The sequence below is a fragment of the Rutilus rutilus genome, assembly GCF_951802725.1.
Source record: "Rutilus rutilus genome assembly, chromosome: 7".
In the NCBI taxonomy this organism is placed as follows: Eukaryota; Metazoa; Chordata; class Actinopteri; order Cypriniformes; family Leuciscidae; genus Rutilus; species Rutilus rutilus.
Window position 1 is genome coordinate 35,603,481 of NC_140221.1, and position 115,290 is coordinate 35,718,770.

Consider the following 115,290-nt stretch of genomic DNA (forward strand, 5'->3'; position numbering starts at 1 on the left):
GACCAGCGGCCAAAGAATGAAATCCCATCAGACTAACCATTATCTATAACAGACAGGTACTTCCTCCTGCTTTATTCACCTTTCTGTGTGTATCAGGCATCATCAATAGATTATATATTTATATATATATATAAAATGTTTTATTATTGAATGGGGTTACTTTATTATTATTATCGAACAGTAAATGATATATTAGATATCATATTTATTTTTGATGAGTTTGGTAAGTGTTATTTAGATTAAGTTGGATGTGATGGGTGTGTTTGCATTAGTTTATGATTTATGTGCAGTGTCCAATGCATCTGAGTGTTGGTTGTATGTGTGTAAGTCTGCACTGGTCAACACTTACTTGACCTCAATGAGGCCATGTATTGTCTGACTGTTGAAAGTCAAATGCACACAGGAAATGTGGAGGATTATACAACATCCTCTCACCTCTCTGCATGTGTGTTTACACAACGGGAGTGAGTCACAGAGAATAATAGGGGAAGATTCGTGCACTCACACACATACCCACCCATAAACTCAAGTAGATATGCACACTCACAGATACGTACACACGTAGACCTGGATTAATAATTATGATGACGCATAAATGGATGAAATATCTCCGTCATCTCTTTGTGTCTGGGGAGCTGGCGGTGAGGAGAAAGAATAAGTGAAGCAGAAATAGACTAGTGGTTCTATCATGTTCTGTGTTGATTTCAGGTCAGGACTGTCGGAGGAACAGTTGGATAACAGCTTTCCTTGCCCTATTTATCTGTAATGGCCCCCCATTGTGGAGCGAGAGCTGCTGTTGCTTTCGATGAGACCTGTGTTTTTCATTCATTCCTTTTTCCCTCAGTTCTTCTCTCTTTTGTGCCACTTTATTATTGCACTGAAATTAACCAACTTGTGAAACTTTGCTCTCCATCTCCACTGTTATCAAGGCTGTGTATATGTATAGGTCCTCATTAGAAACATATACATCAGGTCTTGCAGTAGGGGGACCACCTATTGCTCTGTTGCAGGAGAGCAGATGTGATTCTGCAGGACAATGTGGGGCATGTGATTTACATAACATGCTTTAAATCGCTAATAAGCTTTGTTAATTGTGGCTTAAAGACGCCATGAAATAAACGAATAGACCTTTTTTTTTTCTAGCAGTCCTAAAGACCTTGATTAGCTGGTTCAGGTGTGTTAGATTAGGGTTGGAGCAAAAAACTGGAAAAGTGGAACTTGATGGCCAGAGTCGAGAACCCCTGTTTAAACATTTCAGTGCATCTTTAACTTGTATTTTTTGTTGGATCTAAAAGCTTTGAGTAGAAAGTTCATATTCAGTATGTGTCCAGATCAGACATGGGCAACTTCGGCCCTGGAGGGCCACTCCAGTCTAGCTCCAACCCTGATAAAAACTCACCTGTCATTAGCTTTTTTTGTAATCCGGAAGACACTGATCAGCTTTGCTCGGGTGTGTTTGATTAGGGCTAGAGATGAACTCTGCAGGACAGTGGCCCTTCCAAAACCGAAATTGCCCATCCCTGGTCTAGATGAAGTAGGTGTAGCTGTATTTAACCATTTTTGATGAGGTCCACACTGGTTTTTGGTTTGTTCCGTCCTCAGCAGAAAAAAACCTCATTAAGGGGTTGCAGCTTACATGTTGACTCCAACTACGCTCTAATATTCATATAGCTCATATTTTATTGCTTAAACATGAACTTCTCTTCTAATGTTCTATTATCTAGAGTTCAGTAGTGTAGTGTTCTGCTGTCAGCAGTTCTGTAGTGTAGAATTACTCTCTTGGGCTGCACAGCTCGCAGAGGGGGTGGAATGGAGAGAAAGTAGGCAGTGGCCGGAGAAAACGGCAGAGCTGGAGGAAATTCTACTAATTCTCCTTTTCCACTCTTCCTCTTCCACTCAGACATGCTCTCAATATTTCCGCCTGGATGTTTCTCTTCTTTCCTTGCGCCCCTCCCCAGCTTCACTCTTCATGACATTTAACTCATTTTTTTCCCTTTCAATTTTTTTCAGTCTATTCTTTTTCTGGCTCAGTCTGCATTAGCAGATGGTGTGTTAAAGCCTTCATTCCTTCCACTATACCGGCTGTACCGATGGAAAAACAACACTGTCAGAATCTATCCAGACCAGAACCAATTCATGAACTCATTTAAAACCAAAGCCATCCTTGGGGTTAGTGATTTGATGTAACTTGACAGGAGCTCAAAGAGCCTTTTTGTTTGTATAATATGAAAAATATTAAATATACCCCACTTTATTCTGAAGGAACTTTTTGCTCCAATTGTTAAATTTCTTCACTTCTTTCATTGCAGTGTTATAGCGGAGTCCCCGGTTGTTCACTCTTGATTTGAGATAGTGGAACTGGATTCTGAGATGTTTCTCTTAATCTAAAGCCAAAACTAACAGCAGGCTTGTCATGTTTCATCTTTCATTTTTTAGTATTTCCTCTTATTTTTGTTAACTATTATTCACTGCTTTAAGTATAAAATGCATGAATGAGTTTAAAATGACCATAAATGTGGCTGATCTCTTATAAAATTGGTCTCGTCTTTGTCTCAAACATGGGTATATAAAGGACACACATCCCATGTTTGCATGTATGCAGCTTCCTGTGTTGACTCGGGGTCATGCTCACTTGTCTAAACTGGGTTGAGAAATGCAGAAACTTCTCAATGATCATTTCACTAACCTCCATCACTGTCCCTAGCTAAGGCTGCTTCACTTCTCAAATATGATCACAACAAATTTCCGCTTGATAAATGCCCAGGGCTCAAAACTTGTAGCTATCACTTTTTATATTCAAGACCGAACAGGACGTGTGTTTAATCATGTGAAAATATTGCTTTGAGTATATAATAATGTTAAGTGTCAGCATTTTAGTTTCGTAGATAACCATTCAGGAGAAACAATATAAGGGTTCAGGATTCAGTTTATTAATCGTTGATTCCATGTTATCGTCAAATATTTGTGTGATTCATTCAAATATATTACAGGCATGGGTCAATCTAAATATTCAGATTAATGCTGTGATAATTAATTCATCACTTTCAATCATATGGCAGATGGAGATCCAAAATAAAGAGCATATGAACTCTTATCCCACTCAACATGTCATTTTAAACAATATTTATAAATTATAAAATGTTATAAAACACTCTTTGGGCTTCAAGAGTGTGAATTTCCAGCAAGAATTGAGAAAACGTGAGCTCCAAAGAACAGCTTTAATTGATAAATAAAACATGAAATGACATTGGAATTTTTTTTTAACTTAACCACAGACACCCACTAATTTTAACTCACCAACTGTCTACATGATGTTTGTGTAAAAATACAAGGGAAAATAATTCCCTTGAAGAGGAAGATAATGACACTGCAGGAACAATGAACTTTCATGAGAACAGCTTGTCTTCTCTACTGTCTTGAATTAGCCCTGCACAAAAACACATAATATCATCTAAAACCTTCTGACACAACCTCCAGCCAGACCTAAAGATGACCTCGACCATAGCATGAGATGAAGAAGAAATCAAGCTTCTTATCTCTGATAGGCTAAGACATTCAGGAGAAAAGTAAACACACACACACACACACACACACACACACACACACACACACACACAAAGATGGTGTCACTCCATTATGATATTCTGGTTCATAGGAATAAGACAAGAGTGGCATGTGTGTGTGTTTCCATCTCTCCCTGCTGCTTCCAGTTTAGGTTAATCCTGTTTTCCCTCTCTCCATTGGCGTGATCCTTCATTCCATGCAACGTAAACAAAGAGTGCCAGAACCACGTGGACGGCAAGCACAGCAACGATGGCAGCATAGAAATAGCTGTCATTGCTGGAGTAACCCAGAAAGGCTGTGAAGAAAAGAACAGAATTAAGGAGAAATTATGGTAAAAGCAAAGCAGCAAATAAGGACTTAATATAATGGCTTGTAGAGTAACACATAGATATTTAGCAGTGGAACTTTGTGTGGACTGTCCAACAATAATCAGAACAGCAGTCTTGATGACAATAATAATAATAGTAAGGCTGGGATAAACCTCTCAGACAGCAACATAGTGTCGGCCCAGATCCGGCCCACACCTGGGCCATGTGGAACACTATGTTGCTGTCTGTCTGGGATATTATTATTATTATTTAAATGAACTAATAAATAAAGTTGGCTTATCAGCCTTTGGAAGCAAAATACCTTCAAAGAGAAAAGACTTTGATGTAAAATACAGTCCGATGGGGAGAGTTATCATCAGAATAGTGAAAAACAATAGTGTCTTGAGCACAGAGACAAGAGAACCGTCGTTCCTGAATAAATACAAGAGGAAGAAAGAGAGAATGAGAGATTAGACAAATTAAAGTAGTCGAAATGTGAATTTTAAATGATTTGGAATCACCAAGTGCACCAAATACATTAATGATATTATATGTAAATGTTTATTTCATTTTAATCCGTTAGTTTCTTGGCCTTATGTGATTGTGATTTTGGTGTGAGAGGTCACGTGAAGTCTGAGCAGAATAACAGCACATTATATCAAATATCTTACCCTTTGAAATCCGGCACGGTTCCGGAAATGGACCCGACATCTGTCTTGTCGTATTTTTCCATTGTGTATTTTTACTCATAGGCAAAAAAAGAAAAATCTTGAAAGGAACTCAATCGCTGATAATTCCGTGCTGCGACATCTTGAATTATGTGCGCTTCCGGGTCTTTGTCACATGATCTGGATGATCATGACAGCAGTTGTGTGCATGTTTGCGCATGTCCGCTAAGGGGCGCCGCAGTACTGCAACACTAGTAGGCTACACAAGTATACATGAAAACTATCTATATCCATGATCTAGGCCAGTGGTTTCAGTCACGCACATTTTGTATGGCTTCCTTTACCACACCTGATTCAAAGGAGAGAGATCCATGAACGAAACTGAGTAGGCTATGTCGAATAAAAGAGACATAAATGTGCAGAGCTGCTGTGAGTCCACATACAGCACTAAAAACCACTGGTGACCTCTCTTCCTCTCAGCAACTTCTAGAAAAAGTAGGGGAGACCGGGGATTGTAACACTTTTTGCTTCAGCAACTATAACTCGCTGAATTTTTTAGCTTGAGTTCTCAAACTTTTATACAAAGTACTCACATTTGTTTACTACAAATGGAACCAATTCATCCCTCTAAGAATATCACAGACCTCGTGAGTTGATGTCAATGCATGGTGTTCCTTTGTTACAACCTACCCCACTACCGGGGTAGGTTGTAACACATGTTGGGGTAAGTTGTAACAATAGACAAAAGAAGTAAAAATGGATGCCATACCATGATATTGTTCAAAAAACGATTTATTGAAATAAAAGAACAATCTCTCTCTCTCTCTCTCTCTCTCTCTCTCTCTCTCTCTAATAACAGACTATGTCTGTTTGACTCACGTGTGTGTGTGTGTGTGTGTGTGTGTGTGTGTGTTTAAATTTACCGACTAGAACAAACTTACTTAACAGTACACTTAATAATAACACTAGGCTACTACAGTGTACCTAATTAAATAGCATCTTTGTACATCTTTAGGTAAAAAAAGAAAAAGAAAAAAAAGTCTGTGTGTGTAAATTAATCTACTAAACAAACGTACTTAACGGTATGTACTTAATAAACACTACTACAATGTACCAGATTAAAGAACATCTTTGTATATCTTTAAGTCTAACACAAAAATAATATGTCAATGTGCGTGTGTGTCTATGTCTGTATATTCTTAATCAGAGTCACTGTTCTGACAGATGAATGATGCTGGTAACCTTGGAGTGCAGGCTTGATGGGCCCAGAAACTGCATAGGGCGCATTTCACCCAAACCTTTGGCTTTGAGATGTTAAATTGCTCCATACAAACCACTTTTACACCTCTTTCCATGCCCTAGTTATTCTTTAAAAACATTCAAATCAAGAAAATTCTTAGTTATATTCTTAGTAAGGGGATGGTTGTAACACTTTTTAAATAAGTGTCACAGCACACCCCACCCGTCAGCCAATGTTTAGCTAGATGTATTAGCATAGTGGTTTGAAATTACCAGGGGGGGAATGCATCACATATTGCCTAAGAAACTACTGTTTAATCTAATATAAGTCATACAGTTTTATCTGCAATAGATACTAAACAAATAGTCTTGGTCAAATCTTTTACTTTTTGACCTCAAAATATTTTTTTTCTCTATATATTCTGCATGTGCCTGTTTCCAGCCTTGAAAATCATCATGATGGATCGGGGAGGAAGTAGGAAAATACTGAAGTGATCACATGACTCATATCTTATCCCTAATTGGTGGAATTGATGGCGTTACAACTCTCCCCATGTTACAACCATCCCCGGTCTCCCCTACTAGATTTAATTATTTATTTCTCTTTTTTAAATCTATAATAACTTATATTAGAGAAAACGGGGGATAGTTTTCAAACATTTTACTACATTATGATGATATCAAATGATTCTTATCTAATTTAAGAGATTCTTTTTTAACTAGAAGAGATTTTTGTACTTGAAACCAACATAAAAAAAAGTCAATTCTGGAGAAAAACAGCATTTGTGGACTTTTGACTTAGAACCTTAGTTACTGAGATAGCCATTGTGTTTGTGACAACTTCCCTATATGACAACTATAGCCCCCAAATAGAATTGATATAAAATGGCAAATAAAATCCTATCCTGTAAGTGAATATATTTATATATAATTTCATATAATCATATATATATAATTTTACTCAACTAAGCTTTGAGATTTTTTAATATGTATGGTGGATGTGGCACTGCTAGAGCACTGGAAATGTCTTTGTAACAAAATGGATGTAGGATCTCCAGAAAAATTAGAACATTTTAATATATTTTTTTCTTTAATTAAATAGAGGAAACTAGGGCTAGTTGTCGAGCATTTTACTGCATCGCAGGCTTTGAGTTTGAAGGACAAAATGCTTATAATTTAAAAGATATTTGAACTTGAAACAAACATAATAAACACAAACCAGCATTTGTGTAATTCGACTTTTGAATCAAAGCCTTATAGTTAGATAAAGCACTCCCCTAAACAGTAACTTATTCATAAAACATGTAGATAAATTCATACAAGCAAATACATATAAATAAAAATGAGCAAAATGTCTGCTCAAAATGAAGACCAGCGAGTCTCCAAAACCCTCAGTGCCATATGCTTTTATTCCACTGAGCTTGAAAAGCATTTATGGCTCTTTATATCTGTGGTGTATCAGGGTTAATAATTCCAGCCGTTCTTCGAAAATTACAGCTCTGGAGAATCTTACGTCAGGTTATCATCAGCTGCCCCTTTCAGCTGGCGCTTTAAGTGTCTGGAGAAGTGATAAATATCCCTCAAGGATAGGAGCATGAGTGTGTGCAGAGTAAATGAAGGGAAGTAAAGTAATCAGGGAAGAGAAAGCGTATGATTGACATATGATGTTCAGATAAATGGAGGCAAGATACAGCAAGATAAGAAAGACAGGACTAAAAAGAAAGACAAAGATGTAGTTTAGTTCTCAGCACCACTGCATGCAGACCACTCAGATTGGAAATGCAGAACATGATTTAGATATCTATCAAAAAGATTTGCTGAAATGCAAAGCATCCATATACAAGGAATTTACACACAGAGCATCAAAACATATTTTTTCAGTGTTGGTTGCCATGGTATCAGCCAATCTCTGTAGGAACTCAAGAGCAGACAGACTCGACAGTCTGCAGTAGTCTTATTTTTTCATTTTCTCAGTCTTATTTAGCTCAAGTCTGCTCAAACAAAAACATAAAAAGGCTGACAACCACTCCATTTGTTAAGGAATGTTCATTCTACAAGGAATACAATTATCATCTGATAGCCTCCACACAGACTACTGTAGAATAGATATAGGGTACGACGGTGCAAAAGGCACACCTCAGTAATAGGGAAAAATAATTTTATAAAAACAAAATTCTTCACTAACTTCCACCTGATGTAGTTTTTGTTCCTTGCCACAGTCACCTTTGTATAGCTCAGTTGGGGTTTAAAAAATATGCATATTCAGTCATTTTATTGAATGAATGCACTGACATACTCAGATAAGAACAAAGGCTTAATACTGACACTTTGCCACATTGACAGTGAGTGCTGAACTGAATTGACACTGTCACCTTCTGTAGAGTTGCATAGCTACATTGAACTTGTTTCATAATTGATTAACTTTGCAACACTGACACAGTTGAGTTGAACCAACATTGAATTAAATTGAGCTGTACTGATTCAAATACTTCAGCTATCCAGTTGTTAAGTCTGGACTCTGACAAGATTCCAAAGAAAACAACACATGGTGCTAATGTTGTGCTATACGCTCTCAGAAAAAAAGGTACAAAATCTGTCACTGGGGCGGTACCCTTTCAAAAGGTACACCTTTGTACCTAAAGAGTGCATATTACATATTGGTACCAAAAGTGTACATAAGTACTTGTAAATGGTACATTTATAACCATATTAGAAGAACCAACGCTATCTCACGACCAATTCGTACGAATTCGTACGAGTGATTAAAAGGTGGCTAATTGTCTAAACCCACGTGATGGTTAGGTTTAGTATGAATTGCCGTGAGATCGGGTTGGAAAAACACCATCCCAGTGACAGCTTTTGTACTGAGAGTGTAGTACTACCAAAAAAATCACCATCCCAACCTTTATCTTTATAGTGAAATTACAGATGGATAGACAGTGATTCTTTATTTGAACCGTTATTTGTTGTGTTGTAAATGAATAGTGCTCATAAATGGATGTTGAGATAATATTCAATTTCTCACTTGAAATGGACTAGAGACTTAGACCCAGAAACGGTATTCTATACCGTATACGTCACAACTTTACAAGCAGGTCATTATTATGCAAAATATATTACTAAGTTGATACTTGTTCAAAATCCCTTCAACAAAGTTTGTACCATATTATTTATTCAAAAACATAAATGAATTCAATAAATATTCAGTCATTAACATTAGTTCATTTAAAAAAAAAAAAAAACAGAAAATGGAATTTAAAAGATTCTGAAATCTCCTTACATAGGAGATATCATTTAATATGGTTTTACAGTGAAAATAAATACTATTTTATATAATAAATATTGTGATTATCTCTAAGGCCGACACCCAACATAATAGTCAGCCAGCTATTCATTATTAGTTAAATTAATGTGCCTGTAGCCCCAGCAATAGGGACGCTTTTCACCCCAAATACCATACTTTTATATATTTGTTTAATTTCTTTGAACAAAACTTGAAAACAAGATCTTTGTCTTGAAATATATTTGGTAATTTGGATTCTTATTCGCTATGTAACCCAATAACATTTTAAAAACCTTAAATATTAGATAAACCTAGTACAGAATTGACTTTGTGTTGCTGCCCACGATCACATCAAGAATCACCCAAATTTCATGAACCATGGATGATTAGAAAAAGTTCAATTTAGAAACATATGCGCATTTTACCCTGGTCCAACTCTTGGCCTGTTGTATCCTTATATTGTGGTTGTTAGGTAAATGGGGAGTGATCTACTAGAAAAGAGTAGTTACTCCGCCCTTATACATGTTGGTCTCTTTCACGTTATTATTAGTTCCCGCCGGTGACTGTTTACTCTTCATGGCTTCAGTGTTGTACCTTGAACTTTCACTGAACAGCGCTCTTGGGGTGCAGAGAGCACGAAGAATCTGTTTGTACTCTTGCCTAAAGTTCTGGTTGAGCAACCCGTAGACAACAGCATTCAGACAGCTGTTGAAATATGCCATAAAGTAGCTGGTAATAAACAGCCACTCCGGGACATTGGGCGCCACTCTTGCAGGGTTAACCGCCACGGCGAGCCCAATGAAGTTCAGGGGCGCCCAGCACACGGCGAACAGTACGAACACCACAAACATCGTCAGGAAATTCCTCATGTCAGCTGCTCTGACCTTTGGATTGGGCCGGACACGACTTTTGACCCTAATCACCAATGTCCATATACGCAGGTAACAGAAAGAAACCACACCCAGCGGGAGAAGGAAGTGGATCAGAACAACACAGATTGTATAAGAGGAGCTTGCAGTCTGGGTGAAGGTGCAGGAGAAGATGCGTGGGTCGTATTTTAGGGAGCCCACAAGGAAGTTGGGCACGGTGGCCAAAGCGGTTAGCATCCAGGTGAGCAGCAGGTACAGGCAGGTGTTCCGGCGCGAATACAGTCGGTCGTAGCGAAGACTGTGGCAGATGTAGCAGTAGCGGTTGATGGCGATAGCGGTGATGTTGAAGACCGAACCGATCACACTCAGTCCCATTACAAAGCCACTCAGCTGGCAGTGCAGGGAGCCCATTGTCCAGCCATTGTGGAAGATAGCGAACAGAGCCAAGGGGTAGGGGTACAGCGCCACCACCAAGTCAGCAACAGAAAGACTCACCACAAAGATGTTACCTATGAGAGAGAGAAAAAGAGAGTGACATATATACATTTTATTGAAGTATTTAGATATATATTTAATTATCTAATTTATTTAAACCAATTACAATTACTCATGGGAACTGGGCAACCCAAACACAACAGCAAAGTAAAATAAATAATTAATTAAAGCGATAAGTCACCCAAAATAAAACAATTTGTCATACTTGCATAAAAAAGAAGGTAGTCTGAAAGCCATTGGAGTCCAAACATCATTGGACCCAATTGACCTTCATTTTATGGAAAAATTATAAATAAAAAAATATTTCTTAGAAGAAAGAAACTATAAACCATATGACAATTACTCATAACAACTGGACAAAGTAAATAAAAGTCTTACCTAAAGGAAAGTTACCCAAAATGAAAATTCTGTCATCATTTACTCATCCCTATATAGTGGGTGTATTATGTAATATTATATTATATTACATCTGAATGCCAGTGGACAACATGGATCCCATTGACTTTCATTGTATGGACAAAAAACAACAACAACACTGAGACATGAGGCATCGACATGAGGGTGATTAAATGATGACAGAATTTAAATTTTTGGGTGAACTATAGCATATATGAATACATACAGTACATATGAAGGGGGTATCCAAACTAATCACAATATTGAATGTTGCTATAGATGTTCCCCAGTATCTATTTGTATCATGAGGTCCACTCTCTGCACTGTCATTGGTAGTCATATTAGGTCATTGTACATTTGCATAGAGTTGAACTCTGCTCAACTTTGTTGCATTGCCAACGGTCTCTGTTGCTCATGTCACCTCAAATCACCAACTCTCATTGAAAATGAATGACTTCCGGTTGCTTTGTCACTGCAAATCGCTGTCAGTGTGAACGCCCTTCAGGGGACCACAAGGACTGCTGTGCACAGGATGCCTTTGCCAGTTTCCATATGAGGGACAATGAGTAAATGAGTCCCTTTGTCTCCATCACCATTCCTAAAAATTGTTACTATTACCTCTTGTTTTTTCCCTTCAGCTTAATTAAGGTGCAAAAGCAGCCAGACAAAAAATATACAGAGCCCCTAAAGGGATATGAAGGAAAAAAATGTATGAGATGGGATGAAAAAATATATTTCAATGCTTTTGCATTCCCCCGAGACACTGCATTTGCTTGCAAAATGTTTGTGTTCCCTCAAGAAACTTTGTGTTCGAAAAGTTTCTTGGGGGAACACAAAACTTTTTGTGAGCGAACACAATTTTCCTCCCATGATCTCATATTTTACCCAGCAACATGTCCCTTTAATTGCTCTGTAAAAATTTCAACACATATTATACAGTAAATAACAAAATTATACATTTCTTCAATTAAAAGCTAAGCAACATATGAGTTGCCAATAAAGAAAGACAGGTATTTGAAAGGTATTTTGCCTCTTGCACTGACTTTTCTTGCTCTGTGATATCAACAAATAGAGAACAGTGCATCTCTGTGAGTATATGTGTGTTTGAAAAGAGTGTGTATGTGAAAGCTAGACAGAGAGAGTCAGAACTGTGTCTGTGTCAGAACTGTGTAGACCGACAGAATACAGACACCAATATGTAATTTATAACTCGATTAGGGAGGCGCTGTAATAACTCTTATCCCTGCAGACTAACATTAAGTCTCCTCACACTATTCCGGTTAGAGAGGATGCTGGCGCAGTTGACTGCCGCTTCTCAACCCATGCGTTTTAGTTTTCATTTAATTAAATAATTTATCTATTTTTATTTTATTTTTCCAGTTTAGTTAAATGTAGTTTAATATAATAATTTACTGTTATATTTTGTGAGGCGCTGGCTGCTTTTCTGCTGTCCTATAGGTTAAGTTAATAATAAATTGTGTTACGATACTCATGTTGAAGCAGAATGCAAAAAAAGGCCAGCAGCAGTTACACTGTCTTCAGAGACTGTCTTGAAATTGAAATATCAGTAGGACTCTTATGACTTTTCTATGTGCTGTTGGTATGGTAATGTAAACATCGAACTTCATTGAATGGCATTGTCAACCAATAAGATTATTGACATTAAGCAGACTGGGTTATCAAATAGCTTTGAACAGTTTGTCTTACGGAAAGCTAGAGCTTTTCTTGCAGATTGTACTCATCCACTGTTATTCCCACTGCTGTAAGGCTTTTAAACTTTTAAGATGTCAGAATGTTGTGTTTGCGGTTTGTGTTTTGTTTGTTTGTTTTGTATGATATGGTTCCAAATTTTATGCAGCATCAAAAATCACCCTTTGGATTTGTAATAAACTTTGAACATTGGATATCAGTATGCTGTTTTCTTTTTCTATATTTGTCAGCGGCAACATTATAAGGTACTCTTTTTTCGGAATTTCTTTCACTGGATCATCATTTGTCTCCTAGCATTTTTATTCAAGAAGTTAATGCTCACTTCAACTTTTGCTTCAGCTCTCTTCGGGGAGTAGACCTACATGCTTTGTGTGCCAGTATAAATGTTCTTTGCTCAGGACACTTTAATCTGGCATCTGCACATCTAATTTTTGCTATCCTTAGTCTTCAATGAACGAGGTTGAGGTGTCCTCTATGATATAATTCTGGATAAGAAACTTGACTTTCTCTGCCTCTGTGAGACATGGCATCATCCAAATGACTGTTTAAATCCTATCTCACTGTTCATTTCCAGTATGTGAACAGTGAGATAGGATTTTGGGAAAAATAAATCTGAACCAACATTGGTACAGCAGGGTGTCCCGCAGGGTTCTCTGTTAGGGCTCATTTTGTTTCACATATATATGTTGCCCTATATGTCCTGTGTCTGAACATTTTCAGAGTCAAAAACTGCCTTAACGTGCTCCGGTCCGCTCATTCGCACAACAGCAGTGTTTGGTGGCTCGAGAACGCAAACCTTGAAATAGGTTCCAAGGTGCAAGCCTTGAAGAAAAAAAAATATATATATATATATATATATATATATATATTTAATCTTTCTTATCTCTGCGCAAGCTTTAAAAACGTAAACCTGTGAAAACACTGACGCTGTGCACATGCATATTACGTGTTTAGTATTTGCGTTTGAATATATATGTGTGCAGGCATGTAGTCTTTCTTTACAAATTGACCTAAACAAATTACTTGTCTGGCCTTGTAAATATATAATACAGAATTATTTATTGCTTCCGAGTAGCCATGTAAACCGGAACTATTTTGACAACGTTTTATCTGTACAGAGCTAAAGGGATGGGAAGGAGGCCTTCACAGGGGAGAGACTAGTTGACACTTCAGGACTGCGTTGTCGTCGTGTCCAGGCGCAGGTCCTTCATCAGATCTGGATACAGCCTGGAATCAATGATGCCACAACATTGCGCGGCTTCTGGTTGTGAATCTGCCGAGATTTTAATTCCCGAAGACGTGATAACCTTTCACAGGTGAGAATGTGTTGGTTTGTGTTTTTATATAATATTACATATTATGGTAACCTTTTAATGTTGTATTAGCGTATGCCCTCGTCTTGTAATATTGTGCTAGTTTAGCAAAATCATCTGCTAAAGTCTATTGCAGATATAGATATTCATACATGCATCTAACTACGGTTGAAGACTGACAGTCTTCTTGCTCTCGAGTGTTCAAGGACTGATCTCTTTGACCATCCCAATGTATATGTATACATATAAAGTGGCGGCCAAAATTATTACAACACTTGGCATATTTAAGAGGTTTCAGTTGTTATTTTCCAAGAGTACAATGACCCTAAACATTCTTCTAACTATTGCCGGAACTACCTGCGACGGAAGGAATCTGCTGGAACATTGAAAAAGACGGACTGGCCCCGTCAAAGTCCGGGCCTCAACCCCATCAAGCAAATTTGGGGCGAGTTGGAAAATAAACTGGACAGATCTATTGTACATTCAAAGGAAAGCCTTTGGCTTCAGTTGCAGAAGGCATGGGATGACATTAGTGTTGAATTTCTCAGGAAATATATTGACACTATGCCAGCTGCTGTAATTGCTGCAAAGGTGGACATACCAAATATTAAAGTTCAAAATGGATAAAAACAGTACGATTCACTTAATCTGATATTTGTTGTGCTCAGAGCAACCAACTGCATGTTTTATAAACATTATGAAATGAAATTATGTTTTGGAGGCAAAAGAAAAGGTCAATATTTTCAGATCTGTCAGGTGTTCTAATAATTTTGGCCACCACTGTATATACACACACACACATATATATATATATATGTGTGTGGTTTTAAGACCCATCTTTTTAAATCTGCTTGTCTTTGATTGTCTTTTTCTTTTCTTTGTATTCTGTCTTTTTTTTTTAATTGTATTACTGTTTTTATTATATTACTCCGTGGTGTAGCACTTTGGGTTTGAGAGAAAATCGCAATATAAATAATGTATGGTAACACTTTAGTTAAGGGCCCAATTACCACTATTAGGTAGTTGCTTATTAGCATGCATATTACTAGGATGTTGGCTGTTTATTAAAGCACATATACCTTATTCTGCATGTCTACACATCCCTAATCCTACCCAATACCTAAACTTAACTATTAATAAGCAGTAATTAGGAGTTTATTGTGGTAAACGTCATAGTTAATAGTATTGTAGATCGTAGTTAGAATTGGATGCTAAACTAAAGTGTGACAAAGTATTATTATTATAATTTACAACACCCTATAGATAAAGAGAAAAAAAAGCCCCACTGCCAGATCTCAGAATTCAGCTTCTCCATCTCAAAAATCCAAGATACATCAATCTTCTCTAAAAATGACCTCATTGTGTCTTTGCAAACATGCATTCTTATTGAGTTGCCCCCATAAACCCATTTACAAATCTTTTGCTGAATTCAAATGGAGCTCATTTCCGCACTTTCAATAATTCTTTGGCTCTTCGTAACACTGATCAGGTCACACTTGTTTTGCTCACAATTTTCCATTCATGAACTCTCATTGACTGTTTCCCTCCATCACACTCTCCATCTTGAACCAAAGGAGCTGAAAAGATTACGTGCCAAGAAAACTGAACATGTTGAGAACTCATGAAGGTTGCATTCATGAGTGAAACAGACTGATATCACCTGTGATGTCCACTTATGCAAAGTATTATGAAGTGATTAGACTGGGCCACACTCTATTTAGGGTAAAAAAAAAAATATATATATATATAATAATAAAAAGGCACATTTTTAGGTCTCTGGTTTTCCGTCTCCTATAAAAAGCTGGAGTAAAACATTTATGCCTCCTTCCCATTTGAACTACCTCCTAGGAGGTCAGTGAGACCATTGGTGTCAGAACCAAGCCCTGCTTGTCATATGATAATTTTTTAGTTGAGGTCGGAGAACACTCATAGCTTGTTCTGTCTGCAACAAATGCAGATTGTTGTGTAAAACTCCCTTTTTCCCCCAACCATAAGAGAAACAAGATTCAGTTACAGATTGCCTGGTGAGCACAATCACACACAGACACAAAATGGGATTTTAGACAGCCCTAAATCTGGCCCTTTCTCACCATGTCACCTTTAGCATCAAACATGATTTATACTACCATTTCATTTAAATCTATAGTGGCATTTTGACTAGTGTCTCCGCCTGCCAAACATTTCTCAACTCAAAGCCACAGCTGACAGGAAATGTGCTTTAAAAGACCACCATCTCCCGCCATCAGTCTGGCACGAGTCCAAATAACCTGAAGCATCACACACAGGACGACAAACAGCCAGGGCTATTTCAGCTCTCTGTGCTGAAATTATCTACGCTATTCATGGGGAAGTGTGCAGAATTCATAATCATGAAATATCTATGCTTCTGATATGTGCTGTATGTTGTCATGATGATTGATACTTGATATCAAATCTATGTGTTGTGTTAAACTATTTATTTAATTAACTGAAGATGTATCATAAGCTCTAAAAAAATGAAACTGTAGCAAAATGAACCTCGTTAGCAAATACACTGTATAAAATGTCTTATATAATCTTTACCCTTACATTTATTTAAAAAATCAGAGGTGAAACCAAATATCTCAAAAACAACCAGCTTATTGGTTGTTAATATGATGGCTTTTAAATAAAATGTTAATAAATATAATTACTCATTTTATCCTCAGAAATAACAATATGTCTGATTCACGAATCGTAATTATACACATATTTGTGCGTAAAATAATTCATGCAGAAATCGGTCATTGAACAGAAGATTGCAAACACAGGTAAAATATGAATGGAGTTTATTGAATGACACACAGGTGATTAGCAGGTGAGTCTCTTGATTGCAGACAGTTCTGGTGATACTGGCATGTGAATGAATGTCTTATCCTGTTGCAGGTAGTGAAGAGAAGTGGCTGGTGGGCTGAAGACTAACAGACGATGACGACGCAGTTCGACGCACAGGTAGTAATCCACAGAGGTAAGAGTTCAGTGTCAAACAACGAGACCGGACCCTGTGATGTGGTCGTGGATGGTGACTGCTTAAATGGAGTGGAGCCGATGAGGGTGAATGAAATGAAGTGCAGTGGTTACAGGACTGGTGACTGAGAATTGTGACAAAATCATAATTCATCAGTTTCTTTCTAAAACCACATACTGTATGTAAAAACAAAATTCTCCTGGTAGCCTCATAAAAAAAAAATTTACATTTTTTTTTTTTACATATATATTATTAGAAATTAATTAACAGTGAGTGACTATTTTTTAAAGTAGCCTAGTCATTTTTTTGAGTCACAGTGAATTAAATGATAATGAAGTTTGATGCAAATCAAAGGATGTTTTATGCAAATTACTTACTGCATCCACAAGCTCCTTACTTCATTTAGAATAATGTCGATTTATTGTTAGAACTAACCTGTTAAAATTTTGCTCAAGAACTTTTTATCCGCACATAAATACGCAAACTTTACAACATTGTTGTGAACTGTAGTTAAATTATGATCAGAAGTATCATAATAATCATCATAATAGTATTAATATCAGCAATGTTGGGCTTGATAATACTTGATATCAGATCAAAAAGAAAATGCTAGCAACTTGCTCTACTCTAATAAGAATCCTGATTGATAGGTTAAGTTCTGCTGATCAATTTAAGCATTTTGTACAATTGGACATATTGTCAAGATACAGTTCCCTTAAGGTTGCAATATCTATTCAGCTGAAACACATTTTCAGTTGTGCACTCAAATGCCTCAGTAGTCTGATTCTCTCCAGCAGCTCATCACTGAAATCCGAGCAGAATCTAAGCTCAAGTCGGACCTTAGGCTCCATAAAGCAGTTTTTGACATCTTTCTAAGAGTCTCTGGAAATGAATCCTCTGGCAACAGACTCAAAATGGTCAGGGAATTGCACACAGGTCATTGCGGGTTCTTTGCACTGACATTTACAATGACATTTGGAGAGTCAGTGTTGTTGGCTGCGGACAAAGATGTTATTTCTGAGCGGGAAAGTATTTCGGACAAAAACTAAAAACAGGGATCTCTTGCTTTTTCTGAGTTAACTATTATGCCTGTTTTCAAAGTCTTTTGTTTTTGGTGTCTACTAGAATAGGTTTTCATGCTTGAATGTTGTTTATTTTACATTGTTGCAGCACCTCTCTCCCAAGTCTGTCTCTCACGCTCTGTTTAATTCCAGTCTCTATGAAGCCCCTCCTTCTAAAAAGCGCAATGTGCTCTTATTGGACGGCTGGACCAGTGTGTTGTGATTGGTCAACTACTTTGAGTGTCTTTCAGAAATGTTACCCCTTACTATAACCATGAGATTCAACACACTACTAACACAACTTAAATGGATACTCCACTTTTTTTGGAAATAAGCTCATTTTACAACTCCCCCAGAGTTAAACTTGACTTGAACTTTAAAACTTGACTCTTCTGTAGTTACATCGTGTACTAAGACCGACGGAAAATGTAAAGTTGCGATTTTCTAGGCTGATATGGCTAGGAACTATACTCTCATTCCGGCGTAATAATCAAGAAACTTTGCTGCCGTACCATGAGTCCAGCAGGCGTAAGGATATGATGCAGCGAAACTCTTTGGTCATTTTTTTGAGAGAGATGCTAATGATCTTGTCCGATTCAATGATCTATGCTAAGCTATGCTAAAAGTGGTACCGCCAGACCCGGAGATCGGCTGAATGGATTCGAAAACGGTAAAACTCAACTGTTTAACTCTGGGGGAGTTGTAAAATGAGCCTATTTCCCCAAAAAGTGGAGTATCCCTTTAACCAGGCCTCGCCGTTTTTTTTTTTTTTTTTTTGCGTATTCTACAGTATGGAATATTGTGACGTCAAGAATCAAGGATCAAGAACCTTCGTTCCTGGAAGAAAACTCAAGACTACAATCGAGGCTTTTCAGGGAGTTCAGAAACAGTGCTTACTGATATAGAGAATAACTCCCTTTAGAGTGGATTTTGTGCTTTGTAAATTTGCAAACCTTTTTCATGCACAAACAGCAACATCACACACTAAAGAAAGTTAAAAATGTAAAAACAACAGCAAAAAAAACAAAAAAAAAAACACAAAAACATAATGGGACCCCTTCAAGACAAAAGATGTAATGTGTCATTTAAACACAAAGAAGCATTTTTGCATTGTTTTGCTCTACCTTTATTCTGAGGTTCAGATGACTTTGAGTTGCAGTCGGTCGCTTTGTATCAGAATGAACCTTCACAGCTGTTAGAGGATCAAAGTCACATGGCCCAAAGTTAGAGTATAAAATATTTAGGGAACTGTATTTCAACATCTAATAACACCACAGTTCATGAGAGATAAGAAGTGAATACTGAACCTTTCCTTTATCGCTATCCTCCAGCTTGAATGCAGATGGGTCTACTCTTGTTTTTATTCCTCATCAAGGTTGAGGGACATAAAGACAGTGTAATAATGACATGCTTATTTTACAGAGACTCATATATCATGTTTGGGAAAGAAAGAGAGAAAGAAACGGAAAGCTAGCGAGAGAGAGAGAACAGGATTTATTGTGTCTGTGGTTCAGATCAGGACAGTTCCTGGGACTGCCTGAGGATCACTATAAATCCACATGATTATCCTGAACAGAACGAGTTTAATTGGTTTCCTTTCTCACAACTTCTCATGACAAACTCTACACAAGGACATATGTTCTTCTACAACCCTGAGCTGCATGTGTAAATGAGTCACATGGAGGACACATGGGAGATCTCAGCATAAAGCCCTTCACTTCTTATGCTCCTTAACGGTTTAACTTTCTTAATATGGTGTTACAGGGCATGATTCATCAGTCATCTTTCATCTGGATATAATTGACTCCACCTTTGATTTCCTTTACAGTTGATATCACTTAAGCCAGTAATTCCCAACCGTAGGTATGAAAAAATATTATTACGGAATTTGAAATAGCATAGGCTACTACTCTATTTCAGTCATATCTTCAGGCTATTTGGCAGAAGTATATACAGAGATGTACACATGCTATTTTGGTATTGATAAAGAGGGTACAATGTTTAGCAAACACTTTTTGCTAGTGTTAAAGAATAGTAAAATAACACAGAAGCAACCTGTTCACACAGGACAAGCAGATGGGGTCATGGACAGATGCTTTGCCAGCTCAGGAGATCAAACTGACACCTTCTTACCATAATGACACCTCCACATTGTTCAATGTGTTGCCAAATTCTAAGACTGAGAAAGTATCCATTGAAACAAAAGATATTTGATTTTTTTTTTTTTCTCAAGCTGGAGACAATATTGTCGCCTAGCAGCAGAATTTTATAGGCACAGGCAGTCTACTCAGTGCTGAGCTAGAACAACTCAACAGCTCTGATGAGCTTCTGCAGCGCAAAACTGGCAAAAAAGAACTTGGCAAACAGTAAACAATGAAAACTCTGAGAGGAAAGTGAACCTGAAGATGGGTGCACATGAAAGGTTATTTGCCAGGCAAGCGTCTTGTCAAAAATATCCAAATTCATTCTCAAACTTCACTCTGTTGAAAACAGCAGAGAAACTAAAATCTTGGAGAGAGACTTGTTTTGAGGTGTCAGCATGTTCTGAGTTCCATCTGTAGATGTTTGAGCCTCAGAAATGCATACAGTGCAGTATTCTCTCATTGTTGAGGAAGACCAAAATAGATTTCACAAATTTGTTGTAATTTATGACTTCATGAACTGAAATATGTTTTTGTTTAATTTAAAAAATACATATTTTAAGAGTGTTTTCTGCTGTGGACACCATGCATTTAGAGTTGTGATGTAATGTAAGCCAATAACAAATTGTAAGTTACCAATAAATATGCCAATTTAATATCACAGACTGTATGTCTTGTGTGTTCCTGGAATTTTATGTTATTTCCTGTCAGTCGTTGAATGGACATTTGTTTTCAGCAGTTACGTTGTGTTTGCACTTTAATAAATCTAAACCTGCACGTGGATCCACTTACCAGCCTGCTTCTTTGCCTGTCTCAAATGTTAGACTGTCTCAGTACTTGAGGTGTTTGATGGACTGAAACCAGGCTGAATGTGCTTATGCAACCTCTCCACGTACCCCCGGCCTCCAACACACACACACACACACACACACACACACACACACACACACTCACACTCTCACATATACATGAACACACATGCACATGTCCTGTTGCATAATGCAACAAAGTTTATATAATTCTTATAATTATGCAAAATATTGGTTAATTAAAATATCAACAACCTTAATATCCTACCCGTAAAAATAAAGGTTCCAAAGGGGTTTATTTGCAGTGATGCCATATAGAAGAATATACATTTCTTAAAAGAAACATTAGTGTGAAGAACATTTTAATAATTTTAGGAACGTTGTTCCACTATAAATTTCCTTCCGTGCATTGGAAAGGTTCCATGGATGTTAAAGTGTCTTCATGGAACCATAGATGCCATTGCCAATAAAGAACATTTATTTATTTATTTTTAAGAATGTATATATACACACTGTTATTTATGCTGTATACATATGTTATTAAGTGTGGTTCAATAGCTAGATATTTTGTCTATAGAGATGGAAGATTCAGAAAGTCAAAAGATTGGATTTTACCTTTTTCTAAATCTGTCTGTGAGGGGAAAAAGAGAAGTAATCTGCAGTTCACCGCTGAGTTTCAGGGGAGACAATTAAAATGCAATTACCTGTTACTTTCCCAAAGTACCTCTCTGAGCCAATTCAAGGTTATCAGTGAGAATGAGTTGGCTGATCTGCCTGTGTCTGTGCTGTCATAAATGTATTTAATGGATAGTCTGGCTCAGCTAGTCTGGAGCATTTATGCTGGAATTAACTGATAGTGAAATGCATTTTGCAGGCTTATATTAATACACAGATCAGATAGTCTTTTATAACTCTGCACACCTCATGTCTCGCTCATGCCAAGGATTATATGTGTGTAACATTAAAATCTGACATTGTGTGTTAAATTATTGGATCATAAATCTCATGAGATACTGGTGAGATGATCCTACCACCAGCCCCCAACACTGCTCTGAACACACAAACACACACACACACCTTGAGACATAAGCACTAGGGTTATTTAAATACACCCATATTCCCCCTACATCCCAGTATCATAAAAATAACTGAGTGGAGGCACAGAGAGAAAGAGACGAGAGAGGCGTTGAGAAGAAGTAAAGTGTAATATCTTACAAGTTACCCGCATGAATTCTCAGATCTCGTTTTCACAATACAAGTAGCATGTTGCTCATTATTTACGCCAGTCTTTCTTTCTTTTAAACGTAACGTAATAAACAAACAAATCTTTATTTAAATATATTTCAAATAAATTATTCTATTTAAAACTGTTTATTTAAACCATTGTGTTCATTTCCAATTTACGGAACCAGAAAAAAAGTAATGTAAAAGAATGTATACTTTCCCAAATATAACACTGTATGTCTTTAGTTTCTTTATATAAAGAGTCATTCAGAATGTAATACATTGAATTTTTAGAACACTTCCCAAAACTAAGGAGGTTGTTTGGGGCACAAAAGTATACTTGGTAAGTATTTGAAGCAGTGTGTTTGCAAGTGTTTATGCGTATGCATGAAAAAGAAAGAGAGGGAATATTTCCCCCTTCATTTCCATAAGTACTTAATGCTGAATTATTCCTGTGTGCCAGCCAATCATATAAAACAGCCAAGCGTCCTCTCGGGAGCTCTGCCAACAGAAGGATCAAACCCACTCCAGCTATCTAAACATCTTCATACTGCTATATGCAAAGGATCATGTTTACTCTTTTATTGTTAAAAATGCAGCAGTAGTGGGGTACTCTATAGGCTGTTGAACTTGTCTGGTAAACTGTGACAGTAAGTGTCGCAGGTCAGACAGTTGTGCCTGAGGCCGCAGCTTAAGCAAGAAAACATCACCAGTGCCATCAAAGACTTTCAGAATCACTGTAACGCTCCATCTCAACACTTCTCCATCTGCACACAAGCATTACAGCTTAATTCAAACCCATTCATGTCAGAAAATGACCATATAAGAGCATTAACATGAACTGGAGACACATTCAATTACGCTGACGTATGCTGTGTGTGTCTGCTTATTATGTGAGGGAATGGTGCAGTGAGACAACACATTCTCATTAACTGAGTGTGTGTGTTGTGTAGACTGATGTGCCATTCACAGAATTTATGGTCCATATCAAACTCAAAATAATAACTATTCTGAAGAATTCTGGAGAAGTGCAAAAGGGGCTGCCCAGATGCTAAGTTGCCATACTATTCAGTTGCTAATGTGTTCTCCTCAGCAAGCTGCACAAAATGAGGTTTATGCCGAGGAGACACTTAAAGGGGTCATATAATGGTACATGCACTTTTACAAGTTGATTGTACTGAAATGTGTGTTGGCAGTGCCTGTACACAACCATCATAAAATGATAACAATCCATCCAGTGGTTTTTCTTTTAATCTCCTTAATATGTTTTCCCCCGTCTCAAATCGAGCCGTCTGACCGTGTGACGTCACACGGTCGGACGCCCCTCCCACGATTGTTAATTGACAGCAGCGTTTCAACACAGACCCGCCCTGAGCTAGCTGTCATCATCATAGTCCGCATTGTTGATACGCTGGAGCAGAATGGCGTCTAAGCGATTGTGGTGTTCTGTTCTTGGGTGCAATAAGGAACACAGCAGCCATTTTGATGTTCCTAAATCCGAACCGCTGAAGACGCAGTGGCTGAGTTTTGTTTTCGAAGGGAATATTCCCCACGATCAACATCAATGCTTTCATGTTTGCGCGAATCATTTCTCACCAGACTGGATTATAAACGAGGGTCAGTATAAAGCTGGTTTTACTAAGAAGCTGGTCCTGAAAAAAGGATCGGTACCAACTATTCGTGTTCCTGCTGCACCTCCAGAAGAAGAAGTGAGTGTAATGTTTTATTAACCTTTATATTAATCTTTGCAAATCGCTTGCACGCTTCATGTTGAATGCATGTTTTCTATGTACGACGTTCTCAACATAATTCATAATATACGTTTATAATGAACAATGCGTTATGGTTATTGTGTTATTACAAACTGTGTACGCAGGTGTTAAAGTTAACGTGGTAATACTACTAAGCTTACTTTTGTAGATGGTTTATAATGGTGTCTGTTACTGATTAAGAAGTAATGTAAAAAAAAACGGTTATAACTGCATGAAGATGAATGGTAACATATGAATAGGTGTCCTTCAACTACTGTTAGAAACATTCCTGCCGTGACCTCATGTCAGTGCTTCAGCCCTGACAGTTGTACCTAACACTGCATAGATAACATTACGCATCACTGACAAGCCTACATTTACAGAAAAAAAATATTTCATGACCATTAGCTGTAACATCAATCTGTCAATGAACTAACGTATACATCAGTAAACACATAGCGTTCGTATCTCACTACTCTACCCTGCCAGTACACACAAAGATAGATCAAAGTGACGTTACGTTAACCAACCATTCAGAAACGTCCTGTTCGAGCCTTAATTGTCGAACTTCTTCGGGGCCGTCATCTTGTTCCGGGTCCGACTCCGGTTCAAATTGATACGGTTGCACAGTGTCCTCAGAGACTCCCGCTGACATTCTTCAAAATATACCCTCAACTGTTGTCAAGGCAACACTCCACGTATGTTGTGTCAGGTCAAAACTAGAGTTCTCAACGGGCCTGAAAATAACAACCCGACCCGACCCGGCCCGTGGCTTTTAAAGCCCGGACCCGATGTAACCCGACACATCAACATGAATTATCTGCCCGAACCCGGCCCGCGGCCCGACGCCGCGTCGGAATTTTTTTTTCTCATACACGTATTATCATGACCAGCAGACGTAAATTCAAATCAACCTTTAATGTTAACGCCTTTTAACAATACAAACAACTGAAACAATAAACTTTAAATATATAAATAGGCTGTAGTAGTCTCCAGGCTAAAGGCGTGCACGCAGCGGCGTCAGGTCTGCCCCCGCCCCTCTCCGTGATGCGCTTGCACGCAGCAGCCAGACTTTCTTTACGGTGAACAGCAGCGATGATTAATAAATGTTTTTTTTTTTTTTTTTTCACTGACTGGAAAAGATTAAGCCCGAGGTCCGACCCGACCCGAGTCATTTGATTATATTTTCGACCCGAACCCGGCCCGAACCCGCGGGTCCCGTCGGGTTTGTCGGGCCGACCCGACCCGTTGAGAACTCTAGTCAAAACACCCACAGAACAGAGGGGCGGGGTGAGCAAAGCTCATTATCATTTAAAGACACATGCACTTAAATGGCGTACTGAAAACAGAGCTGTTTTTGACCAGGTAAAATTAGTGTTTTCTTACAATACTAATGAGAATTTTTAATTAAAGTATATTACAAACTTTTAATTTAGACCCTAAAGAATCATATTAGCTTGTACAAAAATGGCATTATATGACCCCTTTAACGACTAGCTAAAACATTCTAATGGCGCATTTCCACTGCATGGTACGGTGCGGTACGGCTCGCTTTAAATGGTACCTGGTCTGTTGAGGTTCCAAGCGTACCGTACCGATACTAAAATGTGACGTGAAAACACTGCAGATCACTGATTGGTCAGGCAGAATCGTCACTACCAGCGTCATTGTATTTACGACACGAGACACTAAACCCGTTAGATTTAAATAGCCAGTAGACAACAGCCAATGCTGTAGCACCTGTTTTTAAAGTACTTGCTTGAAAAAAGAAGATAGGCTCCATTGTTCCTGTGTTGTGCGTTTGAAATGTGGCGTGTTTACGATGATGTCATGGCAGTAGAGGCGGCGCAACTATAATGATCAGTCCCACCCACTTTGAAGCTGTACTAACTGCAGTGGAAAAGCAACCGAGCTAAAGCGAACCGAACCGTGCCGTACAGAGTCCAGTCGTACCACGCAGTGGAAAAGCGAAGCGAGCCAAACCGTTCCGCGCCGAGTCGAACCGTACCGAACCGAACCGAGCCGTACGGGATAAGCGAAGCCTGTGATTTTACTTGAATTTACTGACTCCTGGATGTGATGTCAATAGGCTATTGCTTGGACATGTCTTGTAGTTATAGGTCAAGCTGAATGATATACTGTATCATCAACAGAATAATGTTATTTACCGCATGCAGCTGTATGTCATCTTCTGATGATTTTCAGCTTTCTCTTTCAGCAAATTGTATAGTTGTATGGCGTAGGTATAGCGATATGCCCAGCACCTAAAATACAATCAAAACACTCCAACGCAGCCTCCATTCTTCGAGAAAGATGGATAAAAAGGTGTACAGGAAACAAAAACCTTGAAAAAATTATATACGACCCCGCCAAATAACAGAGATGCCGATTCGCACGGGACTAATGTTATCATGGGACCTCGGTGTTCGGCGAAATATGGTAGGTCATTTGCGGGGGAATTTTTACTTTACAAATTACAGACATGGCCAATTCGCACGGGATTAAGATCACAGACAACCTCCGCAATTATTACAAATGACTAGAGGTCACCAGGTAATACTAATCCAGTGCGAATAGGGCTTAACAGACTGTTTCCATCGACTGCAGCAGATTTTAAACACTGTGAACACCGACTGAACACGACTCAGCGCGTTTGGGCATGATCAGTCGTAAGTATCAAATTACATTCTTAATCGGCCTTACAGTCGTTAAGTGTGTCCTCGGCTAAATTTAGGAACGTTTACATGACACCGTTTTCAAGTCAAAACATAAAACTTTTTATGCGCTTTTGCCATTCGTTTACACGACAACAGCGTTTTGGGAGCCTGAAAACGCAAACTTTTGAAAATGGGTTTCAAAGTGCAAGTTTGTAAACAACAAAAATGAGAATCTCTGAAGACTATGACGTCATGCGTATTACATGTTCAGTTTTTCATCGCCATCTAATGGCCTGGCAGCAGAATACAGCGTTTTTAGTCGTTTTCGCGGATCCATGTGAATGGGAATCGTTTTGACAATGTCCGTTTGTACATGGAAAGCTCAAAGGATAAACTTCTCCGTTTTAAGCATATCGTTAAAACATGATTTATCATTAAATCATGTTTTTAGCAAATTAGCACACCTAAACCAGCTAATTAAGGTGTTCAAGATTACTTGAAAATTACAGACAGGTGTAGCATACTGGAGCAGGCTGGCCGCTGGAATGGAGTCTGTGGAAGGTAGCCCTATAGGAGCAGAGCTGGCTACTCTTGACTCAGTGTTTGGTTGAATTCAAAAGAAGAGAATTCATACACCGCCAATGCCGATCTTTCCTCACTGTCAGTGTGCATTGCTACAATGAGAATAGTTTATTGCCTCTCCTCTGAAAGCCATCTGTTCATCAGCAGCCCTGAGTGTGTGCCAATGCCAAACACTGCTGCAATTTCAGGTGAGGTGTAATGGACGAACTGCAGTAGCTATGATTCTGCTGCTAATGGAGACACTGTAATTCAGCAATGAAAATGTTCAAACTGTGACAACTGAAATGCCTCCCACTCCGACTGGTAGTTTGTTTGTGTGTGTGTGTGTGTATTTACACTTCCGTTCGAAACTTTGCGCTCAGTAAGATTTATTTTTTGTTATTTGAAAGAAATGAATGCTTTTGTTCAGAAAGGACGCATTAAATTTATCAAATGTGACAGTAAAGAGTTAATACCTACAATGTTACAAATGATTTCTATTGCAAATAAATGATGACAATAGTTTTACAATATATTAAAATAGAAAATATTTCTTTAAAATTGGAATAATAGTTCACAAATAGTTTTTTTTTTTTTGTATATTATAAAAAATACAAGTAATGCCTTGGTGAGCATATAGAGACTTTTTTCAAAAACATAACATTTTACCAAACCTAAACTTTTGAACGGCAGTGTACTTGTGTTTAAATGTATACTGGTTTTATAGTGGGGTTTAGATGATTTAGACAGGTTGGGATGCTTGACTGAGGCAGATCTAATTAGTGCCAGAATCTCCTGAACAGTGAGGGAATGCCAACTGAAGCTGGACATTAAGAAGCTATCAATCAGCACTCTAGTCTAAAAATGAGCCAGAAGACGGGGGTAAGGGAGTATTGATTAAACCCAACTCATGCTGCCAGAACCTGCACAGCCCCCATAACCAAACCCAACGGCTCTAGAAATAGCCAGAGCTCAGAGGAAAACAAAAAAAGAGGAATGCGGGCTTCAGTTTACTCATGCCAAAATTCACATACATTGATATATTAGTCCGTATTTATTTTGGTTTGTTTTTTTGTAAGGCTTATATTCCTTCTTTCTGAAGATTTGACTAAACTTGTATTTACTGGACTATAACATAATATTATTTAATATAGATATAAACATTTATGAATGACATTTTTAAAAATGTAGATGAAGAAATTCTGTCAGAAATTTGTGCCAATTACCATGATTCATTTTAAATATTTTTTTTCGCAGTGCATATGTCACAATGATACATGATGAATTTGAGTCTGTGGCCAGTTTGCACTTGAACACAAGAGATCCGTCCTGTTTGACTTCTTCTGCTGAGCCCATGTAGTCAACATTTTGACATCCTTTTATCAAAATACAGACATCTATGACATTTAAAAAATGTTGTTTTAATTTATGGATCAAAATGCATTTAATACTAATAGAATTTTATTTATTTATTTATTTACCATGATTAATTCTATGGTTAATTTAACTGCTTCTTTTCAGTGCATTTAATTATCATTCTAAACTACAAAATACTATTAACAAGTAATACTTAAAATAGAATTACACGAGCACAACTGCCCATCCACCATTAGTTAAAATGCTTATTGAGAATAAATTTCACCACCAACAACCTTTTCATCTAAAAAACAAACATCATGCCTTAGTAGTGGCAGAGTGAGCAGCACAAAAAGCCAACAACACATAAAGAGCCTGTGTAATGTCTTCATCACTGTCCCTGTCCCCATGGTTTCCTGTCTCTCTCCATTTGCCCTATGCTTAAAGGCATTAAAAGACCATAAACAGAAATAAAAAAAGAGAAAGCACTAAAATTGGAGCCTCTCTTTTCCACAGTATTCCCATCGTCACACACATGATTCTGAGTTTTCCAGAACCTAACATTCCAAATTCTCCCTAGAACAGCCTCACATGACACATCCTGAACATTGAGATGGACTCAGCGCAGTAGGTGCGAACACTGATCATGCGTGTAGTGTGTGCATGTGTGTTTGGAGTGAAGCGTCTCGTGTTCGTCCATCCAGCAATGCTGGATTTCCATTCTTTATGCAAACATGCAGTGTTTCACTTCTACTCAAGCAGCTCAGGGCAGGTTGGGAAAAAGCTGCATGATCTGAGGCAGTGAGATTGCGACACGCTGTCTAAACAGGAGCAGCTGCAGAGATCGGAACGGTCTGATGACAGGAATATGCAAGGAGAACAACACCATCCACACTGGAGCATGCTTTTCTCATTATGATTGACGTGCATCTCATAATTCCAATTTTGTGAAACCCAACATGGATAACTAACCACTGTTTTCAAATCAAGATAAATTCTCAACTCCCAGAGGTCTTTAAACATGTGTTAACAACACCACACTGTGGTCTGATCTGATGACAGCACTTCAGCTCTGATGGAATGGATCACAGAAGATCTCTTCTGTTTCTGTCTGCCCTGCTGAGATTATGGTCATTCTCATAACAACAGCCATGTGCAGCCTAATCATGTTAAATAACTATATAGCAGTGAAATCGATAGACATATACCCCTCACAGGCAGAGCTCTGTTCTCTCGCTCTCACCTGTATAAGATTACAAGCAAAGAATGAAAGAAATCAGATAATGTAGCAACTTAGCAACAGGTCCTTTAACAGATGTAAAAAGAGATACGAATGTCTGAGAGCAGCAAATTGACTTTAAGTCAAGTAATCAAATTTGGGACACTAACCATGTGAACTTCACTGAACAAAAAGTCAGGTTTTTCTCCAGTGAAGCACAAGATGCTCTCTGGAGTATTTTCAAATCATGCTGGTTAACATCATCAGGTTTCACTCCCATTGTTAGTATAATGCTGAACATATCATTTGCAAAAAAAAGAAAAATAATTTTCACTAGATTTCTCGACTTTTGGACACCGCTGTATGTGTGAGTGGTTGTAAGACTGTGCACTTTTAATTCCTGCAGGGCAATAAAGTCTCACGTATCTAGTAATTGTTTCTTCAACGCACAGCATACAGTACAAAATGAAGACCTGTAAAATGAGTTGTTTGCTGACGTCCTTCTGTTGAATCGATCGTGCCTAGGGTTACATTTTCCTGACACTTCTTTGCACATCAAAAACGTGACGTTATTTAACATCTTATATTTTGTTTTGTTGCACAACACAAAAAGACAGCCATGTTTTGCTGGTGCCTCTTATGTAAGTCTGGGGAAAAGGTGCATGCATCAAAACAGGGCACACAAAGAAAATCATGTTAACTATGTTTTGATATAATGCCATACCCTATATGAAAAATCCTGTTTCCAATATTGCAACTAACAACCACTATCACCTGAAAAAGATATGATTCATGCCAAACTGACAACAGCAGCTGGGAACAACTTCAGCCAACATGAAAAGCCAATCCTGCTTTAACTTACGTAAGTGTATTTAGATGCAAGCTATAGCCTACACAATTACAAATATACAAACTCAGCAAATTTTGAAAAGAAAATGTAAAAAAAAAGAAGTATCTTCAATAAAAGCTCATCATATAATGTTTGGTATTTGCCTGACAGTACAGAGGTTTTCACACCTGCATTCCTCAGTTTCTTGTTTCTGTACACGGACAGGATGACCAGTAGATTTCCAAGGATATCAGCCACGGTAGTGAAGATCAGCACGCCGGCGAGGGTGGCCGCTACCCCGGGAGACGTGTTCCTGGCGGGGAGGCAGTTGTTTCCCCGGGATAAACTATCCAGACAGCTCAAGTTCGACTTAATCATCGCCATTCTTAGTTACCGGTGTAATGCCACATTAAAGTTTCTCCACTGAGCCACTCTTCAAGTGAAAAAAACAAAGTTGGCGCGAACAGGTATTCTCGTATACGTTCCCGAAAATATAGCCAATCCATTCCACTTATAAAATGTCACTGAGGACTTAAGAATCGAATGCAATGTAGAATCCCTTTTTTAACTTCCATCGCACGATAGGCTATATGTCACAGAAGAATCCCTGTGAATTTTCCAGTAGCTCCCATTCAATTCAATTGGATGTTTGGTCGTCGGTGCATTGTCAGCCGCACAGTTATCTGGATTGTCACCTCGGATCACAGTGACTCGGGGCTGTTGCTCAGACGCCACACACATCACGGCACACAGACATCAGCGGCGCTCTGCGTCGCATCCCCGGCGCCCGGAGCCTCCAGTCTCAGTCAGCTGTTCAGAGCCAATCTGAGCAGCGATTAGCGTAACGAGTTGTGGATTCAGTCCAGACCACCACCGTTCAAGCAGAGTGTGGAGGTTTATAAATAGGCCTTCTAGGGGATTTTAATATGCATAATTATGTCATTGCCTACTATAATTGTGTATATTAAATACATATAATTATATTTTTAAATGTTTGGTTAACCAGAAAAGGTAGGCTAATTAACAATTAGTCAGGGCGCATATTTCAAACTGGGGTTAACGAAGCGAACTAAAGTCGCAACTGGCGTTGGTTTGAAGAGTAACTATAGCAACAGGATTGCTGTTCGAGCCATTTCAGAGGATGTGTAAATCTGCCTTAACTGAGCACTTAATATGTAATTTAAAATGTTTAAAAAGAATTTGTCTTTGCGACGCCAAAGGCCAGTTTAGATAAACCTCCACAGACTGCAGAATTTACTAGATAAAGTGGCAAAATAATGAGTGCAGATTTTTTAAAGATCATGTTTAAAGTCACCATTACCAAAATTGACAAATTATTTGATGATGCAATCCACCTAAGGTAAGAGAGGGCACGGCCATTTGTAATTTTAATGTGTCTGGTTTCCGGTGTCATTCGCTTTTCTGTTATTCTTAGCTGTACAAAACAGCTCATTATGCTGCTTGACAGCCTACTGCAAACTGGTATTTCTTAACATATTATTTTAATGTTGTGTCTTAATTAAACATGCTGGTTTGTAGTGCAAACAGTTTTACAGTTTACTGCACTTTGATATATTTTTCTCGTTATTTTCCTATAGAGCTGGTAAGTCCCGCCCATCCGTAAAACCCCAAGTGGACCTCTAGGTTGAAAAATCGTCAATGCAAGTGAATGTGAGAAAATAATTATTTTCTGGTCCCGTTTGAATTGTGCCATGAATGTTAACATATGTTGTCTGTGAAATTTTTATATAATTTTTCATGTTACGAGTTTGACAGTATATTGTATGATTCTTTGGCTAGCAGTTGTGGAAAAGACATAACGAGAAAGACTACATATCGCCTATGTGACGTCACCATAACACATTTTCCCTCCACTTGTCAAATCACGGTGCTAATGCTGCGATAATCTATGGAGACAGATCGAGATGCCTGTGTGTTTTGTACCCAAATGTCACCATTCAAACAAAATGGGCTGTTCTTTCTTCAGATTCCCGCGTCGAAAGCAGCGAAGAGGTGTAGTCCACAAAGTGCTCTCACACAAAGTCTAACCGTATCAAACTTCTACCCGCTAAATTGTAGCATTCTTCACACGAAAAATTATATAAAAAATTCACAGACAACATATGTTCACATTCATGGCAAAATTCAAACGGGACCAGAAAATAATTATTTTCTCACATTCACTTGCATTGCATTTTTCAACCTAGGCCCAGTGGGGTTAGCGCAGTGGTTCTCAATTCCAGTCCTCGGGACCCGCTGCTCTGCACATTTTGTATGTCTCCCTTATTTAACACACCTGAACCAGATCATCAGCTCATTAGGAGAGACTCCATGAACTGAACTGAGTGTGTCAGATAAGAGAGACATACAAAATGTGCAGAGCAAGGGGTCCCGAGGACTGGAATTGAGAATCACTGGGTTAGCGGAAGGGGCGGGACTTACCAACTCTATAGCAGATAATCAGAAGTCTCGCATTTTCAGAGATCAACACCTTACTTCCGTGTTGAAAAATAATGTGGATAGAGTCAGAGAATGTCTAATAAGGCGAGAAGTTTCACTCTCAGTAAACTTCCGGCTTCTGAACTGGTTGCAGTTCCACTCTGATTCCATATGAGGGCGCTCACAGGACGAGTGCAGAATGAATGGAGGTCAATGGCGCTATACCCATCAAAATTCACTTTTCTCAGGATATAATTTTTTGTCTAGTAATTTGAATATTGTATTCGAAAGGAGATGCAAAGAAATTACACATTGCTGGGTGTTAGATTTTTTAGAGTCACTTATTTGCTTTAAAAAGTCTTTTAAAGTGTCAATGACGTCATACAATGACCAGAGATACTGCTTTACGGCAATCCTTCAGTCACTTTGGTGCTTTCGCGCTCTGCACTTTCTTTTCTCTCAAGGCATCGACAACACAGCTGACACAGGTAAATACACGTACTAGATGAGTTTTTGTTTTGTTTGTTTCTGGTCCCGCTCGGATGCCACGATACCATCAAGCGGTATCTCTAGTCGTAATCAGTCCTTTACTGACCAATCAGCGTTCATTAGCAGAATGCTAGCGTGTTATGGGCAACAACAACTCAACCTGTAAGAAATCGAAAGGACATAAGTACTCGTTCATTCAACTTTCGACCTATAACCCATGTTGAACTTGCAAAACCTACAATCAAATCTGAGATTTCTCAACGGCAATCGGGTGAAAGAGACAAATTTAGCCGTCTAGCTCCATAGACTCCCATTCATTTTGCACTCATGGGCGATCGCCCCCAGTGGAACTCTGGTGGAACTACAACCAAAATTCAGTACAATAGGACTTAATAGGAAGTGGGCAGGCTCTCCGTAGACGGGCTCTGATAGAGTGGTGCAGGCATGACGTCACTTTGTAGGCCTAAATGCAGTCGCCAAAAGTAAAAAGCTAAAGGTAGGCTATAAACGAACTACACCACGGTCCCACGACTTCAATGTCACCACCACAATCTTCCGACAACTCTTTCTGATTTTATCGAAAAACTTTTCTTCAGAAAGTTTGAGTTAGAATAGTTTATAAGAGCAAAATGATAAGCATAACAAGGCTGTAAAAGCGGACTGAGTTTACCTGTTTGGCATGATGACATTTAGGGGTGAATTCAGGTTGATTGGGACACTTTTTCCAAATGTCCCAACCACCCTGAATTCATAATCTCCCTGACAGCCTCTGTAGTCCCATTTATTGCCAATTGTTAGCAACTGCCTTTTTCAAGACATGTAACAGCTTAAAAAATCACGAGTGGGGTTATACTGATGTATTTTATGTCATAAATGTGAAATAAATAAATGTGAAATTAAATGTGAAAGTATCTTGAGCTTGTGTTCACCACAGACCTTATTTCAGCTATTTAACCAAAAACCCATTCAAAAAACCCATTGACTTTGGGATGATGGAACCTGAACTGCTAAAATTTGAACTTGTTTATGCGTATTAGCCTAAAAAATTATGTAAAACCTGCACCAGTCCCCCTTTTTCGGCGGCGCTAGGACCAAAAGTATTTTTTCCATTCATCCCTTATTTTGCATGCCTGTTTTTCTTCTTTCTCCTTTTTGTTCTTAACAGCTCCCATTCGCTGAGGTCTCTACAACCAGCCACCTACACAAATACACACAGTGACACACTTGCTGCTGCAGCATTTTAATAGGCTCATTGTTATGTGTTGATTTATAACAAATTTACAGATGTGATTAATGAGAACGCAACAGCCAAGTCGACCAACAATGGCAGGCTACAAATAAACAGTGGCATCCTGACATGGGAGCGGGGACAGCTGCACACTAAACAATCTGTAGCTAAAAATAATCATCCACATTCAGTCACATGTATATTTACATTCACACTGGGGTAACTGATGTCAGTGAGTTAAAAAGAGTATGAGCTTTATGGATAATGGTTGAGAGAGGATAAATTCTTCCAATCTGGAAGAATATTTCTGTAGTACCTTCTAGGAAAAGAAAGTTATTTAATTATTCTGTAATGCAAAAAAAAGGCAGCAAAGCAGAGGACAGTCATCAACAGCCATGGGCTCATGCCTGTAGGTGTCTGATGTCTTGTTTACAATTCTATGCCATACATTTCTTGTCTAGTGTGAAGTGCCTTCACTGAAGGGATGTTCCATGCCAGTGTACAATGTCATCAGTCAATCCTCAATGGAGTTTTCCGGTTCTGTCGAACCAGCATTTTAGTTATCTTGTCATTCCTCATTCTGCAAATGTGTCAGAACAGTCTCAGCTTTCTTTAAACTCTGTAACAAAGTTCTTCATTTGTGAGTCAATTACCAAATTCTTCCTTTATCTGTTTCTTTGAATGCCAATACTCTTTTTTTCTTTTGTTGAATATATGTTTTTATATTTCATATATATATATATATATGACACTAAATACACTTACACTGATAGAAACCTTATTTACCCCTAAAAGGTTCCAAATCTGATGCACCTTTTAACGGTTTTAGGCGTTGTCTTTTTAAAGGTACAATTTTTGTTCATTTGTGACAGTGTTCTAAATACTAATATTAATTTAGAACATCTAGTTCTGTCATGCAATGTACAAAACACAAAATTCAGCAGAAATACATTAGTCTATGTAACGGAGGCCAGCTAAAGAGCTGTGCAGGTAAACCTCACTCTCCTGGCCTGCTTGGAGTGGTGCGAGCAGAACCGGGGGGGTTACATTAGTGCCGTGACCTGGATGGGAGTGAGGTTTACCTGCACAGCTCTTTACTAGCTGACCTCCATTACCTCACAGGTATAGGGGGTAAGTGTAATGGAGGCCAGCTAGTAAAGAGCTGTGCAGGTAAACCTCACTCCCTTGGCCTAGAAGAAAGCTAGAGACTGCATCCTTGTAAGCACGCCCGGGTATTTAATGCTGGAAACGCCAGTTCGAATCCTGTCCTGGTTATCCATCAACAGAGATTTGATTAAACTTACCAAAGACTATGGAACTTTAAACCCTCAGAAACAAAGTGAAGAGACCAGCAAAGGCCAACATCAGAAATACTGCCAAGTTTCCAAGTGTGAGGCATCATCCACTGCCTACGCTGTAAAAATAGTATTATATAAGTCTCTTTGATACACAAAGAGATACACAATTGTCATTTTAAATAAAGAAGCAAGAAGAAAACAGCTTAGATAGATAGATAGACAGACAGACAGACAGACAGACAGACATGATTCGAACAGGTTTTCAAAAATGACCGCATTGGAAATGAATGGGAGACGAATTTCATCTAGTGAAAACTTTTGTTGCGGCCAAACAAAATCTTACTGAAAGCTCTTTTATTTATTTTTTAGATAGGCTCAATTTTTTAACATAACTTTTTTAGATTCATGGCTTTGATTTTCTCACAGTTTTAGAGTAAAACATGTTTTTGAAAATAAATATTTCATATAAAAATGAACATAGTACATTTTTCATAACAATAAACATAAAATTCTGTAACTTTTTTTAAAGTTCACTTTTTAAAACTTGCAGCAATAATCTGGCAAGTGCCGTCTTTGAAAAGAGATCAAACTTAAGTCTGTGCTCTAAAGCATTCAAGATTTACAACAGTTTAAGTTGGAAATGAAATTTTCAGGTCTATGCTCAAAAAGTGAATAAATGGATTATAAATACAGCGTAAATATAATTTAGTACCATAAAATCCCCTAAAAATACAACATATAAATAAAAAAACATTAGCTATCTAAAATATAGTAGCCTACATTATTTATTTGAAATAAAAATAATAATTTCGTTAATTTTTGACCGACATATGCGAAGAGCACCTTCAGCATAATAATAAACAGACATAAACAAACAAAAATAGCCAAAACAAACAAATGAATTAAAAAATATAATAATTACCAGAACATTTCCTGGTACAGAAACCAAACGTTCAATATTACATTCATATTAAAATAATGTAATTAAAATAAAATGTTAAATTAGAATTTTAAGAAAAACTTTTATAACATACGCATGCACGTGGAGTACTAAAATAGGTCCTAGTCCCTGCTGTGCGAACGCGCCGACATCCGGGTACTTTCGCCAATAGTTGTAGGAACAGCCTCAGGTTCCGAAAGCCCCTTATGTTATGCAGGCAAGCCGGTCATGTGTGAGCATGCGCACTACACTGTGTTGTGTAAACGCGGAATCGGCTGTTGTCAAGAACCTGTCTATGTAGTTGAGTTATAAGATCTTTGGTTAAGTCCTAGCTCATTTTCTAAGCAAAGTGTCCTTGTGTCTACAGAACCCATTTCTCATCAAACCAATCTGATTCCGCTACGTTAGGCATTCAGATATGAGTGACGAGGATGAAAAAGACAGTAAGAAGATGAAAAGAAAAACTGGTCTGGATGATTCAAAGGCGCCTGAGAAGAAGAGACAGAAAATAAAAGACAAAAACGGAGAAAAGAGCAGCGCAGTCAAGAAATCACGCGGTATCTATCTATCTATCTATCTATCTATCTATCTATCTATCTATCTATCTATCTATCTATCTATCTATCTATCTATCTAATCACAGTGACAGTTAGCGTTTGTGAAACTACTTTTATGAACTACGTTTTCACATCTTCCACGTTAATGAAACAGTTTGCCTCACATTATCAACAAGAATCTATTATTGTTATATTTTTGTGTTTATTAAAATACTATACTCAGACGTTTAAAAAAAAAAAAAAAAAAACGTCCTCCCACTTTCAACCGCTTCTCCCTCCCCCAAATTTCTTATTATATTTGTATGAACTTAAAAAGATTAAACAACTGAGACGTAAACGGAACAAATTTCACAAACATTTGAACAGAAATTGAATAATGAGTCCCTGAACACAGAGCAGGGGTCCGTATCATAAGTAGCAGTGAGTGAGTTGTCAGTCAGTAGGTGGTGTGGCCACCAGCTGCTTTAAGTCCTACATACAGTGCATCTCATCTTCATGGACTGAGAAAGATTTGCCAGCTCTTGCTGTGAGATGCCACCCCACTCTTCCACCGAGGCATTTGCAAGGATGATCAGCTGTCCTTCCTGTCTCCCTGTAGCACTGTCTCAGGCGTCTTGCATTACGGACAATGACATTGCAGTTTATTGCTCTGTTCACATTTGCAGTCCTCACGCACGTCTAACTTTTATCATTATACTATCTTTGGGGGGTTTTTTAACGGGAATGAAAGCGATGCTATGTACATCTCTTCAGTGGGTTGTACTGTTATTTAATGTGTTTTTGGATTGTTCTACTGACGAAACACTGCAAAATTATCTTTCCAAGAAATTTTAGGTGACAAAAAACTCCAGACAACGTGAGATGGGGAAAATTATAAGTTATCTAGGAGTTTTATACAGCTTTTTACAGCAGGTGTTAGGGTAATCAGCTAATCATAATGATGAGGAACACATCATAGTCAGGCGACTTGGAAGTCTAATAGTCCCTCCATTTTTCAGTTAATTAAGTGCATCATCCGGGTATTTAAAGTGAAATTTTTCTTTTGGGAATTTTCAGTGCGAACACACAACTCACACTATTTATACCACAAAATGGCATAGTGCAAGTACGCATGCACCTATTGCCTCGCACTGAAACTTTACCAACTAGCTGTTGGATAGTGTTACTTATAGTTACAATATTTGATCTCATTATACCTAATATGCATTTTTTTACTGACGATTATTTTCTCATCAAAAACCCTGGTCAGTGAGCATTGGATTGTTTTATAGTCACAAAATAATGCTAAAACAGTGAATAAATTATATTTTGATATATTTTATATACAGGGTGGGCCATTTATATGGATACACCGTAATAACATGGGAATGGTTGGTGATATTAAAGTCCTGTTTGTGGCACATTAGTATATGTGAGGGGGCAAACTCCTCAAGATGGGTGGTGACCATGGTGGCCATTTAGAAGTCGGCCATCTTGGATACAACTTTTGTTTTTTCAATAGGAAGAGGGCCATGTGACACATCAAACTTATTGGTAATGTCACAAGAAAAACAATGGTGTGCTTGGTTTCAACGTAACTTTATTCGTTCATGAGTTATTTACAAGTTTCTCTTTGTTCATAGCCATTGACATGTCGAAGAGGTTAACACGTGAGGAGCGGATCGAAATCGTGTTGATATCTGGTGAACGCAGTAACCGGGTCATTGCAGCAGATTTCAATGTAAGACACCCTACGAGACTACCCATCTCCCATGCTACAGTCAGCAAACTGCTTGCTAAGTTTCGTGAAACTGGTTCAGTGTTGGATTTGCCAAAATGTGGACGCAAGAAAACTGTCACTAATGAAGAAACATCAGTGGCTGTCCTAGCTTCATTCAGCAAGAGCCCACAGCGTAGCACTCGCCGCATGTCACTGGAGAGTGGCATTAGTCGAACATCCCTTCGGCGGATATTAGCTACTCACAAATGGCACCCTTACTAACTCCAGCTACTGCAGCATCTCAACGAGGATGACCCAGATCGGCGCACAGAATTTGCAGAATAGGCAAAACAAAAATTGGAACAGGACCCTCAGTTCACGCAGAAGATTTTGTTCAGTGATGAGGCAAACTTTTATGTGAATGGTGAAGTTAACAAACAAAACCACCGCTATTGGTCTGACACTAACCCACATTGGATGGATCCCTCCAAGACTGTTGGAACAACAAAAGTGATGGTTTGGTGTGGTATATGGGGTACAACGATAGTGGGTCCATTCTTCATCAATGGAAACCTCAAGGCCACTGGATATTTGAAATTGCTACATGATGATGTGTTTCCCTCTTTATGCACTGAAGCTGGCACGTTCCCTGAGTTTTTCCAGCAAGATGGTGCACCACCACATTATGGGTGCCAGGTCCGAGCATTCCTAGATGAACAGTTTCCTGGAAAGTGGATTGGTCGTCGTGGGCCAGTTGAATGGCCCCCAAGGTCTCCCGATCTGACCCCCTTAGACTTTTATCTTTGGGGTCATCTGAAGGCAATTGTCTATGGTGTGAAGATACGAGATGTGCAGCACCTGAAACTACGGATACTGGATGCCTGTGCTGGCATTTCTCCTGCGGTGTTGCTATCAGTGTGTGAAGAGTGGGAGAACAGGGTTGCATTGACAATCCAACACAATGGGCAGCACATTGAACACATTTTATAAGTGGTCAGAAACTTGTAAATAACTCATGAACGAATAAAGTTACGTTGAAACCAAGCACACCATTGTTTTTCTTGTGACATTACCAATAAGTTTGATGTGTCACATGGCCCTCTTCCTATTGAAAAAACAAAAGTTGTATCCAAAATGGCCGACTTCTAAATGGCCACCATGGTCACCACCCATCTTGAGGAGTTTGCCCCCTCACATATACTAATGTGCCACAAACAGGACTTTAATATCACCAACCATTCCCATGTTATTACGGTGTTGGCCCACCCTGTATATATATATAGGGTACTTTATATTATGGTATGGGTATTGAATATTGAATATGATATGTTCTTGACAGACTTTTTTTGTATTTTTCTTTCTCATAATTTGCATATTTTACATTGATGTCTCAGAGATCAAGGCTTTTTAGGTCAGCAACATTATTTAGTGTTAAGAGACTGTGTTTTGTAAACTGTTTTTCTCTGATATTCAGCTCCCGATGGTAAAGCTGACTCTACAAAAACTAAAGTGAAGCTCTCTGGCAAAGACAAGGACAAAGAGAAAAAAAAGAAGGATGAGAAAAACAACTCAGATGATGGCAAAAATACATCTGAAATAAAGAGAAATGAGAAAGGACAACTTGTGTTTGAAGGTGAAGTTAAGAATGTTTTGTAGTATAGTTTTGTCATTTATTCATTCATTCACTCACTATTTTTTTTTCACTATCTTTTCATTTCTCTGTTGTTGCAGACTACCCAGAGTTCACACCTAACATGACTCCCAAAGAGGTTTTACAGGCAGGCAGTTTTGGGGGTACCTATTTCAGGCCCATCTACTCCAGTATCACAAGTATGTCTCATAATGATTTAAGTTGGTTTAATTGATTTTCAGATGCATTTATTTTTATTTTTATTTTTCAGATGGTAGAATAAATGCAGCAAACTACAGGGAAAATACAGCTTTGCACATCTGGGCGTATTACAGAAAGATCCTAACTTTAGAATATTATCTTATCTGTTTGGTAACCATGGCACTTTCAGTTAAAACCCCATTTAGGACAAAAGCTATTACAGAATGACATTTCTGAAGTGCTTAATCTTATCTTAAATACTGGTAAGAAAAGGGTATTACAGAAGCATCCCAACAAAAATCCTAAAAACTGTCTTACGGTTAGGATAACCCCAATGGTGTCCTAACTTCAAAATTAACCAATTAGCCAAAAAAGCCAACATAAACATAAAAATCACATAACAATAGCCATCTAAGAATGGGGTTAATTTTTTTTAAAATGATATCAAGAACTGCGATGTTTGATGGTGGAAAGACTTTTTGAACACCCAAATGATGCGCTGCACTTTGACAACAAAACACATAAATAATTACGTACTCCCACTAAATATAGTGATAAGCTTTGCCTTTTCTATCTAGCCTATCCAAACTTATATTTTTCCAGCACTTAATTAAAAGTACATTTTTAATTTCTAGAGTTTACTTCTCAGCAGCTGCTTGTGTATCGTTGGTTGCTTGGTAACAGACCTGAGAGTTGATTACCGAACTCGATGGAGCGATTTAAGGTTTCCTAACTACAGATAAGATGAGATTTTGTAAGATAGGATAAGAATTTGCTAAGATTTAAGTTAAGATTTGCTTCTGCGATACAAATTTGTGAAAAATCATAAATTAACTTAACTTAAGACTTAAGATAGAAAGTTTCTGTAATACCAAATAGACTTTTGACCAATTTGTGATTGCAAAACCACTTAGTTCACCCAAAAATGAAAATTCTGTCATCATTTACTCACCCTCAAGTTTTTCGAATTTCTTTCTTCTGCTGAACACAGAAGAAGGTATTTTGAAGTAACCAAACAGTTGTTTGACTATCATAGTATGGGGGAAAAAACACTATGGAAGTCAATGGTGCCCCACAACTGTTTGGTTACAGACAACCTTCTTCTGTGTTCAGCAGAACAAATAAACTCATACAGGTTTGGAAAAACTTGAGTGTGAGTAAATGATGACATAGAAATCAATACAGATATTCCGGAAAATGAAAGAGCGCCACGGGACTCACAAATCAGATCTACACAGTACGGACATGTCAATAATTTAGATCAGATTCCAATAGGACACACAAATAATCGGATTTGCACATAGAAATGTATCATTTATAACTCCAAATGATTTTGACCAATTTGAAGAAATCTATTTTCACTTGGACAAGAAAAAATGTCACGTAGAAATAGATCAAATGATTTACTGTGTACTTTCCTCCTAAAAAGTTTGTCACATGTACTTGTGACTTGATTCAGACTTGAGCAAGGGACAGAAGAAAATACCTTTTTTCCCTTCTTTTTTTTCATTTCTGATTGCAAAGCCACTCCACGTGTCCTTTTGGAGGCAGCGAGGTTGGTTATGTACTCAAATGTGTTGCAATTATTATGCATTTAACTGTAAATGTTGAAGTATTGCCAGATGGTTTTTTTTTCTTTTAACAGAGAAACATTACAAAGATGTTTGGCAGGAGCTTCCCGAAGACTGGTTGGATGGACTAAACATCTCTAAACAGGTGTTATTCTTTATGATTACATTTTAAAAGTTAAAGCTTTTGACAAAATTAACAAAGATTTTATTTTGAGTGTCTGTAGCAGAGAAGAGCTGAATGTACTCCCTTTGTGTGTGTGTGTGTGTGTGTGTGTGTGTGTGTGTGTGTTTTATTCAGTTGACTAATTTTGCCTCAGATCACAGTGGAGCTCTTTGTGATCAGTTCATGGACTGTTTTATAATACTGTATTAATACTTCTTTTTATAACTATCATTTAAATCATTTTTACTTTTCTACTGTAATTTTTTATGCGGTAAGTGCCTTGTGTTGTTTTAAGCAGTATATTATGTTAACTGGTCATTTGAGTGGTTTAATTCCCTTAGATTGAAGCTCAGGGCTATGAGCATGTGGTAAGAGAGTCTCACGCAAAAGAGAAAACCATGAAATTGTATTTAGCCACAAGACCTCGCTTGCACTTAAAATAAAAATGAATGAATGGTTGATAACAGTTAGATTACCACACACAGTACTGCAGTTGACAACATCTAGATTGCTACAAGCTAGCAAACACCATTTATGGTTTTCATAAACAGCATATTCAGCTCCAACTTGGAGATGCTGTTGTATGCACGTATTTAAGATGTAATTGAAACTTTTGTGGATGTGTTGTGAGTATTTAAGATTTTCTATTTAGAAGTTCTATTTTTAATGTTTTGGTGGTGTTGTTTTTTAAACGATCTGGGTTTATTTCAGGTGGCTTCATCCACGTACAGGGAAAACGTGAACACCTATAATGTAAAATGTGGAGGCAGTCTAGAGATGTGGGAAAGCAGTGGGTGGATCGTGACCCAGGATCCATACGGCTGGTTCCAGTGGTACTGCAGGCAAGAGCTGCTGCAACTCACTTTACACTACCGTGTGAATCCAAATACATGCATGTTGGGACCGTTGAAGGGGTGACCACTATTAGAAGAAGACAGCACTAAAAGCTATTCTTTACCCGAGCAGTTCCCCTCACCTTTGCTCTGCATAGGAAATATATTATTTATAAGCTATTATATAGCTTTTATTTATTTATTTATTTTTATCTTTATCTTTTACACATTCATGTTCTGTCTTCCCAGCAGGTTTTACCAGGGCAGACGAACAATGGATGATGCACGGCAGATCAGTCGCTGGGCCAAATGTGCAGGAGTCAAAGGTCGGTGGCGGCAAAATCTCATCACAAAAGTGGTCCGGTCCGGTTGTGGTTATGACAACTCCAGTGTTTCCCCGGTGGTCAGACAGACTCTACAGCACTGGGGCTACAAACTCAACCGGGAGGACTATAAGGAAGGAGCAAAGAGAGTTAAACTCAAATAAAATGAACAGACTTTCAAATTGGCCTCATCTGATTTAACACAGTGCAGAATGGTTTGGATTTAGCTGGTTTTATTGCATTGGCATAAATTGACATATCTGATCAAATTATTGTTTAGGTTTTGATGGACTGAGGGACTTGTCTAGCTGAGTAGACCTGTGGTAATATTACTGCTGTATTTGGTCCCCATTGGACATGGTTTCTGTAAGCGGTTTTGGTAAATAGAAAGATCCGATTTTTATTTTTTATTTTTTTGATCCAAAGTAAAAGCAGACATTAATCCTTTTCCCCTGTGGCAGTTGTGTTCAGTTTTATACCACATGTGTCCTGGAGGAATTTGAAGAAAGGATCTGTTATCGGATCTGGCCATTTTTAAAATGAGTTTATTGTGACAGTAATTTGTTTTTCTAGGTTTATTTTTAGTATATGCTGTACATGCTTATGTGATGTTTCTTGAGAGTGTCATACAAACATATCTTTCCAGTCTGTCATGTGTGAATGCAGTTTATTAAAGGAGCTTTTTTTATCTGTTTTTTTTTGTTTTTGTTTTTTTGTTTGTTTGTTGTCTCACTACACATTACATAGTTATGGTTGTAGAAATAGCCAGGTTTATGTGGGTAATTTCTGTTATGCAGTACAATTTTATATCCTCATCATAAATGTATTGATATATTAGATATTAGTTGATGTAATAGATGGATATCATATCTTTTACCACAACATCTCAATTAACTGAACATGATTTCACTACTTCGTCTCACTTTCTGTCCAATTAGATAACGTTTCAGAAATGTATATGATGATATAAAAAAAGCAAATGGAAGGGCTTATACTGTGCACAAATATAAAATTTAAAAAAGCATTTTTTTTTTACTGAAGCACTGTCAGTTAATAGACTCATAGACTCTTAGTGAGTAAAATTTTTTTATGAAATCGACCCTTGTTTTATTGACTGCGCTTCCTCAACACTGGGCGGCGCTAGGCAACTTTCAATCCTGTTTTAAGCTTTTATCAATCCACGCCGCTCACTAACTTGTTTTTCCCCCTCGTCATTTCCTGTTGTTTAAAAACGACGACGGCCAATGAAACATTTGTAACATGTAAACGTAATTTTCTTGACGTAAAACCGACCAATCGAAAGCGGCAAAGCGTACGCCGGAACACCCGGCGCCAGCCAGTGAGCTGTTAGAGCAGTCAGCACGTTGAGGTGTACGGCGATCCGCCCTTCTCCCCTTTGTGATCAACGCTGCGTGTGTTACTGAAGCGGGTTAAAAACACTTATTGAAGGTATTTAGTCACTTATATTTCTCTTATATTCTCTGCATATGATGCATGTTTTTATTCCCGAATGAATGTGTTAGTGCACATCAGCTGGAGATGAGCCCGTGCTATTCGTTGCGTTGAGTGTTTGGCCGGCTCAGGCTTCACTTTGAAAACCCATAAACGCTCATTAATAAAGAAACCAGACAATAATTAATTTATACATGCATGCAGTAATTCACACTCATTATTAAAAGTAATTCATTCTTAATTGATGAAAATTGAACAGCGAACAAAGAAGTAATTAGCGAAGAATCAAACAATAATTGAAAACAAAGGCACCAAATTGCACCCGCAAATAGTGAAATCACACTCTTATGAAAATGTCTATTAAAGAACAGTTATGAATTAAGACATTGGCTATTAAATATACATTAATGAATAGATTGAAATAACATGACCAATGATAGAAAAAAAGCTCTGTTGTGATATATTTTAAATGATGTAATGTAATCAGATTAACTATTTGTTGCTTTTCATTGTCTCCTGTTTATGTGTTCACATTGTATGCCCAATGTAGATTTTGCCATTAAGCGTTTCACTGAATGATGCTAAAAGAATGATCAAATATATTGGAATACCAGAGATTCCTCTTACATCAGCCAAACAACATCCATCATGGCTTTGTTTACACTTTTGAATGAGTATTATTCTCAGGTTTTGGAAATCATCTTCTTTAAAAAGTTTGTATTGATGATTCCTGTGCTTTAAAAGATGCAAGGAAACAGAGGACCACGTTCAGAGCAGCAGAATCACGGCCCTCCCCGACAGCAGCCCAACCCCCAACAAGAGCAGCAGAGGAAGCCCTCAGGAGCCGACAGCAATGGACAACACACTGATGCTGGAGAGCAGAGTAGCCCGAGTAAGCAACAGTTTTACACAACACTGCCACAAAACTTTATCCTTCGCACAGATCTTTGGCTTTATATTGAAGTGATTGCTGCTGACTGAACTTTGTCTCCTACAGATGCTGCTTTCACTATAGACCTGCAGAACTTCAGGAAGCCTGGAGAGAAAACCTACACACAGAGGAGTCGGCTGTTTGTTGGGAACCTTCCCACTGGAACCACAGAGGATGATGTGGAAAAGCTCTTCTCCAAGTATGGCAAACCTTCTGAGATCTTCATCAACAAGGACCGAGGCTTTGGCTTCATCAGGCTGGTGAGTTTGACCAGCCATCACCTAGGCAAAAAAGCACTTTGGGCGGTATGACGATATAACTCATGAAGTGTCTGTCGTTAGAGATTTTGCTAAATCAGTTTTATCGATATGTACGTGTATCCATGTAACACAGTACTACTTAAAGTTATTGACTCTTTAAAATAAAGAGTGGTTATTAAGTGCAGAAAGCTGCCTCTCAGCATGCAATCCAGAATTCAGTTCTCTTTCGTGGCTTATTTTTAAAATGCCCATTGTGTGGAGTATTTATGTAAACCAAACATAAACGGTTGGCTGAAAACCTGATATGTGTCAGTATGTTATATCTATGCATTAGGTCTTAAAGTGACAGCATCCTAATAAACCTGCTGCCGTTTATCAAACAACAAAAGACAGAAAAAGACAAAGTTTGATTGATTTGTCTTTGTTCTATTGAATTTGTCCTGTTGTTTGTATTTTGCATCTTGGTTCTTATTTTTAATTTAAAAAATGTTTAAACTATATTGTTATTGTGAAAACTTCTGATTGTGAAATAAGATTTTGGTCGTATCACCCACCCCTAGTGATTGTTGTTTTTACTTTCAATAATCCTGACCTGACAAAATGTATTCATAACTAAAACTGCATTTTGCATTGTCAGTCAATTAACCATGTTTGATGGTTTTTTTTAGCTAATAAATTGGCTTTAGATCATATTTCTATTATATAATGAGATCATACATTTTCCTGTTTTCAATGACGTATCAGTTCTCAGGCAGCAAATAACCAATGCAACATTAACCCTGACTTGCTGCTTTCTCCTCATTAGGAAACGAAGACGCTTGCGGACATAGCAAAAGCAGAACTGGACGACACCGTCTTCCGTGGTCGCCAGATCCGTGTGCGTTTTGCCACCCATGGCGCTGCACTGACGGTTAAGAACCTGCCTCAGTTTGTGTCCAATGAGCTCCTGGAGGAGGCCTTCTCCATGTTCGGTCCAATCGAACGGGCCATTGTCATTGTCGATGACCGTGGCAGGCCAACTGGGAAGGGCATTGTGGAGTTTGCCAACAAACCGTCTGCTAGAAAAGCTCTGGACCGTTGCGGAGATGGAGCCTTTCTTCTCACTGCGTGAGTCTGTGTTTCTGCTGCTCTCATCATTAATACTCTGCGTTAATGGTAGTTGGTTTACTTAGTTAGACTTTCTTTCCCAATCTCAGATTCCCCCGGCCTGTTACCGTTGAGCCGATGGATCAGCTTGATGAGGATGAGGGGCTTCCTGAGAGACTTATTAATAAAAACCCAATATTTCACAAGTGAGTTTGTTCGTTGTCTCATATGCATTGATTTGTAAATGTTAATGCATCACCAGACTGTTCACTGCATCATTATCCATGTTTCCATGAAGACTTGGAAATATTTAGAATATTGTATTTCAGGCATGGAAATGTACAAAGTAATGGATTATTTTATTTTTCTAGATGTTCTCAAAAATTGTGAGTACTACCTTTTAATTATTCAAAAAAAAAAAAAAAAAAGTTTTAATCTGTATCATGTAAGTATGTAAATGGAAGGTAAGTGTTCAAAAGGGTGTGGGGATTTATGTCTTTATAATTTTACATTCTAATAAAAAAGTGAGGAGACTTTACATTCATCAGGAGAACAAAGCAAAAGGGTCTCACACTGTTATTTTCTTGTGGTGATGACCAGTGGACTGCATTATCCAGCTTATTACACAGCTTTAAAAATAAACTAACATGTCTTTTTCTATATGTCCATTAGAGAGCGTGAGCAGCCACCCCGGTTCGCCCAGCCAGGTTCGTTTGAGTACGAGTATGCAATGCGCTGGAAGGCCTTAATGGAAATGGAAAAGCAGCAGTTCGACCAGGTTGATCGAAACATCAAAGAGGCTCAAGAGAAGCTGGAGACCGAAATGGAAGCAGCACGTCATGAGCACCAAGTCATGCTGATGAGACAAGGTGAGCACATGCAGATTAACATCTTTTGGAAGTAGTTAACCTTAAAAAAAAACGTATTCGTCTTCAATCATCTTTCAGAACAGGTATTCCCAAACTTTTTGTCAGCCAAAACCATTTGACCTAAAATATTTACTTGAATTACCCTGTGACATTTTAAGTTAATATTTCAATAAAATTAACACATTTGCATGTTCATGGTTAATGCTCTGGTGTTGGTTTAATGGTCACATGACATGCAAGTAATCAAATAAAATATGAAAGGGTTTTTTTAAATATTTTTTTTATGATTTGATTTATTATTAGGTTTTCATCATCTGAAAAACATCCTGCGTTTCCCTCATGAATCCTCACAGGTTTGCCAACCCCAGTTTGGTGAACCTTTTTAGAGCTTGACTAAAAATAATTGCTTTCAAAACTTTTTTTCCCCCACTGCATCACTTTTTTTATTTGCATGCTTTAATTGATTGTACTTTATGCCGCCCATACATTGTGACTTTCAAAGACATTGGACTGCTTTTCTTTTTGCACTACACTAACTGTTTGTCATAGCTGGTATCAGTTCCAGTCAGCACGCATTTCACACTACAGGACTTGGATCGCAGACAGGTCTAGATATTTAATCTGTTAAATATCTCTCAGTCTCAGACATCGCTGCTTCTTGCAAAGATTTCTTCTTTGATAATAAAACAAACTCAGTGATTTTGTATTGTCTCTGGTTTTGAGCTTTTGGCACAAACTGTCTGCAAACGGAAAATTAGGGCAAAGATCATGTAATACGTGGTTGGCATTTGCTGTTATACATTTTGCATATTAAAACTTTTTTTTTACTGTAAAAAGCAGTCTTCAAATTCAATGCCTTTTAAGCACCGATACCCATTCAGACAAATGTATTTGGCCATTGTGCCAGGTCTTGTCCTGTTTTTGTGTCCCATCATGAGCGTTGTTTTTAATCTGAAGTTGAAAATCACATCTCAAAACACTTTGTACTTCATCTTGCAGTTTTTGAAGCCAAGCATGGTCAGGTGACCCTAAAACCAGCCTATGTAAATGGATAGTTATTCAGGCAACCTACAGACAGTCTGTTTTGAGAATGTAGATACGCATATCCCTAGTCAGCAATCACAGTCACGTCTCTCTCTCTTCTGCTTCAGATCTCTTGCGCAGACAGGAAGAGTTGAGGAGAATGGAGGAGGCTCATAGCCAGGAGGTGCAGAAACGGAAACAGATGGAGCTGCGTCAGGAGGAAGAGCGACGGAGGAGAGAGGAGGAGCTCCGTGCCCACTCCGAGGAACTGATGAGGAGGCAGCAGGGGCAGGGAGGAAACTTCTCTGAGAAAGTGAGTCTGAATTCCCTGAGGTTTTTCGCACTACACAGTAGTAACAATATATTTCAGTAGTCGGTACCAATTTCTGCACCATAGCATAAACTATTGTAACTATTTTATATTAGTAGTTTTTTTATCTAAATGTTTGAAAATAAAAACATTATTAGTGTTATTGTTAATTAAGGAAATAACGCATTAAAATATTAGCATGTAGCCTTGTGTGTTAGTGAAGTGTTAGTTCACTAAAAATGAAACTTGTCATTTACTTACCCAGAACATGAAGACCAGATCTAGTTTTATAATTATCTAAGATAACATTTTAAAACCTATTTTAATCATTCTTTTTTTAATCTCTTCCTCGTCATAAATATAGCCGGGGTAGCTGACATGGCGTTTAACTATAAACAAACAAACAAACTCACCCTCATGTCGTTTCAAACCCGTAAGACTCGTTCATCTTCGGAACACAAATGAAGATCTTTTTAATGGAATCTGAGAGCTTTCTGTCCCTCCATTGGCAGTCTACGCAACTGCCACTTTCCAGAAAGGTAGAAAAGAATTAAAGCAATCCATGTTACTCCAGTGATTTAACATCAATTTTATGAAGCAATGCGAGAGCTTTGTTTGCGCAAAAGAAAATATTTACCACTTTAATTACAAATTATTAATCTTCAGGCATGAAAACTCCTCACCTTTCGGCGAAAATCGCCGTTTTAAAACCTAAAAGGGTCACCTACGTGATTTGTGCAGATCCGATGAGAAAATATTTATTGGGGGGGGGGGTCGTGGTCGAGGCCGAGGCCAGCATTTATCCCCTATAAAGTTACCATAAACTTCGCAGCTTTAAAAAACAATCATCATTCCTAATGCCGAAACATGACAGCCAATATGAGTCAGAGTAACGTTAGGGCAGAAATGTTTTCAAAGTCTGACAACTGCCGATCAAAGAACCGCACGTCGGAAAGCAAGCCTGAGGTAAGTTAGTTTACAATGTTAACTGTCCTGTCAGATACAGACAGCAATGTTGCCAATGGCATTATTTTTACATTTTGACATAGTGGGCGAGATGATATCGCGAGCGGGCGCGGGCGCCGTGATCGCTGAGCGAGCAGGAACAAGTAACAGTGAGCAGTGTTATTCATTGCGCGGCTCGCGAGCCTCATGTGGCTCGCCAAGCTTTAATTTGTGGCTCGCATGGCGGTAAATAATACGGTGATATGATAATGCATTCACTAGAGATATTTCATAAAAACATTAATAACAAGTACATAACCCGTAAAAAACTTAAAGTGTCAGCTCTATTACAAATAATTTCGATCGGATTGAAAGGGGTGGTTTACAGAGAGAACGTGAAAAAACTTGATCGATTGAAAACCGAAACTGAAAGGACGACGTATGACGCGCGGAACGAGCTGTTCTCCTGATGAATAAAGTGTCATATAAATGAGTATCCTTTCATTCTATAATTCTCCTTTCACTCAGCATCTGTGAAGTGAGGCAGGACAACGGCTCACCAGCCCTTGTTTCAGATTATCATACAGACGACTGGTTTGGGGCATTTTTAATAAGTGATAAATAGTAGTAAATAGTTTTTTTTTTTCTCTGACACCCGATGAAACACGTAGATCAGCGGCCCATTGGTTCTTTTATTGATTTACACTGGGCTAGCCCAATCACATCTTTAATGTGAAGTATAGAAATATACTCTTTCCAGTATAGAAATTAGTACAAAACTAATTATGAAAGTTTCCTCTATTTTTTAATGCATTTGTTTTACAATATATGGCTATTACTATCATGGGATTAATATTATAACTATTATTGTAGCAGTACAGACACTGTAACTAAAAGAGTTTTGAAAATTTCTTTGTTTAATTTGCACCAGATTGATGAATTTAACATTAAAAAGCACAAAATTTTCTTACGGGGGAGCATGCCCCCGAACCCCCCTAGAGTGCCAGAGGTCCACTCATCACAGTGATCCAAAAGTCCTGTGACAAACACTGGTAATACTATGCCAATGCAGCTTACAGGTTTTTGGGGGGCATTTATCACTATGGAGTATAATTCAATTTTATTAATAAGTCAGAATTTCATCTGTTCGAGTTAACTCTTACACGTTACTCACTCATTACATTTTTGGGGGGTGGGGGGTATATATGCCGCATGCCCGCATCCTTCTCACCTTTTTTACCCCTGACCTATTTTCATGCCTGAATCTTTAATGCACGTTCACGAGAGCACCACGACACATGCATGTTTTTGACGTGAAAGCACACGTAAACGCACATTGGAAATTAATATTTTGTACACTGTAAAAAAAAAAACCGTAAAAAAACGGTAATTTTCTGGCAGCTTTTGGTCTTTCTTCCCGTTGTTTTTACGGAAAAAAACTGTATATTTAACATTGGATTTCGGTAATATGATATAATGTTAATTTACCATCCTATTGAAGTATTAATATCTGTTTTTTACACTGATAACCACCAATCACAGCAGTGATGAGAGTCACATGATCAATCAAAGCTCAACATAAGCAGTTCTTCCACAAGCAAGTTAATACTAATATATATAGAAGCTGCACAGTGTCATTCACACAAACATTAAACACCATCATGGTAACACATGAAATTTTAAAAATGCAATAAACATTAATTTAACAACATTAAATGTAACATAAACCCCTAATGTACATAACTGATTAGAAAAAACGAAGAAAACTATGAAGAAACAAACATAGTTATTTCAACAAAAATATATCAAATGTGAAGTGTCACAGGGAATTGTGGGAATGTCAATTTACGGTTTTTCACTGTAAATGATACAATGAGTTGTTTTTTCACTTTCAAAAACTGTAAATTTAACGGTATGTTACAGTAAAATTACATTAAATGTACCGTTAGATCTATCACAGTTATTTACCGTATATAGTACGGAAACTTTCTGTTAACCAATTAACAGTTTTTCACTGTAGCATTTTTACAGTCTTTTACCGTTAAAATTACGATAATTTTTTACAGTGTACGTAAAGTGGTAAATTATGTTGTTGTTTTTTGGCCGCAATCAAAGCACTCGCGTCACTTAAAAAATTTAGGTTAATTCGCTGGAGTCACATGGATTACTTCAATGATGTCTTTACTACCTTACAGGGGCTTGAAAGTGGTAGTTGCGTAGACTTTCAATGGAGACACAGAAATCTCTCCGATTTCATCAAAAATATCTTTATTTGTATTCCGAAGATGAATGAAAGTCTTGCTGGTTTGGAACAACATGAGGATGAGGAAATGATGACAATTTTCATTTTTGGGTGAACTATCCCTTTAAATAAAAAGATCAAATGAAAGAATCTCTTATTGACATGTTTATAGTTTGGTTGTAATGAAACTCTGCATTTTAAATTCATGAACTGTATGTTTGCTGTTTCAGAGGGATCCAGACATGAGGATGCAAATGGGAGGTAAGAAATAGTCACTCTACACACATACAAAAAAACCATCTTGGAGTGTCATAGCAAGGGCTTAAAGATCCTGTTCTTTCACCCTACTGTAGACTTACAGAAATTGTGTGGTTAATCCTTCCATGATTTGTCTTTTATTCATTTTTGTTATGAACTATTGATAGATTCTCACTTTTTGTCAATATTTTTAATTTATTACCCACGTGAGCCTAACATTTCTCTTTCTCTCTTGGGCTGAAAGGTCAGGGAATGGCTATAAACAGGAGCCCGATGGGTGGAAATCCCACAGCAGCAGGAGCTGCCGGCATGGCTTCCAGTGAGGTACTACAGATCTCTCAACACACACACTGACAACTTTCAGGGCAGCATGCAAAGAGTACAGTGTTGTAAGCTGCTTTCTCTCTCTCTTTCAGCAGGGGTCTGCTGGGAATCCAGGTGGTCTTCCTCTTCCTTTCCCTCGTTCTGGACCTATGGACTTTGGGCCCAACAAACGCCGCAGATTCTGAGAACACCAGCCAAATGTCTTTCCTTTTGTTTTGTTTTTTTTACACACTGTAAAATATTTTTAAGTGCAGATTGTGGTTTTGTAGAGCCTGGGTATGCATTTCACTTTCACAAATGAGTTTGTGTAGGCAAATGTTTTAAACAGGTAGAAGTATAAGTTTTAAGTTGCTCTGTATGATCTCCCATCCCCGGCAGGAGCCTTAAGGGATGTTTCCAGAAACTGATTGAGCCCAGTTCTGGGGTAAAAGACCTTTATGCTTATGATTTCTTATTGAAGAGTCTTCACCTAGGAACGAGGGTTTATCTGTGCATGGAAACAACTCCAGGGTGGACGTTCAGCTTTGTATAGCCCTATTTTCTTCTTTTTTATTAATTCCTTTTCTAAAGTAGAGATTAGCCTTTGTCCGTCTTGTCCTCTGCAACGCTTGCCTTTCTAGTCAACTTTAAATAAATTCACAACTACATGTTACATACATTCAGTGTTACTGGCAGCATTCTTGAATTTTAATTTGTCTTTGCACATGAGAGATGTTTCAAGGAAGAAATTGTAGTTTCAAAACAGATGTTCCAAAAACACTTATTGTGCATTTGCTACTACCAAGATTAAGAGGACGGGTTGCTGTGGGACCCTGAATACGGTTTATGAATGTCGCCCGACTTTGACTGGACTTTACATAGAACGGCTACCATTGGACTCGCTACTAAAGTATTTGTTGGGTAGTGGCATAGTATTACAAAAAATCACAAGAGCGCTTGATTTAAAATTAAAAAACATTTTTATCTTTACTATTCATTAGATGCCACAAACAAATGGTTTACTTTCATAAAAAGAGCATTTTTTTAATGTTTATTATTTTTGGGGCATTTCTCTTTTATCACGCAACATTTCTAGTTGTTAAAAATTAGAAGCTTTTGGATATTGTTCTGGATTTTAGAGGGTTTTGTTCCCCCGCCCAAAATGAAAATTGTAAATTTACTCTCCTGTTGTTCCAAACCTGTATGACAAACTGACTTTTGTGGAACACAAAGGAGAATTTTTAAAGATTTATCTGGTCTTTTTTCTATGCAGTCATAAAGACTGGAGCTTTCTATCACCGAAAAGTATGCAAAAGCACTATAAAAGTAGTCCAGATACAGCTTTGTTCTCTATAAAGTAGTGGCCAAAAGTGATGTCTGGAGGTGATTGGTTTGGGAATTTGTTTTTAGTTTATTAAACCATCAAACTATGAGGAAACTATTGTATTTTTTTTTTATATGAGGGAAGGTTACCAAAAAAAGGGGTAAACTACAGCAGCAGGTTTTATTTTATGCAACAACAAAGAAATGCTAAAAAAAAAAAAAAAAAAACTCACAGGAAAAGGCATACATTGACTGCAACATACGTTTTTAAAGGTTACAAAGTTTATAAGTTCACCCAAAAATGAAAATCATTTACACCCTGACAGCTACGCAAATTGTGACATGAATCATGAACAGACATGAACCCTTTATATGCTGAACAGACTTAATTTAGGCTTTTATTCACATATAAACATTCATCAAGGCACACATCAGTTGTGGTAAACGGAAGCTATAAATAAGCATGTTCGCTTGACGTGCGAGAACCAATGAGGTTCATTATCGTGTGTGACAGCACGTTCGTTTTATGATCTCTTTATGAACTTTGTGAAGCATCAAAGTGGTAGTTGCATAGCTGCCTATGGAGGGACACAAATTGTTCAGATTTTATTCAAAATATATTATTTTTGTTCCGAAGATGGACAAAAGTCTTATTGGTTTGCAATGACATGAGGGCGAGTAAATTAAGATAACTAATAACCCTTTAATATTTCGTTCGTTCTCTTGTTTTTGGATGTGTTCATAATTTCTTTGTAGCCTACAACAACCTGGCCAAAAATTATATCGGCACAATTTGGCATACATTTGTTATCACAAATAAAACAATTGACTCAAAGCACAACTACGCATATGCTTATAAAACCTTTACACATTTTCAATCATTTTGAATAAAGGGTGAAGATGCCAATTTTCCTAGTTGTGGCCACTATAGCCTATGTTTTCTAAAGCAGTGATTCTCAGTCCTTTAAGTGGCATTAATAACCATTTTGTCACTTAGAGCTTAGAAACGCAGCCCTGGGGCCGTATGTATAAAGCCACTCAGAGTCAAATTTTAGTCTTAAGTCTGTAAAAATTCTAAGAACTACATAATTTTACTCTTATTCCTAAACTTAAGAATACGTGTGATTCATAAAGGTTCCTAAGTGTCAAGACTAGGTCTCAGCTCCTAAATTATTTAAAAGTGCTGGGGAGGTCTCTAACCTAGTTAGAAGTAACAAAATGGCAGCATAAAGGAGGCGGCCACGCACTTTTCAACAGAAATATGATGTACTGGAGTTAAATGATGACGGAATTGATCAATAAAATAACAACAATAAAGGTTTGATCATCAAGGAATTCTTTTTGAAACTAACCTTTAAGACATTTTATAGCAATGAAATGAAATGAAAAATGATTTTTGTTGACTGGAAGAATGCAGCAGTGCACCGGTGATGACTTGAGCTCATCATCATTTCACAGTATGCAGGACAACACCAAACATACAGTAGTGGCCAAAAGTGATGTGCAGAGGTTTTTTTTATTTATTTTTATTTTTTAATGACCCTACAAGTTTGCTTGAACCATCAGATTATGAGGAAAATATTTTTACATTATATATTTTAAATATTTTAAAATATGAGGTAAGAACAAAACACTAAACTTAGTGAAGGTATTTATGTGACAAAATTATTTCAATTCAAGTCACTATTCTCAAATAATAGTGTCAGCGCAGGCAGATCAATAATATTGTTGAATATTTAGTGACAAAAAAGGGCAAACTACAGCTACAGGTTTTAGGAAAAGTGAAAAGCTCACAGGAGAAAAAAAACATACATTGTCTGCAACATAGTCATTTATTAATATTTCATTGTTTTTTCATGTGTTCATGATTTCTTTGTATGACAGCCTGGCTAAAAATTATGTCTGTACAATTTGGAATGTTTGTGTTATCACAAATAAACAATTGACTCTAGGCACAACTACACAATACGCTTACAAAATCTTTAACACATTTTTAATACTATTTGAATAAAGGCTGAATCTGACAATTTTCCTTTGCCTCACTTTTCCACAGGGGATTCCACAGCATCAATACTAATTTGTGATAATTTTGCACAATGCAAAAAAAAAAAAAAAAAAAAAGTGAATAAAATATAAGTATATATATATTTTTTTATATATTTAAGTTTCAGTGTCTTAATTAAGTGACCTCACACTTGCAGGCTCACTATTGGCTTATTCAGTGGTTGAGGGCGGCCATTTTGGGTTGACATCATTGTAGTCCTTAGTTTGCAGCACTTAAGTCCCACTTCAGTCAGCACTTAAGAATCAGTCCTATACTGAAAGTTGCTTTTAGCTTCTTTATAAAAGTCTCCTTAGAGAAGTCCTACTTTTTACTAAGAATTTTTTGACACTTAAGTCAAAGCTTAAGACTATTCTTAAGAGCATTTCTTAGAAATTTTATACATACAGGCCCAGGGCCCAGACTTTTATAAAGCAGCTAAAAGCAACTTTCAGTAAAGTATAAGACTGATTCTTAAGTGCTGACTGAAGTGGGACTTAAGTGTTGTTAACTAAGGACTACAATGAAGTCAACCCAAAATGGCCGCCCTCAACCACTGAATCAGCCAATAGTGAGCCTGCAAGGATGAGGTCACTGCAGCATGACACCAATCATTTAATCTAATTATAATAAAATAATTTAATTAAGACACTGAAGCTTTAATATTTAACTTTAACTAAAAAAATGCTTTGCAGTGCATTGTGCAAAATTATCACAAATTAGTATTTATGGTGTGGAAACCCTTTTCTATTGATGCGTGTCTCCTCATTTACAGTTGGAGCAATTATGCAAACATGAGTTCCATCAATGGATCCAACAACTCAGGAAAGCCCGAAATACTCAATAAAGTGGCTTTATTTTACTGCGAGATTTGAAGGTCAATTGGAAAGTCAAAGAACTGCCATATAGTATTGGCCAAAAGTGAGGCCAAGGAAAATGGACAGACTCACCCTTTATTCAAATAGTATTAAAAATATGTTAAAGATTTTGTACGTGTATTGTGTAGTTGTGCTTGGAGTCAATTGTTTATTTGTGATAACACAATGAAACGTCAAACTGTACAGACATAATTTTTAGCCAAGGCAGGCAAACAAATGAACAAGAGAGGACAATGAAATATTAATAACTGACTATGTTGCAGACAATGTATGAAAACCTGTAGCTGTAGTTTGCCCTTTTTTCATCAATATTATTGATCTGCCTTGATTGACACCATTGTCACTGAACTGAGCTGAACAATGACATCACTGTTTTCTCAGAGCGGCTGTATAATGAACTAAATAGATAACTAATGATCTTTTACAATGGAAATGAATCATCATTGAACTAACTTAAGCTGCACAATGACACTATTTTCTTCTAGAGCTGCTGTACAGCCCAAACTAACTTTGTTGCATTATTTTCCTGTTATCACTGTAAAGCTGCTTTGAAACAAAAAGTGACTTGACTTGAAATAATTTTGTCAGATAAATATCTTCACTAAGTTTTATTTTCCTTATATTTTGATGGTTTAAGCAAACTTGTAGGGTCATAAAAAAACAATAAAAAAAACTCTGCACATCACTTTTAGCCACTAATGTGTTTGGGCTTGGTCAGTGCCACAATAGTGCTATTAAGACCCTGCTTACTGTGGAATGATGAGCTCAAGTCATCATCGGGTGTACTGCTGCTTTTTTCCCGTCAGCAACAATGTAATTATTTCTTTCCTTTCATTTCATTGCTATAAAATCAACTCCTGTAACTCCAATACATCATATTTTCATTGAAAAGTGCGTGGCCTCCTCCTCTCTGCTGCCATCTTGTTACTCCTAACTAGGTTAGGAGACCTCTTCAGCTCTCTTAAATAATTTTGGAGCTGAGACCTAGTCTTGACACTTAGGAACCTTTATGAATCACACTTATTCTTAAGTCTAGGAATAAAAGTAAAATGACGTCATTCTTAGAATTTTGACAGACTTGAGACAAAAATTTTACTCTGAGTGGCTTTATACATGTATAAGTAAAAGTTGGGGGCCGTATGTATTAACTTTTACTTACGTAAAATACTTACGGTTAACTTTTTTAACCGTAAGTATTAACTTTTGCATTTTTCGCATGGCTATAACAGGGTCATTTAGAAAATGGGCGTTGTAAAATGCACTCAAAAGCCTATAAATCCTAAACGAAAACTCAGAACTTCACAAAAATTGACGAGCATATGTGTCATAACCTGCTAAAGAAGCATGGAAAATTGTATGGAGATCGGACCATAGTTAGCGCTATAACTGTTAAAACGCTTTAAAACCATATATTTCCTATGGTAAATTGCCTGTATTTGCTGTAAATGGTGTCTTCTTTCTATTATCATATAATGTTGTTCATATCATAATGTTCAAAACCAATGCAGCACAATTCTCTGAACTCTCTAGATCAATAATTATCAGAAAAAAAGTTTAACTTCTTCAAAAGGTGATTTTATATGAATATAATGACATATTAAGCCAATAAGTGGTATTTTACTGCCCCCTGCTGTCATTTCAGCATACTCCTCCCTAATATTGTTATAAAATTCATATTTAGACTTTATAAAATCATTATTTTAACATTTACAATCACATTTTGTCAAAACTCATCTATTGAGTATTACTATTGACAATTGTGTTACACTGAGATATGGAAATGGACGAAAGTAAATGAATGAAATGAAACGAAAGTATAACGGCATTTAAGCCACGCCCCCGAATACAAATTCATTCATAACTCGAAAACGGAAAGTCGTTGCGCGCTCAAATTTTGATGGTGAGGACCTCTCCGGGCTCTTGATCGAAACGTGTCGTCGCGGGCCTCGGGAGCGCGCCCCCCGCGCATCGCCAGCCCGCGGGACCCCCGATTTTGAACGGCCATTACTCCCGAACCAGACCACCCCGAACATTGTGTGAGAGCTCGTTGGAAAGGGCCTGTCCTTGGCTAGCTTCGATTCAAATGTGGTGTTATTTGCCCTGGGCATTCCAGAGATAATAGCCCGAACAGATACGCCTTATAACAGTCATAACTCCCAGCCCCAATCGCCCAAAAACACCTTGATGGTCTCATTCAACAGGGCTCCTCAAGCACTATCTATGCTCTGAGTTTCAGAATTTTTCGCCTTTTGGTTCCTGAGATATAAGTAAAAAAACAAATTCCCATTCATTCATTCAAACACTTCAACTGTAAAATGTAAGCTATAATACCACTGTTGTCCACTAGAGGGAGCAGCAGGATTACGCATGATCTTTTAATTCGCTTCAGTATTGGGAAATAAACAAATGCTTTAAGAAGCAATCTTTTTTATTATGATGTTTTTTTTTTTATTATGATATTTGTATATATTTTATTTTTTTATTATGATTATGAACGGTTTGATTGACATTAGTGATTCTTGAGGCAAAGTTGTTCAAGATGAGGAGATGAAGATATTTTCACAATATCACATCCTAAAAACATTGAAAACATATTTGTCTTTGTGTGTGTGTGTGTGTGTGTGTGTGGATGTGTTTGTGTTTGTGTGTGTGTCTGTGTCTGTGTCTGTGTGTGTAAGCATGCTTAATGGAAAGAACTTGGAGAAACTGCTTTGTTTTACTGGTGGATAAAAAAGTCTTTCAAATGAAAGTGAGTCAATTAGTGGTCTTCTACTATGGAAGCAGGACATTCTACTTAATAAAATATTTTCATCTGTGCTTTTGCATTAGTTTTTGGACTATATAAAATTACTTGCATGAAAATCACCTATTATAACACAGTCATGTTTTGTCAAAGTTTATCACTTCATTTGTACTGAGCTCTCAGTTTGAACAATTCTGCCTCTCAGTGATTAATTTGAAATCTGAAAATGGTGTTATACAGAAGAGATTTGCAATTATCATTTTGTTACCTATCTTTTATTTTAAATATCTACATCTACAACAAAATGTGTGTGCATGTGTGTGTTCAAGCATGTATTAAGTATTATTGTTTAAGTATTATTGTTTTCATTTACATTTTAACCACCAGAAGAAGAACACTCATTGGTTCATTCTGCTCACTAAAATATTATTTTTCATTTTTTTTCCATTTGAAATATTGTTTAAACTTAATAAAATCATTAAAATAACATTTCAAATCATATTTTGTCTGTTTATAAATCCCACAGACTCACATTGCCTGCAATACTAATGTTTTTGTAAAACACAGACCTGATAGTCTAATCTGTGTGTATTGTGCATATATTATTGATATTATTACTATTGCAAATCATGTTATTGTAACTCATATCTTAATAGAATATTATTTGTAATTTTAATTCTTTATTTCTTAATTGTTTTTTTATGATTACTACAGATATTATCACCAAAGATATCAACTACACCTTCACTTTTAGTATTGACACGCTGCACACACAGCACAATCACACACTCACTAATGCATTCAAATAAATGTAATCTTACTGTGCTACTTTATTTGTACATGATTAGAATGAACAGAAATCTAAGACTAATTTTCTTCTTTTTTTGAAGCCATTTCAGACTCCAAGTAAGCATTATATTACTAATCATCTATTTTAAAGGTGCCATACAATTGAAAACTGTATTTATCTTGGCATAGTTGAATGATAAGAGTTCTGGACATGGAACTGACATACCGTGAGCCTCAAACACCATTGTTTCCTCCTTCATGTGTAAATCTCCTGTTTGCAAAAGACCGCTGAAAAATGAGTGAATCCCACCATAACACCGACTGTGACGTTGGAGTCAAAATCATTAATATTTATACCCCCCAAATTTGCATTTTCCAGTCCATGTTCTAGGCCAGGCAGTGTTAATGTGGACCTGCACAGCCGAATCATCAGAAGATCTGCAGGTATTGTGAAGAAGCAAGCAAGGACAATAGTGAAAATGGCAGATCATGGATATAAATGTTATGTCTGAGGCTGTGCTGCGGATTTGAGAACTTTTCATTCCCTTCCCACAAAAGAGAACTGTCAACAGGCATGGTTGATGTTTACAACAGGATACCTCACCATTTTAATTCAAAGCTGTTAGTTTGCTCTTAACGGAGGCCGATCAGAACGAAACTCGGTGGGCATGTTCGACCCGTTTTCTAACAGGTTTTTTAACAGGTTTTCTAACAGGTTTTACGGCTATGTAATCACGTGATGCATATCATTTGATAGATCTCCTCATACTGAACAACTTTGCCTCAAGAACTACTGCTGTCAATCAATTTGTTCATTAAATACTTGCGATTATGTTAAAAACCTACTTTTGCGAACTAGTCCTAGGTTTTTCGCCCGATCGGAAATATACCAGTGCAGTACAATTCTCTGGAAGCTCTAGATTATTAATTATATAAAAAACTTTAACTTTACCCATTGGGTAGCCATAACAGGATCATTTAGAAAATGGGTATGGCAAAAAACACTCAAAAGCCTGTAAATCCTAAACAAAACTCAGACAACTCACTAAACTGCCTTATGTGCTTAAAGACCCTAAATGCTTGAACCCCGCTAAATGCTGCTTGCAGCTTTAATTATTATTATTATCATCATTATTATAATTAAAGTCCCTGGTAATGTACATTAAGGTAGGTTAATGCGCATTAACCTGTGAAATAGGTTAACTATAGTAAAAAAAATAAAAAAAAATAAACACACACACACATTATAGTTATCTAATGATATGCTTAGGCCTAAAATGTAGGTTATATTTGTAGCCTATAGGACTCCTCCTCGAATAGTTCCATCCGCCTCTTCGAACTACACCCGTACATGGCTTATTGCCTTTAGCAACAGCCACGACACTTGCAAGTTTTCACGACTTCCTGTCGCTACTCCTTAACAAAAGCTATCCATAAAATAGTAGGCTATTAATACGACACATTTTTATACGACAAAATGGCAGGTAAGATTAATATGAATAATGTATGTGTGTTTGAAAACTTAATTTGTTGTTTATAGGCGTGTAATTGGTTATTTTAAAGAAATTGCTGCACAAAAATGAAAGTAAAAAGACAACGAATGGTTGTTAATTAAAGAAAACTTGAAACCACTGTTTCCAATTTATGTTCAGATTTAAGGCATTTAGCAGACTACTATTCATAGCAACTGCAAATAATTGTATGCATGCTATGGCATTCAGAAATTTGAGAAAACATATAATACATTGTAGCCTATGCGACAACAATTAGTCTATAATTTAATTGAATACAGCCTACATAAACATTTTACTTAACAAAGTGCTTTCCTTTAGAAAAAGTCTTAGAAAACCTTCGGATTCAACTGAGGGATGGTTTGACCGAGCCTGTTGTCAAAAATTTGTTGGATGATCTTCGGGAAGATAATGTGCTAAACAATGAGGAGATTGAAGAAATATTGCAAAAGACCAAAACGCGAACTGATCAAGCTCGTGATCTGATTGACTATGTGAGGAAAAAGGGGCGGAAAGCAAGTGAAATTCTGCTCAGAAGCTTGGAGAAAAGAGACAAGCATTTTTACGAGAGCTTAAACATCGTCAGCTATTCAGAAATTCAGGAAACAGGAGCGACCTCTAGTCACGTACCTATAACTGCAGGTACGGTTTCATGAATAATTCAAAAATTATATTTAGCCTTCATTTACAAATGTTGTCATGTATCTTTTCTCTGTCCAATTTTACAATTTTAATGACTTTTTCATAATTTGCTTTTCTTAAAATATGTTTTACCGTCAAACTTTGTAGCCTACAATGATTACCTATAGCCTATGAGTGGAAGCATATGGAAATATATTGAAAAATATTTAACTATAAGATACTGACATATCTTTTTCCCCCCCTAGATAAACCAAAAACTACGGTAATGAAGTGGAGCAAGCTATGCAGCATTTTCAAATGATACATTTTCCCTTGATTTAATTTTTTTTCACAAATTATAACATTTTCAGACAGATTTTATTCTTGAATGTTGGATGTGTTCTGTGACACCTCTTTTGTTCTAGACTGATGAGTACGAAATGGACAGTAATCCACGTGGACTTTGCCTAATTATTAATAACGAGAACTTTGAAAACCCAGAAATGAAACGAAAAGGATCCAAAGAAGATGCTGGTAGGCAGTAAATTATTTTTCATGTTTGATGTTTATGAACCACAAAACACACTTATTCACATAGGCCTATCCTTTTTAGAAGAGGCTTATGCACTAGGAGATGCTTATTGGTCGTGTTTTTTGTCCACTTCATTTTCTTTCTTTCATTTGTTGTTGTAATTGATCTGGTTCAGTGTATGGTCATGTATTGTATTACCTTTACCACATACTTGTTTTTCTTTTATGTATTTCTCAGATTCTCTGGAAGCCTTGTTTGAAAATTTGGGCTTTAAGGTTGAAATCAAGAAAGATCAGACAGCATCTGAGATAAAAGAGCTCATGATCGATTACAGAAAGGATTGCCGTCATGCAGACTGCTTCGTCTGTTGTGTGTTGAGTCATGGAAATGAGACTGGTGTTGAGGGATATGATCAGCAAATATGTCCTCTGAATGACATCACTTCCCCATTTGATGGAGAAAACTGCAAACAACTGCTTGGCAAACCTAAAGTCTTCTTTATACAAGCATGTAGAGGGCATGAGATGCAGCGTAAAGTGCTGGTTGCAGATGGCTCTGGTTCCAGTCGAATCCCGAAATCTGGCAACGTACCATACAGCATTGCCAAAGATTCTGATTTTCTGATTGCCATGTCCACGGTGCAGGGATATGTGTCAATTCGTGATAAAGTCAGTGGATCATGGTTTATACAGTCCCTTTGCAGGAATTTAGAAGAGGGAAGTAAACGGTGAGCTATCCACTACACTGGCCTTTTTTTGCATGCAGTAATACTGTAAGGATTATTTTAAGCCTGTTGTCTGGGTTTATATGTTAAATTGTTTCTTCCTTCATTTTTAGAGGCCAGGACATCTTGAGGATCCTCACTAAAGTCAATGATGAAGTGAGCCGTAAAGAGGGCGAAACCAATGTAAGAGACGCAAAGATGACTCCTCAGCCCCTTTTCACTCTGAGAAAGACTCTTGTTTTCAGAGCTCCAAAGGTCAGAACTTAATCCCGTTTTTTTTATCATAACAGACATCGATTACAGTTCTGTGCAGTGTGTTATGCTGTGTAAATTCAAAACTGAATATTGTTCCGTTGCTGCATCTTCTTAAACTAGAATTCCATATGTTCAAAGTAGCAGCCTTGAGGTTTCTGTACATTGTTGTGGTGTGATATTTTTCAGTTCTGTCTACAGAAGAAAATTTGCATTGATCAACATTTTAAATAAAAAATATTTATAAAATCAAGCTTTCTCTTCATTCCCCATTCCAGGCTGCTAGTTGCTTCTAAATAGAAGAAACCTTCATATTTCAGCTGCAGAAGAAGAAAATCTTGCCATTGACATTCCAGAGAAAATCAATGACGTGGACAGAGAGAATTTCTACAGAAATCACCTCTGCTTTCCCATATTTGTTATATGAGATTTTAAAAATGTTTTGTCATGTACTACATTTAACCATGTAAACAAAAAGAAGTGAATGGTTTTATTATTAAGTGTCAAATAATAATAGGCCTATAACTGTATTCATGTTTCTTTAATAAATTACATCTAATACTCATACTGCTCTTGAACTTTTTTGGCGGCAGACAAAAGCACCAACACATTTCAACAGGACTGAAGACTATAATTCACATAATGGTCTTTTTATTTACAATAAACAATCTATTAAAACTAAATTATTTTTTTTTTTAAAACACCTTTATTTAAAATTGATGTGGACAAAATGGGAATGGATAACATAAGCAATAAAGTGAATCAAAATGCTGCTGTTTCGCTTAGTTAATCATGAATGCCCCAAAGTAAGTGGCTTCCTGAGGGAAGCGCACATCGCTTATGTTCAGCACATTCAGGGAGAGCCTGTCGCCTTTTTCTAAGCGGAACAGCGCCCCCTGGTGGTTGGAATAAAGCTGTACACCAGACCTTACGCTCACACAGGGAGTCACTACGGCTTTTGCGAGCATCACTGGTCGTGGATAAGATGCTGTCTTCTTGTATAAGTATTGCGTAAAGTGCATGCTCTGTCCTAATTGTGTTTCAAAATAAACCTGAGAGAAAACGAAGTAAATTCCGTCGTGTGGCACCACTATTTCTCCTTCGGGGCTCAAGCTCATTAACCCTTCCTGACTGAATTGGCCGTTCATGTTGTCCCACTGGATACGATCCAGTGCAGGAGTTTCGTCTGCTGAAAGTAAAGAGAAGATTAAACTTAACCACATTAAATTTGTCAGTTAAATCAGTTGACTAAACTTAAAAAAGTGAGGAATCCCGCTGCCCTAAAATTAAGTAAATAAACTTCATGATTATAGAAACAATTAAGTTATGTAAACTTGACAATTCCACATAACTTTTTTAATTTACTTAATTTTAGTTGAAGTTGCAGTGTTATACAATCTTGTAAAGTGTAAACAGTGGATTGTTACTCTGGGGAAGATCCTACCATTTTTCTGAAGCCTTTGGTATTGTTTAAGCTCTTGTTTTGCCCCGACATGCACAGCTGGTTTGAGAATCTCAGTGATGTTATGTTCTGTAAAATCCAAGAACATACTTTCAATTAAATTAGTCACTATGTCTGAGGCAATTAATGGTAAAATCTGGGAAAACACTATACAGCATCTCAAAACATCAACCTGCGCCCTTGACACACTCCTCACATCTTTTTTCAAAAATGTGTTTAACTATTTAGAATCAGATCTCCTAGAAGTGGTAAATGCCTCTTTAGTTAAACAAAGACAAACTGAAGTCATTGCATTTGGAAACAAAGATAAAATTCTCAAGGCGAATGCATACCGTGACTCTAGGGGTCAAAAAACAAAAAAATCAAGTCAGGAATCTTGGCGTGATTTTGGAGTTGGACCTTAGCTTCAGTAGGCATGTCAAAGCGATAACTAAATCAGCTGTCATCTCAAAAATATTGCAAGAAGTAGATATTTAAGTTTCCAGTCAAGAAACTTGTTCATGCTTTCATCACCAGCAGGGTGGACTATTGTAATGGACTCCTTACCGGCCTTCCCAAAAAGACCATAAGACAGTTGCAGCTCATGCAGAACGCTGCTGCCAGGATTCTGAGCAGAGCCAGGAAAACTGATCATATCACACCAGTCCTCAAGTCTTTACACTGGCTTCCAGTTACATTTAGAATTGACTTTTAAAGTACTATTAGGCTACTTGTTTATTAATCACTCAATGGCCTAGGACCTCAGTACATTGCAGATATGCTGCTCATTGAATATAAACCTAACAGATAACTCACATCATTAGGATCAAGTCAGTTAGAGATAACAAAGGTTCACTCAAAGCAAGGCGAGTCTACTTTTAGCTTTATGCCACCCCTAGCAGGAACCAGCTTCGATCAGAAGTGCTCCAACAGTAGCCACATTCAAAACACATCTGTGCATTTACTGAAATACATCTTAAATGAATGTCTTATTTTTTGTTGTATTGTCTTTATATTTCCTACGCACTTGATTATTTCTTTGGCTAGGGCTGGTTGGGAGAAAGGAGAGTGATTTGAGGATGCACACTCAGACATGAGTGAAAAGACACCACCAATGTCGCAGGCTGGTGTAAATATACATCTGTGCAACAACAGGTGTTGTAATAGCAAACAGTAATTTAAATAAATCAATACATTTGTTTTACCTCCAAATGTTCCCAGTACATAATTTTGTATGTCTAGCAACAGCCTCTGTTCAAAAAGAAATTTAGACTCTTAGTATGGAACATCATATAACATGTAGGTCCTACTCAATTTCAAAAATGTATTCATGTTTTGAAGCCGTTTTAAATACCTGCCGAGCAGTTTGTGTCAGTTCTTGATTGAACAAGTCACAACTTGCGATTCCTGCTTGATCTGCTGGTTGGGTGACATCTGTGGAAAGACAGTGGATTGGATACCCTCCATCTCTGCCTGTTTCACGAGTCTTTTAAAGTCAAACAAACAAAACGTACTAAACAAATTATATATATATATATATATATATATATATATATAGGCTATATATATAAATTATTAGGCCTACAACATGTTTATAAATCATAATTTAACGAAAAACGATTTAACTCACTCTGTGAATATCCTCGCAGAAGTCATAAAGAAGAAAAGCTGTGATAAACGTCTCGGTGCTTAATATTAAAGTCAAAATCAAGAAAAATATGAACTGCCCTTTTGCATTTTTGTTTTCAGATGTGTTTTCGTCCAGCTGGCAATAATTGGGACTGGTTGGTAGGTTTGATGTCATGTTCCGACAGCGTTTTACAGAATATTCGCATGACAGAAAGAGAAAGTTCCTTTCCTGTCGTTTCCTGAGGGAGTCAAAGGTCTTGGAGCTGTTCAGGGCTCTTCCGCATGTTAGTTTGTTTTCCCTACTATATAAAAAAATTGTTTTCCCTGCTGGAAAGTCCCGCGGTCACAGCGCCGCCCCGCTTTCTATCAGCCTGATTGAATGAGGATCTGAAAACTGAGGTGAATTTGCGATGATGTAGCCCTACATAGCCTAGCTATAGGCTACTGTTGTTTGTGTTATTTTTCTTTATTTTATATAGGGGAGAAGAGTGCTGCTAAATCTTTCCCCGCTATACAAGTCCAGCTAAAAATATATGTTCTAAGAACATTCTGCAAATATGAAAACCTTATTTCTGAAAGTTTCGGAAAACGTTTCTTAAAAAAAAAAGAAAAAGTAAACGTTACTTTTGAAGGTTCTATTGAAACATTTCAAAAACATTACACGACCGCCCACATAAAACGTATCAGGAAAAAAACGTTCCATGAATGTATAAATATTTTTGTGCTAACATTATGAGAACATTATGGCCTAACGTTCTATCTATCAACGTTACTGAATGTTTGTTAACTGTGAGAAAACCTTTCCAGAACGGTCTCAGAACCCCTTTTAGCTGGGAACATGCCTGCGACTATGCGTGTTTAACAATAAAAGTCCAAAATATTACCAATAAAAATATAATAAAAAAAAGAACTGTAATTACTGGACATGAGAGCTTTCATATTTTGTGTGTTTAATGGCAGATTAATTATGTTCTGTTCTATTCTATAATCCTGCAGTTATAAGTTATATTATAATTTCAGGCTGTATACGTGATTTTTTTTTTTTTTTATGTGATTTTTTGACAATTGTCCTTTAAATGATTCAAAATCATTTACAATTTATAAATGTCTGAAACGCCAGATAAATTATAGAAAGTTAAAATCACACGACCTATGGCGTCGTTAAGGCGTACCTTAGAAATAGCCAATCGTCTATTGGGTAACGCTGAGCCAGTAAGAGCTCTGGAGTGACGCTAAGAAATGTTAGCAGACAGAAACACTGACCAATTACTTAATAATCCGTCAGTACTACAGCCAATCAGTGCAGGGAGGGGGCGGGACGTGAGCGGAAACCGGAAGCGCCTGCAGGAGCTGTGTGACCTGAGAAGGTCTCCGGCCTTGTGCAAAAGTTGCACGGTGAGCGTGGCTGTGAACCTCCCAAGGCTGCCTTATTGAAAAGCACAGCAGAGCCGCGATGTTTAAGTGCAATACAGCGTGGAATAAGCTGGCTCCGCTGGCCCGGGCCTCATCCTCTTTGTGTCTGCAGAATGCGCGGAAATCAGGCAAGTTGAGATAAACGGCAGAAGTCTGTGGTTCTGCAAATCACCTGTGAACCTCTTTTCAGTTTAGCAGAACAACGGCTTGCACAATTTCTATGGAAACACAAGTCCAGGCACCGGTAGGATAAGCGTTTATTTCACCGTGTGGATAGTCAAACCAATAAAGCACACTGAGTTGGATTGAATATAGATAAACACAACTAAAAGTTTCATTTAGTGCTATCTGAGGTCACACAGCGCATATGTTCAAACACAATTTCAGCAAAACTCTATGCGGCCATTCTGTAAAAAATATTATTTTACGAAAAGACTTTATGGGTTAATGCAGGAGTGCAAGTGTTGCTGTAATTTTTGGCCCAAGGTCGTTGAACGTCAAAGTCTGCCTCAAATACATTTTTGGCTCTGACAACTCCATTTCGCTGTCATTCAACTAAGTGAATTGTACCGCAGCAGTAATACTGTATTGTGGTTATGAAGATCTTTGTGATGAAATCTGAGAGCTTTCTATGCCTCCATTGACAGCTACGCAACTGACACTTTGACGCTTCAAAAAGTTCGTAAAGAGATCGTAAAACTAATTCATATGAATTGAGCGGTTTAGTAATTTTTCTGAAGAGACTCAATCGCTTTAGATGATGAAAAGATTTAATTTAGGTTTTTATTCACATATAAACATTGATCAGCGAGCATTAACAGAAACTCAACCTCACCTGCTTGACACACGAAAACAAACTTCATTGGTTCTTGCTGAAGTTCAAACGTGCTGCGTAACACAAGAATGAACCTTACTGGTTCTCGCAGGTCAAGCGAACATGCTTGAGCTTCCGTTTACCACAACTGTGTCAGCTGATGAATGCTTATATGTGAATAAAAGCCTAAATTCAATCTGTTCATCATGTGAAGTGATTGTTTCTCTTCAGAAAATGTTGACTAAACCACTCAATTTGTATGGGTCAGTTTTATGATCTCTGTATTAACTTTTTGAAGCGTCAAAGTTTCAGTTGCTTAGCTGTCAAATGAGGGACAGAAAGCTCTCAGATTTCATCAAAAATATCTTAATTTATGTTCCGAAGATGAACGAAAGTCTTATGGGTTTGAAATTGGAACGTCATTAGGGTGAGTAATTAATGACAGAATTTTCTATTTTTGGATGAACTATCCCTTTAAGAGAGGCTGACTGTATATTACTATCCTGCATATTACACAGATGCTTATCAAGTCAAGTCATTTTCATTTATATAGCGCTTTTAACAATGTAGATTGTCTCAAAGCAGCTTCACAGAGATAAATGTATAATATAACGTAAGATTGTTTTGGCTTTATAGCGGTTCTTTAATAAAGTTATTTTCCAGCTAAAGTTAGTTTTGATTGATTCGCTTCCGTCGCAACGATCATTTGTTTTTAAATTAGGGCCGCCAAGACGACACCATTCTCTCTACACAGACTTTAGCGAACCTGTGAGAAACGCTGATGGCGTTCAGATGCGCATTAAGAACGGGTTCTATAGTTATGTGCGTTTGAATATATGTGTGCAGGTTTGGAATTCCCTACAAACCAAACCTAAACAAATTACTGGTGTTTCCTTATAGTTTTGATTCAGTATTTTATTTTATCAATTCGGGGTAGATACGCAAATTAAGTTTTCCCGACGACGCGTTATCTGTAGAGTGGGAAAGGGATCCTCCATAGGGAGAGACTAGTTGGCCCTTCAGCACTGCGTTGACACCGGGTCCAGGCGAAGGTCCTTCATCAGATCTGGAAACGGCCTGGATCCGGCAGGCTGCGGGAAAACCTTGGGATAAACAAAGACACTAAAATTAGCGTAGATGCCATTCTTCTCATGATGTAACAAGTACATCAGGATTTATGGGAAGTGTTCCCGGTTCCAGCTGACCTAATCTATGCAGCCTAATATTGAATTATAGAAGTCTATAATGTATTATGTGAACGCTATGTCAAAGAGATGTGTCTTTAATCTAGATTTGAACTGACAGAGTGTGTCTGCTTCCCGGACAATGGTAGGAAGACTGTTCCAAAGTTTTGGTGCTAAATAGGAAAAGGATCTACCGCCAGCAGTCGATTTAGATATTCTAGGTATTATCAACTGGCCGGAATTTTGAGATCGCAATAGACGTGAAGGAGTATAATGCGTTAAGAGCTTGCTCAAGTACTGCGGAGCTAAACCATTTAGTGCTTTGTAAGTAATCAGCAATATTTTAAAATTGATGCGATGTTTAATAGGGAGCCAGTGCAGTTTTGACAGAACCGGGCTAATATGGTCATACTTCCTGGTTCTGGTAAGAACTCGAGCTGCTGCGTTTTGAACCAGCTGTAGTTTGTTTATTAAGCGTGCAGGGCAACCACCCAGTAGAGCATTACAATAATCTAGCCTTGATGTCATGAACGCATGGACTAATTGTTCAGCATTTGTCAATGAGAGCATATGACGTAATTTAGATATATTTTTAAGATGGAAAAATGCGGTTTTACAGATACTAGACACGTGACTTTCAAATGAAAGATTGGTATCAAAGAGCACACCCAGGTTCCTAACCGACGACGAAGACTTAACAGAGCAGCCATCAAGTGTTAGACAGTATTCTAGGTTATTACGTGAGGAAGTTTTTTGTCCAATAATTAGAATCTCTGTTTTTTCAGAATTTAGAAGTAGGAAATTACGAGTCATCCAGTTTTTTATATCAGCTATGCATTCTGTTAATTTAGTGAATTGGTAAGTTTCGTTAGGTTTTGAAGAAATATAGAGCTGAGTATCGTCGGCATAACAGTGAAAGCTAATGCCATGTTTCCTAATGATATCTCCTAAGGGTAGCATGTACAGAGTGAACAGCAGCGGTCCTAGTACTGAGCCCTGTGGTACGCCATACTGAACTTGTGATTGATAAGACATCTCTTCATTTACTGCTACAAACTGATAACGGTCAGATAAGTATGATTTAAACCATGCTAGTGCAATTCCACTAATGCCAACATAGTTTTCTAGTCTATTTAAAAGAATGTTGTGGTCAATGGTGTCAAACGCAGCACTAAGATCGAGTAACACTAATAGAGAGACACAACCACGATCGGATGATAAGAGCAAATCATTTGTTACTCTAACGAGAGCTGTCTCAGTACTATGGTATGGTCTAAATCCGGACTGAAAATCCTCGCAGATATCATTTCTTTCTAGAAAGGAACATAGTTGTGAAGATACTGCCTTTTCTAGTATCTTTGACAGAAAGGGTAGATTCGAGATCGGCCTGTAATTGACTAATTCTGAAGGATCAAGTTGCATTTTTTTAACAAGCGGTTTAATCAAAGCCAGCTTAAAGTTTTTTGGTACGTATCCTAGAGACAAAGAGGAATTAATGATATTAAGAAGAGGATCTATGACCTCTGGAAGCATCTCTTTCAGTAGCTTAGTCGGTATAGGGTCTAGCATACATGTTGTAGATTTAGATGATTTAACGAGTTTAGTAAATTCTTCCTCTCCTATAGCAATGAATGAATCAAATTTTTCCTCAGGGAGACTACAATGCACTGCCTGATGCGATACTGTAGTAGACGGTTGCATAGTTATAATTTTGTCCCTGATATTATCAATCTTATAAGTGAAGAAGTTCATAAAGTCATTACTGCTGTGCTGCTTGGAAACTTCTGTGTTTGAAGCTTTCTTTTTCGTTAGTTTAGCCACTGTTTCAAATAAATACCTAGGATTATGTTTATTTTCTTCTAATAGGTTTGAAAAATAAGCAGATCTAGCAGCTTTTAAAGCCTCTCTGTAAGCAATCGAGCTCTCTTTCCATGAAATGCGAAATACCTCTAGTTTTGTTTTCTTCCAGTTGCGCTCCATTTTTCTGGCTGCTCTCTTAAGGGCCTGAGTGTGCTCGTTGTACCACGGCGTTGGATTATTTTCTTTAATCTTCTTTAAGCGCAAAGGAGCAACTGTGTCTAAAGTGCTGGAAAAGAGAGAGTTAAAAGTTTCTGTTGCAATATCAAGTTTTTCTAAGCTATCTGAGATGCTGAGATGATGAAACTGATCAGGAAGATTATTAATAAAGCAATCTTTAGTAGCAGAAGTGATAGGTCTAACATATTTGTAACACGGAGTCGGCTTTGCAGCCTTGGCTAAATGTAATTTACACGAGACTAGATAATGATCTGAGATGTCATCGCTCTGCTGCAGAATTTCAACGGCATCAACATCTATTCCGTGTGATAATATTAGATCTAGAGTATGATTACGACGATGAGTAGGTCCTGACACGTGTTGTCTAACTCCAATTGAGTTTACAATGTCTTTAAATGCCAATCCCAATGCATCTTTTTCATTATCGATGTGTATATTAAAATCACCAACAATTAGTACTTTATCTGCAGCCAATACTAACTCTGATAGAAAGTCCGCAAATTCTTTGATAAAGTCTGTATGGTGCCCTGGTGGCCTGTATACAGTAGCCAGCACAAATCTCAAACGTGATTTATCATTTTTACTATATATTTTTACATTAAGCACTAACACTTCAAAAGAATTATATTCGAAACTTGATTTCTTAGTGGTTTTGAAAATATTACTATAAATTACAGCAACACCACCCCCTTTGCGTTTCAGACGGGGTTCATGTTTATAACAGTAATCTTGCGGGGTGGACTCATTTAAAGTAATGTAATCGCTTGGTTTTAGCCAGGTTTCTGTCAAACACAGCACATCTAGGTTATTATCTGAAATCATATCATTAACAATGAGTGCTTTTGAAGTAAGCGATCGAATATTCAGCAACCCAAGCTTTATCATTTGCTCATCTGTATTATAGCTGTTTTTTATTTGTTGAACATCAATTAAATTTTTAACCTTAGATAGGTTTAAACATTTTTTGGATTTCCAAAATCGGGGAACAGACACAGTCTCTATATGATGATAGCTAGGTGAAAGAGGCTCTATGTGATGGGATTTATCTGACCTGGGTGACGCGAGGCCGCTAGCAGACGGTTGGTTTAGCCAGTCTGTCTGCTTCCTGACCTGGTGCCCAATTTTTATCAACTAAATAAATACATGAACATTAAATATTGGTTTAAAGTTTATGTAAAGATATTTTTATTTTGGAGTTCATGAAGAAATGGATAACCATATACCATATGTAGACTATATTTGATTTAAGTATGACATCAGTACAATGAGTTTGAGCAGACTTCTTTTATAAAGAATTAAGAATTTTTGTTTTTATGATTGACTTTTCAGTGCTGAGACATGGTAGAAGGCTGGATATGGTTCAAAAAGCCCAGATGTCATCAGGGCCAACAGGAGGGGAAAACACTCTGTATTACGTCCTGGTTGGAGCAACATTTCTGGGGGCGGGAGTTTATGTAAGTACCCCTTTATTATGGATTCATCCTCAGCCCCATATTGACAATACAATGAATATTTATTTCAAGCATAGTTGCTTCAACATTTACTGATATTCAAATCAGTACTGTTCTTGTGTGGGTTGTGGATAGTTTGTAATATTGTAATAAAACGTTTAAGGATGCTCAAGATATATTGATATATAAGATATAAATAGCGTTGCTTTGCTATGCTCCACCAGTTAAACTGCATTCTCAGTTGCTTTCAAAAAAGATCTGATGTTAGAGGTGTTCCATGAATATAACTGGTAATCATTTACATGTAGCAGACTTTATCACACAAGATACTGATGCGAAGAGCACTTGGTGAAACAGGTTAATAAACTTGATTATGGTTGCTTGTATAGCAGTTTCTCAGCACCTCCATTTCAGACTATGGATGAAAGGTTGCATCAGTTTGCTTCAGTGTAGTAAATAATGTTGTAATTTCAATCATAAACGTTAACACATTTTTTTTGTCTTCACAGCTTTTGGTTTCCAAATGTTTTTATATATGATGTTGATTCTCATATTTGCAGAGTTCAAAATGAGCGTTGTTTATTTGTTTGTGTGTTTGAAGACATACCGCACTCTATCAGGGGACAAGGAAAGATATAAGGAGCGTATGATAGAAATTGCCAGTAGGTCTAAACAAGAGCCACAAGCAGCTGAGGCTGTAGGTAAGTGATTACACTAATCACATGTAGACATGAATCACTGGTCTCATTTAATTAGCAGTTATCAGTTGTTTCAATTAGTATATTTTCATCTTAAAGAATTCTTGATTTCTTAACATATAAAAAATGTTTTTTGCCTTTAATTTACTGTTGTCTGCAGCACAGATGTGAAAAAATAATATTAGTATATCGGAAAAGTTTAATTCAGTGGTATGTTGTCTTTTGTGTTTCAGCTGAAGTTGTGGCAGAATCAAAAGAAGGTGAGAGGTTATTTCTATACACTGCTATATGTGCACATTCACAGCCTTGCACACAGAGCACTGCAGTCCATTACTGAAGCCTTAGCTTAAATATGTCAGTTATTAGATTACTTTCTTGTTGGAAAGTTTTAAAGATTCTAATTTTGATTGGAAAACAAAGATGCCACTGTGAGATAACCAATACTGTTGTGCTCTGAGGTATCATGGCTCTGGATTGTATTTGTCTATGTTACTGGGGCACACATGGGTATTAACATGCACACAATGTCCTGTTCATGCATGATGACACAACACTTCCATTTGGAAATGTGACTTGGGAATCCTTTACTCTGTTTCGTCTGAAAAAGGGATTAACAATCTGAACATGTTAAATGGTATATTATATTATATTATGTGCAATGATCAAGTCAGCTTCTGATTGCATGTTTAGTGTCTTCATTTTGGTATGTGCAACATAACATAACATTGCTTAACTATCTCGGTTTTATCAGAGTAAAATCAGTTGATTTAGTAAAAATAATATAATCTGATAGAGGTCAGATCAAACAGTTTATTGTTTTATTATTTTTTTCTGCACTTATAATTTTAGTCAAGGTTTGTTTAGGTAAAATCACTCCTAATTTAGTTTTTCCAATTTTACTACTTTTAGCTTTTTGCGACTGTAGTGGTTCAGAATGAGTTTTAGCTAGTATCAAATCGTTTTTTTGTTGTGTTTTTTTGGCTAGACAGGAAGTTTTATAAATCAGTTTTCAAATGCCATTATAGGAAAATCAATGAAAACTTAACTTAATTTCTCATGATAAGAACCATTTTAATTTAACATTTAATTACCAGAGGAAGCTATTTTTATTTTTTTAAGAGCTGAAAAAATATCCATTCCATTGCATTAAAGGGGACCTATTATGCCCCTTTTTAAGAGATGTAAAATAAGTCTCTGATGTCCCCGGAGTGTATGTGAAGTTTTAGCTCAAAATACCCCACGGATCATTTATTACAGCTTGTCAAATTTGCCCCTTTTTGGGTGTGAGAAAAATGCGCCGTTTTTGTTTTTGTACCTTTAAATGCAAATGAACTGCTGCTCCCCGTCCCGTTCAGAAGACGGCCGATCCTTTACACAAGGTTCGGATACTCCGGCAATAATTAAACACGTGAATCTCGGTCATCCAAAATCTCAGAAATGACCAGTAGCTGAGTGCAGCCTTAAGGAGAGACTCAGGAAGAGGTTGCAACTTTAAGATTTAGTTGTTGTGGAGTTACATTGATTCATCTCATGTCATGTTTAACTTTTTACACAATTTGACACAGTTCCCTGAGGTCTTTATAAGAAAGCTGTGACCTTTTTTTGGTCAAACAGTGTTCTGTGCTCATCTGTGCAGCCAACGACAGAATAGTTTGCATGCTTTGCTCGAACTTTTGCCATTGCGTTAGAACTGGTTACACTGTTGTCGCTTGCGAAAACCAAAAACGTGGGTGAAAACGTGCAGATTAAGGGGTAGTGATATTATTATAAGATAATATAATTAGCAAAATCTGATCGGCTCATTTTTTTGTCATGCTTGCAGAAAAAAAGTGTTACCAAAACAAAGTTACTAGGTTGTTACTTTTCACGGTTTCTGGGTTGGTAGATGCACCGGGGACCCGATTATAGCACTTAAACACAGAAAAAGTCAGATTTTCATGACATATCCCCTTAAATTCAATGCATTAAAAAAAACGAATGCATTGTCAGTCACAAGTGACAGCTATATGCACATTAGATCAAGACATCAAGAGTAGACTTTAACATGGTCTTTATTCATAAAATGCTAGGATCAACAAATGCACTTAGTATTAACAAATCCAGGGTTTCTGTGATAAGTTGTGTGTGTACAATGCATATACACTACCGTTCAAGTATGATTTGTTTTTAAGCAATTTTGACAGTAAAAAAAATGTACATTGTTACATTTCCACAAAAATATTAGGCAGCACAACTGTTTCAACATTGATAATAATAATAATAACCCCCAATTTCCACCGGCTGCGTTACGGCTCCGTCACGGCGGCGGAGTCAATAGGTTTCCATTAAAGTCAATGAGTGTATTTCCACTGAATGCGGTACAGCTGCGTTCCGACTCCGGCGATCCGCAGCCCTCCGGAGCAGATACGCAGAGCTTCTATTTTTGCCGGATGCCGGAGAGCTCCGCAGCAATTGAGCACTTATATCGCGCGATCATACGTGAATTCGCGAGATCTCGTGGGTCCTCGTGACTTCAGCTGTCAGTCATGACCGCAGCCGTTCCGCAACAAATCCGGACCTGGTGGGTATTGACGGACGACGGAACACGGAGCTGTCACGCAGCGGAGCCGTTCCACAGCCGTTACGCATCTGGTGGAAATTGGGGGTAATAAGTGTCTTCTTGAGCAGCAAATCATCATAATAGAATGATTTCTGAAGGATCATGTGACACTAAAGACTGGAATAATGATGCAGAAAATTCAGCTTTGCATCACAGAAATAAATTACATAAAAAAAAATGTAAAAACTTATTTTAAATTGTAATAATATTTCACAATATTATATAACAGTAATATTTCACAATATTACTGTGTTGATACCGCATTTCATATAAATTCAGTAGCAAATAAATGCAGCCTTGGTGAACATAAGACTTGTCACTTTCATGAACATGAATTGTCACTTTCAGTTATGCATGCTTCTTGGGACACTGCATATTGCATGTGACTGTCTGTTTAATGTTCCTATGTACTGTCTTTTTATTTGTGTAAATGTCATCTTTAACTCTCCTAATATTTCTGCATCATATATACACTTGCCTCTAAACCTTAAACAAACTTTAAATAACTCTAAATAAGCATCTGCCAGGAATGGTAAATGTAAACTGTTAGCTATCTTTAGAATTGTCACCGTGACCTTCCACCTCTGCTCATACATGGTGAACTGTCTCCTCTATATCAAGTGTTTGACTCTGAGCATTTGTTTTTGTGTGACTGCCTTGTGGGTAACTCCATTGACGTTCCTCACCCAACCAATTGACTATCCATTGTTTTTATTCTAAATTTCATGTACTGTGCTTTTTCGAATTGAGAGGTTTAAATTGTACAAAATGAATCTGTTTTCTTTCTGCTGTTGGGCCAAGATTGGTTGGATTGAGGTGATGTTCTATGAAGTTCTTTCATCCTTGATGGATATGCCTGAGGCTCTTCTTCATCATGTCTTCATCATGTCACTTGTCAGTTGTGTATTTTGCTTCACACATTGTCTGTCACCAACAAAACATTTCCACCACAAGAACACCACTATTTTTGTCTTCCTTTTTCTGTTTGTCCTACTAACTCTTGGATGTTTTGAAGAGAGCTGTTTTGTCTTGCTTTAACTACTTTATTCCTGTTAAAATATTTGGAAAGATTTTTAGATGTCTTGACTATACCCATTTGTCTGGATTGTCTGTCCTTTCCCCTGCTGACACAATGAAGCTGAAGTTTTGGAGAAACTCTCATCTTCTGGAACTTGTTTAAAAAAAAAAAAAATCTGTTAATGCGCATGCCTCATAAGTTTCTGTTGGACTTTTTGATTGGCATCGACACATTGACCAGCTACGAGTGTTAAAAGAAAAATGGCAAAGAGGAGCTTTGAGTTTAAAAAAAAAAAAAAAAAATCTTGGTTTAATGTAACGGTAATGAAGTCTGAGAGAAGATTCCTGAGAATTGATGCTCTTCATGGTAACATGGTAGTCCTCCATAAAACATGAGGATCCTTTCATGGAATGTCACACAGAAAATTTTCCAACTAAGGAAGGAAGTGGATGAAGACTCTGACACCTTCACATTCACCCATAACTATTGTCCTTTTCCTTATGGTTTTACCCTTTTCTGACAAATTCATTCCTGATCCTGGATCCTTAAATATTTCCTTTTTCACCAGAAGAACCGTACTCGTACAACCTTTCAAAGCTTGAAAGTGTTAGGATTCAGTGCAATGAAAAATGCTAGGTATTTTTTTAAAGTCAGTTATCTGCTCATAATCCTGCTTTAGATGTTGCAGCACCTCTCGAATCCATCCCAGAACCATCTCCAGAGCCAGTTATGAGTGGTAAGAGCTGAGGAAGATGGAGTGGAGGATTGTTTTGGTGCATCTTCTGTCTCAGTCAAACAATCTTGTGTTTTGCTCATCTGTGGCATTAGAGCCTGTTGCTGAAGAACCAACTTCAACAGAACCTTCTGTTGAAGAACCTCCGGTAACAGAAGCTATTGTGGAGTCCCCTGAAGCTGAACCTGTTGCAGAAGCTCCCGTTACTGAACCCGTTGTGGAAGAACCTGTAACCGAACCCGTTGTGGAAGAACCTGTAACCGAACCCATTGTAGAAGCTTCTGTTCCGGAACCCATCGTAGAAGCTCCAGTAACGGAACCTGTTGAAGCCTCTGTGGCGGAATCAGTCATTGAAGTCCCTGTAACGGAACCTGTTGAAGAAGCTCCAGCAGTTCTACAGAGTGAAGAGCCCTTAGCTCCTGTAGTTGAGAGTGGTAAGATTGACACATCTGCATGGAAATCCAGGATTTTTAAGGAGGAAAATACTTTTATTTGGATATTGAGGTTAACATCTTTCCTCTCCTCTAACATCGTGATTAAGAAACCGAGCCCACACCTGTAATCATCGCTGAGCATGTTCCAGAGGCTTCATCTGTTTCTGAGAGTGGTAAGAGTCCGGTTTTGACTGGATGGGAATCAGTTCTGCAATATAAACATGTTACCGATAAAATATACTGATAATTACTTCATTGACACATATGGAGACCTATTCAAAACTTTCTATTACTACACCTTTTTATTTTTATGGCTACATATGATCTTTTTTGAGTTGTTTGACTAGATTGTGCCTTGGTCTGTCTTTGGTTGGTTATTTCCTTTATCAATGAAGATCATTTGTTTTTCTTGTCTATATAAACCACATTGTCCTCACTTCTTTTCAAGGCCTTATCTTTCTTCCCCCACTCAGCCATTTCATGCTTTGAACGTTTGTTGTGGCAAAGTGTGACTGATTTAATGCTAATGGCTAATGCTAATTGTACAAGGTCACACACTTATGACCAATTTGCAGCCGTGTATCCAGATTATTCGATGTATCGTTTGCACTAATATTACTATAAAAATGCTAATCTCTCCCCTCATCTAGCGCTGTGTTCCTGAGATCACTCATGTATTCTTGTACAGATAATGTTAAGCGCACTCACATGGCTAATTCACGATACATGTCAAGTTATTCATAAATGCTTGTGTGTTTGTACTAAATTTGTCTTTCTTTAACCAGCTGCAGATCCTGAGCCAGCTTCTGCTGCTGTACCCCTTGAACCCACTGCTGCTCACTTAGATGTCCCTGAACACGCTCCCTATCTGCTGATTGGTGGAGGCACAGCTTCATTCGCTGCAGCTCGGTCCATTCGGGCACGCGACCCTGGTGCCAGGGTGAGTCTGTCCGTTTAGTAGTAGTTTGGCAGCATTAACGCTCAAGTATTGTAATCATAAATGGTTCATCAATGCAATCACTTAAACGGGTTTGCCAAGAACCCCCAAATATGAGGATGAGGGACCTTGTGTGAGGCTTCCTTTCTTAAATATAAAGACATATTTTCCTGTATTAATAGCAGTAATATAGAAAATAATGTGATATTGTAAAGACAACAAAATTGTTGTAAAAACATAGTTTTTAAAATTGAATAAAATGCTTTTATATTGTCATTGAACTAAAGAAATGTTAAATATCTGGAAAATATTTTCTTTTTATGCTTTTAAGTTGACAAGCGTGTCTGAGATTAACTTTTTTTTTTAAACAAAACTCTAGAGTAGATTGTTGTTGTTTTTTCCCCGTTCAAAACTAGTGATGGCAGTAGAATAATCACAATGAATCAGTTAATCTGACCAGTATTTGGAAAGCAGAAAGAGTATTATAATCAAATTTGGTGAATAATTTAAACATCAAGTTTCATTAAATGTTTTTAATTAATATCTTCGGTGCACAAGTTTACATACATTTTAAGAGCCCTAAAAATACATTTTGTGGAATATTTAATTTTTCTTCCCATTTAAAAAATAATTATGAACCACAGATGAGCCCATTCTAAATCCCATCTGCAAACCATATCTATGTATTAAAGTTTGTGTGTCCTGTGTGTGTTTGTTATACAGGTGTTGATTGTAACAGAGGAGTCTGAACATCCCTACATGAGACCCCCTCTCTCTAAAGAACTCTGGTTCTCTGATGACCCCAAGGTCACTGAAACACTGCACTTCAAACAATGGAACGGCAAAGAGAGGAGGTGTGTGACGAGTGTTCCAGACCACTTAAACCAGACCTAACACTGATACACTGACTTTTTTGTCGAAGGGTCATAATTGCATCATATTTATTAATTATTTGTTCAGTCTGTTTGCATATATATCATGTTAATTTATTTCTTTTTGTTGTAGTATTTACTTCCAGCCTCCCTCGTTCTACATCAGTCCCGCGGATCTTGCTAAAGTTGAGAATGGGGGTGTGGCTGTGCTCACGGGCCGTAAGGTGAGAAACTCTGACACCAGCATCTAATGTTGCTGTGGAGTTGCATTCTTAATTATGTCCACTTGAACAAGTCTGAAAAATGCTGAAGTTGCAGAAGAGGAGACAATGTTTTATGGATTGCTAAATATGTGTGAATGAGTTGTCCTCATCATAACCCTGTGTGTGTGTTTGAACCTATGGTGTAGGTGGTACACATGGATGTCAGAGAAAATAAAGTCAAACTGAGTGATGGTGCAGAGATCTCCTATGAAAAGTGCTTGATTGCCACAGGTAAAACGGATATAATATGCACATGAACACATACGCAGGGGTGTAAAATCTATTGCTGACTGTCCTGTAAATGAATATGTGTATGTGCATTAGGTGGGGTGCCTAGGAACCTGCAAGTGATTGAAAGGGCAGGACAGGAGGTGACGAAGAGGACAACCCTCTTTAGGAAAGTATGTCTTGCTTCACATATTTTGGGCAGAGTGGAGCAGTAGTGTGGAGTCAAATCCCCAATTAATATGTCTGCATGTCTGTCAGCATGAAATCAATATTGATCCCATTTATGTTCTGAATACATGTTCCTGGTCTTATTGTGCACAGTTCATTAGTACATGTTATTCTAAAGGAAAAAAGGTTTTCTTTATCAACATGCAATAAATCACTCAGACACTGAAAGCTTTTCTTTTCAAATGATGGAAAAATCATGTCTTGTCCCATTTCTTTCCTTGCTGAATAACTATCCTATTTAACTCAAACAATTCACACTAAATGGGTTGTGAATGCTGTTTCATTTTGACTTTAATATTTGTCAATTGACTGAAATGCACTTGATTCAGGATCAGATTATACCTAAATCTACAGTGTCAGTACATTTAGAACCAAAATAACATGCTTCTTTAGATGTGCTCTTTTACTAAGTGCATATGCTCATCATCTCATGAGATGCCAAATTCATAAATGTAAATGTGCAGAACACCGCTGGAGGGCACCCTTATGTTAATAATGTCGCTGTAGCATTTTGCACACCACTAATTGCAAGAGTTTTTTTTTTTTTTTTTTTTTGTTAATCAGAGGACTAATTTACATTAAGCCTTGTGTACAATTAAAAAAAAAATCTTGATATACATTTTCCTTCTATGTTGCTCACATTCTATATCTTGTTCCTACAGTCCTGGAAAACCAGGAAATAGCAAGGAAGTTCAAATTGTGGGAAAATAATTAATGGAAATTTCTATATTAAACGAAGTTATTATGTTCAAGTGTAAAACATTTTTTTTATCTTTATACTTTAAATCCTAGAAATGTTTTGGTCTTTTTGGTAGATTGAAGATTTTAGATCTCTAGAGAAGATCAGCAGAGAGGTGAAGTCCATTACCATCATCGGCGGAGGTTTCCTCGGCAGCGAGCTTGCATGTGCCATGGGTCGCAGATGTGAGTCTAAACCCTCAGCTGTCATTTAGATCAAAATCAAGCCAAAAGTGTTGATTGTAAAAAAAATAGATTCCAAAAATGTAGTTGTAATTGCATTATATTATGTTCTGAAATGCTCATAATCAGATTAGTTACTTTTTTTTTATAGATTACATGATCACATATTATTCACACAATAGCAGTATATTGTCCATAACTGATTGATTATACTCAATTAATCTTTTACACTTTTCTTTCTAAAAAGCATACCACATTTAAAATTTTGAAAAATTATATACAGTAATTAGGTTTAGGAAGGGGGAGGGGTGTGTGTTGGGGTGTTGTGGATTTGCACACACAGAACAGCCTCTAGTCTCTAGTCTATAATTACATGCAAAATGGAGAGGCCACATAGCATATGACCACAGGAGAATTTTCTCAACACTGCATATCTAATCAACTCCTGACTAACACATTTGAATTATTATTTGAATTATCACTCAGTGTGTCATTTAACATTGTATTACAACTTCATGTCTTTAGAAGGCTTTTGTCTTTCAAACAGATTAAATGCACAATTGCCATTTTGTATTTACCTGTAATGGAGGGATGGAATTTTTTTTCAGAAGAACCTCTTTGAATTAAATTTAAGTTAATAGTTAAGGCATTAATTTAACAACACATTTGCATGTCCGCAGTTTTATTATGTTGTTAATGGTCACATGGTCACACTTTTTGTGATTTTTAAATGGATTGTTTTTATTGTAAAATTATGATTTATTAATTATTAGCTTTATCAGCTTATAAACCCCATGCAGTTCCTTCACAAACCTCAATTCAGGAAACCCTGATGTAATGTGATGTTTAATGTATATCATCATGTTGATAAAAATAGAATATATTTTCTTTCTTTTTGGATTGTATATAAATGTGGTACAAGACTTTCCTATTCAAATCAATATGATAAATCAGTTCAAAAGTAATCTAAGTAATCAAAAAGTAGTCAGATTATATTATATTAGAATGTGTCATGTAATAGATTACATTATAGAACACAGTTTGGTCATATTTGAAATCAATAACTGACTGCAATTGTGTTTTTGTTATCTTGTTATAAGGGTTGGGGTTGGCTTTCATATAAATATGGATGTCTTTTTTTTTTTTTTTTATGAAACAAACTACTGAATTTTCCTCTCTCCTTGTTTTTGCCGTCGCTTTCTTTTTCTCTCCCTCGTTTTAGCTGCGGACCCTGGTTTAGAGGTGATCCAGATGTTCCCAGAGAAGGGTAACATGGGAAAAGTACTGCCTGAATACTTGAGTAACTGGACCACTGAGAAAGTCCGGAAAGGTAAGAAAATGAATAAAGGACGCTGGAATTGCTTCCTTTAACTTTAAATGTCCAAATTCAAAATATAGGCATTTTGAAAAGTTTGAAAGCCAAAAGTTGACCACAGCTAACCCTTTGATTCACTCATAGAGGGTGTGAACGTTATCCCGGATGCTCTAGTGAAAAATGTGAGCTACAAAAATGACCAATTGGAGATCAAACTGAAGGATGGACGAGTGGTGAGTCTGCTTTTCCGTCAGCCAATCATAACATGGCCTGATCATCTGTTTGCTAATTTACAGTGTTTTATGGTTATACAGTATTTGTATTACGCTAAATAAAAACAATGAGGCTTTTTTTCTTGTGTTGTTGTTTTAGGTGAAGACTGACCACATTGTGGCAGCAGTTGGTTTGGAGCCCAGTGTGGAACTTGCCAAATCAGGCGGGCTGGAGGTGGACTCTGATTTCGGAGGGTACCGCGTTAACGCTGAGCTCCAGGCTCGCTCCAACATCTGGGTGGTACGTAGGGCTGAGGTTTTTTCAGGCAAAACTTTTGAAAGGGCAGAGAGGAGGATCTTATACTACTAAAGTGTCGGTATTTAGACACGAATGTCCTAAAGAATGAAGGAGATGAATGGCTCAGTTTTCATAGGTACTGTACTAGTTCTGAATCTCAATTTTGACATGATAATCAAGGTTCCTCTTTGTTTGTGTTCTAGGCAGGGGATGCTGCATGTTTTTATGACATCAGGCTGGGCCGCCGGCGTGTGGAGCACCATGATCACGCGGTGGTCAGCGGCAGACTGGCTGGAGAGAACATGACTGGAGCCAACAAACCCTATTGGCATCAGTCTATGTTCTGGTAATCACACATCTTCAACAAACTCACCTTTTAATATGTGTTTTTAATAGCATCAGGGTTTTTTGAAAGTACTTAAATTTCAGACACATGGTTTCAAGGACTAGAAAGTATCCGAAACATAAGAAAGTGAAAGTGCTTGAATTAAACAAACTAAATTTGCTTATTATAAAATTTGGTCTTTATGCACTGCCAAAGCCAGAACGAAACATCGCTACCGAATTGAGGGGAAAGTAGGGAAAACCTGGAAAAAAAGCAGCGTGAGCACATGGATCATGATTATGCACAGGCAGCCCTGCATGATGAACACATGAGAGGCGTAGAGCTGTTTAACTAGCTCAATATCAGAGAAGTGCAAATTAAATGTTGCTTAGCTCAGTACTGAGCTATAGCCTGGGTTTCCCCATGCTGCAATTGTGCGCAGCGTGATTTTATTCACGCTGCTAGGCAGCCTGGATTCCATGGACCAGATTTTCGCCTCAGCGAGGGGACCAATCACAGAACGGGGAGGGAGCAGCAAGACGATGACGACGTCTATGCGACACACCGAAGCAGTTTGTTTATATCTATACATACCTTCTACCCTCATGTTTGTCTTGCACAAACGGCAATAGTCGCTGAACGCCATCGTGTACACATAAATCTCTGACCCATCGTCTTCTTCCTCATCGAATTTCTGTCGCTCTACATACGTCATCTGATATAATTGAAACGATTGGCTATGAGCTACGTACAGGCGCATTTGATAGACATTCGTAGCACCCAATAAACGGCTCTGGGCATTCGTAAACCACGCCTCAAATACGAGAAAATGAACGTGGTTCCCAGACCACGTCTCAATGAGACTAGGTCTGACGTTAGCCAGGCTAACTGAGCTACATAAAAATTGGCTAATCAAAATTCCAATGAATAATGCTTAATAAAGTGTTGTCAATTACAGAGGTAACTGGGGAAACCAATATTTTTCTGCTGTTCCATAAGCGCCATCTACTGAATTCAATTCTGCTGTTTTTGTTCAGATCAATCTGTGAAGAATGACCCATATTCTTACATAGCTTATACGCAGTGTTGTAAATGTTAACCGGTAGATTGAAATGAAGATAATGTGCTTTAAAAAAAATTTAATAATAAGGTATCTAGAATATTAATAATCTTTTAACATTTTGACTCATCCCTTTTCTTAAATGGTTTAAAGGCTAAAATTCGTTTTTTTTTTTTTAAATATATTTTTTTATAAAACTTGTTTTTGTCAAAACGTGTTGTTTGGATCATAAAAATGAATAAGCATGAATAAGAAAGCGGCAATCTACATGTCTCGTTCTCATCTCTCATCTCAGTCGCTCTCTCGTACACTGTACAAGCCCTCTCTCCTCATTGGATTTTAAAAAGGTCATATGCCACTTAAATTATATTTTATTTGTCAGAATATGGCTTAACATTGCTGCAGTAATGAATAACACAGGTACTTGATACTGTCCAGATTGGCAGTAACAAACCCACCTTTATTGTCTTTATTGTGCTTGATATAAAATATTATAAAAGGTGATTTAAAAAGTCCTTGAATCTGGCGTTCATGAAAGAGTGGGAACCCTGAAGCATAATGCAGCACTCACAATTTGTCTTGTCTTTAGGAGTGATCTAGGACCAGATGTTGGATATGAAGCCATCGGAATAGTGGACAGCAGTCTGCCCACCGTGGGAGTGTTTGCTAAAGCCACGGCCAAGGACACACCAAAAGCTGCAACCGAACAATCAGGTACACAAACATTTGCTATTGAAACACCACACAAACACCATTTTCAGCAAGAGTTTGCTATTACTCTATTTTGATATTGTATCCTTTTGTGGTATATTGTGACCTTTTGTGGTATTGGATGCCTTGAATTTCTTGAATGGGATTAATAAAGTATCAATCATCATCATTTGCATTCAATAGCAGAGTGCAAACAAAAATGCACCAAAAAAACCCAAAGTTTTCTCTGTTTACAGGCACCGGAATCCGTTCCGAGAGTGAGACGGAGGAGGTTGCCGGGGCGTTTAAGGCAGGAACAGCGGCCCCTCCACCTCCTATCCAGCAGAAGGAGGATTATGGGAAGGGAGTGATATTTTACCTGAGGGACAAAGTGGTGGTCGGTATCGTTCTGTGGAACGTCTTCAACAGAATGCCCATCGCAAGGAAGGTGAGCAGAGATATCATTCCCTTTCTCCATTCATCTTCATTTCAGTGTTTCTTATGAAGGTAATATGATGCCATAAAGAATCGCATGTGCAGGGGAAGATTTGTGAAAGTGTACACAAGTTTGCAAGCATAAATTACATTTGCATGTGCAAGAGAAGATTTGTAAAGGTGTAAATCACCTTTCAAGTGTAAGAAAAAAATATTTGCAGCATTTTACTGTTATTCGTAAGTGTAATTCATGTATTGTGAAGCTGCAGCTTCATGCTAACGCGAAATAAATAGGATCTGTATTCCTCTGACTTCCATTTTTCCACGCCTATACTTTTGGCACGTTTTTTGCGGCCAAAAGCATTGCAGGCCTGTGAACAGTAATTTGCAAGCGAAAACAACAAAGTCAGGAACTGCAAAACAGATTGATCACATAAAACCAACCTTTGTGTAAAAAAACAAACTGTTGCAAATGTCTGAATGACTTGTTGTGTCCATGGGGCAAAAAAGTTCCCGAAATAACCCGATTTGTACAGTTGCGTCTTTCTTTTACCTGCGCGTACAGTTTTGGCACGATACTCTCACTCACTGAGTTTTGCAAGCGCGAAGAGGAGGAGGGGTCCACCTTCTTCTTGTAGCCAATCAAATGAGCTTCTCGCTGACTCTCGATTTACTCTTATCTGATTGGTTCAATAAACACACCAGTCGCCAGAACACATCTTCATTTGGCTCAGAAACATTCTCGTTGCCGAAATGGTACTTTTACTGCACGCATACATGTTATATAAATAAATAAATAAATCATGATTGCTTAATAAGCTGTGCACTAATAGGCTGACTAAGGCTGACTGACATTCACACTGAATTTCGAGCTGGTGTTAACTTTATTGCATTGAAATTTTATATATAATATAATCTGTTACACCACCGAACTTATGTTAAACTTTACAATCAAATCATTTAATACCCATTCTTTATGTAATAATACTATTCTGATGCAGTGTCTTTCACGTCATGTCTCTGTTCATGGTATTTAACACTCAATTATATATTTTGTAATATTGGTCGCACTGTCAATATTGATTCTGATACTTTCGTGTGACTGATCAAGCTATTATGTGTAGCTAGTATGAATATCAAAATGCTTTCTCTGTGTCCAGATTTGACTGTAATTAAAAACTGATACTAAATCAACATAAACTCAACTTTGACAAAAAGTAACTAGTTATGTCTTAATAAAAACCCAGCAACCAGGGAACACACAGCATCTTGAAATGTTTATATATAGGGCTATACAGCAATCTAGTGGTTACACGATGGCATTGCAGGTGATAAATGGTGCATAATTTAAAGATGCCCTTAAAATACATGTTAAAGGGTAAAAATCTCATTTTAGTATTGAAAGGCAATTTACACCTTTACAAATCTTCTCTTGCGCATGCAAATTTAACTTGCGCTTGCAAACTTATGTACACTTTCACAAATCTTACCCTGCGCATGTGATTCTTTATGGCATCATATTACCTTCATAGTTTCTCTGACAAAGATAGTTAATTTATTGTTTTGTCTTTATTTGTAGATAATCAAAGATGGAGAGGAACATACAGATCTGAATGAGGTGGCCAAGCTTTTCAACATCCATGAGGACTGAATTTTTCGTTTTCTCTGTTCTCTGTCCATATTTCTGTGAAGTGAACTTGGGAAAAGACACACACACACAGAACAAACACATACAGGCTTACAACAGCCTTTCATCTGTCATTTTGACCTTGAACTCTCTGAGATCCGGACATGCAATGCTGCCTCTGGGGCTGTGATTTCAATCTGCTCATGGATTGGTTCAAACTGTATCACTTAATTTTCTACTGAGGGAAATCTATACCTGTTGTTTGTATTGAAAAGTGCTGTGTTTTTTTCCCTGTTGTGGTCAGTAAATTTTCATCTCACTTCTTGAATGCATCCCTTCTGAACACCTCCTCCAAAGCCTGACGGGATAACTACTTTCGTTGAATATTGCAATAAAATTGCATTTTGAATCAAACAATACCAGATGAAAGACATTCCTCTGACACCTGGTAGCACAGTGTTTTCTGTCTGCACGATCAAAGCAGCTGGTACAAATGAAACTAAATAAAAGTAAATTATTTTTATTTATGCCTCATGTTTCATTTGAATTCTTCCTAACTTGGTTTTTGTTAACATTTGTAGACGCACTGGACAGTGATTGTTTGGTCTTTCCAGAAGTCTTTCCAGGAATTTATCAACCATCTGCAAGTGCAAGAAGTCGTGCATTTGAATGCCTGTGTCTCCGATATGGGTGTGACCCTGAGGGTTTTGAGATGCGTGGAGAAGATGTAATATGTTTTGGCTCATTAAACCTGTGATTGCCTGCAAACATGTTCCCTAACATAGCCTTGACCTATTTTCTTATGCACCAGCGCTCTGATATACAGGTCTGAGTAATAGAAAATTGCTTATTCTGTCTTTCTGCAGAGTGAAGGGGTATGGGAAAAAAATATAGTTTGAGAATTATTACATTTTGATTTTTAATGGAATGTTTTGATATGTCCAAATGCTATTTGGATGTTGTTTTGATATAGCACTCAAACTTTAATAATCACTGAATTGGCTGCTAGGTACAGATTACAGATTTACATTAATTCAGTATTATATATATTATATATTTTTTAAACAGGATCAAATGTGCCCTGGAATTTTAAGAGTTTCAAGATTTAGCTTTTCAGTATACTGAATAGGATACTAGGATTGGGTTGCGATTTCAGGTTCAGATTATTTTCGGTGTATTTCAGCTAAATTGTTTAAATGTGAAATTCTCTCTCTAGGCCTACTAATGTTGTATAAATCATTTATTTGTTAACTGGACAAATCGCGTAGCGTTGTTTGTTTTCGTGTGTAGACAGCATAACGGAAAGTTACTTGTTATTCAGTAATATAGATCTGACTGCACTGACACTATCAGATGAAAACAAAACTCGAACTGAATTGATCTGAATTATGACTCCTAATTATATTGCTGTACACGGTCTTTATGTTGCATCACATTCACAACTCAGGTAAAATAGCTACTATATTTCCTTTCCTTTCCTATCCCATCCTATCAGCGGGAAGCGCATTTAACATTGTGTGTGTGTGAATTTTGCAAGTAATTTGTATTTTTGGTGGTTTGCAATGACCGAGTTCTGTAGTAAATCTGAGCTCCAGCCTCCACAAAAACAAGATCAGATGTTACTGAGATAAAGTTCCTTAGGACTACGATATTCTCTAAAGCATATGAACAGGGTGGATGTCGCTGACCCGAACACACACACACACGAGTTTCTGCTTCCACGCCAGTTAATCTGGAGTCAGCCAGGAATTCTCAGTTGAGAATGCCTGAGTAGGCTACCTTTAACCCCTGTGGAGACTGAAAAATTGAAGTGAAAGTGTGTTTATGTGGTGTTTCAAATTTTACGATTCATTGATTAATAACTTCAGACGTGCTAATGATTAGAAGTCAGTGGTGTGTGTGAATTTGGAGGGTCTTGGATAATTATGTTGGCTGAGAGCATACATGTGTGTGCATAGTGTAGTTTAGGCATGTGCTCCAATTCCCCCAGAGGTCAAGGCAATGTTTTAACACATCATGGAGATGAATGTGTGTGTGTGATTTCAGAGAAAAACTGGGTCTGTTATTCTTTAGTTTGGTTCACTCTGGAGTGAAGATACATTAAAATTAACACTGGCCTAGTTATCCACTGTGACTCAACACGCAGAGCTCAGTAGGATTTCTCTTTGTTTCAGTTGTTTTTCTTACACCCACTCTTCTTGTCTTATTTTTTTCTCTTTTACTCCATGTCTTTGTCCTATAGAGTGTCCGTTTCATGTATGATGGAGGGGGGAAATTACGGAAACTGTGTGTTCCTGCACATTATGCGTTCAAAAACACATTTTCAGCTTTCAATATATATGGAAAATATATAGCCATATGTTCCACACAAATAAATATAGAGTGAAGCATTTACAGCATTACAAAAGATTTCAAAAAGATTTTAAATACATACTGTTCTTTTGAACTTTATCAAAGAATAAAAAAAATATTTTTTTTTTGTTAATAATGTTGATAATAATATAATGTTTATAATGAGACTTCTGTCAAAAACATACTTTCCTAAAACTTTTGAACAGTAGTGTGTATATTACGTTTCATATTACAAAGAGACTACATGGAGTATTTGTAACGTTAAAAATGTATTTGTCGCACCACAAGACTATTGAAGTAAACTGCAGGCACAAAGGTGATTAACAATGGTGTGAAATTCTAAATAAATGGTGACCAGTCACAGAACCTACAATCTAAACTGTCTCTAATACATAATTGGAATCTAAATTCTTACGGTTCAGTAACAGGAACCCCATGTTATGTGCCATCTATACTCAAGAATATAGTTATCAGAAGAGATGGATGGATGTTTGTCCTCTGCTGCAGTGCGTCTTGGGATGTGGATCTGGAGCCCCTCAGGTGGAGTCGTGTCACAGTTGTTTATTCTGATAAAAGTCTATAAACGCATCTTACGCCCTGTTGCCTTATCTTTTCTCTATGGAAGAACTGCACCTCAGGCTAACATGTGGACAGAGAGAGAAAGAAAGAGCAGAAGACCCCCTGTACGTACACACACACACACACACACACACATCTCTTAGTGTGCCCGTCTCGGGATGCGGTGCTCAGTCAGATGGCAGTGGAGGAGAGACCAGAGTGCATCGGAATGGGCGTCCTGCCCCTCCATAACACATCTGCTTATTGAGATCTAGCCACGGGACACCAGAGAGGAAAAGAGAGCAGCTGAATAGTGAAAGGATGTTTTCTGTGTTCTGGAGGATCCTGCTGGAGCTCTTACTGGTTTGGTGGATGTTTGAAGGGGTCATCAGGTGAGTTTTTCACAGGTGTTTCATCATTCCTCACTGGTTTCACCATGTCATTCATTAAAACACTTGTTGAGGCTTTTTGTGAAGATCCACATATAGTTCTTAAAATGTCTTCAGAAGAACTCAGGTGTGTCTGTGTAATGGTTAAAATGACCAGTTTCTTCCTTAATCATTTTTTTTTTCCATACTTGTGTGTGTCTGTGTGCTCAGTCGTCTGTATTTGGCTTCTGTGTTCAGTTCAGAAGTCTTCATGGGTGATAGGTTTATTTTAATCCCGGGGAGCATTCTTATGTTTCCGAGTGTGTGTTTGTGTGTGTGTTTGTTGGCTTTATGTATCTGGGTCTCTGAAGTATGAGGCTGACACATAGAGACAGCTCTGTCTGAAGTCGTTTCCACTGTTACTGAAATTACAGATTTATTGAAGTTCACATAATGAGATTGAACTATTATTGTCCTCTCTGGAACAAGACATTTCTTGTTCTTCACTCACCTGAGGATGCATTCGTTGTGTGTTTATTTCCATTCCCTGTACTCTGTCTGAAACGGACTTTATACTTTCACAAATCGAATTTGCCACAGTTCTGCTTACAAACAGACAGCGAAATTGAAGAGGAACTGGACCAGAAAATTTCTCTAAATATGGAATAAGATTCAAAGTGTGTGTGAGAAAGAGCTGTCTTTTCACTACTTGGACTTCCACTTAACTCTTTCTTAATAACATATTAACACCTTCAACAAACTGCAATTAGGTCCAAGGCAATAAAAATGCCAATGTTTAATTTGGCATATTTAATTTTGTACTGCAGCCACACAGAGAAACAGACAGGATGTGTCCAGTGGAAGGGGGGGGTTTAATAAAACATGGGGCAGATGTTCTGATGTGCTCATTTAAAGGCTTATTAAAGGCTTTAAGTTAGCAAGCAGATTTCCCTCCGCCATTCACTTTTCAAATTGGCATACATTATTACCAAAGCATTCAGTCAATAATGGAATGATAATAAAGCCTTTTGGCACCAGTGAATGTTAAAATGAACAACAGAAAGAGCTCGTAGAGAGTATACTTATTAAACCACACACATATACAAAGTCTGACACCACAATGGGAATCTGGTCATTTAAAATCCCAATTAGACTGAAAAATTGAAGTTTCTGAAGAAAAAGAGGAAGAGATGAATGCAAAGCACATTAGTTGTTCAGTATAAACGGTTGAGGGAAATCGGATTCATCAGGATTTTTAAAAATGCAAAAGCAATTTCATGGTCTCAGAATTTGGAAAAACGAACAGCTTTTTAATATGATGATTCTGTTGGAGGTGGGTTTAGATCTGATGTTAATTATTATTATTATTTTATCTCTCTCAGGTGTGTGTTTAGTAAGGAGCTAAAATCTCCCAGCAGCAGGGTGAAGCCCATGTCACCATCTGATTTTCTGGATAAACTAATGGGGAAAACATCTGGATATGATGCTCGGATCAGGCCCAACTTTAAAGGTACTCCACTCCAATCTACTGTAGCGTAATTTAGATATTTAGATTTTTAACTTTGTTAAAGGAACAGTTCCCAAAAAAAAAAAAAAAATGTAGCAAACTGTGATGAGTGCAATCAAAAAACAGTCAATTACTGTGTGATAGAAAAAAAAATCCACATCGTTTCAAGTTCACATTACAATTTAGAGAGATCTGTTAGAGGTAACTGTCTAAGTTATGTATTTCAAAAATGTACATATACAAATCACAGTTAGCTAATTTTTTTTTTTATTTAAACAATGTTGTAATTTAAGGCGGAAACAATGAGCTCATTGAAGTAATGAAGAATGTCAAGTCTATCGAACACTACCGTTCAAAAGTTTGTGGTTTTTGTCTGAGCAAAAGTCTCTTATGCTCACCAAGGCTGCATTTATTTGATCAAAAATACTGTAAAAACAGTAATATTGTGAAATATTATTACTATTTCAAACTGTTTTCTATTTTAATATATTTTTAAATGATTTTTATTTCTTTGATGGCAAAAATGAGTTTTTAGCATCATTCCTCCAGTCATTAGTGTCACATGACCCTACAAAAATCATTCTGAAATGCTGATTTGGCACTCAAGAAACATTTTTGGGTTGTGCTGCTAAATATTGTTGTGAAAACTGTGATATATGTTTTTAAGGATTCTTTGATGAATAGAAAGTTAAACCTAACCCTAACAGCATTTATTTGAAATAGACAATATATATATAATAAATGTCTTTGCTGTCACTTTTCATTATAATGCAAATAGAAATAGTTTTGAATGGTAGTGAAGATGGTGATTTTATTTACTGTATATAAAAGCAATTGTAGACCATACTAAACAAAATCACACTCACTGTACATTTTACCGACACACCACCTCCATTGGATTTTGTTTTGTTCTTCCCTTCTGCTGAATCTTGCTGATGGACAGACACATTTAGGAGTCAGTCTACTACGGTCTTTCTCGTCACTCACTCTCTCTTCTTTCAATTCCTTTCAATGATAGCCTGGTCATTTTTAAACATCACATAAGGCAACACAGAAGTAAGTAAAACTGCTGTTACAGCTTAATCTCTTGTACATAGATTGTTTTGGCAGGAAAATTTGATGTGGTCAGCAAAGAATATATTTACATTCTCTCTGAGCCTTGCATGTGAAAAAGTGCTGCAGCCCGAAAACACAGAGCAACATAAGATCTCATTAAACTATGTGCCCCCCCACCCCCCATGGGTTCTCTGGTCTATTTTTTCCCTTCCCCACCTCACACAGACTCCCAGTGACCATTCAACCAGAGAAACCCACAGGCGAAAACCGACAGAATACGAGACATTCAGCCCCAGTCGATGAGAATGATTTCAGAAACATGCAGGATACGGCTGTCAGCTCACGCTAGATTTCTCTCCGTAAAAAGTGTCACAACAGCTTCTGTGAGGATTTGTGAGGGCCAGTTTCTCCGTTGGCATGAGGGCCATTTAGTTTGCCATGCTGTCCACTCGAGTGCATGTTAACCCACAGACCTAAATAAGTCTCTTCCGTTCCTTATCTTGCTTATGTTTTTAAAACTGGAATGTATTTTTTTTATTTATGCTTTTTCTTTCCTCTTTCCTCTTTTTTTTTCAAGATCTCTCTCTTGCATTCTATCTGTGGGCGTCTCTGAGCTCGTGTATATTTCATATCTGTTCTACATCTCAGAGATGTGGCTGTCAGCGTGTGTGGGGGGAATGTCCCCTCTGATAAGCGATATATATCACTAATGTCACGAACGTTAAATCAATAAATAAAATGCTGCAATCAAATATTTACAGAGCAACCAAGTGCTAATTAAACATATCAGCTAAATCAGCACAGCCAGCTGTATAGTTCATGAATGAGGCATTTTGCAGTTCGCTATGGGTTTTCATGTTCATGAAATGCTTCATCACTTGTAAATTGATTTAACAGTCTTAGACAACCTCTTCAGTATTTTGTCTGTTGCTGTTTGCTGCGTGAGGATTTCTTTTTATTCAAGACACTGAAGCTGACAGAGCGGGTCAATTCTGCTTGAATTATTTATCTAATCTAACATGTTAAAATGGTTGACACAGATTTCAATATTTTTCTTTTCGGCCGCGATGGGCATGAATCACATCTTTAGTCGACTGTTATTCCCGCTCAAAAAACCCTCAAAATAAGGGTTTATACCAGCCTAAGATTATTTGTAAATTATGATCTGGTTTGCTGGATTTAGTCAGTCTGGCTGACCAGTAAAACACAAGGCTGAACAGGCTAGACCACTGTAAAGCAGGTAAGACCAGTGAAGCATTTTAGGCTGGTTTAAGTTTTGAGAGAGATGCTTATGTTTCTTACGATGTTCTCTTTTCAGGTCCTCCTGTAAATGTCACCTGCAACATTTTTATCAACAGCTTTGGGTCCATCACAGAGACCACCATGGTACACACACACACACACACACACATGCATATATATATATATATTTTTTATTTTTTTTCTTGCCATCTGATAAATTTCGAAACACTAACTCGTCAGGATTATCGGCTGAACGTTTTTCTACGGCAACAGTGGAATGATCCACGGCTGGCTTATAAAGAGTATCCAGATGATTCCCTGGATCTGGATCCATCCATGCTGGACTCCATCTGGAAGCCAGACTTGTTCTTCGCCAATGAGAAAGGCGCCAACTTTCATGAGGTCACCACGGACAACAAGCTGCTGAGGATTTTCCAGAATGGAAATGTGCTGTATAGCATCAGGTGCGATATCACCCCCTATAGGTATCATACATAATTCCAAACTATTACGTAAAATATAATCAGAAATGTCTTTCTCTCTCTCTCTCTCTCTCTCTCTCTCTCTCTCTCAGACTCACTCTAATTCTGTCGTGTCCTATGGATCTGAAGAATTTTCCAATGGACATACAGATTTGTACTATGCAGTTAGAGAGCTGTAAGACTCAGGATCATCAACTAATCTCATTTTTATCTCATTTCTCTTTTAAATGCCTATTATTCTCTGTCTCTCTCTCTCTCTAGTTGGCTACACTATGAATGATCTGATATTTCAGTGGTTGGATGAAGGCCCAGTGCAAGTGGCTGATGACCTTATGCTTCCCCAGTTTGTCCTGAAAGAGGAGAAAGACCTGGGATACTGTACAAAACACTACAACACTGGTACAGCACTAAATACCGCAGTAAAGCTTAAACTGAAATACAGCACTATTGTGCACTGTGATGTACAACACAATGCTATTGCGCTTCCACCATTATTATTTTTTTCATTTTCATATAAGTAGTTGAACATTTCATAAGTGCTTAGATAATACATGTTATGAGGAATAATAATGGCAAATAGGTTGTGAATGTGTAATAATGTGTAATAAATGTGTTCTGACAATGTTGCTATGGTGTTTTGAGTGGTTGCCAGGGAGTTGCTATGCGTTTGCTGAGGTGTTCTCAGTGGTTGTTATTACATTACACTGCTGCAAGGGTGTTCGGGGTGGATGCCAGGGGGTTGCTATGTGTTTGGTTAGTATAAGAAACTGTAAATTAGGCTCATTTATTTTTTCTGTCTAACATGAGTGTGTGTTTCACCCAGGTAAGTTCACCTGTATAGAGGTGAAGTTTCATCTGGAGAGGCAGATGGGTTATTACCTGATCCAGATGTACATTCCCAGCCTCTTAACTGTTATCCTGTCGTGGGTCTCCTTCTGGATCAACATGGATGCTGCCCCGGCCCGAGTTGGGCTGGGCATCACTACAGTTCTCACCATGACAACACAGAGCTCTGGATCCAGAGCATCACTGCCTAAGGTGGGAGAGAATCTACTTTATCCATTCATACATTCATCCACTATCAGTCATTACTTACTTACCCTAATGTTATCCCAAACCTGTATGACTTGTTAAAATTAGAGATACATCGATGTATCAGCCATCGATATATTCATCTGCCAATTTTTTATCAATTTAAAACCATCTGCAAATAGCATGAAAAGGCAGATATAAAAACCGATGGTTTATTGATTTAACTGTGTGAAGGCACTGAGTTGTATGATGTCTGTTGCATTATCCTGGGTAAAATTTTCACTGGGTAAAATAATTAAAGGCCCAATGAAGTGCCTTGAAACATGCAGCATTATTCAGTGTGTTGACGTAATTTCCACTAAAACAGGAAGACAGGACTGGATATATCGAACAACTCCTCCCCTTTTTTTAAATAGCCAATAGCGTTTATTGGCCAGAGCCTCCTAAGCTCTAACCGACCTGTTTCTCCTCCTAATCTCCTCCATATCGCTTTAAAATACAGCATTCTGTGCAGATTTCAAATGGGTCCGTTAAGTTTTGGGGTATGTGCCACATACAATCCTCTCTGTGCTATCTTTTCTCTGGACCGGACCAGACTGTGTGTGCGCTTCAGCGGTTTGCGTGAAACTAATGTGAAACTTCATTCGCCCCAATGGAAAGCATATTTACAATGTCCGAATCGTTCCCTATCCCCTATATTTTGCACTATGTGCCATTCACCATGTAGAAAATAGTAATTGTGTGAACAAGTGACCAATTTTAGCGGCAGCTTCAGAGTCTATTTATAATGTAAGGGGCGGGATGCTTTAGATCCTAGAGAGCATTTGATTGGACAGAAAATCTGATGAGCTGAAGTGCAGAGTGATGTCATCAAAATCATTGATCCATATTGACAGAAGTGAGAGACTGAAAGTTTTGAATGTTTAAATGCGAATTTTGTCATTGTTTTGTAGCACACTATAGCTTATAGATAACACGTGTCCTAACCAGACGCGATGCGATAAGATTCCAGCGACAAATAATTTGACTGTCCACACCAGACGCGATGCAACTATGGGACGCGATGTAGTCAATTTAAAATCACAGCCAATCAGAAGAGCGTGAGTGAGTGGGCTGTCTCGGCAAAGTCCCGGCACTCTCAACTAAATGGATAAGTAGGCTATACATAATCAAATTCATGAATATTACACCATTTTAACACTATTAAAAATACATACTGAGTTATTGAAACAATCTTTGTCATAGAATACACTTGTCTGTTAACAATGAGTTGACAGTTTGAACGTTCTTGTGCACTTTTATTTATTTAGAAGATCTGAGGTGAATTGTTGCTTTCAGTAAGGCTATAAGACACACAAAATGATATGCAAACACACACATACGCTTTTAACATTAAATAAAGCACATAAACAGTAGCATACCTGAGATTAGCATACTTTCTGTTCTCCGTGACGTTGCAGAAATAGGAACCGTTTCTATAATAGAAATGTCGCCGTCGCGGCTGGTATTATCTGTACAAAATATAGCTGTGCTCGGCAATAAGGACTGCCTGGGCCAGCGTGAATGACACTCGGGACAATTGACTGAATTGTCACTGTCCCGATCAGGCCAGTGCTGCATCTTCACGAATGTTTGTCCATTGCATATGTTTTTAAGCCTTGCGAATTTAAATATTCAAGTACAAGAAGACGCGAAAGAGATCTCAGTTCTACTCACTGTTTGAGCACACATCCAAAGCGCACGTCCGGAAAGCCTCATTGATTTGAGTTCTCTTTTACTTTTAATTCACACCAAATTATATCAAAATGCATGTCTTGGCAAATATCTTTGTAAACATAATCGGCTATGCCTTTATGAATGTAAACAGTTGAGAAATAAAATGCTTGTGTACCAGTATATTGGATCCATGAAGCTCCAGTGACAGCAGCAGAATATTCCTGTTGCGCTGCTGTTTTAAAGGGTTAGTTCACCCAAAAATGAAAATTCTGTCAGTAATTACTCACCCTCATGTTGTTCCAACCCCGTAAGACCTTCGTTCATCTTCGGAACACAAATTAAGATATTTTTTTCCTCGAGAGAAGGAAATGAAAAGTGGAATAAAGTCGTTATTTTTGTTTGTTTTTGCGCACAAAAAGTATTCTCGTCGCTTTATAAACTTAAGATTGAGCCACTGGAGTCACTTGGACTATATTAACGATGTCTTTAATACATTTTCTGGGCCAGCAAGTTATAATGTCTTAAAAGCCTATGGAGGAGTGAGACACAGACAGCACTCAGATTTAATCAAAAATATCTTAATTTGTGTTTAATTAAGCTTAATTCATTTTAATTGTGCTTAATCCGAAGATGAACAAAGGTCTTACGGGGTTGGAACAACATGAGGGTGAGTAATTACTGACAGAATTTTCATTTTTGGGTGAACTAACCCTTTAATGTTAATCAAACAACTCACTACTCTCGACTAAATAACTTTTGTAACTTTAATAAGGATTAATGTATATTTAATTTGTACAGTGATGTTTTACATTTGATTCTTTTATTTCTGTACCTGAAAACTTTGACCTAGCCTACAGTATACTGAAAAGCACTGTTTATATCATATGTATCTTTGTTCTGTTGTAGCCTATTTATGTTGGCTTGTTGAATGTTAAATGGATCCAATTCATGTTCACTAGAAATTATTTTAGGATGCAGCAATAAACTAGCTTGCATATCTTAATGCATGCGTTTTTGAACTTTGCTAATTTAAAACACAATCAAAACACAAATCTATTTTAATGACAAAAGTTCAAATAAGAGAGCAAGTGTTAGTTGTTTGTTAAAATCGGTATCGGTATCAAAAAAAAAAAAAAAAAAAAAAAAAATCCTATCTGTGCATCCCTAGATAAAACTGTTTTTTCTTTCTGTTAATCAACAGCATTTGACGGATTCGTAATGTCTGTTGAATCCAGAATATTTCTTTAACGAAGACTGTGTTTGCATTAACTACGCTGTGTGTGCAAATGTACAGGTGTCCTATGTGAAAGCCATTGACATCTGGATGGCAGTGTGCTTGCTGTTTGTCTTTGCTGCTTTGCTGGAGTATGCAGCAGTTAACTTTGTATCTCGCCAACACAAAGAATTCTTCAAACTGCGGAGAAAACTACGAGAGGAACAACGCTACAGAGCTGTGAGTGGCAGTCAGAAACTCTCCTCTGTCGTACACGCGCGACATGCATTTAGTGCCCTTAAGATACTGTACAACCACTGTGTCCCTTTGATGTTTCATGAGCAGCCGACTGGCCCCCTCCAGAGCAGAGGGGGAAGGTCAGTGATGGCATAAAAAGTATGTCATGAATATTGCACAGTCATACTATTATTTCCACATAAAAATATGGGACAACATTAATGGGAAGAAAGTGAAAGAAGTGCAGGATTTTAAATATGGAGAATGTCCCAGAGATGCCGAATACGAAATGCATTTCTCTTTTAAAGCTGAAATGTGTAATTTCTTGGTTATAAGCTCCACCAAATGGAATTGCTAAAATTATAATTTGTATTCAAACTGTTTTTCTGAATTTGAATCTACTATTGGTTGGTGAGACAGATAATCCCGCCCCAAGCTCACGCCATTGGTTGATCCATTGTTGTTGGGTCAAGCTCAAGTAAACAAAGCAGTATTTTAATAGCACCAAAGACAGAGCAAGTGTTTATAATATTTTAAATACAAATGGCTTTCTAATAGTTTTTAAATATTAAGCTGTCACATTAAGAAGACAGTATTTTACATTGAAAATGTTTTCATTTTTAAGCTCTAAAAATTTATTTTGTTATACTCAATGACAATGGCTATAAAGGTGAATCTCATGAATCCTGTCAAGAACATGTGTTGTATGTTTTTTTTTAAGTGAAATTAATATATAATTTGCTTTTTAAAAATATGTGAAATGAGTGAAAACATACAAACAAACCCTTAAGAAAAACATCCAGATGCATTACGCTAATGAGAATGGGGTGGGGGGTAATTGTGCTTTTAATGGAAAACCTCGTAATGCACTTTTAATGGTCCTAAAAATGGGCTTCATTTTCTTTATGTTACATATAATTTGTCTTTTGATTTTTGAGGTGTATTATGACCCAGACATGCCCTTTGTCTGCCTGGAATAGGAGGCTATTCCCAGACTCCTCTCAGGAGTTTTAGTCTGCAAAGATTGCAGTTATTTCCTTTTCTGCGTTACTCTGCTCTTTACCAGCTAGTTGAGAGAACACCGTGGCTTTCTTTTGGACACAGCAGACACTGTCCTGCTACAAAGAGCAGAGAGAATAAATATTACACTATCCTGTCCTTTTCCATTCCTCCTCCATATTCCCTCTATCGCCCTGCAGGGCAGGTTGTGTGTGTGTGACCCAGTGGGTGAGTTGGTGGCGCTATGCCCCCTCATTTGCCTTAGGGATGCTGTTAGGCATATAACATGCAAACAAGCTTACACACTACTGCACTCAAGCTTTTAGGCATAATGCACATATAAAAACACACACCATTGTGAATGTGGTGTTAGCCACATACATACTACAACACACATACACACACAGAGTCTGGCTGTTTGGTCACAGCAGCACGGTGCAATAGGCTGTCTAATCTTATGTGCGCCAAGTCACCCAAAGCAGCGACCTGAACACAACATGATTTAACACAAACGCAACAAACTGACTGGATCTCATTCTCAAAAAAGCATTCTTTCCCAAAGGAACAAATACACTGTCATTGTTGATCTCTCTCTCACACACAGAAATACGTTGAAGGTATCACCAAGAATAAATAACCTCCTGGAAAAGAAAAGAGAAAACTCTTTGGAAAGCCAAAGAAAGCTGGCACAAAAAGAGAAAAAGCCAAGGAAAATTGCTGCAACTGACAAAACATATTTAGACTAAAAAACGAATAGAAAATGCATGTATCTTAGAGAGTAAATGCCTTGTTTAAAACACTAAATGGTTCAGAGTGGAATGCTCCCTGGCTTAGTTACGTCTTGACAAATTAAAGATATAACTGTAGAAATGTTCATGCCCACCAGAGATTTTTAAGGTACATTGTGACCCTGTTTCATTTCTCTAATGCATGGTCACGGAGAAGCCAGGGAGGTCTGTTGAAGAAGTGGAGAGAACATTTTATTGTTTGAATAAATGATGAATCCATCTTTTAAATGTGTCTTTGTATTGTCTTCAGGCCTCTGGTCAGGCTGGAGGAGCAGAGACGAAAAACAAAAGCAACAACCTCACAGGGAACACACCAAGCAAAAGCGCACAACGCAAATGCAGTGCCTGCGCACGGGTATATATGCACCCACAAACTGTGTATTTACTTATAAACACGCTTCACTGTTGAATACTTGATTCTGATTGGTCAATTGTTACATTGAGCTGTCCAATATCTCTCAGTAATGACCATGATTGATGGCAACGTAATGGTGCTACTTTCATGTCTCCCATACTCTGCTGTCTTTCCCGTTTCATGAAAATGGAAGTTCTGAACTAACAAAGAGGATTTTTAAAACAATCCAGTTAAAGAAAAAAGAAAAAAAATTGACTTGAATGTTTACTGCCCCTCATGTATTCACACACTTTCATATATATACTACAGTTTTGTGACAGCAAGATTTAGTTTTTAAAGAAAGGAATGCTTTTATTCAGCAAGGATACATTAAATTGATCAAAAGACAGTAAATACATTTATAATGTAAAAAAAAAAAAAAAAGTATATTCATTAAAATCCTGAAAACAAATGTATCACAGTTTCCACAAAAATATTAAGCGGTACAGTTAATCAACATTTCTGAAGCATGATTTCTGAAGGATCATGTGACACTGAAGACTGGAGTAATGATGCTGAAAATGCAGCGTTACTATCTCTGGAATAATACAATTAAAAATGTATCAAAACAGAAAACTGTCATTTTAAATTGTAAAATTTGTACAGTATCACTGTTTTTATTGTAATTTTGATCAAACAAATGATGCCTGGGTGAGTTTATAAAAACCATAATAATTATTTTTATTTATGTTTTTCTTCAGGAAGAGCAGTTAGCCTCACAGAATCAGGACCTGTACTTCACTGGATACGAGATGGACACCTGTCTGTCTGGGGACGGGCCTCTCTCTGAGGCTGCTGCCATGTTTGCGGGCCTGCCGCCAGGCCACATTCTGTTTGACATCCGCCGGCGCTTCGTGGAACGAGCTAAACGGATCGACACCATCTCACGAGCCGCCTTCCCCCTCAGCTTCCTTGTTTTCAATGTACTCTACTGGTTCACGTACAAAGTGCTTAGAAATGAGGACATTATCCCTGCACTGCGACCCTGACTGCCTTTACGACTTACGAACTTCCCAGTATCCCATTTTGTGAGCCAGTTAAAATCCAGTGTGAGGATGAGATCCTGTATCAAGGACATTGAAAATCAACACGGTCTCTCTGCATGAGTGAGCTACAGTATATGCATGTGTCTATGAACACAAAGAGCTAAATAAACCTTTAGTTTGTATGCAGAATGACTCCTCAGATGCAAGTCTTTTTTTTTTATTGAGCACATTTGTTTGTCTGTTAAAAATAAATGTTATAAATTAATTCTTCCTCGTGGCTGTTGACATTGCATAGATGCTGCTTCATGGATTAAAAATAACTATCGGCAAATAAGCACCAAGAGACCATATTTTCAGTGCAAAGGAAAGCATAACAAGTTTGATTGTGGTCATATCAAGTGGTGGTGATCACAAGGAGGTCATGAGGAAAGGTTTGTTTGGTATTCATTTTCTAGTCATGCATGTACAGATATCTACATAAATAGGAAAGCACCAAAATCTCAATACGAGCTTTCATTTTATTGACAGGCATCAACTTGGCTATAAAAACGGACAATGTAATGGTACATTTTTAGTCTGCTCAGGCTTAAAATATTTTTTTCTGGTCGATCTAACAATGTGCCTGTACTTAGAGAAAAAAGACCAGACAATGAATCCCTCAAGACACATTTTCCTCTAGCTGCCAAGTTGAAGTGTTACAATTTCTAACATACATTTTTTATCGTGTGGCATGTCCCCTCCTTCCGCCTCTAACTACACAAACTGAGTGAGAGTCTGAGTAAAGACCCATCTTTCACTGAAGGATGCATAATCTGCTTTACCCCAACAGCTGCACGAGACGCATAACAGATCTGCTGTTAGAGTAACACTTTTGGAAGCATTTTTGGAAGCAAAGCTGCCTTTTTGTTCCCCTATGGTGCACTTAGTGTGGGACTTCATTTGAAAACGAAATTTGCTACTGATGTTGAATGAAAGGCAAGAGTCAGCATAACTGTATACAACTTTTATTGACAGTGATGGTAAACCACAAAAAAAGCACTTGGCCCAGCTCAGAACTGGATGACCTGGCCCTGGAAGAGAGAAGAGTAGAAATCATACGTTAATACTTGTAACAGTCTGAAATAGTTTTACAGTTTTCAATGGTTCTGTCCTGATGCCAATATACAGTGTGTTAATGTGTTCAGTCACCCTTTTTTCCAATACACAGAGGATTATGAACTGGTTTGACTTCTCAGTACTTGACTAACTGAATTTCCATAACTCGTTTTGCAGTTCTCACTTTTTTCACTTTTAAAAACTCATGGAATCATTTCACAAAGATTGCCCCACAAAAATAGAAATTTCTAGCTGGTGAAATCTTTAAGAATAACCACAAATCTTTGCTTTACTATAAAAATATCTTTCAAATGAATTTCCACGCACAAATTACAAATCAAATAGTATTACCAGTTTTCTCCATGATAGTGAAAACCCTGAAGACAATTAATGACTAAAATAACACCTTCAAACCACCCTTTCACTTGTTCCCCATGTTTTTGCCTTTTTACTTGATCTTTAACCAGTTGATGTGCATTTGGCATACCTTTCTCTTTTTGTCTCCTCCCAGCTCAAAATGTTTGCATCTCTTAATGGCCAACATCCTCTTTGAGCGGCAGTTGGGCTCCACGCACTCCAGCCTCAGCACGATCTTCTTTGTGGTTTTAGCCTGTGGCAAAAAGAGGGACAATCACATCTGATTTGTAAACATCCATATGATCAACAATGAATATTTAGGGCAACATTAGTTTCTCCACATACAACATAACTAAACCCAAGTTGCTTAAAGGTATAGCGGAGGATTTTCTTTTTCCGGGTGGATCATCAAGACTATTGGTCCTCCTAAGTGTCAATCATTCTGGTGATATATTTACGTAAGGCCGTCGTACGTGCTCGTGCACACGATTCTGGCGTGCGCTCAAAACACAGGTTGGGCTTCCCACTGATGCCTCAGTCGCGAAGTTTCCACTTGACAGGTAAAGTTTGGCATGCTATTTGGAGGAATCCATTTAAAAATCACTGCTAGTAAAAGTTAATGTAAGCTATGATTAGCTCGTGCATGCTCTCTCGGGAGCAGGTAGAGTGTTGCTCATGTGCATTTTTTCAAAAAGTGGAGAGGGCGGTTCTTTTCTAGAATTCGGGAAAATCCTCCGCTATACCTTTAAGAAATAGTCATTTTATGTAGCTTTGAACCTTTCACATTCTATAATACTTGTATACACTTTTACTGGAGTTAGTTAAGTAATTAAGTAAAATATTTTTTTAAATATTTAAGCAATCAAATTACATTATCCAGAAGTTAAATTATTATTTAGAAGGATGTGCTGCTTTTGAACACTTCTCCTGTGGCATGCTCCGTTTTAGTGTCAGCGAAGTGTGCTAGGCGCATAAGAATTCCTCTTTAAACTCAATTACAGAACTCCTGTTCTGAGAATGATGCGCACTTTTGTTCGGTGGGAGAACGGTCCATTGGTCAGTTTGAAAAGGTCCGATGACAATGTACAACCACTGCTGCATAGAGGTGTGCTTTTGATGTCATGTGCAGGCAGACAGAATCCTAATAACTCCTCCATTTGTCCATTAAAAATATACTGTATAAACATCCTAAACATGTCAACCTTACAGGCAAGATTGCATACATTTGATTTGTTTATAACAATTAAAAATATTATTTGGCCAGTGGAAAACTCAGTGAGTACCTTTGAGTAGGTGAGTAACTTCTCTGAAAAGTATTTTATACAATTTTGCTTTCACCTAGATTTTGATAGCCTATATTTATTCTAAAACATAAGGCTACTAAATTGTTTTTAGCAATATAATGTGACTGCACAAATGGCATTTATAATCTTGTACCATTAAACATGGTATTATGTGGACGGGAATATGCATACGAATAGTAAAGCTAGGCATTGCAAGCTCTATATACAGTTATTTCATAGAGTTAGGGTGGAGATGCATGTACACACAATCTTCCGCAGACTTGGTTTTATAAAGTGAATTGTTCAGGTTCTGGCATAGTTTTATTAATCTGAAAACATATGTGCATACACAAAATCTAGATTTTAGGATTAAATCTATGTAAAGTTTAATATACGAGGTTCCCAATATTAAAATCTGGAGATCCTATTGGAAGTGGTCAGTTAAAACAGAACATTGTTTACACCTGGTGGTAACCTATAACTTCAATGCATGTCCTGTGACCAGTTGAGATGCTTACACTACAAATGCAATGTTGAAAACACATGTGACCACTACATCCAAATTAGAAGTCCATCCAAAAACCTTTCGGTTCTCATTCATTTGTATTTAGAACTGCAGTTTTTATTACCTAAAATTGATAAGATCACATGTAAATCTAAGGTTCCATGTTATTTAGTCAAATGCCAAATAAAGGCATTTAAGCACATTAACAATAACCCAAATACACTTGAAATCATGTATAGCCATCAATATTCCACCATATTCTACACCAGTGGGTCTCATTTTTGTCAAGATTGCTTTTCAAAACTTACAGCATATTTTTAATTTTAGTTTTGTTGTATACTGATAAGTTACACTCTTTGCTGAATAATTAAACCAAATGGACTTCACTAAGTCTTCATTGCTCATTTGAAGTATCTAATCTTTGTTGCAATAATACCTGATGCTTCAATGATAGAAAAAGGCTTCAAATAGCCAAATAAAATCAGATAAATGTAAAATAATAAATAACAGCAGTACTGGTTTGGAACAATATTGTAGATATTTTGATTTTGAGACCACATGGACACTCTGGCTTCAACACTTTGGCACCCAACATACCTTTTTTCGGAAAATAGGCTTTGTTTGTCCTCCATAACCACTCTGCTTTCTGTCGTAACGCCTCTTCCCTAGAAATCACAGTTAAACAATGCAGTTAATTCCTCAGACAGTGAAATCTACACTGTTCAACGTCCCTGCCAGTTCTCAAGACTTACCCTGGGCGTACAGAGAGTCTTTGCCCTTCTTGTACTGGGTCACTTTATGTGGCTGGTGCTTCTTACATTTTTTGCAGTAAGTCCTGCGGGTCTTCGGTACATTTACCTACGGAAAAACACATCTCGTCAATGAAATCTCATGCAGTCTGAGTTCATTACAGCGGCGCTGAAAACCAGCTAAAGAGACAAACTAGCATTCGAGCTAATCAGTAATTACACAAAATTCCGTAACTTCAGACGTGTGAATAATGCATTCGAATATACAAAGACCAATAAAGAGCGTTTAATTAAGCTTATTTCAAATACCAATCACTTGCTGCTACAGTTTAAACATCTACATTACTATTCGGTACGTCGGCAAGTAAAAGAGAAAGAAAGATCTCATTCGTCATATAAACAACCCAATATAACATTTTATATAATGCCGATGCTGTATACATTCACAATGTGCAGTTTGTTTAGGGCTAAGTTGTTCACATATTTAGGATTAAAACAGATTTTGGATGAAAGTCCACAGGAAGACATTACGCACCATGGTTGCCCTCGCGGCGCAGGAGCAAAGAGGAAGTTACGACGTCACTCAGAGCATTAATACCGGGTCGCACCAGTGAGGTCTCGCGCTGTTTGCTCTTGCACGATGCTACCACCTAATGGTCGAGATACCAAGCATACATATGAATACCAATATTATTATAAGTATTTTAATGAGTAATGTTAATGATACCACCGACAACGTAGAAGTTGATAGTGTTCAGGTAATCTGTAAAGACTATATTTATTTCTACTTATCGCGATATTTTGTCGAAACGTGACCAAAACGCGCACGCCAATCCAAAACACCGTTCCTTTTTATATCTCCTCAGGAACGACGACAAGAGCAACCAATAATAACAAACATTGTTTTGAAACATGATCAAAATGTCATAAAAATGACTGAAAATGCGACTCATAGTATTACAAAATAATATTGTTCTACAATTGTATTCTGGACAAAAAAGGTTATTATATTGTGTTCTCATAACGAAATAAAAATGAAACAAACCCGTATACAGTAGCCTACTTTTGCACAATTTTAGAACTGAAACCACGCGATTGAAGAATATTGTTTTCATAAAAAGGTAAAAAATGGAGTGAAGAGCTTCAAAGACCAGGGAAAGTAAGTAGCCTATACAGTGTTGTAAATTGTCTACATTGATACAATATTTGTGTTTCAGTTTTTAGTTTAAGGAATAATTTATGTTGAGTTAATTTATGTAGACTGTGTGTTTTATTATTGGATAGTGATATAAGTGATAAACATGGTAATATTTTAAAAACAACAACGTTGTTTATTGATGTTCCTCGTTTGTCAGAGAATAATTGAGTTGGCTATAGAGAACAATTATGGCAAAATTATGAAAAAACTGCCTGTGCTTCATGTGCCCACTGGCCGTCTGAGATGTTGATATGGACTGGCACATGCAGCATGCTGCTGGCTGCCAGTATCACCATGGCGACACTGACTAGGTCATTCCTGATGAGCAGTAATAACATCTGCCTGACCCAATGACTTCAAGGTGCATTCTGTAGTGCATACTGCACATTATACTGCCCTATTACATGTTACTGGAAATTCACGCCTGCTCACACATTCATGGTTATCTTGAAATGCCTTCTAAAAAAAAACACCCTCTCAACCACACACACACACACAAGCGTGCGCTGCATGTCCTGGAGCTTTGGTTAATAACACCTGATTGTACATGTTAGTCTTTAGCTCCCTTCATGCAGATTAATGAGGTTAATTAAAGTGAAATAATTTGAAAAGACAAAGAACAAACCATTGCTTGTGTGCGGGGATGTTGCTCTGTTTTTAAAGGGCCAGTGATTGAGAAAAATGTGTCTCATTTGCAAACCTAGAAAAAAGAAATTGACAAGAAAGTTTTATTAGAAACTAAGCAATATTTTGACCAGTAGGTCTTCATCTGGCCTAATGCAATTAACAAATTGTGACTCAAGTTTTGTGGTAATGTCATGTTTAAGGATCCTTGCTTGGCAATTCTCACTCCTACATTTGACACAACATTGCCCTTTGTTGCTCTTGAAGAGAGCCAATAATGTTAGTGCAACATTAACATTACACAATATTTTGACTTCCATAGTATTTTTTTCCCCATACTATGGAAGTCAATGGGGTCCCATCAAATGTTTGGTTACCCATATTCTTCAAAATATCTTCTTTTATGTTCATCAGAAGACAGAAATTCATACAGATTTGGAACCACTTGAGGGTGAGTAAATTATCAAAATATTTTCATTTTTGGGTGAATTATCCCTTTAAACAAAAATAATAATAATAATAATATCGGATGAATATTATAGTATCTATGAATATAGTATCAAAATGATTAACACGTGCAAGCACTATGATCCATGAACTTGATCAAGGTTGCAGATAAGTTTTACTCTCTGCAACCAAATGCCTTTCAACTTGCGTGTGCAAAATGCAAAATTTAATGAATGTGTAGCAATTTGTACAAATAGACATTTTTGTGAATACAAATGTTTTCTTTTGTATTAGTGTATCATAATTTGCGCATGCAACAAAGAAGATGTGCGTTTGTGGATCAGGTGACACGTGTGCATTCATTGACGTCTTTTCTGAGTCAACCTCATTTGATTCATTTGGATTTTGAGACTTTCCTTTCGTGTTTTTTAAGCATTTCACAACCCACACACAAACAATGACAAATTAATAGGCCTGGTGCTAATTATTAATGTGTGCACAACTACCCATTTATTTGACAAATTCACAAATGTGCGTCACTACATTTAAACTAATACAATACAACTTGTGTGTGCAAAATCCAGAAATGCATGAATGTGCAGCATCTATCTATAAATTACAGAAACGTCTGTCAGTCTGTGTGTCTGGCTGTAACCGAGCCGTTAGTCCGATGGATTTCAAACTTGACAGGTGTCTCGCTACGGGCACGAGTAAGTGCAGTGCCAAGTTTGACGTTGTTTGGATTAGAAATGCAAAAGATATCGTTAAATATATCGGTAAAAGAAGCCCCAAGAAGGTTGTGGTTTAAAAATACACTTTCTGACATAAACACTCTCTGAATATTATATTTTATTCACGGCCATCATTTGTAGTAACCTATTCACAAACTGTTTGCTAAAGCGTAGAAATTTTATAACATTTTTGCCCAGCTCTTTATATAAGGTTGGATATTTAAGCATGTCCAACTTTATTTGCATTCATACAGTATCAGCATAATGTATACAGCAGATCTCAACTGCTTGATTGCTTGTATTGTTGCAAAATGTAAACTATATTATCGCCCAGCTCTAATCTGATAAATGTGACTATCAGAGGCATGCAGAAATTCAGATATTATAAACATTAACATGATTTTCTGTAAAGCTGCTTTGAAACAATGTGTATTTGAAAAGCGCTAAATTTGACTTAGCACTGCAATGTGGACCAGACTTTATGCCGTTACTCTACACGAGACTACTTCTCAACTGAGTCACACAACAGTAAGTTTCTCATACATCACCTCCAAAGTGATCTCCATCACACAGCTCCATTTGGAAAGCCTCGTTCTTCACAAGCACCCGTCCACAGTCAGTGAAGAACATATTGTCGTCAGGTTGAGCATTCTGATGAATGATGATGTCACCAGCATTGAAGAACTCCTTGTCCAACTTCATCAAGATGGCTTTGGTGAATTCTTTGTTGAGCGACAAAAACATGCCTTTGTTCAACAGGTTGGAGCATATTTCTGCAACAGAACAGAAAACATAGCACTATTAAAAATTATTTCTATAAAAAAATACTGTTTTTGAGCCAAATGATTGTTTGAACAGCAGAAAAACGTATTGTGTGTTATCTGAAGCTTATATATATGAATCAATTAGAAACCTTTCTGAGCTGTTCTGACACGATGTCAAGGATGTTCTCCTTATCCCAGTGCCACTTGTACTGGGCAGTGATAAGTTGGCGCAACACTCTGGGCAGCTTTTGGAACATTGTGGAGGATTGTAGCTGGTTTATCTGAAATATTTATATATCATGGCATAATATCATCAGAGCCGCCTTGTATTTATTTGTTGAATAAACAAACTTAACAAATACAAACAATAAACAAACAGCTTTCATTTTAACTCGGCTTTAATTCACCTTTACCTTGTATGCATTGCCAGTCGCAGACATGCTCGCAAATGCTGTGATCACCCAAGAAATAAATGCAAAACACATTACATATCCAATCACCATACTTACAATAGCTATCCACCATTCATCCACACCTAAAAAAACAAACAAAAGGGAATCACTTTAGTTCAATGTAAACTACTTTTTTACTTTTTATATTTTACAGTTCTTCAGTGGTGTTTGCTCATGCAAAACTTTATGCCACAATGCTAGGGTGCCATGGCATGGCAAAGCCATTGCCTTTTTTGTTTTCATCTGGCAGATGGAAATCATATGTCTGATCACTTAAAAGTAACAGCACATCATAGATTAACTAACTTTGTATCACAGGGTTTTTTTTTAAATCCCAATTCCTGGGACCCTAACCCTAACCCAAACACATACAGGTTTGGAACAACATGAGGGTGAGTAAATTATGACAAAGTTTTCCTTTTTGGGTGAACTATCCCTTTAAATAATCAGATCATAGATGGTTTTCTGAAAAACTAGAGAATAACAAGTCCTTCTTGGTATAAAATTGATTTATGACAGCCTTTTTATTGGAGCCTTTATTTTTCCGCATTTGTCAAGTCAAGGTTTGAAACAATGTAAAGTGCTACTGTACATAAATAATATCTTAAATTCAATATGTGATCATTTGGAAGTTCCTTTTAAAGTTTCATAACAAATTGTGCCTACTTTCATTTATTATTTTTCCCCTGTGAGCAAGCCAAAGGTGTCTGTGGCAAGGAAAGTTCTCCTCTGGCTGTACAGTGTGAACATATTGCCATTGAAAATTTCTTGCATAAACATGACGGTGAGTTGTGCTGAAAAACTTACACTTTCCGATTCAAACCAGAGTCTCAGAAGCTTTGGCACATGGAGTAAACGGATCATACTGAGAATCCTCACAAACATGAGTATCCGCACCAACTTCGAAGCCACCAGTGAAGTAGTGTCAGCGTGATCAAAATGCTCCTGTGGTGAATTGGCTTGTACTGTAAGAAGTATCTCTACAATTTGATCAGTGTGAGTGATATTAACTGATGAATACAATTACCACAGTAATAATGATAACGTCGACCGGAAATGCAGCCACCACATCAGGAACAAACCAAGACCTGAAATAATCCTTTCTTATTAATTTCGGATCAAGGATGACCTAGACAGAAACAGGAATGCATTGTATCCATTTTTAACCCTATTTTAGAAAGGTAAAGCCATAATAAATAATTAATATTACACTAGACATACAAGACAATGAAGGCATGTTCATACCTGACCGTCTTCACTGAAAATGCCCATTCGAAAATGAAGGCCAACATCAACACAAAACAGGAAGTCTGAGAATATATTGAAAGCCACCCAGTATTTGTGGGCACTATCATAAAAATCATCAGAAAATGCCACGTCCAGAGGAATTGTTATAAAGGTTCACAAATGTTAAGACCACCATATACACAAGATAGTAGTGCATAAAAGACAGAAAAAGGCAAATTTTTACATTTCTTTTTAGATCACTGTGATGGCATTAATGGCACATTGACAGACATAAGAAGACATTACATCCTCATGACAACATATTTATTTATTTAAATAAATAGTAATAATGCCAAAGAAGACTTTTTACCTTGAATTAACATGCAAAAACATGGTACAGATCACATAGTATCATTAGTAGCACACGTTATGTATTAATTTAAATTGCAGGTGAAAAATGTTTAATTTTATCGTTACATTTTATATTACTTATATTTATTTAAATTTAATCGCGTGTAATAAAAATGTGAATGTGAAATATGTATTTAAACTGTGTGTGATTTTGTTAAGATAAAAAAAAAAAAAAAAAAATTTGTTCAGTGTAATCAGTTATCGTCTGTCAGTTATGTTCACTCTTAAATAACCGTCCTAGAGATAAAATAAGACGTCATAATATATTATAGCCTATATAGATATATATTTTTTACGTTACAACGATCACAGTTCTAATTAAGTTACCATATGCTGATGCTGAATAATTTGAAACTGAATTATGTTAGCTTGGTTAATATGAAATATGGTGAGCGTTAGTTTCCAGGCTATATGAGTCTGTGTTAACGTTAACATTAGACCTACCTGAAGTTACTCCGTGGGTTCAAGGCCCAGCGGTAGGTTTCACCTTCTTCAGCTTCTTTTTTCTCTTCATTTTCGAACACTTGTTGTGCCGGCGCTTGACAGTCGAGCAGTGATGGCAAATTACACTTTTTTAAAACTTAAAGAAATTATCCTGAAATCGTAAGACATTTTCGTGGACAAATTTAATTTGGACACATTATGTATGGGTGTTGTTATTCATAATCTGTTTGCCTCTACAAAGTATGCTTTATTAATAAGTTAGGCCTATATTGTGTACTAAATTTGGTGCTTCAATATCACTTTCTTAA

At 37.4% G+C, this 115,290-nt stretch overlaps 9 protein-coding genes across 13 annotated transcripts; 5 read left to right on the forward strand and 4 right to left on the reverse strand.

Moving 5' to 3' along the window:
* Positions 1-3,204: 3,204 nt before the first annotated feature.
* On the reverse strand, positions 3,205-4,714 carry vma21 (vacuolar ATPase assembly factor VMA21). Its single transcript, XM_084414819.1, has 3 exons — positions 4,544-4,714; positions 4,195-4,304; positions 3,205-3,859 (listed from the first exon to the last, which is right to left on the reverse strand). The coding sequence occupies exons 1-3, from the start codon at positions 4,603-4,605 to the stop codon at positions 3,717-3,719; spliced, it is 315 nt and encodes a 104-aa protein (XP_084270945.1). The 5' UTR covers positions 4,606-4,714; the 3' UTR covers positions 3,205-3,716.
* Positions 4,715-8,748: 4,034 nt separating this feature from the next.
* On the reverse strand, positions 8,749-30,823 carry mtnr1c (melatonin receptor 1C; the record flags this gene model as incomplete). The annotated part of the gene is made up of 2 exons (XM_084414008.1): positions 8,749-10,440; positions 30,628-30,823. The coding sequence occupies 2 exons, from the start codon at positions 30,821-30,823 to the stop codon at positions 9,554-9,556; spliced, it is 1,083 nt and encodes a 360-aa protein (XP_084270134.1). The 3' UTR covers positions 8,749-9,553.
* Positions 30,824-37,065: 6,242 nt separating this feature from the next.
* On the forward strand, positions 37,066-44,504 carry LOC311293209 (uncharacterized protein). Its single transcript, XM_084413307.1, has 6 exons — positions 37,066-37,390; positions 40,564-40,722; positions 40,821-40,919; positions 42,566-42,636; positions 43,366-43,496; positions 43,740-44,504. The coding sequence occupies exons 1-6, from the start codon at positions 37,252-37,254 to the stop codon at positions 43,972-43,974; spliced, it is 834 nt and encodes a 277-aa protein (XP_084269433.1). The 5' UTR covers positions 37,066-37,251; the 3' UTR covers positions 43,975-44,504.
* A 585-nt stretch (positions 44,505-45,089) lies between these two features.
* nono (non-POU domain containing, octamer-binding) lies at positions 45,090-54,168 on the forward strand. Of its 2 annotated transcripts, none has more exons than XM_084413418.1 (10): positions 45,090-45,259; positions 46,007-46,154; positions 46,260-46,453; positions 47,259-47,560; positions 47,650-47,745; positions 48,212-48,408; positions 49,560-49,744; positions 53,159-53,189; positions 53,431-53,510; positions 53,603-54,168. In XM_084413418.1, the coding sequence occupies exons 2-10, from the start codon at positions 46,007-46,009 to the stop codon at positions 53,693-53,695; spliced, it is 1,326 nt and encodes a 441-aa protein (XP_084269544.1). In that variant the 5' UTR covers positions 45,090-45,259; the 3' UTR covers positions 53,696-54,168. The 2 variants fall into 2 exon arrangements, with proteins under 2 accessions (XP_084269544.1, XP_084269545.1); XM_084413419.1 differs by having other exon boundaries at positions 53,606-54,168.
* Positions 54,169-62,616: 8,448 nt separating this feature from the next.
* On the forward strand, positions 62,617-65,467 carry casp22 (caspase 22, apoptosis-related cysteine peptidase). Its single transcript, XM_084413816.1, has 7 exons — positions 62,617-62,747; positions 63,096-63,416; positions 63,662-63,678; positions 63,821-63,929; positions 64,165-64,654; positions 64,765-64,906; positions 65,182-65,467. The coding sequence occupies exons 1-7, from the start codon at positions 62,741-62,743 to the stop codon at positions 65,197-65,199; spliced, it is 1,104 nt and encodes a 367-aa protein (XP_084269942.1). The 5' UTR covers positions 62,617-62,740; the 3' UTR covers positions 65,200-65,467.
* Positions 65,428-68,397, reverse strand: tnfsf10l4 (tumor necrosis factor (ligand) superfamily, member 10 like 4). Of its 2 annotated transcripts, none has more exons than XM_084413817.1 (5): positions 67,975-68,397; positions 67,699-67,830; positions 67,550-67,595; positions 66,348-66,434; positions 65,428-66,092 (listed from the first exon to the last, which is right to left on the reverse strand). In XM_084413817.1, exons 1-5 carry the CDS (start codon positions 68,146-68,148, stop codon positions 65,686-65,688), a joined length of 846 nt encoding a protein of 281 aa, XP_084269943.1. In that variant the 5' UTR covers positions 68,149-68,397; the 3' UTR covers positions 65,428-65,685. The 2 variants fall into 2 exon arrangements, with proteins under 2 accessions (XP_084269943.1, XP_084269944.1); XM_084413818.1 differs by having other exon boundaries at positions 65,540-66,089; positions 67,975-68,346.
* Positions 68,398-69,272: 875 nt separating this feature from the next.
* Positions 69,273-90,295, forward strand: aifm1 (apoptosis inducing factor mitochondrion associated 1). 3 transcript variants are annotated; one of them, XM_084413819.1, is made up of 20 exons: positions 69,273-69,514; positions 74,751-74,875; positions 75,474-75,573; positions 75,804-75,830; positions 79,867-79,923; positions 80,016-80,354; positions 80,462-80,527; positions 81,140-81,294; positions 82,015-82,145; positions 82,297-82,387; positions 82,573-82,657; positions 82,751-82,827; positions 83,698-83,806; positions 85,026-85,133; positions 85,263-85,351; positions 85,491-85,631; positions 85,832-85,974; positions 87,603-87,727; positions 87,961-88,151; positions 89,718-90,295. In XM_084413819.1, exons 1-20 carry the CDS (start codon positions 69,427-69,429, stop codon positions 89,787-89,789), a joined length of 2,319 nt encoding a protein of 772 aa, XP_084269945.1. In that variant the 5' UTR covers positions 69,273-69,426; the 3' UTR covers positions 89,790-90,295. The 3 variants fall into 3 exon arrangements, with proteins under 3 accessions (XP_084269945.1, XP_084269946.1, XP_084269947.1); XM_084413820.1 differs by lacking the exon at positions 79,867-79,923; XM_084413821.1 differs by lacking the exons at positions 79,867-79,923; positions 80,016-80,354; positions 80,462-80,527.
* A 2,570-nt stretch (positions 90,296-92,865) lies between these two features.
* Positions 92,866-105,421, forward strand: glra4b (glycine receptor, alpha 4b). Its single transcript, XM_084415320.1, has 10 exons — positions 92,866-93,067; positions 94,426-94,553; positions 96,925-96,992; positions 97,089-97,312; positions 97,423-97,505; positions 97,592-97,729; positions 98,154-98,368; positions 101,373-101,531; positions 103,566-103,670; positions 104,411-105,421. The coding sequence occupies exons 1-10, from the start codon at positions 92,997-92,999 to the stop codon at positions 104,696-104,698; spliced, it is 1,479 nt and encodes a 492-aa protein (XP_084271446.1). The 5' UTR covers positions 92,866-92,996; the 3' UTR covers positions 104,699-105,421.
* A 262-nt stretch (positions 105,422-105,683) lies between these two features.
* On the reverse strand, positions 105,684-109,554 carry rpl36a (ribosomal protein L36A). The gene is made up of 5 exons (XM_084415321.1): positions 109,220-109,554; positions 108,688-108,793; positions 108,533-108,600; positions 106,278-106,400; positions 105,684-105,765 (listed from the first exon to the last, which is right to left on the reverse strand). Exons 1-5 carry the CDS (start codon positions 109,220-109,222, stop codon positions 105,745-105,747), a joined length of 321 nt encoding a protein of 106 aa, XP_084271447.1. The 5' UTR covers positions 109,223-109,554; the 3' UTR covers positions 105,684-105,744.
* Positions 109,555-115,290: the final 5,736 nt, after the last annotated feature.

Excerpts from the sequence above, each read along its gene's own strand:
- vma21 (XM_084414819.1), bottom strand. The coding sequence starts at position 4,605 with ATGGAAAAATACGACAAGACAGATGTCGGGTCCATTTCCGGAACCGTG. Across the intron at positions 4,305-4,543 it reads ACCGTGCCGGATTTCAAAGG|GAACGACGGTTCTCTTGTCT; the intron begins GTAAGATATTTG and ends GTATTTATTCAG. Across the intron at positions 3,860-4,194 it reads AAAGTCTTTTCTCTTTGAAG|CCTTTCTGGGTTACTCCAGC; the intron begins GTATTTTGCTTC and ends TTTTCTTCACAG.
- LOC311293209 (XM_084413307.1), top strand. The coding sequence starts at position 37,252 with ATGAGTGACGAGGATGAAAAAGACAGTAAGAAGATGAAAAGAAAAACT. Across the intron at positions 40,920-42,565 it reads CATCTACTCCAGTATCACAA|AGAAACATTACAAAGATGTT; the intron begins GTATGTCTCATA and ends TTCTTTTAACAG. Across the intron at positions 42,637-43,365 it reads GACTAAACATCTCTAAACAG|GTGGCTTCATCCACGTACAG; the intron begins GTGTTATTCTTT and ends GGTTTATTTCAG.
- tnfsf10l4 (XM_084413817.1), bottom strand. The coding sequence starts at position 68,148 with ATGACATCAAACCTACCAACCAGTCCCAATTATTGCCAGCTGGACGAA. Across the intron at positions 67,831-67,974 it reads TCTGCGAGGATATTCACAGA|ACTCGTGAAACAGGCAGAGA; the intron begins GTGAGTTAAATC and ends TGACTTTAAAAG. Across the intron at positions 67,596-67,698 it reads TGACACAAACTGCTCGGCAG|AGGCTGTTGCTAGACATACA; the intron begins GTATTTAAAACG and ends CTTTTTGAACAG.
- glra4b (XM_084415320.1), top strand. The coding sequence starts at position 92,997 with ATGTTTTCTGTGTTCTGGAGGATCCTGCTGGAGCTCTTACTGGTTTGG. Across the intron at positions 98,369-101,372 it reads CCAGAGCATCACTGCCTAAG|GTGTCCTATGTGAAAGCCAT; the intron begins GTGGGAGAGAAT and ends GCAAATGTACAG. Across the intron at positions 101,532-103,565 it reads AGGAACAACGCTACAGAGCT|GCCTCTGGTCAGGCTGGAGG; the intron begins GTGAGTGGCAGT and ends TATTGTCTTCAG.
- nono (XM_084413418.1), top strand. The coding sequence starts at position 46,007 with ATGCAAGGAAACAGAGGACCACGTTCAGAGCAGCAGAATCACGGCCCT. Across the intron at positions 48,409-49,559 it reads AGTCATGCTGATGAGACAAG|ATCTCTTGCGCAGACAGGAA; the intron begins GTGAGCACATGC and ends CTTCTGCTTCAG. Across the intron at positions 53,190-53,430 it reads CATGAGGATGCAAATGGGAG|GTCAGGGAATGGCTATAAAC; the intron begins GTAAGAAATAGT and ends TTGGGCTGAAAG.
- aifm1 (XM_084413819.1), top strand. The coding sequence starts at position 69,427 with ATGTTTAAGTGCAATACAGCGTGGAATAAGCTGGCTCCGCTGGCCCGG. Across the intron at positions 79,924-80,015 it reads TCCAGAGCCAGTTATGAGTG|AGCCTGTTGCTGAAGAACCA; the intron begins GTAAGAGCTGAG and ends CTGTGGCATTAG. Across the intron at positions 81,295-82,014 it reads CACGCGACCCTGGTGCCAGG|GTGTTGATTGTAACAGAGGA; the intron begins GTGAGTCTGTCC and ends TTTGTTATACAG.
- casp22 (XM_084413816.1), top strand. Across the intron at positions 63,930-64,164 it reads AGGATCCAAAGAAGATGCTG|ATTCTCTGGAAGCCTTGTTT; the intron begins GTAGGCAGTAAA and ends TGTATTTCTCAG. Across the intron at positions 64,655-64,764 it reads TTAGAAGAGGGAAGTAAACG|AGGCCAGGACATCTTGAGGA; the intron begins GTGAGCTATCCA and ends CTTCATTTTTAG.
- rpl36a (XM_084415321.1), bottom strand. Across the intron at positions 108,601-108,687 it reads AGACTCTCTGTACGCCCAGG|GGAAGAGGCGTTACGACAGA; the intron begins GTAAGTCTTGAG and ends TGTGATTTCTAG. Across the intron at positions 105,766-106,277 it reads GAGGAGACAAAAAGAGAAAG|GGCCAGGTCATCCAGTTCTG; the intron begins GTATGCCAAATG and ends TCTCTCTTCCAG.